At 40.0% G+C, this 144,179-nt stretch overlaps 6 protein-coding genes across 9 annotated transcripts in view; 3 read left to right on the top strand and 3 right to left on the bottom strand.

Annotated features, from left to right (window-relative positions):
* crebbpa (CREB binding protein a) overlaps positions 1–45,911 on the bottom strand; it is a 47,123-nt gene extending 1,212 nt beyond the window's left edge. The window contains exons 1-31 of one of the 3 annotated variants that reach the window (XM_056269763.1): positions 45,079–45,911; positions 33,462–34,099; positions 20,431–20,595; positions 20,105–20,348; positions 17,501–17,614; positions 15,771–16,025; positions 15,009–15,102; positions 14,762–14,899; positions 13,584–13,701; positions 13,309–13,468; positions 13,008–13,070; positions 12,811–12,923; positions 12,252–12,431; positions 11,905–12,144; positions 10,409–10,555; positions 9,937–10,117; positions 9,159–9,277; positions 8,789–9,028; positions 7,424–7,512; positions 5,874–5,954; positions 5,669–5,725; positions 5,135–5,212; positions 4,970–5,037; positions 4,329–4,479; positions 3,879–4,025; positions 3,659–3,772; positions 3,409–3,574; positions 3,131–3,298; positions 2,828–2,989; positions 2,380–2,661; positions 1–2,088 (exon numbers count right to left, since the gene is read on the bottom strand). The exon at positions 1–2,088 is cut by the window's left edge and continues 1,212 nt beyond it. In XM_056269763.1, the coding sequence (XP_056125738.1) occupies positions 1–2,088; positions 2,380–2,661; positions 2,828–2,989; positions 3,131–3,298; positions 3,409–3,574; positions 3,659–3,772; positions 3,879–4,025; positions 4,329–4,479; positions 4,970–5,037; positions 5,135–5,212; positions 5,669–5,725; positions 5,874–5,954; positions 7,424–7,512; positions 8,789–9,028; positions 9,159–9,277; positions 9,937–10,117; positions 10,409–10,555; positions 11,905–12,144; positions 12,252–12,431; positions 12,811–12,923; positions 13,008–13,070; positions 13,309–13,468; positions 13,584–13,701; positions 14,762–14,899; positions 15,009–15,102; positions 15,771–16,025; positions 17,501–17,614; positions 20,105–20,348; positions 20,431–20,595; positions 33,462–34,099; positions 45,079–45,157 (6,939 nt within the window). In that variant the 5' untranslated portion in view covers positions 45,158–45,911. The remainder of the gene's footprint in view (positions 2,089–2,379; positions 2,662–2,827; positions 2,990–3,130; positions 3,299–3,408; positions 3,575–3,658; positions 3,773–3,878; positions 4,026–4,328; positions 4,480–4,969; positions 5,038–5,134; positions 5,213–5,668; positions 5,726–5,873; positions 5,955–7,423; positions 7,513–8,788; positions 9,029–9,158; positions 9,278–9,936; positions 10,118–10,408; positions 10,556–11,904; positions 12,145–12,251; positions 12,432–12,810; positions 12,924–13,007; positions 13,071–13,308; positions 13,469–13,583; positions 13,702–14,761; positions 14,900–15,008; positions 15,103–15,770; positions 16,026–17,500; positions 17,615–20,104; positions 20,349–20,430; positions 20,596–33,461; positions 34,100–45,078) is intronic. The other 2 variants (XM_056269764.1, XM_056269765.1) reach the window with 2 other exon arrangements.
* A 2,898-nt stretch (positions 45,912–48,809) lies between these two features.
* On the bottom strand, positions 48,810–86,469 carry adcy9 (adenylate cyclase 9). The gene is made up of 10 exons (XM_056269769.1): positions 84,172–86,469; positions 61,463–61,626; positions 61,232–61,330; positions 59,886–60,127; positions 59,690–59,792; positions 57,589–57,797; positions 55,795–55,960; positions 52,947–53,095; positions 52,452–52,478; positions 48,810–50,998 (listed from the first exon to the last, which is right to left on the bottom strand). The coding sequence occupies exons 1-10, from the start codon at positions 85,931–85,933 to the stop codon at positions 49,714–49,716; spliced, it is 4,206 nt and encodes a 1,401-aa protein (XP_056125744.1). The 5' UTR covers positions 85,934–86,469; the 3' UTR covers positions 48,810–49,713.
* Positions 86,470–89,857: 3,388 nt separating this feature from the next.
* On the bottom strand, positions 89,858–103,919 carry LOC130103526 (sarcalumenin-like). Of its 2 annotated transcripts, none has more exons than XM_056269772.1 (7): positions 103,815–103,919; positions 95,251–96,597; positions 93,785–93,883; positions 93,043–93,138; positions 92,820–92,936; positions 92,462–92,695; positions 89,858–90,870 (listed from the first exon to the last, which is right to left on the bottom strand). In XM_056269772.1, the coding sequence occupies exons 1-7, from the start codon at positions 103,870–103,872 to the stop codon at positions 90,065–90,067; spliced, it is 2,757 nt and encodes a 918-aa protein (XP_056125747.1). In that variant the 5' UTR covers positions 103,873–103,919; the 3' UTR covers positions 89,858–90,064. The 2 variants fall into 2 exon arrangements, with proteins under 2 accessions (XP_056125747.1, XP_056125746.1); XM_056269771.1 differs by lacking the exon at positions 103,815–103,919 and having other exon boundaries at positions 95,251–95,635; positions 95,711–96,199.
* A 1,439-nt stretch (positions 103,920–105,358) lies between these two features.
* glis2a (GLIS family zinc finger 2a) lies at positions 105,359–118,042 on the top strand. The gene is made up of 7 exons (XM_056269778.1): positions 105,359–105,749; positions 110,782–110,927; positions 112,887–113,026; positions 114,614–114,784; positions 115,400–115,533; positions 115,884–116,002; positions 117,097–118,042. The coding sequence occupies exons 2-7, from the start codon at positions 110,792–110,794 to the stop codon at positions 117,726–117,728; spliced, it is 1,332 nt and encodes a 443-aa protein (XP_056125753.1). The 5' UTR covers positions 105,359–105,749; positions 110,782–110,791; the 3' UTR covers positions 117,729–118,042.
* A 2,064-nt stretch (positions 118,043–120,106) lies between these two features.
* b3galt10.1 (beta-1,3-galactosyltransferase 10, tandem duplicate 1) lies at positions 120,107–123,342 on the top strand. The gene is made up of 2 exons (XM_056269779.1): positions 120,107–120,200; positions 122,044–123,342. The coding sequence occupies exons 1-2, from the start codon at positions 120,145–120,147 to the stop codon at positions 123,179–123,181; spliced, it is 1,194 nt and encodes a 397-aa protein (XP_056125754.1). The 5' UTR covers positions 120,107–120,144; the 3' UTR covers positions 123,182–123,342.
* A 14,898-nt stretch (positions 123,343–138,240) lies between these two features.
* LOC130103535 (beta-1,3-galactosyltransferase 2-like) lies at positions 138,241–139,338 on the top strand. The gene has a single exon (XM_056269782.1). The coding sequence runs from the start codon at positions 138,267–138,269 to the stop codon at positions 139,212–139,214; it is 948 nt and encodes a 315-aa protein (XP_056125757.1). The 5' UTR covers positions 138,241–138,266; the 3' UTR covers positions 139,215–139,338.
* The last annotated feature ends 4,841 nt before the right edge of the window (positions 139,339–144,179 follow it).

Below are 144,179 nucleotides of genomic sequence, written 5' to 3'. Positions count from 1 at the left end.
TGCACTCTGCTCAGGAGTGCCCAGGTGTCCCTGCTCCATGGAGCCAGACATGGGTGTCGTCAGACCAGGGTGTGGTGACCCTGTGTGAGACGGCACGTGCTGCGGTGACGGCTGTGGCTGAACATGTGGGGAAGGACTGGAATGTGGAGGAAGTTGACGCGACGGAGGTCTGGGCGACTGTACGGGAGCCGGTGAACACACCTGGTTACTGAGTGCATTAGCCATGGGCTGGCCAGGTAGGTGCGCACCTTGCGGCTGACCGGAAAGCAGGTGAGCTTGTGGGCTCATGGGACTTGGTTGCGCCGGTGAGCCCATTGGAGGCTTGAGGACGACCTGCTGTTGCGAAAGCTGCTGCTGCTGCTGTTGGAGCATGCGTTGGTGCAGGAGGTTGGGTGTGCCGTCCATTCCCATCTGGGCCATAGGTCCACCTGCTCCCTGCATGGCCAACTGCTGCTGCTGCTGCTGCATTCGGAGTTGCGTGTAGTTGGTAGCAGTCCCCTGTGCCTGCGGGAACTGGCCATGTGCCTGCGGCATCACTCCCTGCTGTTGCTGCTGTTGTTGTTGTTGTTGTTGTTGTTGCTGCTGCTGCTGCTGGTGTCGCAAAAGCTGACGCCGGTACATCTCCTGCAGCTGCGGGTTGTTGTTTATGAGCTGACTCTGCGGTCCAAGAGCTGCCATGCCTTGTGGTGTGGGCTGTTGCTGCTGAGGTGCCATGCCAGGTCGAGGCACTCCCTGCATGGCAGCCATGTTGGGCATCGCTGGCTGTGCTGCATGCATGCCCTGTGGCGGTTGTTGCTGCTGCGGCTGGTTGGCGTGGTACTTCAAAGTCCTCTGTTTGATGAAGGCGGCCATGAGTTGCGGGTTGGATTTGAGGATGTTCAACACCTGCTGCTGTTGTTGGGGAGAGCTGGGTGACTTCAGGGTTGCTAGCAGCTCCTGCAAGGCATTGGAGGCGATGGCTCCGGGTCTCTGTGGTGCTTGCAGTCGCGGACCCTGTGTGGGCACCATCATGCGTGGCTGTTGCGTTTGCTGGGGCATCGTGGGTCTCTGCATAGGCATGGTCTGCTGAGGGCCCTGTGCAGTCTGTTGCGGAGCAACCTGCTGCTGAGCCGCTTGCATGCCTGGTTGAGGGCCTCCAGTCCACTGTCCTTGCGACATGGGCGGCATCACCTGCTGTCCACGTGGTCCGACAAGCTGCATGGGCTGCTGCATCAGGCCTGGCATGCGCGGCTGCTGGTGGTTTATGGGAAGGCCGTTCATGGTCATGCGATAGTTCTGGTTGTGTTGAGCCTGTGCGACCATCTCTATGTGCCGTGCCATTTTGACCGCCATAGGTGGAGGCTGCTGCTGAGGAGGCTGTTGGGGCGCCGGCTGCTGTTGGGGAGACTGCGGGAGCGGAGACGGCTGCTGGTGTAGCGGGGAGGCCTGTGGGCCAGGCTTGCCTTGTGAAGCTTGAGGAGGGGGATGTCCATTTCGGGGTGCACTGGGATAAGCCGGAGACATGACGCCTGCATTGGGCGTAGCTGGCTGGTTGGACAGCGGTTGTGGTGTTTGAGGGGTGTTGGGTTGCTGATGCGAGGTGGGTGTGCTGGGGGCTGTTGATGCAGGTGGTGACGGCAGGCTCTGAGGCATGGCTCGGCCCTGCATAGTGGCCATGCGTCTCCGCATCATCTGCGCCTGCTGCACCCTGTGTTGCAGCTGCTGCTGACGCAGTTTGTGCTTGATATTGAGGCAGAAGGGCACGGGGCACTTGTTCTCCTGGCAGTGCTTGGCATGATAGCAGCAGAGTGCAATGAGCTGCTTGCACACCGGACAGCCACCGTTTGTCTTGCGCTTGCAGCCCTTAGTGTGTTGCACCACACGCTTCATCTTCTGGCAAGATGGCAGGGAGCAGTTGGCATTGCGGCACTGGCAGGCATGCACCAGAGACTGGATGCAACGCTGGATGCTCAGACGCCGACTCTCCTGAGGACTCTTGGAGGCCTCGCCGCTTTGGCTGTTGCTGTCATCGTCCAGACCCAGACCCCACTTAACCATCTGGTGCTCATGGCCCTTAGTGTTGTAGCAACTAATGCACAGGTCAAAGTCCTGAGGAAAGATGAGGACACCGTGATCAAGCAAGGGACGACCGGAACATAAAAAGTAATCTCATTATAAGAAGTCAAGTAAAAGTTAAGATGCATTAACAACTGGACAAAACATAAGGATTTGTTTACACTACTAGTAGAATAGTAGCTATCCCCAAGTTTCCCTAAGTTTCACACTCCCAAGAGGTTTATTTATTTTGCACTCCAATCAAAATAAAACCGATAAACGCACCCATCCACTACTGATCATTAAGGACAGATGTAGCATGTTACAGGAGCCTATGGATCTTACCTCACAGAGAGTACAGTGCCAACGTGTCTCGACATGGTGTTTACATTCATTGCAGGTGTAGACAAAGCGGTCCTGGCCCTGGTTGTGCAATTCCACCAGCATGCACATGGTGCTCCACTTGCAGCGCCGCAAAGAGCTGAACTCCCAGTGCTTATCCCGTGCTAATGTCAAGAAGGCATCCCTTCCGTCCATCAGGTCGCAGGTCAGCGGGGGATCAGGGTCAATGATGGGTAGTAGTGAGTTGACTATGGGCCCAGAGTGCAGATGGATTACAAAAAACACCTGGGAGAACAAGTAGGAACAGGTAAGAGGTTTCTTCAAGTTATTCCCAAGAAAACCCCTAGCTTACATGCATATCAAAAGCTGACATTCAAAACAAACAATGCAAATGAATCATGCAATGCCTCAGAGAGCAGGTTAAAAGTCAGATGAAGAACATATAGTAGACCTCTTTGTGTTTCTCCAATGCGGCGTAGAGTTTCTGAGAAAGGTCATTGGCTACATTCGGCATCCCAGGTTTCTTTTTATTAGCTCGGCTCACGCTGCTTTTATTCTTATTTGTTTTCTTATTGTTCTTCTTCTTCGCATTCTTACTGTCCCCTGGCGTTCCCTGTTAGAAAGGAGGAAAATTTCAGGATGTCTAAATAGGACTTTTCAGGTTATAAAACAACAGGAATTACTTAAACATCACATAGGCCAGAGATGTACATTCAGTATCAACATATATATAAAAAAGGCTTCTCTCATTCACCTCTGGAGTTTCACAAGCAGCCGTGTTTTCTTCTTTTTTCCTCTCCTCTTCCTCTTGTTCCAACTCCTTGATGCTCTCCTCCAGTACATTGGGCCAAAAATCACCCTCAAAATATGGAAGTTCGTTTGCACTCGTCAAACGGTCCTCTGTGGCTTGCTTAAAGATATCCTATCAAATACAAACACCTTTCATTTATACCATATACTGAGGTACTCGTTGGCATATACACAATGAATTGGTTTCTATTTCACAAAAAGATCATATGGTCTCTGCTATACCTTGTAGTCGTGTAGTATTCGCTCAGCAAAGGCCTTGTCCAGCATTTTGCGGTACCAGTCTTGTAGGCGCTTGGGTTTGGGGATTTTCTGGTCGGCAGGGTGACAGTGGAAGATATAGTCATCACCTTCACTAGGCGGACATGCCCAGATGTGCGCCGTAACGTATCTACAGTGGAAATGTTCAAAGTTCAGGGCATGAATGGCAACTGTAATTGTTGGACTTGAGTAAAAAGTAAATGGTGAAACCTACCCAAGCTTCTTGACGTATTCCAAATAGCCAATGAGAATTTCGTGATAGACTGCTGTTCTCAGCAAGCGAGGTCTGAAGAAGTGAATACTATCGAGGTACGATACGTATACCCGTCTAGGTAGGTAAAAAAAGACAAAGAGAGATTTTTAACTTCACTGCATGCCAAGCTTCATTGCTTTAAGTATCTGTTTTTCGCTAAAGAACTTGGGTAAGAGTTTACCTGGTGTTAGGGAAAGGGCAATCAGAGCCGTACTCTTGAACGTGCATGCCGAAGAAACACACGTCCACTCCGTCAATCTCCTCAAAGGCGAAAAGTGCTTTGGTTCTGTAGGGGAAGGTCTCAGACATCTCTCCTGTGTCTACAAACCTGAAATGAAACAGGGGATTAAGCCACCTTTACCTTTTCAAAGAACAAATATTAACACGCCACTACAGCATCAACATTTTGATTAATGAACCAATATTGAAACGGGTGAAACTTTGATCAGGCAAATAAGTCAACCACAATATTTTTTTCTTTACACAACACAGCATATACAGAGCAACCAAACCAGTTAACTGATTGGGTTTGGCATCCATACTTTCCCTCTGAAGGACCATCTGAAGGTTAAAACACCATATTGTGAGATTGGCTTATAGGAAAATAAAAGGTAAGTAAGGTTAAATTTACCTGGCCTTCATGCCAGGTTTGATTTCTACCATCTTGTCTGAACTGGCTACAACTCGCACAAACACCTCTCCAGCTTCCGGATGGTTCTGTCGCTTCAAATACTTGTTCACCCGATCCTCTATGTACGTGCCTAACCGCGTTGTCTGCAACCCTGGATCGAAGACGACAACATTTAGCACAAAAACTATTTTAAAGGGATAGTTTATAATGAAACCTGAAAGATTTCACCACCATAGTAAATGGAAGCTTAAACATGCAAATTTGAGCTTCAAATTACTATATTTGATGTGCTTTGTGTGTGTGATGATCAATGTTTACGGCTAAATTAAATATGTCCATATTTTAAACCAATCAAATATCTTCAGAAGACTTGAGATTAAACCACTGAATTCATATGGATTACTTTTACGATGTCTTTAAGAACTTTTTCAATCATCCAATTTTGGTTGCATGGACTTTCAAAGAAGGGACAGAAATCTCAGGTTTCGTTAAAAATATCTTCATTTGTGCTTCAAAGATGAATGAAAGTCTTACTGGTTTGAAATGACATGATGGTGAGTAATGGATTACAGAATTTTCAGATTTCAGGGTGAACTATTTATTTAATATTAATGCATCACATGAACAGACCTATTACTTACTTTTTGCTGAAAACTTGTTCTCTTTTCTCGACTTTCCGCTCTTTTTCAAACAGTTAGCACAGATGAAACTGCAGAGAGAAACGCTCATTAGTACCGATTTCCCGCATCGTGTCCAGAATCGATATTAAAGCAACACTGTTCGCTCTGAGGTGCTTTCAAACTCACCCAGAAGACCAGATGACATCATAATGCAGGACACATATCTGATGCATCTTCCGCCCACAATCTTTACATTCAACAAACCTGAGAAGAGGAAAATTGATTAATGGGGGATATAAGCTCTGTGTTCTGACAGGTAACACTTTGGGAAGTGTCTGAATGTGTAATCACTAACTGCAAGTGCAGGTAGTTAAGATGAAACATCATTCGGATTTTTTTCCTCCAGTTCTTACGCATTTGCAAGCAGGCCAATGCAATTGCGCCTTTGTAGGAGGTGTGGATTTGGACAACTTTAGGATAATACTGATACTTGGAGACTGTTAGTGCTACGTTTGTGTGGTGGGAGTGTTTGTATGCCCTATGTTGGTTACAACAGGGGGCGCCACTGAGCAGAAATAATGTGGTGTAACGAGTCCAGAGCGGACAACTATATGAGGCAATACCGACCATACGGCCATTCTATTAGAGCATGTGCTATTTGATAGTGCGTTGATTGCTGCCTCATGGAATTCTGGGAAACAAAGTTTAGCATTTACTCACGGCTCAGGATCTAACGTGTCATTCTTCTTCCTTTCAAACTGGTGTTTCGAGATCATGCTGCATTCAAAGAAGATCAGATAGAGATTGAACATTTAAAACATTCAAAGGTTTCAACAAATATTTATTCTTAATGATTTTGATCCATAAAATCTCCTAAATCAAGCTTGAATATAACTATTAAAAGAGCAGGGGAACGATCGCTTACGTCTGTGGCTGAGCAGGATCATCTCCTAGCGTCACACTGTCACCCTGAATCTCATTGAAGCACTTTTCGCAGAAATGATACCTATAGTCACAATAAACACAAGTTGAGTCATGAAGCACTTCAGGAATTACATGGAGGTGCACAAACAATTCACACAAGAGTGATTTGTTTATTAACATTTGTATGATGATTATTCCCTGAATGTCATGATATGCCTGTCGAATATCACAGTGCAAATGTAATGTGAATGCTTCCAAGAGTTAACCGGGAAACATTAATGCCAGGATGTATATAACTAAGAATAAGGAGAAACTCTGCCAAATGCTGACATAAAAATACCAAATTCAGTAGATGTGAGTGTATAAGCGAGCGAGAGCGGCTGTGTCTGTTTGCCGTGACATGCTCTTTGCTACAGGGGGCGCAAGGGAGCCTGTTCTGAAGTAGCAGGCAATTTGCAGCAAAAAGAAAAACTCATAAATGTGCCAGTGCAAATATTACAACTGCCAATAAATTAAGACTGGCTGGAGACTTCAAACTGAGTAACCGTGAAGAGAGAGAAAAGGGGGAGGGGGTTGAGAGCGAGTATGCCGTCAAAAGCTTAGCAAATACATGTGAACAGGCCTGAGAGTAAACTATGCTAGCATACACATATCCACACAGGGAGGTTTAATGCCAGTGTCTGATCTGACGAATAAAAAAAAAAAGCTATCGCTCCGTGCCAAAACCGCACACACACACAAAACTAAAAACCACACCACATGACAGGGAGCACATCTGCTTGAATTGCAATTGTCCTCTTAAATGTCTCCTAACTGTGCGTTCACACCGCCGGCGGCGAGAGCGTCAAAGTGGCCGGAAGTCATTCATTTTCAATGAGAGCCGGCGGCGAGCTCCGGCGAGGGCGGCGCGGCGCGTCTTGGACGGTGAGAGCGGCGAGAAGAAGTTGAAATCAGCTCAACTTTAGGGAAATGAGCTATGACGCGGTTCGGCGGCAGCCGGCGGCAACCAATCGGAATGTAGATGTGCTCCGTTTGAGAGGATTCCAGAGAACGCAGTCAAGTAACAAAGGTTCCGACCACATTAGTTCCCAAGCAAAATAGAGAGGTTGATCATTTGAATTTCATAAGAAGGCGCGCAACACTATTTATAGGCAAGATATTCGTGCTAGAACGCTTGTTTTTCAGCGGGAATGCAAATTAGAATAGCATTTAACCATGAACACAAAAGCCACACCAAACAAATGGCTTTTAATTTGTTTATTTCGTTAGCAAACATGTCACTATAATTAAGTTCTTTCCATCGATACATTTTCTGCAAACATAACGATCGACATGCTTGTTTGCTTCGCGGCCCCTTTAAATAAAGTTTTAAAAAAGACCAAGCATTCGATCTACGTCAGAGCATCAGAGCGTCCACGAATCTTTCCACGGCGTCGCTGACAGGGCGGCGAGAGCGAATTTTGCCGCTTAAGCCGGCGGCGGTGTGAACGTACGGTAAGGCTGTTGACAACATGGATGTTACCTCAAGGAATGGCAAGTGTATCATCTCACCTGTTCTGATAACTGTAATAAGTGCCATCTCTGGGTATCGTACACAGTTGCTTCCCATAACAGCACAGTGTCTGAGGAGAAAACTCGTACTGTTGGAGGAAAGGAGAAAAGAGTTTAGAAACACGACTGGAAAATCCTGTTTATGTCAGTTTGTGTACAGATGACCAGTATGAGTCCGTTGACTAGCTAATACCAAAATACTGGAGGTTCTTCCAACAGTAGCACTGAAAATATGACAATAATGGAACTACCCGTTTTATTACTATTAGTTGTACCAAACTCAATGTATGTTGAGTTTGGTACAACTAAAGTATGTACCAAAAGTATGTTGGCAAAAATAACAATTTATAATTAATAGACAAAACTGCATAGTTTGTGATGTGGATAACTTCCTTAGAAAATTACGGCATGTCAAAAATGTATGTGTTAGATATTCACTTAATTTTTACGTTTCCATAAATCCAAATATTTTGCCTTTTGCAGTTATTGTTTAATAGTATATTTATTTCCCCATTATTACTGATTATCATTATTATTATAGTCTTTGTGGAGAGATTGTTGCACACTCATTTACTATATAATAATATATTTCATATAAATGTATTAATACTTTTGTGGAGAGATATTGTATAACCATTTACTATGCAATTTATACAATATTTAATACACATTTGCTTGCACATTTATTATCATCATTATTGTCATGCACAATTATTGTATAACCATTTATTATACAATTATATATTCAATATATATTTATTTGCACATTAGTATTGTTCTTATTGTGGAAAAATATTATTGGATAACAATTTATTAAACAATGATACATTTAATAAACATTTATTTGCGCATTCTTCTTATTACTACACATTGATATTTTATAATCATTATTTATTAATTATTTTTGTGAAGATATTATAAAGCAACCATTTATTAAACAATAATGTATATATAAAAAAAATCACACACTATTATTCCTTTTGTGGAGAGATATTATTGGATAACCATACAATATTAACACACACACACACACACACTACATATGTATTAGCACATTTATAATTATTATTAATAATAATAGCAGAGCAATATAACTGTCCCATTTATAAAAAAATCAAGTAAAGTCACCTTTATTTATATAGCATTTTATTCAATACAGATTGTTTCAAAGCAGCTTTACAGTGATAACAGGAAAAAACAGAATTAGATATGCAAACCTTCAATTCTGCTGTAAAGCAGCTCTCACAAGACAATAGTGTCATTGTTCAGTTCCGTATTCAATAATACACTTATTTGCACATTATTATTACTGTTGTTATTATCTGTGGAACTAATATGACAGCAGAATGGGTGTGATCATCTCACCTTCCTGCCGCAGCAGTAACCGAGGCCCTGCATGACCGGGTCGATCTCCAGCTCGAACACCTCAGCCAGTTTAGAGCAGTACTTGTACACGCGCGACGTCTTCCTGTTGTACAGCCACGCGTTGTTGAACATCAGCCACACGTCATCTACGTACTGCCAGGGCTCCTGATACTGACCCGTGTCTAGTTTGCGTTTGATAGTGGACAGGTCAATGGGATTCTTCACGATATCGAAGTAGTCCTTAAGACAGGAAAGGAAACACCTTCATAATTCAGTCAAATTCATACTCATAGAGTTTTCACACTTGGGTATTAGATATATTTTCCAGTCATTTCACAGAGATGTAAGCACGTATGTATTTAAGACTCACAGGGATGCCCAGAAGTGTCGGGTCCACAGGCTGTCGGAAGGGCAGAGACTCTGGATCCTGCCTGTACAGAGACTCCAGCGTCGGCATCAATGCCTGCCGCAATTCTTCTGGCTTAAAGACTGAGAAGAAAGAGAGAGCAGGAAACACAAAAGACAGGGACAGACAAAAGATTAATGAGGACCTATTATACTTTTTCACATTTTCAACTTTCTTTAGTGCATAATGTAGCACAAAGTCACTCCAGAGAGAGTTATTCCTTTATATCAGTGCTCACTGTTTCTGAACTCCCTGAAATGCCTCCATTGTAGTCTTGAGTTTTCTTCCGGGAACGAACATGTGAAAATATTCCTCATTTAAATAATTTCTGTCCAAGGCATATGCAAAATAAAGAGGCGAGGCCTGGTTGAGTTAGTTAGTAGTGTGTTGAAACTCATGGTTATGGTAAGGGGCGTGACATTTCCCAAACACGGCCAAAGTGGTCAACCGATTAGAGAACATTGTGCTTTTCAGGGCTTCATAGAGGCAGAAACTAAACAGAACGTTACTAACAGACTGGAAAGAGAGGAGCTGCAACAATTGAGAATATGTGAAAAAGAACGAACATTGTTGAACATTTAAGCGTGAAAACCTCTTCTTCTAGTGGACCCCAAGAACAAAATAAAGACTTTGAAAATGGGCATAATATGGTATGTTTAATGAAACTAACAACAAAAAAACTACAAGGACAGAGAATTGTAGAGCTCACAGAAGAGAAAAATAGAGAAATATAGGTTCATACTTTTCCTGCGAGACTGGGGCGGTGAAGAGGACGTTGTGCCGTTTGTCCTGCTTTCATCCTCCTCTTTGGTCTCGGTCTTCAAGTCCATCTTCTTGTCTTCCGCCTCCATTGGCTCCTGCTTGGCCTCGGACCCCTCTTGCTCCTCCTTTTTGACCAATAGGGAGCCTGTGTCGTTCTCCGTCTAACAGAGACCAGAACAATCATCAGAATCTGACACACTCATGCCAAGTTTGGGGTTGAAAAAGTCTCTTATGCTCATTAAGGCTGCATTTATTTGATCAGAAATACAGTCAAAACAGTAATATTGTGAAATATTACAATATTACGTTTTCTATTTGAATATATATTTTAAAATGTAACTTATTCCTGTGATTCAAAGCATCATTACTCCAGTCTTCAGGCTCACATGATTATTCAGAAATCTGAGTATAAAATACAATGCATATTTACAATATAAAAATATAATACACACCTCCATCTTGGGCTCTGTTTTGATGCTCATGTCATAGTCCTGCTCTTCTGTTTTAGTGTCACTGGGCGGTGCGTCAGGCACGGCATGCTGGGAGTGCAGCTCGGCGCTGGCTGCGGATGCTGGAGTGGGTACACGGTTTTCACCACTCTGAAAGAGAGAGAGTGTCTGATTTACTGCCTTTACATTTTTTTTATTTGAATTTTGTCGTAAAACTGAAAAATTACCGTCTCATTTTTGGCAGATGACAGTTTTGCTTGATAACAATAACATAACTTTGTTCCAAAACCTAGTGAGCAGCCTACTGAGGTCAAAGTTGAGCCTTTTTCCCTAAAGGTGGCAAAATTTCACGGGCAAAAAGGTCCATGTTCAATTTTGTAGTGATGTATGAAGCAGATTTCTGTTGGTCAACACAGGCGGATGTGTGAATGACTTGAACCCGTTGCGAAATTTGCATGGGGAAATCTTTTACCATGTTGATTCCATGCTATTAAAATGACTGGATTTCGGCCACAAAAATTTGCCGAATAACTGCAAAAGTTACCGAACATTAAAGGCCGTTACACACCAAGCCGTTGGCCAATGTCAGGCCGTCGTTGAGCGTCTGTCGGCATTGTTTTTTAAAATGTGTTCTGCATCGTCAGCACTAGTTAGAACACTGTCGGCAGCTTATTGGTCAACTGAGCATGTTGAATCGGTAGCGAAGGTTCCAAACCTGAGTTTTTTGTTTTGTTCTGCTGAACCCAAAAGAAGATATTTTGAAGAATGTGGGTAACCAAACAGTTGATAGACCCCATTGACTCCCATAGTAAAAAAAACAATTATACTATGGAAGTCAATGGCTACCTTAACCCTAAACCCTGGTGTAGTGTTATTATTTTAGAGTCATATTGATATATATATCACAAATATTTGCCTTAGCACCTCATTGCAGTACACGAGATCCAGGCACCATTGGATCCAGATCTAAGGGGTGAAGATGGGTAGGATAAGGGGTGGGGTTAGGGATCAGGGGGCGGAGATGGGTAGGATAAGGGGTGGGGTTAGGGATCAGGGGGCGGAGATGGGTAGGATTAGGGGTGGGGTTAGGGATCAGGGGGCGGAGATGGGTAGGATTAGGTATATGTAAGGTGGGAGGAGTTGGATCTGGATCCAACTCCTCCCCCTGGATTTCGTGTTCTGTAGTGAGGACGATCTCGGTATTTGGGCCAAATTGTGCCGCCCAACAAACAAGCATAGCTAACCTGGCCTCTTCAAAACAAAAACACATTTTAAATAGCAATTTAAACATAAAAAAAGAGAAAAATTCCAATTAAATCCCCCAAATCATGTAGCCCTAGTTTCATATGAAGTGCAATTTGTGTGGTGCCTAAAAAAAATTCTGTCCATGTCCTGAATGAGTTGGATATAAGGCTTCATTTGGGTCAGGATGCTGCCTATGTGGGGCAGCTCACTAGGTTTGGTAACGGTCATTTGAGGACGGCTCTGAGGGGTCTCACCGGTGTTCCAGGGAGGGGCAGCTCCGCCTGGGGCTGCATGTGGGGCGGGGTGCCCTGAGCAGGGGTGGGGTTGGGTGTGGAGGCCCGACTGGGCTGCAGTGCCGCTGGCAGGTTAGTGGTGCTGGCGGTGGCGTTGGGGGGTGGTGTGGAGCGGAGTGGAGCCTGAGGGGGCGCGGGACAGCCTAGTGAGGGGCCCAAGGGCCCAAGTGCATTCAGGGGGAGGTTAGCGTTCGGCTGCTGCTGGGGAAGGAGAGATTGCACGCACACAAGCAGGGACACAACTTGTTAAGAGGGGAAATCACCATGCGGAAAGAGATTACTTTAGGAACGTGAGTGCATGTGTGCACCTGTGAAACGGACGCCTGCGAGTTGGGCTGGCCCATGTTGACATTCATGGCATTGGTGTTGGCAGGGAACTGCGGTTGAGCCATGAACGGCGTCTGGTTGGCCGTCTGCGCCACCATGTTCCCAGCGTGAGCTCCCAGCATGCCTTGCGTTGGGGGCATTCGCGTGGGAGACATATTTACCTGAAAAAAGCAAAGAAAAGAAAAAGCCGAGAAATATACAATGAGATGCGCGTTCAGAAAATATAGAAAGTTTTAAACCTAAATGAAAAATTTTAGTGTGGCTTTCTTGTAATAGTGCATTAACTTTAGTACATGTTTAAATTAATCATCACTCATATCCTGTTTTTGTTTTTTTATCATTATTGATTTTCCATTTTATGCTTTTAACTTTTAATGTTATTGTTATAATCTATTATTGGGTCTTATTTTAATCCTAGTGTCAATTTATTGTTCTTGCCTCCTGTAAAACACTTTAAACTGCATTGATTTGTTTGGAAAAGTGATATATAAATAACATTTTATTGATTGATTGATTAAGGAACCAGAAATGAAGACTGACCGTAGGGACTTGGTTCATGTTGATCTGTTGATGGTTTATCGGAGAGGCAGCACGTGTTGCCATGGGAGCCTGAGACATCGACACATTGGGCATTGCACTGAATGGATTCATCCCTGTTGGAAAACACATCACACAAGATTGATAAAACAAATGTGTTTCCCAGACATGATTTGTGGCGAATGGGACTGGCGAAGTACCTTGAGACACCTGCATGCGATTGATGATCTGATTTGGCACATTAGGCATAGGCACGGGTCCATCTGAAGAGAGGGACGAGACAAAATGAGATCAGAAGACTGGCAAAGTTTGTGCGTTTGTGTGTTTTTAACCTCATGTTGTGTTCAGGTTATTTTTCTCCCTGCTAATTAATGTCTTCACATTGGACTAAAACTTACTCGCATATGGTATAACAACTTCTCCCCCAATTGACAAAACGATTGAATCCAATATTTGCTGATAATATAGCATAAATGAGAGATTTCGGGTTCTATGACTCACTCTGCCGAGGTCCCATGACATTAGGCTGGTTGGACTGTTGTCCCGCTGCAGTCAGAGGCGCCTGGTTAATAATCTGCTTCTGTAATCGAGACCTTCTCTTCTCCTCCAGTTCTTTCTGGATCTTATAGATCTTCTCCGCCAGAAAGTGATAGTACTCGTCCTGTACAACACACACAGACTACATTATTAAAATCAACAGTACTGAAGAATTTCACTTTACACACTTTAATCGCCTTTAGGATGAGGTGTAAGCTTGACTGTTGGTTTGCGCTCACCCTGCTGTTGGCAGACTCGTACATATCCCCTTCCACTTTTCGTGCGTACGCCACCAGGTTCTCCATACGGCGGTCCTTCAGGGCGGCGGGGTCTGGCGTAGGGAAGATGGCCTGCACACTAAAACACACAGAGCGCTATGTTTTTTCAAAGTTTAAGTTACTTATTACAAAGAACAATCCCCCTGGATCAACAGGACATTGATTACATTTAAAATATACATAAATTATATAGCTGAAGTCTTCATTTTATTTGAACTTTAAGAGGTCTTAAATTTGGTCACGGGATAATCGCAATATGGCTCAGTGTAAATATTAAACTTCAATAGGCAATAATTGCTACTTTGCAACACATTTCAAAGTGAAAACGTGGCGCTGTTGCACTGTTCTACAAGCTCCAGGTTTCAGAAAATACTGTGTATTAATGCCCAGTAAATGCTTATGATCTACTGTTGATGAATTATGACATTGTTTACTTTATGGTGTTTGTATTGTAATGCGATTTAGATGGTTGTAAGAGTGCTTACTGTAAAAAGTAATAATTTCAAAATAGTCCCACATTATGAAGAATCTATTTTTATTTGATTATTTTGGTTAATATAAACTGCATAGTGCATTTAATCCAATGGTAATATACATAATTCCCTAATTATCAAATAAACAGAAATATTTAAAAACCTAGCACACTTTTTGTATTAAAATAAATTAAATCATTCTGCTTGTACATGTCTCCTGTCCCATTTTTTTTAAAGGAAAATGTTAATGTGCAATACTGGAGTAATGATGCTGAAAATTCAGCTTTGATAACAGGAATAAATGACATCTTAAAATATATTAAAATAGAAAACTTATTTTAAATTGTAATAATATTTCACAATATTACTGTTTTTACTGCATTTTTGATTAAATAAATGCAGCCTTGGTAAGCAAAAATATTTAAAATATTTATAAAATATATGGTAACACTAGGTTTAGGGTCCAATTCTCACTATTCACAGTTGCTTATTAGCAGGCATATTACTAGGAGATTGGCTGTTTATTAGTACTTATTAAGCACGTATTAATGCCTTAGTCTATATATACCTTACTAACTATTAATAAGCAGTATTAATAGTGAGAATTGAACCCTAAACTAAAGTAAGGCTAAATCTATATATAGTGCAAGAGCAGCTTTTACTAACAGTTTGTGTACGAGGTGGTTACGGAGGTCCTGAGTGACATGCTCGTGCCAGGCTTTCCTCACACCGGTGGCTGACAGAGGGGCCGCCGTGGGCAGGTTACCCATGCTGCCTACCGTAGTGCCGTCCGGCATCAGCTGACTGCGCCAGGGGAATCAGGAGACTTAGTTAGCAAACAGATTTGAGGAAACAAATTTTTAGCAATTAAGAGCTGGGGGTGTGTTTTGGTTGGTGCGTGTCCGTGTCGTACTTGTTAGAGTTAAGTGTTGACGACATGGTGCCATCTGGGAGCAGCTTAGACTGTTCTGATGTCGGGACGCCGATTTGGTTCAACTGACCACCCCCTGGACAAACAATAAACAAATATAAATACTAATATACAATTATAACAATAAATAAATATACATAAATGAAATACTATTTATAGTTTATATATCATTTATATACAAATTTCATATATTTTAACAATATATATGTACTTGTTTTAATTTATTATATTTATTTATTTATGATTTAACGCCATATCAGCAGCAATGGCAAAATCAATATTTTGATTCCCCCCCCCCCCCCCCCCAAAAAAAGGTTACAATATCATTTAAATTGCAATAATTTAATTTAAAAAAGCATATATATATATATATATATATATATATATACACACACACATATAATATATATATATATATTTAAAATGTCTAATATATTTTATATATATATATATATATATATATATATATACACACAATATTTTTTTTTTATTATTAAATGAATATATGTTTATTTTTATTCTTTAACATATATAATAAAAATAACATTTAATAATATAAATATTAATTTCTTTACATTATATTTTTATATAACTATATATATTAATTTAATATATTTTTATATATACACAATATATATATATATACACACACACAAACACACTTCCATTTACTACTATTATTTCTACTACTATTTACTTTCTATTATTATTAATACATTTCTTTACAATAAAGTAAGTATTTACCGAGTGCATTGATGGGTCTCATTTGCTGCTGGTGTGGCGTCTGTGCAGTCGGCTGCCCGGGGCCCTGCGTCTGTGCAGGGGACTGGGTCTGTGTGGGGCTCTGGTTGCTGTAGGGGAGGCCGAGGGCAGCGTATGCTCGCTTCATGGAGCTGGGGTCGATGGGCGTGGAGCTGGGTAGAGAGGGCGCCGTCTGCTGCCCCGTGCCGACCGACCCGATGGGGGATTGCAGACCAGCGTTGGGGGGACTCAGCATTGCTATAATGCAGGAAAGAGATGTTAGAAGCCTTCTGGGAAGACGACATCTGCATATTTCAAACAAGATATGCGTGAGATTCTGTGTCTGATTCTGCTTAAACATTTGGCAAAATCAGTCCATCAAAACAAAAAGCTAAAAAAACAGCCTGCCAAACAGCCATCTGGAAGAAAACATTATTTGTGGGGGAAAAAACTGAGGAAGTAGAAAGGAAGGGGAGGGGGTCCGAGACGCCATTTGCATGAGGAAGAAATATCACAACGCAGACTCTCCAACATGTAAATCCCACAGCGCAAAAACAAACACTTTAGCTGCCTCGCACTCTCCGAGTCATGATGAGAGACGCTTGGAAGAGGGAGAGGCCGTTTGCAGGTTTGCTGGAGCTGTAACAGCGTGAGATTTTAATGAGTCACCGCTCAGCCAGCGGGGCGGCACGATTCTCCTCATCTTTCGAGCCCCTCCTCCTCAGCAAACATACACGGGCCGCGTAAAACATGCACGCACTAACTACAATGACGCCTTTCCTCACAGAATCCAACTGAATATCTACATATCCAGAAAACATCATGCAACCGAATTTGTTCTAATTCAGAATTTTGATCTAAATGTTTAAATGCTTGATAACAGCTCTGTGGACAAATATAAACAGTGATTACAACTATTTTAATGGACACTGTTTAAAGCATGACTTGGAAAAATGAGTGTTTTGGACACTGTTGGATACTGTTTAAAGCTTGTCAAAAAGTAGCGCACTTAATTGTAGAAGAACAGAGGTTGCGGTGCGCACACAGAAAAATTCAGGAGCACAGAATCTTGTTATCAACGCTGTCCCGCGACTTTTAGTAATAAAATAGCGGCTATTCTTAATTAATTAAACTCACAGCTTTGTTGTTAATAGAAAGAGAGAAACTCTGAACAGACGCAGGTAATTCACACACATCTCTCTCTCTCTCTCAAGAATTAATTCAAATAAATACTATAATTCATTAATTCAAATAAATGTAATCTCAAATCTCAACAGAAGTAATTATGAAATTAAATATAAAGATATCAAGTCCTACTTGAGTGGATAAAAAAAATTTGCATTTAATTTAAATTTAAACTATAAAACAATTCTCATTTGATGGCAATTTACATGTAATTAAGTGTCTGAAACATGCAATTAATTTTCCACTACTTAAGTGTATTCTTAAGTATACTGTGTCCAAGTACTATTTTAAAAGTATGCTAAAGTGTATTTTTCGTGCAAAGCTGGAATCTAGACAAATTTACTAAATAAACTCACATTTGTTCTTTCATAGACAATTTTTTTTTATAAATTAAATACAACTATAATAGTTAGTATTATCATTTCAGATGTTATATAAATATATAAATAATTATTAACATAAAAACACAGAATTATTAACTGTCCATAATTATTTTATATTGTAGTGAAGTAAAGAAGAGGCGGACGTTTGAAGCAGAAAAGACTCACGTTGCTGGTTGCGCTTGTCACTGGCGTTCTTCAGCGGGAGGCAGACAGGACAGTCGTGCCTCGTGCAGTTCTTCCAGTGCGAGATGATCTGCCTCGATGAAGCACAGTGAGCCACTGCAGAGACAGAGAGAGAAGAAAGCCTGAGCAAAAGTACAAATGCTGCAAAACTGGGAGCAAAAAAGGTCCTGTCTATATGGAACTGCACACAGCACACACACACAGACGTGACTTTAAAGCATTCAGTAGTATTCAACTGTACACACACGAAGCCGCCTCTCAAACAGCTCACGAGTACCAAACTGAGTGCTTTTTCGCGGATTATTGCACTTAAACGGGCATTTTGAAAATGGTGTGCATTTCTGACCGTCTTGGCAAGTACTCACATAAACACAGTCGGTGATGTCTTGACGTGAACGTAAACAATAATAAAAAAAAATGCATGTGTATCATTATATTGGATCCGTGCATTAGCTCTTAAAGTGACACCAGCCTAATAAACCTGCTGCTGTGTGTCATTAATGTTAATAAAACAACAAAAGAAAGCGAGAAAAATTAATCTGTATTTAATTTATACAATTTATTCAATTTCTGTAGTATTCCTGTACCTGAATGCTGTTGACCTAAATGAAACCCTTAAAGCACTCTGTATTTCCTGTGTACTTTAATTTAATTGTATTTATTTGTGCTTCTGATTTTTCATTTGTTCTTGTTTACTTGTCTTTTTTTTTGTAAATTCAATTCAATTGAGTTTCAAATCAAGCTTCCTTGTGCTGTGTGCAACAAAATTACCCCATTGTAAAAACACAAATACATAGAGTCACCTAAGGGGGGAATTCCCCCTGATTATCCAAAATGAAATCCAGGCCGTTATTCCTTGCGTATTTTTAAAGCAGTGGTGTAAACTATTTGAGTAAATATAATTAGTTACTGAACTCAAGTATCTTTTTTTATATCATACACAGCGATTAAGTTCCCAGTACAGAGACAATTATGATTTATTGCTGCTGTGATTTACTGGTGTGAATGAGGCGCGAGCGTAACAGTACTGATGGATCTAAAAGGAAGCGAGTTCTGCCAAGAGCCTTCAGGATGCTTTAAACACTGTCTGCAAGAACATGACGCTTTAAGAATGATCTCTATAGACGTTCATGCCTTTCCCCAGGAGTCCAAGAGAGAGAGATACGGGTGTCACCGCGGGCAGGGAACAACAGGAAATCAGCTGGCAGCGTGGAGGGTGCGTTTGGCACCACGCTTGCATTTGAGTTGAAATGAAGCTCTGTGCTCCGGGTCCAACAACAACTACAGCACTAAGAGCAAAGCAGCCGGGCAGCATCGGGCCGCCGCAAGCTCTCTCCTGCCGTTTGCCAACTCCTTAATACTGCATTATACCATACAGGCACGAGTTTCTCTCTAAATGGACTGTTATATTTGAGACGGAGCAAAGCATTTGCTCTGGAAACTCCCTGTGTTTGTGAATGAAACATTACTAGTTGTGAACCGAAAAGTGTTAGGCCAGAAATAAACTAGCGCACAAACGTGATATTTGACATCCTTTATTGTGGTGGTTACAAACCTCAACGGGGCTACTTTCGAATGTGCCATGAAATCGGATGTTATTCAAAAAGCTAGGTGTAGTGCTGCAGCTTTGTCTGACGCACACAATGCTCTAAACCCCACATCAGGACAAAAAACATCTCATTACCGCTCTCGCTGAGACTAAACAGAGCACAGACAGCAGATTAAAACCGGTCTGCTACTGCACACCTCAACCCGCGAAATACAGCAGACACACCTCAATGGATTCTCTCTTCTCACACACGCGCACACACACAAACTTTCTGCACGAAGATCATTCTTCACTCAATCCTTGTTCCAAAACCAACCCCAACTTTTTCCTTTTAAAGATTTGAACTTGTTATAATAAATATTTCATATTGTGTGAAAATAATATTGTATTACATACATGCATGAAAATAAGAAACTTATTTTAAAGTCATTTTTAAATAATGAATATTTTGTTTTCATGCATGCAATTCTTTACTTTATTAATTCTTCATTAATTTGTATAAAATACCACAGATAAAAAAATGTGCACTTTATTTGTTATTTATATATATATATAAATAAACACACAAGCATATTACATATACATTTAATAAATATTTATAGTTAACCTATCAATTCCTGTTAATGAATATATGTATTACTAAAATTGATATCAATTAGCAAAATATTAACAAAATTAATATAACATTAATTATATTAATTTAAAAAATAAATAAAAAGTAGTTAAAAGTTTGTGCACCTTTTAAATATCTCCATTTGGCAATGGAATTGCATTTTCTATAATTATAGTATTATGAGTTATAATTACTACAATAAATAAGTACTAAATATAAATCTTAATGGAATTATTAAGGAACCAGAAGTGTTAGGAATTAGAATCTGAAAGAAATAGATATCTTGTAATCGTTAGTAAACCTTTTCACTGTTAACTGTCTGCCGTCTATTCTTGCCAACTTCTGTTTAGCAACTTTATAATATCGCCCTTCTGCAACACCATCAGCACAAAAGCAGTGTGACACTCATTCAATGCGGACTCACCTTGGCAGGATTTGCCGGCCTGGCAGTGTGTCATGTGGTTGAGGACGTTCTTCATGGTCCTGCAGTGGGGCAGGGCGCAGGCTCGCACCTCTCCGTTGGCCTGCTCGCGGCGCTGGCACTTGTGGGCGTGCAGCAGCAGAACCAGCTGCTGCTGGATCAGCTTACGCTTCTCCGGGTCGGCCGTGGGGCCTGCGGACACGCTCTGACCTGCCACCATCCCCACCGACACCTGCTGCTGCTGAGGCTGCGGGCGAGAGAACCAGCATCACAGAATTAACTCTGGCCTGCAAGCTCCATCCAGTTTGCGTGTATGATGGGAAACTCACCATGTTTGGCACGCTGGTGACCGTCGCTCCTTTTAGGTCAGTTGGAAATGGGGGCAGGCTGTTGGGAAGGCCGCCTTTACTCTGAGCGTTCACGCCAGTCGTGCCCATTTGTTGCCCTCCACCCTGGTACTGACCAAACGGACTGTTGCCACCTGCCATGCCCATCTACAAACGAAAGAAAAATGGAAATATCATTCCAGATGAGTCGAAAAAATACACCAGGTAAACACAAAATTTGATTTCTCTAAGGAAGATCTTCCAATATTCCTTGAGCATTGTGAAGAGTTTTTCAGGATCTTCGTTATTGTAGTATAGGATGATTTAGAATTGTTCAGTGCATTTTCGCAGGTAAAATCCAGTCATTTCAACAGGAATCAATGCAAGCAAGAATTTTGCATTTGCAACTTCAATATGGTCATGCAAACATGCCGTGTTAACCAATAGAAACCTAGTTTGTTTGAAAGTGACTTCTGTGTGAGCTGTGCTTCATTCATCACCACACTATGGACAACAAAGGACCTTTTGGGTCCACAAAATTTTGCTGAAATGTCCCGCACCCTAACAGATAAATTAGATCTGACAGCAAAATAGGTTTCACTGTGATTTTAGAAAAGATTTTATCAGTCAGACGGTTTCAATATGAGCGTTCATTTCTCCTTTTTTACAGTTCAGATTTTCACCAAACGCTCACTTAAAATTCCTTAATTTAATAACGCTTAGATTTAATCTTTAGAATATCTCAATATGAATATCCTAATCGATAATGAAAGCAATCAATTCTGTTATTTTATTATCATTGCGGTTCTATTCTATTTTGGTGTATTTTTATATAGTCTATATAACTTTTTTTTTTTTTTTTCTCTGTTTTAGTTAATTTAGTATACCAGGTTAACTAAATGAAAATTAGTATTTTTTATTTCATGTCAGTTAGCATTTATTTTATTCCTATTAACTAAAATGTTAAATGTTTTAGTTTTAATTAACTATAATAATTAACCTTCAGTCAACACTTAATTTTATTCAGCAACACCACGAAAAATCCTCAATTTCTATGGGGGAAAAAAACATTTACTTAATTTTGCTATTATTCATCTAACATGAGCATTTGCATTATGCAAAACATCATGGCTCAACAGTAAATAGACAATTAAATGTTACAGTCGCACATGCATATCAATCATATCAACACACATTCATTTTGATCAAAGCGTTACTACATTTTCCGCAGCTCAATGTGGTCTCCAGCATGCAGGGCTTCCCCCGTCCTCCCTCTCCCTGTGCTGATCTCCGGCAGTGTGCCGGCCGTCCACTCTCCTCTGTTGACATCGCTCCAGCAAACCAGATAAAAGAGGCCAGCGGAGTGGCACACGCACCAACAGCCCCTCCTCCTCTCTGCTCACTCATTCATGCACACCAACACACTTCTCACACTACTCGCTCTGCTTAATCATCCACACACACATTCTCTCTCTCTCTCCCGGAGCAGCCAGGATTCCCTTTCCCAGCAGATCTAAAGGCCCATTCACACCAAGCCTAACTATATAAATAATAATATCTCTAAAGATTTAATAATCATTCTATTTCTATGGGAATAGTGGAGTCCACACGGCAACTATAAAGATAACAATGAATAATATTGGTGGAATCACTTTTAGAATTATTTTTCCAGCTGATAAATGATAAAAACATTAACAGCCAATCAGAATCCATCCCTCTTGAAAGAGCTTGAGCAGGTAAACTGGCAGAAAATATACGTTATCATGCATTGGTGTGGATGCTAATATAGTTACCGTTATATCATTATTGGTGTGACTGTGAACAGGACTTCAGGTTAATATGTGAAATACTTTATTGGAACTGGACACTTTCGTACACAAATGTTACATGTGCTCGAGATTCATATACTGGCACAGACTTCCTTAAAATGGCCCATCGTTTTAAAAATGACACTGATGTGGCCAATAGCAAAAGGTGAAGTATGTTTAACTTCTTTTAAAACCATGAAACACCAGGATGAAAAAAAAAAGTACAACAATGCAACTGCCCTAGCTGCACGGTACACATGACCTAACGGGAAGCACAGATGCTTCAGTAAGATGAGCAGATACGCTTGAGGTTGAGTTTGGCTTGAATCCTTATCGATCAACTGGAAACAACAACAGCACAGATAGAACGCAATGATACATGGTTTCACTTTCAAGCACTAACAGCAGAGCTCCGATACAAGTGGACGGATGTTGCTTCTCCATTTACATGAAATGAAATGTGGCTGAAAAGAGGGAGCTGCACAGCCCAAAGCCACTCCAGAGGAGCCTCTTGTGCGGCGAGAGCATTCGACCGCCTGTGTGACACCGAAAGGGTACAACAAGCTTCCTGATGGTACCCTGTTAAACCTCAGGCCAGAAAACAATCCCTCCCATCTGACACCACCAGCAATCAACTACGAGTTCGACTGCTTATTTTTAATTGGTCACACTGGTCATGTGAGAGATGGACGGTCCAATGGTCTTTATTTGAAGCTGAAAGTCATGCCGGAGAACATGATACTAGGACCAAACCAAAAACCGAGGTACACATATGTACATATATCTCATTTGTGGAAGGCGTAGGACCATAAAATGTTCGTCCAAATCATTGCATTCGGTCCTGTCAACATATGTATTTCTATACCTCCGCGCACCTGCTCGCGCAGACATCACTCGTCATCAGTGTGTTTCATGCTATGCAGAGTCAGACAGACGTCAGTCACCGAGACCCGCAACCAAAACAGCAGCCGCCTTTCACAGTTCCTCCTGAACCAAAACAACCAGCTTATGCTGCGTTCACGTCATACATGGAGTGGTTCGTGACTTAATGCGTTTCAATGGCAACACTAGGGCTGGGGCGGTATGGATTTTTTCTAACCGCGGTTGAAAAGCAAGATATTCCCGCGGTACAGCGGTAAACCCAGACATGGGGACTTGTGACTTGGTGACTTGGACTCGAGTCGACTCGAGTCGCTATTTTTATGACTTGTGACTTGACTTGACATAAAATGAAATACTTGAGACTTGACTGGGACTTGGAAGTTAAAGACTCGGGACTTGACTTGACTTGAGACACGATGACTTGAATGACTTGAGTGTTAATCACATCATGTTTTCAGTTTGAATATAAAATATATAAATTATTTAAAAAACAAACAAGTTGATCCAGCTGGAGCGCAGGCTGAGAATAGCGTTGTCATGACTGGATCACGACACTATCATCAGTCATGCCCTCTCGTACCTTACGCACACCACGCCCACTTAGATATTACATCAAAATGTCGGCCGGAGGGGTACCGAGGGTCATCGCTTTCGGCTTCAAGAATTATTCACAAGATGGCAAAAGACGAACAGCGCTTTGCAAGACATGCAACATTAACATTGCGGGCAGCCAGACGACAACCTCATATTTCGTCCGTCATTTGAAGAGCCATTCTGCCCAGTAAGTGCTTGTCAATTTGTTAATGTTATCTGGTTAGTTGGTAGTTAGCTAATGTAATAATAGCTAAAGTAGCCATAACCCTTTCACAAGTAAGTTTAAACTATTCTAACTGATCCCCCAGCGTGAGGTTTTCTAGGCGACCGTTATTTAGAACCTGTCACTCACTTTAATGTTTCCATGGTGACGCGTCATTGCTTGTCACGTGACACAGCGCAACCATAACACAGCGCTGAATGAATGATCATTGATGATCTGCTTTTATGTCATTTTTCCTGTTTTATTCAAAATGTTCACAAATGTATTAGCTATAACATGAAACACTGATATTCCGATTGTCAAATATGTGGAAGTGGATGTGTTTTGTTGTTTAAATGCCTGTATATCATCGCATAGTTGAGCTGTATGTGCGAATGGGTGGCGCCATGTTAGTTTACAACACGTCAATTTCTCAACTTCTCACAAAATACATGAAAGTAAGTGACCGGTGAACTGGGAGAAGAATAGTGTAAAATGTAAATCTATTTACACAATGTGTATCGGATATGAATAAAACGTGTCGTCTTATTATAATGGAAAGGATTATTACTGACGCTTCCATAGACATCAGTGTGTACATTTTTTTTGCTAGTAGGCCTACTTATGTGTATTTAAATGTCTGAAACCTAAAATAAAAATTATGTGGTTGAAAACACTGATTAGTTGTTATGTATGACAGCACAGAGCGTATGTCTCTGGCTCAGTGCCAGCCAACGCACGTTTGAATTCATTGATATATACACGAAGCAGAATAGTGGGTCATATGTCTAATGCTTTTTGAAAACTTAAGGCTTTCTTCTTCATAAAAGTAGTCGGACATCATCACATTTTTGTATACATTTTTATTTCTTTAAATTAGTAAGCTACAGGACACTGACTTTCAAAACATGACCTGCGCGAAAGAGAAAAGTGAATGAATGTGTCATTATACCTAAATGCACTTCCGAATGCGCCTCTGTTCATTTCAAACCAAACTGGTTTGAAAAGATCAAATTCTGCAGGTAAGATCAAAATTCTGCAGGTAAGATCAAAATTCTGCAGGTAAATTTACAATAATAAGGTGACTTGACTTGGACTTGACTTGACCTACTACAGGACTTGACTTGAATTGACTTGACTTGCCCAGGAAAAAAATACTTGGGACTTACTTGAGACTTGAAGGTTAAGACTTGAGACTTACTTGAGACTTGCACATGTGTGACTTGGTCCCATCTCTGGGTAAACCGCTTTAAACACCCAACGGTTTTGACGTCTCGGTTCGGTTCGATTCGGTTCGGTTTAGAAAGCTAAAATTGCTTTTTTTTTTCCTTTTCTTTTTTTTCTTTTTTTTTTTAAACAGTGGTTTAATGAAAAAATTGTCTTTGTCTTTAAATTAATTCAATTACAATTAAACGTTTCACAAGGATTAAAAAAAAATCTGCTAAATCTGTAAACTGTATAGGGAGCCGCACATTACTATAACATTAAAGGTTGTAGCCTAGACTTTTAACCTAAATTCAGATGCTATTTATTTTTTAGATATAATAATCAACACACAACACATTGTATGAAAACATGTAAACTGAACATAAGGCAGTTTTTGCATTAACTTGTGTTTTACTCTAATTTGTTATTGAAATATAATACTTTACACAGTTGTCATTTTCATGAAAGATATTTTAAACATACATTAAATAATCAAGATATCATTAACAGGTTAAGTAAAATATAATATATAGGCTAACATAGTGCATTTATTTAGTGCAAGAGTTCATTTATAGGAACCATTTATAGGAAGTTGTGGACACTGAATCACTTGCCTGTTGAGGTAAATATAATGCTAGTGACAAGCTATGCTGTTTTATTGACGTTTCCGCTGCTGAAACACTGATTGAGCGATTACACGAGTTATGATGCCTTTCAGTAAGTATACTGCATCTTTCAACATACCTTCAGGTGTCCATTCTGTAACTGAGGAAGAGATGATCGTGTTTACCCGCGCGCCGCGTTGCCGTTTGAAATGAGGAGCTTAGTAGGCCTAACGTTACCTACAGCGATCTGTCACGCCACATCAAAGAGCGCCAAAACGCCATTTATTGTTTGAATTTCGTGATCAAATAGACAGAATTTGAAAGATTACACCTTGCTTATTATCGAAAGTAACAAAACACGGAGCTTGTTATTTGGTGTTAATGGTGGTTAGCTACAAAACTGAATTTGTTGTGTACTGTACACAAGACATGAGGTCCATTGAGCCGGGCTGGGCGGGGCCGGGGTAGCAGGGGGCGCGGAGGGGCGTGTTCGGTACGCAATGAGAGTATCGCGATTCGAATCGTGTGTTCTGTATCGCGGTTTTTCGGTTCGGTTCGAATATCGTTACACCCCTAATGAAAAGTGAACACCATGAGTAACATAGGATCATAAGATGGGTCAGACATGATTTTGACCACTTTATTAAGTTTTGTTTTGTAGAAAGCCTTTCTTTAAATTAAATTTCGTTTTGTATAAATTGTATCTTAATTTTAATCACTGTTTCATTAACTAATTGCCTGGAATTATACAAATATAGCAGACATATAACCAGGACGATGTGGAAGCGACGGTGCGATCTCTTGCGCGTGAACTGGAGCTCGTCTCATAAATGAACCGAAACTCGTGTGCCCATCGGAGACGGAGTTCACTGCTGATATTCTGAGGATACAACATAGCCAATAGGCTATACTAGGGACTTTAGCCTTTAAATATCTTTGCTGCATGCGCAGTCTCCTTTCTAGAACAGCCAAGAGCTTTCTAGCCTCGCGGCAGCAGCGCCTTGCATCGGTCATAGTCATAGTCGGTTGGAGTCACGTGACCGCGGTATTGCGGTAATGCGGTAACCGTCCCAGCCCTAGGCAACACTATCAACGGTGAAATGAATCTGCAGCAGTCAGGTGGTACAGGTCAGAGCTCTTTAAGTTTTTATGTTCATTATTATTGTAATGTTACATATGTGCTTTGAGACATGAGGTATTTTAACACCGTCTCTCGTGGCGCTTTTGTTTGCTCCCTGCTGTACTCGCGTTCATGTGTTTTGAAGGAGGCGTGGCTTTGGAGACTCTCTGAAGGGAGGGGGGGGGGGGTGATCTTATGCTTTCAAAGCTAGCTCGCTATTGCTACCCACGCCAAAAATGACCTACCCGACCTTTAATATGATTGAGTTCATATTACCAGCGAACCGTACCCCAGACCATCCTTTTTACGCAGACTCGTGTTTGGTTCGCGGGTGCACATGCGAGTTTGGAAAACAGTGTTCATAATCCAAAATCCAAAGCGATAGCTGCTGATAATACTGAAGGAGCTTATATATGTATACAGTGATAGGCGTCATATTCCTATAGGTAGACGTGGATCAGCTGATGCGAGCTTGACACGAGCTGCCAGAACTCAAGACACACTCAAATTCATGATAATTTTTCAATTCAAAGTTTCACTCAAATTGTTTTACTTGTGATAATGAATAATAATATAAAAAAAAGCTAAATAAAAGCACTTTCCAGGTCTAACCCCAATAAATCACTAGCTATTTGCGCATTGGGATTTGAATTTGTAACCCAAATGCACACGCCTGTCAATTCTGACACAGGAGTGCTGCTTTCAGACCCCATCAGTCCAGAACCCATCTATCATGGAGAGACACGTTCTATTCATCAAATTAGCATAGAGCACGGCCGATATGTGTATGCATGTAACATGGCACTTTACGTGGAGAGCTTTTCATTTGCCTTCCCATCAAGCATAATTCTGCCGCTGCCTTTATCGAGTGTGGCGGATGTTGGTGAGTTGGTCCGTTTGTCTTTTTATTCAATGGAATTTGTTTACAGTACAAGAATGCACAACAATATTATTTTGGTTTAATAAACTTTATTTAAACTTTAGTTTGGAGTTAAGTGCACACACTCTTTAACGTTTAGTTTGCTGAGCTTAACGTTCTTTTTTGTTTGCTTGTTTGTTAAGTCTGAGTCCCGTGAGCTGGTGCACTGTCAAAAGGGGTTTGGGCGTAAACTTCGGACATATATATATACGGCTCCAGCCAATGATCGGGCCGCAACCATTCCGGTTTCTGCCCCGGGGGACTCCAAGGACTATTTCGCTTCCTTTTCTTTTATTTATGTAGCCTATAGGTGAAGTCATTTGACTATTATTTGAAGTGTTTGTTTGTGTATATTTGATGTTTCCATATTTGTTTATTTTGTGTAATGGCCATTATGTGTCTGCGTATCCCCCTTTTTGTGTTAATTGGTGCTGGCCACCAATGTATAAATTTGTTAACTGTTTCTGTATGAGTTAGTGGTGTCCTGTGAGAGAACAGGTCCTGTAGTCCCTAGACCTCTGCAATTGTTTGAGAGGCAAATGCAGTGACTCATGTTTATTGTAAGTTTTTTTTTTCTCTTTATAAATACTTTGGTTTACCTCAGTTGGGTTAACATTTGCTTTACTTTTGTAACCCCATTCTGTGGAAATAAACCCCTAAGCGTTTGCCTGCTGCCTCCGTGTTCTTTTTTCCTTTACTGGTCACATCTATCACACTGAGTTTAAGAGCGTTCTGGCACGTACGCTCTCGTAACACAAGCATTTAAGCCTAATAAAAAAAGCACAAGTGCAGGAATGAGTCATGCAATCAAACAATGAGGCAGCAAAGATCAGCTTCAGATAAAGAGTGATAAAGTGAACATGCTGCTACACTGGCAGATGAAACTGGACGCACAGCCTGATTTACACACTGATCAGATTCCACCAGCATACTAGAGCTCTAAAAAAAGACATGAAACACATTTCACCAAACATTACTGTCATAACTTATCGCACAGTGAAACAGGGACTTGATGGCACCCATGTGGATTTAAACTATTTCAATTTATATGCAGGACCCAACGTTCTACTGTCTTGCGAAAATAAATTAAAATACTAAAAATTAAAAATCAATCGTTGTAGATGCTACAAGTGAATATAGGCATCCTAACATGACAGGGATGGGACGATTACCGGTTTCACGATAAACCACGATAAAATGTCCTGGCGGTTAGTATTATCGTTTAAAATTTAATTATCATAAAAACCGTGTTTGATTATGAAAACTCGCGGTAAATCCTGTCCAGCCAGAATCAGTCTGACGCAGGCGCGAGCACTCAGCAGGCGCGCAGATGCAATGTTGTTTTTTTGCGCAAGAAGGCAGTGACAGCGCACGGGAGATTTTTCAGCCATCCAAGAGGACAAAATCGGAGGTATGGTCGTATTTTGGCTATTACAAGAGTCCCGAGGGCAATTTAATCGAGGATGGGCACCCTGTCTGCAAATCTTGCAAGAGGAAATTCGCTGCAAAAGGGGGAAACACGTCAAATCTGCTAAGTCATCTAACGTTACGTGACAACCTGCCACTGAGTTAATTTTTACCTTAATACCACAACTAACTTGGGCAAATAATTAGACAAAAAATTTATTGGAGATGAATTATTTCATTATCTCACTTGTAATTATTGCAAAGCTTCCGCGAAGAGAAAAGTTTTACAGCAAGTGGATTTGAGCCAAGACGAACGAACATATTCAAACTATTAAAGCTGCAGTAGGGAGTTTTGAGAAAACGTTGACTTAGCCTGAAAATTTGAACAAGCACAACTTACAGGTCCCACCCCCTTGCTCTCTGCTGCGCTACAGCCCTCCCTCCACAGCTCGTCCTCCACAACGGAGCCTGTCGTGAACGCGCAGGCTAGTAAACAGGGCCAACGATAACAGCGGATAAAAAGTTATATGCAGGGAACTACACTGCGACCAAAATGGTCGCATATGCGACCTTTTGAAATGCCATTGCGACCCTAATTTTTAATGGGTCGCAAATGTATCACCGTTTGATTATTTTTGTACCTACCTAATGTTTTAGGCAATATGCTATGATTTACTATGAGCATTTATTAAAACAGAAATGTGTATTTTAAGAATACGTTTTATAACGCGCTCTGAGCATTCAACACATCAAGTTGGCTTCGCGGATTCGCGCTTGTTTAACTGAGAGAACGAGCAGAGAGAGTGAAAGCCCCAGTCGCGCGCGCGCTCTCTCTCCCTCCCTCGCTCATAATAATGAATTGAGTTGACTGAATATCTTTGAGAATACACGATGGTAAAAGGTCGGAAGACCGAAGTTTTTTTTTTTCTGAACTACCACTGGTTGTGAATTGTGCTAAAATAACGTTGCCTCATCTTCTCTGAAAAGCTTTCCACACATTCAGATGGCATAAACCACTCTTTCAATAAACAAAACAAAAAATCTATCTGGTGATGAAATGTTTTCTGTGTTGAGACAAATCTTGTGCGATGTCCTAAACTGCCTGGATAATCACACAACGTGTGCCGTGGTCCGTTAATGACACGTCCGATTCGCGAACTGACTCCTTTGAACCGATTCACTTTAATGAATGGTTAAAATAACAACTGATCTGTCCAACACTGAACTCAAGAGTCATTCTAGAATGATTCATTCTTTCCAAGTAGAGCTATTCAAGTCATCTGGTGAAATTGTTTTTATATCGCAATATATATCGCAGAAAAATCAAATATCGCAATGTCATTTTTTTACCAATATCGTGCAGCCCTACTGTAAATTCTGTGGGCCTTCAATTGCAGGACTGTCCAAATTTGTAACTGCGTCAAAACAATTCAAACACGAATCATTGAAGCTTCACAATGACATATTATATTTATTTTACTTTTCCTTAAGAGTTCAGAAGTCTGCCCATCTGTGCCAACCATAGCATGGTGAAATCCAAAAGAAATTAATTTAGCACTTTATTGTGTAGGCTACTGTATTTTCTATTGCAGTAAATCTATCCCAACCATTTTTAAAGAAAACAAGAAGGCATGTGTTTTAAAAGATGGAGAGTAAAATAAAAAGCACATCTGTATGCAATACAGTTTCACTATTGGTCATTATTATCCAGAGCGGCTTACTATATAAATAATTTGTGCCACCAAATCATGTTTTGCGCTAGTAACTGAAAAAGTTAGTAGCGCAAGTGCCACCAGTGGAAAATGTTAGTGTAGTTCCCTGATATGGCACATTATGGATAATAGGGACTAAACGTCAATAATATGCTTTACATTGACTATGGCCGGCCCATACTTTGACTACAAACTTGGTCCTCAAATCATTATGTATTTTGCAATAGCCTACATGTAACTTTATAACGTTGCACTCTTTCTATAAGTTATAAATAGCTAGTAAGATAACGTTAATATAACGGTAACTAACTTTACAGTATGTAAGTAATTATTCTAGCGATATATAATGCTAGATAAGGTGTGCTAGTACATTATTTCAGTAACATGACAAGCCAGTGAATTAGCAGGTTTCAATTGTTGCTTAGCAGAGTGCGTGACATTTTATCTACATGTTATGCGGCTAGAGTTTTGACACCGAGTCAATGGGCTCTGTGTAATTCTTTCTTTTTCGCTTGTTTATCGTCATCAGTCTTTTTCCTTTTACCTCTTTGTTTTATGAGCAGGTGTCACTCGAGAATTGGCAGTTTAGGTTGTTTCTCCGTCATAAGCACAGCTGCAGCTCGCCGGCAATCTTGAGTTTGAACGACGGCTCGCGCTCCGGCGCTCGCGCTGTGAGATTGCGTCCGCGGTGATCCGAGACATGGATGTGCGCTGTGTAGTGCGTTGCTATTTACAATAGTCATTATAAGTATGCCAGTAGTTTAGTCACCCTGACCCAACCAACATATTTTGTTCATTTCACGAGTTTACACTTACAAATAAGTCAGATAGAATAAATGCGTATTTGGCGTGCTGTCCGAGGAGAGGGCTCCGAGTTAGGTATTCGGCCCGAACCCAGAGCACTCCCCCCGTATTCCTGGCTGTGAAATAAATAAATAAGATAAGCCAAGAGTGAGGAGTCGGGGTGGTGGAGGGATGCTGAAACTGTCAAGGAATGTTAGGTGAGTTGACAGAGTGAATATTTATATGCTCCTTCTCGTGCTGATAGGGTAGACATGGTAATTGTTTGATGACCAGTTGACTGGAATGATTATTTGAACGTGCTCCTCCCGAACTTTGTTTATAAAACATCATTTAAAGTGTGTGTGCGTGCGTGCGTGCGTGTGTGTGTGTGAGAGAGAGAGAAAGTGATTTATTATTTATTAATAATAATAATATTCAGTCACACACATCCATAAGTGTTATTATCATTATTAATGATAGGGTTTAATGACGGGTTCATTAAAACCTGCACTAGGAAAACTTATACCTCTCACTCTCAGGGCTCCATGTTAATGTTAATATAATGTTGATGCTTAAAAAAGTGCATATTACTGCTAATTGTATTTTTTGTTTGTTGATTTTCAAATGTTTTCAGGGTGAGCATCAGTTCTTTTTGAACATTTCCATCTCATTTTAACAAAACCGTGATAATATTGATAATCGTGATAACTTTGGTCACTATAATCGTGATATGAAATTTTCATACCGTCCCATCCCTATAACATGATAACGTACAGTATGAAAAATGCATATTGATTTTGAAATTGGCTAAAGATTATATTTAACGGTTTATGAAATTACTACTGATGTTACTGTTAATTTACATCGAGTGTTACATGATCTAAAAATAGGAAATGAGCTGGACAATTCAGTGTTATTATAGTAATTTTATAGTATTTATAAAAACAATTAGCTTTAATTTTCATATTTTCATTTGAATTTTAGTTTAAGCTTTAGCAATTTTATTGTTGTTATATTGTTCAAGTTTTTTAATGCTTCTATTTAGCTGTATTTTAGTTATAGTAATTTCCGTACTTAAAATTTATTTGAGCAAGTTGCAAAGACAACATTTCTGATTTTCAGTTTTTATATTTTATTTCAGCATTTTTAATTAACAATACCAATTTTAGTAGTTTTAGATTTAATCGAATAAAATAAATAAATAATTGTATCGGCAAATAACTTGAAATGGTAAAAAGCAGAATATCCATAAGAATATATAAAGCAGCATTTCCATCCCAAGGAGAACAAAATCATTAGTTATGGATAAATCAGAAAACAAAATAGAATAGAAATGGAAGTTGTAGCCACCGCTGGGCAAACCACCACAGCTATTTTATTAAATGTACCAAATTGTGTGTGGTTTATAGTGCGCAAAAACACACACACTTCATGTATTCTAGCGATTGGTAGCAGATGCTTATTTGTGTGTCAGAATGTCCTGGAATAAATTATTTAGAGACATAACCTGAGGTAAAGTTACATGATTTTTGTGGTGCACATCTAGGAAATTATATGACAACTGTGCATATCTTCATATCTAATAAAAATTTAACTACCTCATTTTTGTATGTGCACTTTTGAAATTGTATCACATTCTTGCCAATCAGCTTATTTCTCCCAAAATTTGCATAAAAATATCTGAATGGAAACCTGGCTAAGGAGATAAAAAAAGAAAAGTATGTGTCATCTTAACACGACTATGAACTCTAAATGAGTGAAAGTGAAACCACAGCAGAGGAAACCGGTCATCTCACCTTGTTGATGTTGCCAGCTTGCTGGGCGTTGATGCCCATCTGCTGTGCCCCTTGTGCGAGAGCCTCTGCCAGGACACTTGCCGCTCCTCCTGGTGCTGCCGCCCCCGCTGCTCCTCCCGCCCCTGCAGAAGTTGGCACCTGCATGGCGGCACCCTGGTACTGCATCCCCGGCCCGCCTCGACCGCGGCCTACAGACCCATTGATCACCTGACCCGGCTGAGCGCCCGCATTCTGTCCCATCATGCCGCTGTTCAGCATGGCCTGGTTAAATCCCGTGCCGAGTCCCATGCCAGCTGAGCCAGCATTATTGCCCTGCGTTCCTGGGGTACCACCTGGTTTCTGTGTTTGAGACGGGTGAGAAGGGGAGCCCTGGCCCAGGGGACTCTTTCCAAGCCCACCCAGCTGAGGTCCGATGCCCCCAGGCTGCGGACTGGCCGAGTTCCTCCCAGCGCTGCTTCCCGGCCGGAGGAGCTCGGAGAGCTGCTTGTGTTTGGCAGCAGCATCGGGGACCATGGGGCCGTGACCGCCTGTACCTGCACCACCGTTAGAGGGCATGGACATCAGCCCCAGGTCTCCGTTAGGAATCAGCTCATCTGGAAGATCGTTCTCCAGGTCGTCCCAGGAAAGTGAACCCAACTCTGAAGGAAGAAAGAGAGGGAGGATGGTTATTTATTCGCTTCTTGTATCTTAATATGAAATGAATCAAGATTACGCGGCACAAACAAATACGCCTCTGTCTACGTTCTGCTGTATTTTAAAGTCCTCCACGGATTCTTCCATCATGTTTTGCGTCCCATGTGTTGTTGATTGAAATGTAGAAATGAGTAATCAAATATTTAAATCCAAACTGAAATAATCTAATTAACAAAGTAAATAAATAAAAGATTGGCGATTTCTACAGCTTAACCTTAACAACAAATGTCGCCGAAAGATGAATCTGCATATTTCTGCCAAATAAATATCCTGTCTAAGGTCTATTAAATTTCATATTATTAAAGGGTCTAATCTAAGTTATGGTTCTGACGCCATGAAAATATCGTTTTAGCAGCTTCATGTTGTGAAGGAAAACAGCAGAGAGTATCAGCCTAAATCAATACGCCTGCATGAGGCCTGATCTGCTAATAGCCCTAATAAATCCACCTCATCTGTTAAAATCTGCTAATGAACGCCTGGCACCTTATACACACACGGGACGGGAGTGTGTGTGATATAGCAGAACAGCTGGGAGGAAGGAGACGTTCTCCATCACCTCCGTGACTGTGCGAGACTAACACCGGCTGTTAGCATGTTTAGCAGAGTAAATGCCACCAACACATCAGGAGGGACGCTATGCTAAGAGATGATGTCACCACTGACTCAGGTGCGAGGGCAATAAACTAATAGATTTGATAATGATTCACTATTTATCCCAATGAGAATAAGCCCACTTAAATAAAGTCAAATAAATGGGAGAAAATAAAATGTACATGTACTATTTGAATAACATTGCAGGTGGTAAGCTATATAGTACATACTATGCCGTACACTACTAGTGATGTCAAATAACAATGTGCTGACTAATGCATGTGACGTTTATTGTTGAAGGAATGTTTCATATACTATTTTTATAAAACCGTAGGCAATATGCAGTACATACTGCAGTGACCCAGACACAGGTGAGGACAAGCGACAGTGAAGTATACTACTGTTTGTTGTAACATTTACCGTTTTACATGGTAACTTTAAAAATCATTGGTAGTATACAGTACATAGGCCTACAGCGAAGTATGCTGTACACACTAGTAAGGACAAGCAACGACGTAGCAGAATACTGTTTGTAACATTCATATGATTTTTGTATTAAAATTACAGGCAGTCTGTAGTACATACTCACACTACATAGTGTGCCGTACACTAGTGTGGTCAAAAGAATATCCCACTGTAGACTGTTTCATATACTATTTGTGTTAAATCACTGGCAGTATTAAGTACATAAATACTACTAAAGTAGTAGTAGTACTAAATACTGCTATTTGTAACCTTTGCAATGGCGCACAGTAGTGTGGCTTAAGCGACATTGTAGCGTACTACTGTTTGTAATGTTTACCACTGAAGACTGTTTGGCATGCTATTTTTATTAAATCACTTTGCAGTATTTAGTACACACTGTATACGGTTGTAGAGAGTCTGTACAATACACTCTTCATAGTGTGCCAACAACACACAAATGTGGTTAAATGACTGTCACACGTTTCATATACTATTTTTATAAAATTGTATGCAGTATACAGTACATGCAGCATGGAGTGCTGCACGCTAGTGAGGTCAAATGACAATGTAGCGTACTACATTTATAACCTTCCCCGTGGCATATTGTTTCACTTGTCTGTTTATATAAAATAGTAGGCAGAACAAAGTAGATACTACACAATATGCCGTACACTTGTAACCCATTCAGACACTAGCCTATGTTTTGGCAGCCCTGAAAAAAACTTGGTCAACGTGCGAGCGGTATTTCCCAGAGCAACATTGTGCAGTCTATCCCCGGCTCTGATTGAGATGCAGCATGGGTAGCGCTGAGGTCGCACCGGTCCAGGAGTAAACACAGACACGCACGCTGCCAGACACAGCAGGTGCTAAACACGAGTAGGGATCATCCCTTTTCTTTTGCTCCCTGACGGGGCGGCTGGATGCTTAATGACCCACATCACAGAGCCAGACTCGCGCACGTGCTCACTTACACACGCAGCTGTGTAGTGCCAACGTCCCGCCCCCTACAACCTTGAAGCCGTGCCAAAATGCAAAGTAACGTGTGGGTTTGAAAGCACCTTGGAGTCTAGAGTCCCAACGGGGATCCAGATTCCTCCCTCCATCATCGTGCTGAAGCCCGTTATAGTGGCTCCGGCGGTGGGCTAATAATAGTCTCTCAGCGCGGCAGTAGACCACAGCTGTCGTTCACAGTCTAAAAGATAGCGGGCCGTCTGAGCTGGGACAGGTGCGCCTCGCCTGGGGAGGATGGCAACGGATCCACATGAACGGAGACTTTCAGCTTGGCTATCCATCTTTGTCAAACTAAATAGTCCTAATGTGAATGGTTGTGTTATGTGAAAAAAATGTGTCATGGTTCCACAAAAATATAAAGTAGCACGACTTTCAAAATTGTTAATACATTTTTTCTTTTTAATATTGATAATAATAATAAATGGGCAACAACTCAGGATATTAGAATTAAGGGTGCTCAGATCGATTGATCGTTTTTTGGACGATAATCATCTTATATAGTTTGATCCGTTGACTTCATAAAGGCTGATCAGAAGAGCAGATCAAATGATGCAAAACTCGCAAAACAATTTTTGTATGCGCAGCTAAAATTGCTTCACTTCATTCACCGCCGGTCTAGGTTTTTCAAAAAGTAGGGATGCGCGATATTTCGGCCACCATATCGATATACGTTCATTTTTAATGTTATTGTTTGTCATCAGCCTGATAAGAAAATTTGGCCAATATATTAAAGCCGATAAATAATGGATTGTTTCCTTCAGCCTGTCTGTCATACAAGCTACATAAAAATGAGAACATAATTGTGTGCTTGGGACATGGCTTTTAATGGTGAGAATTTAGTTTTTTTCCCCTTCATAGCGATGCGCTTTCTTTTCTCCCTAAAAGCCCAAACTTAACGACCAAATCAGCTAAATGAGTGATTGTTGTAAAATACAGTCTACTGTTGCTAAACTGCAGGTCGCGCTCGATAATGAAAAGTTATTAAAACAGCAGTAAGCCGCAAGAGCACACGACTTCTTTCAAAAACATAAAACATTTTACCGACCCAAAACTTTTGAACGACAGTGTACACATGAAGTAATTATCTCAAAGCTACATTTAGTAAAACATACAGGGAACCTTATAATGTGGTACATTAAAAAAAATATGACTTAAAAAAATTACAAAAGGCCCAAGGATGACAATCAATAACCAAAAGCTCTGTGGATACCAACTGAAGTAGGCCTAACCGTTGAATTATATTATAGCATTTAATAACCGTACTATTATAGAAATGTGTAAAATCATTATAAACTCATAACACTAAGGTTTTATATTCTACAGTGCTGTGGTGAAAGGTGGAGCAGGAAACACTGGCATAGAGTTAAAGATCTTAGAGTTTTAAGAATCGATATAAAGATGTTCAATCTTCAGATGTTTTTTTTAAATCAATATTTTTCCCCAGCCCTACTTTATGGCCTAAGAAGAGCAGAAGAACAAAGTGTGAATCAGGATTTGAAGATCTAAGGAATATATCCCTATAATTCCTTTTCAGGTTCAGGAGTGTTTGCACACAAGAGACTGCGAGCATGAGCCGGATCTGAGCCGCAGTCACGGGTTCAAGTTTCAGGAGGCTGTTAGGACCAGACCTGCTGCTGATAGACAGCAGTGGAGCTGAAGGAGATGCGAGGAGACGCTTGACTCTGTGGTGGAAGGTTAACACAGGGCTGGTTTGGTCACATGGCGTACCACTAAACGTTTTCATTGGGCTGAAACGCATCTTGTAAAAGTGTCATGTTTCCTCCTTTCATCCCAGTTCACAAACACTGCATTCGGTCTAAATCACTGCTTTGGTCTGAACCAATGCTTTTCACTAACAAAGTTCACTTCTAAATTTGAATGCTTATATCTTCTAAATGCGAATTTTGTCATTGTTTTGGATCACATAGCTTATAGATAACAGTTAGGCTAGCATATTCATACTAAAAGCCAAAAAACTTGATTTCATGGTGACTTTAAAAGTCGTGTAGTGTATCCAAGCCTTCAGGGCCATGCAGAAAATGTGAATGGAATTGAGGAACCCAGTTATAAAAATAGAATTTACTGATGTGAAATCAGATTTTATATAAATAAATCAAAAATAAGGCTGTACAGTTAAATTCAAACTGCGATATGGATTAGTGTCTGTGGCTGTTGTTTTAATATAGCCTAAAGTCTGCATGTTCTGGGAAAATGGGGGAAAAATAACAGAATTTAGGAAAGATTTCACAGGGCCCTTGGCTAAGTGCTAACCATCAGCACAATTAAACCATCTTTGAAAATGTATCCATCTAAATTCACCCTTTTCTAAGAACACTTATTATATTAAAAAATATGAAAAATTTTATAGCTAAAAAAAGGAAAGAAAAAAACACCCTGACATCCCTAATAATACAGCTAATAATTACCAAGTTGTGTACACTGAAGCGTACAGTAGAGAAACTGAATTACAGATCAGTTCTCTTGCTAAATTAAGCTCTGTAGCAGTTAAATGACCTGAACAAATAATATGATCAATTAACTAGTGCTGCACAACTAATCACTGAATAATCAGGATTATGATGAAGTAACGTATTCTGCTCCTTTAGGCCCCATTTACACTGCATGGTTCAAGTGACCCAAATCCGATTTTTTCCTCTCATGTGGCACAGATCGGATATGATCCATGAACGTGTAAGCAGAAAATAACGCATGGATTCCGATTTTCTCAGATCGGATTCAGGCCTCACTCATATGTGGTAATAAATCGGATATGAATCGGATACGTGCATTTGCGTGTGCCATGTAAGCAGACAAATCGGATATTCCCCAGTAAATGCGAGTCGTACGTCATTAAAAAAGTGACGTCAACTCAGGTGGACACCACCAACTGAGATCACATGACTTATTATAGGCGCGATGGAAGACGAAGGATACACGCAGTGGAGCAATGCGGAGGCTTCATGTCTTTTGAGTGTTTGGGGCGAAGAGACAGTGCAGGCAAAAATGCAGGGTTGTTACAGAAATAAATCTGTGTTTGAAGACATTTCACGAGACATGGGGAGGCACGGTTTTAAGCGCTCGACCGTAAGATAAAAAGCTGAATGACTTTTACGAATATTGTGGAAAGCAAAACACTGGATAATTTTATTCGCATCTGCATCCATTGTATTTCGTGGACTGTATTTTTACTTCCTTTTCCGGGTCAGAACGTCTACATTTGGTAGTTTCAGCAGTGTATAGACCTTATTCGCAAACACCGGAAGTAGCTAACCGCGGCCATATTGTTGACATGACATCTGTCCTGCTGCCCCTAACCGCGCACAGATTTGAGTTGAGGGGAGCAGTAGCCTGGCTTCATCTCGTCGGTATCAAGAGAAGATAATGCTATTATTTGATGTGGGTCCACACCAATCAAGCTTAAGTAAAGATCCGTCCTTATTGCCACTTTGCCAGCCGTAACTTATCCGGATATTTATAACGATCTCGTTCATACAGTATCCGTATACAAACTACAATGCACATCAACACAAGGCAACATAATGAATGACACTCGTCTCATTCGTGGAGGTGGAAAAACAAGTTCTTTGTGACATGCAAGATTCGTTGTATTAAAATGTAAATGCAAAAGAAAAGGTATGAGAGTCGGTTGTTTTTGTCAATTTTAAGTTTTCATTTAAAATGTTTGCGATTTTAATATAAGTACATGGTTACATATTTGACCAATTGCTTGAGCAACTTAATATATAGAAGTAATGCATGGAATAATTGGCTTACGTTGTTGAAATAGCGAGTATGTGTTAAAATAAAAATAGTGAGTACCGGGGTGTTTGTGGTAACGTTACAGCCGCGGATCAGTTAGCTACGCACTGCAAACGCAGCATATAGCACTAAAGCACTGTAGCGCGTCCTGCTTCTGTCCCGTATACGCACCGCACACGCATTCCACACAGATTATGTGTGAAACCTGTGGTAAAAGGATGGGAACAGACTTTTCTGTGGTGAGTTGGCTGAAAGTTTAGCCTATTTATCCTAGCTAGCCTCTCCTGCGCTGGCTCAACTCTGTCTCCTTCCCTTCACGCTTTCTGACAGTCGATAACTTATCGAAATCATAAAAACTAACCCCGGGGTTCTTATTGCTGTTGTTAGAACAGACGTGTATTACACAACACACCATCACGCTGTTTAAAAAAAAAATACAGTGATAATACCATGGATAATACCGACGCTGCCTCGTTTGTCAATTGACAGACTGACAGTTGCCGTGATTTCTATGTCAACAATATGGCCGCCGCAAACATTGATGACGCAGATCGAATAACATCTATAGTGTAAATGCAAAAATCGGATACGGGTCACTTTTAAAAGATGATGCAAGCGGGTCGTCAAAAAAATCGGATATAGTCAGAAAATCGCATTTGGGCATCAAGACCTCCAGTGTAAATGCAGCCTTGGGATCATTTGTCTTCTATTTACAAAGTATATTTTTCAGCTGTTGATCATACCCAAACACAGCCATCAAAACAACCATTAACCCAGGCATATCAAGAACTCTGGCCATATTCGTGGGCCTGCACAGTGTCTCAAAGCATGTTACGGCACTCATTGGACACCTCTGGTGTGCAGTACCCAAGCGCTCTAAGAGAAGGCATGTGTGCGAGGGAGTTGATAATCTGACGACTAACTAACGAACGAACGATGTGCAGAAGTCTAAGTCCAAGCTGACTGTTGCGTGGCCTGTTGGGAGTTGTTACGGATGTTGCTCTTTAAGCTTGATTTCTCTCTAGTCGACTAATCAAATCTTAAGGAAACCCTTTAGAATAAGGCTGGTGTCAGGTTCACCGTACCAAGATAGGTCATGTTTCTGAGGACATTTATATAAGACAAGCTTTTGCATTAAACAAAAAAGCTAGCTAGACAGAGTGCGACAAAATGCAGGGGGTTCGAGAAGAAACCTGCACAAGACATGACGCAATGGACAACGATGTCAATGACTGCATTAATGCTTTTAAAGTGCATTTTCCAACAGATTAATCCATGAACACACATATGGATGCTAGTTGATGTGCGGCCACTAGAAACACCAAAACAAAACTAAAAGAAATAGATTAACTAGGGAACCTCACACCAATTGACTACACTGGTGTTAGACTGCTAACTAACCACAATGCATCTGTAACTAGTCAAGACCCGTTTCATAGGTTGTACCCCTAACCCTAATATATTCACAGCTTAGTTGTCTGCATATTAAAATGGAATAAGAAATGTTCAGTCCCTCCATGATTTTGAATGACATTTGAGTTTTGCAGCCAAAAATTAATGAATTTACTGTGGCATTTCTAAAAAAAAAAACTAGAGTGATAATTGCAACATTTTGTGTGGTGATTTTAAGTAAAAATCCACCAAAAATTATTAGCCTATATTTATACAAGTTTAGCATGTGACAGTAAGAGTAGTAACCTAGAGTAATTACAAGTACCGACTTCGGTACCAAGTCAGAACTGAAATAAAAAATGTGACGCTTTGAGCGCAGTTGAGTGGAACCACCGCTGATTGGCCCCTGTGTTCATGCGCTCATCGGATATGTCTGTGATTGGCTACAATGATCAATGCACGGGAGCATTTGAGAGCACGCGGAAGTGTTTGAAAGTGTACACGCTCGTCATTGATGTAAATTTACAACATGTTTTGAAGCTCTGATCATTGTAGCCAATCACAGACAATCAGAGGTGTTTACGATTCCGCTCAAAGCGTCACGTTTTTTAAATTTCAGTACAGACTAGATACCGAAGTCAGTACTTTTTGACAACACTATAGTAACCTGTAAATCATTTTTGCAGAAACAAGAAAAATGTAAGATGCCGCAAACAATGTATGAATTGTTATTCATTCTTGCGATCACAAAATTGCTAAATCCTGGAGGCGCTGAATGTTTTTTAACATTAGAGCCATTCCACCTTTGGGCAAAAAAAAACGTTTGTTGCAAATCCGTGTGCCATTCTGGGCCAGTTGGATTAGAATACACATTACCTCTACATTTACATGCACTTAAATAATTAGTTGGTAATCAAATTGAAACGGCCACATGTAAACATCTCGTAAATCGATCCGACTGAGCTCAATCCAAATGAAACTTCGATTTGAGTGTGGTGGTGTAGACCTGACATAATCCGATCAATAAGAAGAAACTAAGTAGCATATATGCTTGAAAATGACTATCTTCTCAATCGAATTCAAAAATACCTCACGGAAATTACGCACATTACCAGAGCCCTTTTGGTTACACATCTCTGTTTACATACGTTTGACTTCTTACGAACATGTGTATGTTTATTTATGTCTGAAATTTAATAAAACATATTTGTCAGCTTTCCTTCTAGGTATGTCATCAAAGCAAACACAGCAATTATACTCTCAGTAGCTTCGATGACTTTCAGAATATGAAATCGGATTGGATTCATTCAGGCTAACGAAAATGAGTGCATGTAAACAGGAGTACCAGCACGGTTAGCACTGCTCAATTAGCAAATGCAACTCGGACTGATGGTGGAAAAACACTTATTGAAACAAATTGCACACTTCATCCGCCAAAATCATCCGCTCATTAAGTATAGTCTGAACGCAAGTAGGCAAAATGGATGCTGAAGCGTGTGATAGTCCAACAGAAGCCAGAGAAACAAGTCTCTACAGGTGGAACAAGACTCCTCGGCTATTAAACCGAGAGCTCAAGTTCACATACAAATACCCTAGCTCCCTGCAGACAGATGATCAGACACATTACATGCTGATTAGGATAAACCAGGGGATGTTGAACTTTATGCAACCTGTATGCGCCAACTGACAGAGCTTTTAACACGTTTGAGCGCTAGTCATTGCACGCATGATGCAAATCTATTGCATGCAGCCATTTATGTGGTTAATGACAGCTGAGGTAATGCGTCATAAGACACTTTCAATGGGTTTGTTCAAAGTAACGGAGAAACAGTTAGAACATGATGTTCTAACTGGGCAATAATACAAACCCCAAACAGGTTAATTAATCTATCAACATAAGTATCAACTATTATGGCTAACAAGATCAACAGTATGATCCCATGTGTCTGAACATGATAACTTGAGCATTAATCATCACATTCAACCAAGCAGCCGAACCTGCTGAACTTCAGACAATCTTAGAGAATTTTACTTTCTCACAAGAGCGCTAGTTTGGCTTTTCGCTAGTTTAGTTTTGCTTGGTCATGTGATCTCAACATAGCGGCGCCCATCATATACTGAACAAAAATTATTGTTGGATTAACTTTAAAAAAATAAGTTACCTGGTTGCCTTAAAATTGAGTTCTTTGAAATTAATTTTTTTAGTTAATACAATGAAAGAGATTGGTTTAATAAATAGAAACTCAAAATGTTTTATCTGAACCGCATTACTTGTCTAAATTGATTTGACAAAAGGAAAAAAAGTTGTGATAAATCATTTTTTACAGCGTAGTTTTGAAAACGTACTAATGTGTAAACTTTCTAATAAGCACAAATGTATAGGGTGCACCTTTATGACTGTATCATAGTGACCACATACTAAAACTTTCACTTTCAGAAACTGTCCCGGGACAGTCTCATGGAGTTATCCCCTTCCTTCTTCATTCACTATCAACTGGAACTCTGTCCATGTGCAGATCTGAAAGAAGACTGAAGAATGGATGTGATGATTTTCACAGCCAGACTGATGCAATACATAACAAAAGTGACAAGATGGGCAACTTGAGGATCAGTTGGACTTTCCTATATGCACACAAGTTTGATTGGAAACTACTTTAACCTCATGTCGACCAAGTTTAAACTTCAGTCCCTAAACATTATTGGCAAAGCAACTATATTCACGCTATGCTAGTTTTATTAGTAACTAGAATGCAAGCACTACATTGGTGAAAACGAAAATGGTCATCATTTATTCACCCTCCTGAATCTCAAAACTCTTAGGATTAACTTTCATTGTATGGAAAACGACGTTGTTTCTCCCTTAGTGTCATACGAGTTTTGAAGGGTTCCCAGCTAACATGAACATTTCTCAGAGATGTAGCAAACGGTCTGGCCATGTTCTCTCGAAGTTACGAGCAAACATTCTTCCAGTAACGCTAACGTTCAACGTTATCTGGTCTTTAATAACGTTTTCCTGAAATGTTTTAGTTGGACCTTACGTTACTACTTGCAACTGAATGTTCAGAAAACATTCAAAAGTAACATTCCCATGTTGGCAAAATTATCAAATGTAAAATTCCCGCAACGTTCGGATAACCAAGTAAAAACGCTCATAAAACGTTTAATAAACGCTTCCCAAAAGCAATCGTGAGCCTAAGTTTGTTTGTGGAGACCATTGCCACGAGTGTTCAATGTGCTTTTGGGAAACGTAAGTTAGGCCTGGATGTTTTGAACTTTCAGAGAACATTCACAAATAACGTTTTTAAAGCGTAACGAGAACTTTACAAAAACGTTCTTTTTGGTTACACTTTCTTTTAAGGTGTCATTGTTACAGTGTAATTATATATTTAAGTAACGTTACCGAGTACAACATGCACTGATTGTTAGTTGCGTGTAATTATGCATAATTTACTGTTAGCACTATGGTAACATGTGTAACGAGGACACTGTAAAATAAAGTGTTGGCCGTATTTTTGTTAGCTGAGTGAGTAACGTTAACGCTATACGATGATGATAATGATGACAGAAACTTCATTTTAAAGTGCCTGGTTCAGTGAAGTGTTGACAGCTGCGTTACACACATGGCGCATGAATAGGTCTATGGTAGTGCTTCATAAGAGTGTGTGAGAAGAGTTTGGGATCAGGCCTGCTGCTGCTGGACTTTTACCTGGTGCGTCTGGAGCAGGTGCTGTCAGCTTCGCTCGCTTTGCGCTTGAAGGACCAACATCGAGCACATTTTCAGCCATTGCGATTAAGAATTGCTTCTGGCCGAATGTTGTGGGGGGGGAAATGCAAAGTGAAGGATCCTTTCGTCAGAAGAACAGATGTTACCTTACTTTTGCAAGACGTGGGGAGTGTGGAGCGGCTCGGCGGAGGATTTTCTCAAAAAAGCAGCAACAGCGCCCCGCGTCGCCACCACCATTCACCCCATGATAATCCAACACCCAACACCCACATTATCATCGTTATATTGCCGAGAGAAAACGCCTCCTTTCCGCCAATTCAACGTAAAATCCCAAATAAAATATCCACAGGAATCCTCGCGCACGAGCGTCGTTAGTTTTGCAACGGAATGCGATCCATTTTCTGACATTAATTTTTTTCGTGCAAAAACATTCTGGCTCCGTGTAATAATGCACGGTTGCATGAAAATGAGATATTTGTGCAAAATAGTCCCCTCGGCGCTGTCTGTCCTCCAAAAGCGTCCGGTAAACAATCCCCGCTCCGAGCGAAATACAGACGCAAGCGTCGCTCTGAAGGGGAAATCAGATATGCGAGGGTTTCGTGGCCGACGAACGCCGATTAAATCCAGGATTTTTCGCCAAAAATTCCTTCGCGGCGATATAAAGGTGTCATTTTCCACTGAACGGTGTCGTCAAACCTCGGTTTGGATACTCCGTGTTCAAAAATAAAAATTAGTGCTCTATCGAAATCCTGATTCCGAGCCGCGACAAGATGGCGGCTGTTGATTCCTTCGATACAAAAAGTTTTTTTTTCTTTTTCCAGATAGACGGAGCCGAGGGGGAGGGGGAGCGCGAGCGCAATCACGCCCTACGTCAAACCTGCCGTGTGCGCGCAAAGCGGCCGCTGGAGGCAGCAGACGACCACAAATGAGTATCTGCGGCTCAAAAACTGTTAATTGCGTCAATAATCTTGTAGACAAAGTCATATTTGGGATAAGAAATTTAAGATAAATTAATAGTTTTAAATGCAGCCGATATTAGGTATCTAGTAGTTTGCAGTAAAACAACTCAAATTGCACTTGTACTAAAATCCAAATATATAAAATATGTTGAACAAGAATAAACAATGATATTGTGTCTGTCTTGTACTTATATATTTTTTGTTTTATATCTTCTGACCCACATAAATAGTACACGTGACACTTCTGATACTGAAGGGCCAATTTAAAAAATGTTCATAAGTAATAGTTAATAATAATAGTGAAGTGAATTTAAAGATATAAGAAATAGATATAGACCACCATATTTAATTTTTGACATGAATGAAAGTGAGGCTGTGAGTGATAGAAATAGGCCTTCAGTGCGTTCAATGGATTTGTAATGTAGTTTAACATGTCAACTGTTCAGCTGACAAAACTTTCCAAAGAAACTTTCAGTAGATTTACTTTCAGTAAAGCAGTTTTGAAAAATACATGATCTAGCACCTTTATACAGTACATATCATTATCATTTTTAACAATGCCTCATTTTCATCAATGTAAAACTCAATATAGTGTCACTGGTGAATAAATTTAAGTTTTACAGATATTCAACATGCGTATTAACTTTTTTTTCCCCAGCTGGCCCACACATAAAACAGACACACGCCATTTCTGATATCTTTTCATTGTTTCTCTACTCTCGAAATCTGGCACATGCACATGTAGCATCAATTTTGAAAAATAAAAATCAAATAAAACAATACATGATATGTACATACAAAGTGAGTGCACTGTGCAAATGTATACAGATTATGCTTTTTGCCTGAATATAATGGCTAATAAATCAATACCTGCTGTGTCTCATGTGCATAAAAAACAAATGATTGAAGAACATGTGCTGCTTGGAAAAAAAAAAAAATCTTGCCCACAATGCACAGATCTGTCTTGCAGCGTCTGCCCACACTATTACAATTCTTTGGTATACACATATTCCCACAAAAAAGCCACAAATAATTATTACACAGTTAATAAAAGCCAGTGAAATCATATTTAAGGGCACTTTTTTTTAACACTCTTGAGCACCAATACTTTAGATTAGATTTGCACTCTGTCTCTTAACCAATTAACATTTGTTACATTTCCATAAAAAATAAAAAAAATAAAAAAATGAAGCCGTGAATGCCATGTGACGATGTTAATTGGCAAAATAATAAAACCTACTAGGATGCAGGCAGTGGTGAGAAAGTGGAAACAATCACACATAAAACAAATTTAACATCACACTTTTCCATTTTAGCTCATTCAAAATATCCTAAAACTTTAGTAGAATTAAATCTGAGGCACTTTTTCGAGTTCAGGCCTTGAGGACTGAAATAGGTGCTTGTTACGTTAGGTGGGACTGGTCATAAAGACCCGTCCCCTCCCTGCTTTAAGTGGCTCCCTTTCATAAATATGCCCTTTTGATATTAGGCTCTGTGGCTGCACACCGATTCATGCACATCCCCAATAAATATGAATGCATTTAATACAAAACCACATACATTATGCACAAGTAATTATAATTCAATACTGTCAGCACTGGGGCTTCTTTAGCCAATGGAGTGATACAATAACTCAAAGGTGAATGTGTTGGCTGGAAAGCAGTGCACCATAAAACAATTAACAGCAAAAACAAATCCCTTTTCCATCCCGAAAAGTTCCATTTAAAGATACACAGTGTACATTGAAAAAAAAAGAAACAAAGACTGGAATTATAATTCACATCAAAGAGGAAATAATAATATGATACAATAACAATATTGCAGGTGTTCTGAAAGCTGATGCAACCTGGTATTAGAATTTAGGTGGGGGTAGTCAACAAAAAGGCACTGGATTTTATTCATATTTTGAGAACAAATTAGTGATTTCTCTGTAAACAAAACAAAGAACAAATTCTTTCCTCAACCTCAGAGCCCAGCTTATTCATTATACATGATGGCAGAAGATACCGATCCAACAGGACTTGCTGCTTATCTTGCTTTGCTCCATTGACTAATGTAAGACACATTGCAAGACATACTGCAGATTATTCTCTAGTGTTCTGAATGCATCGGAGACGAAAATCAGGTAAAGAAAAGCAAAGAAAATACCATTTTCTCTGCACAGTTGTGTTTGAAAAAAAAAAAAAAAACGCTCTAAACTGCTGTCTAATCCCAAAAGAATCGACACCAACAAATTAAATAAAAAAAATCTGGCTATAACATACATTTACTTCTACTTTCTTAGTAGATTTGATTTATACCAAAACTGCAACTCAAGCTGCTCGCCGACTATGGCAACACAAGAATCATTTTCCTCAAGGCCATGGAGTGAACAGGTATCATAAGTGCACGGTAATCAATAAGAACGATACCAACTCAGGCTCTGATATGAAAAAGTTTGAGGCACTGAATGAAATGATTTACAATGCACTGATTGGTAATTCAGCTACAAAACCTGTTCAACTGAATACTTCATTGAAGGCCTCATTGGCAGGAGTTCACTGGAAATATTTAGGGGAAAACAGTGCCACTCGTTCTGCTGTATATTGTAAGTGCCATGCTTGAAAGTTTATTAATTTAGCTTTGAATCCTGTAGTAGGACATTCCCTTACATGCCACAATTGTGCTAAGAAATGAGGGATAAGGACCTGTCAGGCAATGAGAAACAAATTATAAGGCCAACATTTTTGTATGCAAAAAAATGCATTGAACACAACATGTTTACAACGAACATTACACTCTGAATTTCTGAATGCATTACAAATCACCAGCCCTTGTGTCCTCTAATGAAGTGGAGAGATCGCACAGCATGGTTTCTGCCATCTTTCTTGATTGCGTTTCAAACAAATAAGGCTGATTGTGCCGTTTTTCTCATTTCATGAGTTTAGGGTGCTATTGTGCGTGAGACACTTTTACCTTCTATTGATAAAAGCTACATTATTTGCTGCCAGATATATTAGATATTAATATGGGCATTGTGGACAGAAGTGCCGGAAGCCCATCTCGATCTATCCACCCTTGTCTTCCTTGGTTTTCTTTTAATGTGATGTGGGTGACTGCCCAATGAGTAGTGAAACTAATACGCTGTATATTCATTATAATAACCATAATGTATTCGCCTGTAATCCTGTCCTAATTAGCTACCGGCACTTTGATTATTTTGAGAGAGAAAAAAACACTGAAATTAAGGGAAATAATGAATATGGCATAAGAGGTGTAGTAATATATTAAATTTTTACGTTACGAAAAACAGCATTTTTCCACTGTCCAGATCTTTTCGAAAAGCCATGCTGATATATTTGTTCAAATATCTCCGAGTTGTTCATTTGACTGATCTTAATCGTTTTACATATTGTGAAGGCACTTTATAAACAAAAAATAATCATTTGAGACCATCAGAAATATTAAATCCATTTTCCCCTCTGTGCTACACTGTGATCCACACAGCAGATGCTTAGCGCACCCATTTTTCTATTTAGGTCATATCATCGACACATATGCCCTATACAGGCTGCTAACTCCAACAGTTGTGGTCGGAAAAGCCCCTTCAAGGAAGCAGAGCCTCGATATTAACAGCTGATTGGCTCTTAAGGAAGGACCGCTGCTCAGGAAATCTGAATCACTCCACTGCCCTGAGCTTTGTATGCTCATCTACTTCATCATCCTCTCCTTGTAAAGGTGTTTCTGGTCTGGCCAATGGTGCGTACAGTTGTGCTATTGATGGAGGTTGTGTACCACTTAGCGATGGTGGTTGATAAGGACTCTCGTAATCCTTTTCTTTGAGCTCAGGGACAGGAAAAGTGTCCTTAGTGTCTTGGTGCAACTCCTCTGTAATCTGAGACGGGCCTAATACACGGCCCTGAGGCACACCGTGGCCACTGATAGAGGCAACATCAGGAGAAGTGGATACAGGGTTTAGTGGTGCGGCAGATGTTTTATTGGAAAGTATGTTGGGCTCTAAATGCCCAATGGCACTGTCCATCTGGCATTGTTCCAGGCTTTGTGTGGACCCCGATCTGCCCTCGTTCATTTGGGGATACAGGTAAGTCCTCATCTGCCCTTTCCCTTTTACGTTTACAGTGCCACGATAGTCAAAGGTATAGTTCATTCTGCTGAGCACACAGTGGCTCTCTTCGCTAACCTGTATGCGGCACTCCACTCCTGTGCTGTCCATGCGGCTAGCGATGTTGACCGTGTCGCCCCATATGTCGTAAAGCAGCTTGGTAGTGCCAATGACGCCGGCAGTCAGGGGCCCGTGGTTGAAGCCAATTCGCAGCTTGAACTTGAAACCCAACATGTTCTTGTTAAAATCGTCCACCACACGCATCATTTCAAGAGCGAAGTCAAAGAGGGCACGCAGGTGAGCGTGCGGGTGCACCTGCTCCTGGCACTGCTGCGCATTTAATCCAGATGCTGCCATGTAGGTCGCACCAATGGTTTTAATCTTCTCTACATTGGAGAAAGCAGGCTTGCGCAAGAGTTCGTCAAAGTCCCCGATGAGTTCGTTAAGTACTCGGTAGCACTCTTTCCCTCCCTCGTAGCTCTCTTCGTAGAACTCGCTAAAGTTGACAATACTTGCGAAGATGACCCCGACAATGTCGTGATTTTTAGAGTAACTCTGGTTCACCTTCAGCTGCTCGGAAACATGCATGGGGATGATGTTACGCAGCAGCCAGTCCGCTTGATCTCGCATGGTCTGAATCTTGATGCGATGCTTGTCGGCTTCCACATTACCATGGTAATGTAGGCGGTAGCTGACCTCGAATTCCCGGTTGAGGAACCAAACCAGCAGCAGCAGAAGGAAGAAGGAGAGCACGGTCTCGAGGACGAGCAGGTCGAGAGCTGTGGGCGCAGAGTCCAACTCACCTGTGTGATCTACTTCGACACTCTGGTTACTCGTGTTCCTGGAGCCAAGGGAAAGAGATTTTAGGTTTGATTAAGTGGTGTATCGAGTTCTACAGAATAACAACACAAACAATAAACAGATGCTCAAAAAAGCCCTTTCATTTGTAAGATGTTTTAAATCTACTTTCAGGCATTGGCTGCTAGAGATTTTTAGTTTTTGTAGCCATGTCTTTATCATATGGCATTTTAAATGTTAACCTTTGGGAATGCATGTTGCTGAGATTAAAGGCTGGAATACATTACACAACCTTTTGCCCCAATTTGCAGTCTTGGGGTGAGTCAACGCTTGCCAAAAGTCAGAGCAAGTCTGCAGATTTTTAGCAGTCAAAGCTGAAAGATTCGACAGAAAACCATGTAGTGTATGATGGGCACAGACTCAATTTTCTTTTAGCTTCAGACTATTATGTGATTTCATGTAGTTGGAGGATATCAAACAGGTTTGATGTTTTGAGCCGATTTTAGAACGCATATCGTTTTCACTTGTCACGTCTTCTAGCAATGAGACATGTTTCGGAGTGAGTTTTTTTTGCATTTAGAATGACTTGATAGTCAAGTGTGTGATCCTCAGTCGTTAAGTGTATTATAGACCTTATTCAGAGCAGCACCATGACAGGTATGAAAGCAAGGCTGTGAGGGATAGATTTACTGTGTTTTAAGTGTAAAAAGCTGTATAAAGCTCCTATAACTAATAATTTTCCACATCTCATATTTTCTGGAGTTTTTGGTCTACTGAAATTTCTTGGAAAAATATTTTTGCAGGGTTTGTCACCAGAACAATCCAAAAACACATGAAATAACAGTACAACCCACTGAAGAGATGCATGTCTATCCCTCAAAGCCTCGCTTTCATTCCTGTTAAAAATGGACAAAGATGGCTCTACTGTGAATAAGGTCTATGATGCCCAGCTTTTCCTCTTCAACCATTCATAGAGTTGACAAGTGTATGATGCCTAATGTTTTAAAAACCTTTTTAAGATTTTAAAAAGTCGTGTGTAGTATATTTCAGCCTTGAGGCAAGTTCACACCAAGAACGATAACAATAAAGATGATTGTAACGATAACTATATTAGCACCCATGCATGATAACATTCTGTTTAATACAAGCCTTTTTCACAGGAAGATCCAGTTGTGACACTGATAAAAAAAATCAAAACATTTTCTTTTCAGAAAAAGATCAAAAACAAGAATTTAGAAAACTGGATGAATTTCCATTTCATGTCAACTTTAAGGTTAATGGGGCCTTTTTAGTTTGAGTTATATTAATAGATTCATGTGATTAAAATTACTTCCTGCAGATGTAGCGTTTCAGTATTTATTTTTGTACAGGTAAGTGCATCATATTTGAGTATTATATCAACACACATTCATAAAAAAAAAAAAAAAATCATGATCTTCCACAAATGTCAGCTCAAATCAGAGTCAGCACAAGGAAGCAGTTACAGAAACACTCACCAAAACGCTGGAACAGTGTCAGTGGCCCTGCAAAAAAGAAAACCGTTATCATAAATCAGATTTCTCTACAGCAACTGTACAATCTGACAGTCACCGTACATGTCCACCGGAGTTAAGCAGGCGTTTTCAATACACTCTCTATGGAAGCTGAATGGCAGAAGTGTGTGAAGAATTGAGGGATTGACTGCAGAGAATTGAGACCATCAAAAAGTTGAAAAAGGACTTATTCACTATGTATTGAAAGCAATCATAGACCATAGGGAAAACACCCATACCGTTGAACATTTTACAGACATACCCATGTTGTTTTGGGTGGTATTGGGAATATTTCTTCAGCATCAGTGGACATGTACTATCATGAACGGTATATGTTTGTGTTTTGTTGACTCTCATGACTATGTTCTAAACCTATAATAGTTTTTATGTACTTAATTCAAATACTAAGTTGATATTGGTAAAAAGTTGAAGTGGTAACAAAAGCGGAGGATGTCTGACCTGGGGCTGGTGGTGGCGCTGTAGAGCAGGATAAGTAAAGACAAACCAGCAACAGTGGCCAAAACAGAGCGCATCCAGAAACTGAGCTGGCAGAAGTTACAGTACTGGATAATAGCAATAATGAGAGCACAGCACAGGAACATGGTCACCTACACAACCAGAAAAGGAAAGAGCGCAAGTTTAAACAGTGAACCAATCACATACACACATATTTACAAACCAGGGCTGTGGGATCGTCTGTGTACTTGGACCTGTTATGAACTTGTCAGCATACAGTATGTTCCATTATAAAAGCCTCAATGCATTGCATACTAATACGGTCACGTTAAAGCTTGATCCTGTAGTAGAGTAACAGCGTTCTCAACATCCTCAAAGCTTCAAAACTCTTCCTCTAATTACCCAAGGGATACACTTTGATCAAACAGGCTTCAAGAAACTGGGGAAAACTAATGGTAATGTTTACTTTGATTTGCATACAGCTTTTTGAAGAATAAAACTCTGCAAGGGATCTAGGGATGTCAGAACTACCAATTAGATACTAAAATAATAAAAAAACAAAGTTTTCATGTAATCGCTAAGAAGCCCCTTATTTAATTCCAATGTTTGTTTTAATGTTAACACTTTACAATAAGGTCTCATTTGTTAATATTAGTTAAAATATTAAATAACATGAACTAACCATGAGCAATATATTTGTTACAGTATTTATTAATCTTTGTTAATGTTAGTTAATAAAAATACAGATGTTCATTGTTTGTTCATGGGACTTCACAGTGCATTAACTCATTTTAACAAACTAATTTACATTTTAATAGTGTATTAGTAAATGATGAAATTAACATAACTAAGATTAATACATTCTGTAGAAGTATTGTTTATTGTTAGTTTACTATAGTTAACTAATGAAACCTTATTGTAAAGTGTTACCGTTTAATGTTATTTAACATTTAATACATTTAATAATATTCTAAATCTATTAAGTTATGAGTTTGATAAAAAAAGGCGATTTACATTTACATTAATTGCATTATGCTAGAGAACTTTAACTTCAAGTTGAGATTTGAGAAAGCAGTTTATATTCCATTGTTTTAATTTGTTAACCCTTTAAGACCGCCGGCGCTCCCGTTTGCGTGTGTCTGTTTAAAAGCCTATAGAAACTGAAACCAAATTGCTAGCTCAATCATTCTTTTTGCATACAAAACCAGAGATGTAACATGTTCAGATCAAGCCTCCAACATGCCCATGTTGCGTTGTTTTCACCCTCTAATCAGTCTGTACAAACTGCGTAATATGCGTTTACAAAAAAACAACACAAAAATGCATTGCACGTCTTTGCACACATGTTCTGTAGATCTGCGATTGATAGTTACGTCTTCCGATGGCTCATTGACGTATCACGTTCTGTGCACTATGACCCCCCCCGGGTGTGTCGCATATTGTGACGTCACAAGCTGCGTCATTTGACCATGCGTTTGACTCGCGTGATTTTTTTTCCCCAAACCACTTCAGCGGAAATCCCGCCCTGCAGCCGATTCTAAAGTTTTCATTGCTCATGTCAATCACTGTACAGATTGCCTACACCAAACACTGATCCCTAAACCTACCCGTCACTGTAACCTAAACCAATGAAATCGGCTGCAGGGCGGGATTTCCGCTAAAGTGGTTTGGGGGGGGGGGGAAATCACACGTTTGACTCCCATTTGCTATATGTTCCTTCTTATCGTTATTGTCTTTTTACCATTGCTTTATTTAATCATTTCTTTCTCCTTTAGACACTCACAAATACAAGCACATTCACACACACACACACACACACACACACACACACACACACACACACACACACACACACGCAACGTTATGTCTAAACGAAAGTACACGGACGCGGAGGTGTTGGAAATACATATTGCGTCCGATGACGATGAACTATACGTCTGCTCATCTATTTATTTTATATTTTAACCAATTCAATGTTCAATCAATATTCAAAAGCAAAATGTTATCTGTTTGACCACAAATGTAATTGAATATTTTACATGGCATTTCCCCTCCCTTTTTTTGAATGAGTGTAAAAATGAGTATCTTCAAAACTAATTTATGTAAACAGTTCAAATCAATTCTGTGTAGTTTTAAATTGTTTTATGCACGTTTTTCACATTGACAAGTTTGAGGTTGACATTTATCCATTTTTTGTATTGAATAAAATATGTAAAAAATAAATAATTAAAATTGTTTTTCTTTTTGTTTATTGCACTTTTGAGATATTTATCTAGTTACTATTGATTTTTTTACAAACATAGCCTTCAAATTGGGAGAGTAAGGATTATTTTGATGTATGGCATATGAAAATGCTCAAAAGAATGACAGCACAGCATGTAAAAATACAAAGATATACTCTGGTGGAATTGTTCTATGGCAGGTCATAAAGGGTTAAATGATTTCATTCACTTCTGATGTTTTGTGACTTCTGAGTCTGTAAGATTTTTAATATTTTTGAAAGAAGTCTCTTATGCTCTGCATTTATATGATCAAAAATACAGTGAAAATGATGAAATATTATTACTATTTAAAACAACTGTTTTCTATGTGAATATATTTTAAAATGTAATTTATTCCTGTGATGCAAAGCTGAATTTTCAGCATCATTACTCCAGTCTTCAGTGTCACATGATCCTTCAGAAATCATTCTAATATGATGATTTGCTGCTCAAGAAACATTTCTGATTATTATCAATGTTGAAATGTAATAAAAAATGTGATAGTTTTTTTCCAGGATAAATAGAAAGTTGAAAAGAACAGCATTTATTACAAATATAAAACGGATTAGGAGGGATGTTGAGGACGTCACCTGGATGGGCAGCTCCAGACTGCAAGCCCAAGTCAGGTGGGAGAAGACAGACACGGCAGGAAGTGAAACGAGCACAGCCCCGATCACATGACGTGGGATCCAGCCAGAGACCAGCTTCAACAGAGACCGGGTACAGTTCTGCACATCATCCAGGCAAAAGATCATACTGCCAGACAGGGTTAGAAAAGTTACACTGATATTAAAATTATGACCGATAAAGTGTGCATTGTTTTCAATTTATGTTTGATAACCGAAAAAAAAGACCAATATTGCAGTTCCACATCATTTTGTCTAAATAAATTCAAAATGATACACTAAAAACTAAAACCGTTTCAAATGCTTCAAATGAATTTAGGCATCACAACATTATAATGTCCAGTATGAAAAATGGATACTGATTTTGAGATTCGCTGAAGATTACATTTCACTTAAATTATTTTACACATGATGGAGCAACACATATGACATGTGGACAAAATATTTCTATATATTTAGGCCACGAATAAGCATTTGTTCCCCTTTTAAAAAAAAAAAATCATGGCCACATTGTAATAATTCATTCCCTTGTTTTGATTAAATCATAACTAGGGAAAGAGTTAGTACAAAGTGGCCCCAATTTAGTCAAACGAGGGAATGAGTTCTTAATTCGTGGCTACAATATATATTTTTCCTGCAAATAATAAACACTAATGATGTATTTATAAATTATTTAAATGATCAGTTTAATTATAATAAATTATAACTTAAAGTTGAAGTTAATTTTTAAAAACAAATAATTTAAGTGAGCGTGAAATGACAGTAAAGGAAATTTAATTGTAAAAACAAGGGAAATTAGCATTAATTAAAATCAACCAATAACCATTTGTATGATGAGTAAACAAACATACAGGTCCTTCTAAAAAAATTAGCATATTGTGATAAAGTTCATTATTTTCCATAATGTAATGATAAAAATGAAACTTTCATATATTTTAGATTCATTGCACACCAACTGAAATATTTCAGGTCTTTTATTGTTTTAATACTGATGATTTTGGCATACAGCTCATGAAAACCCAAAATTCCTATCTCAAAAAATTAGCATATCATGAAAAGGGTCTCTAAACGAGCTATTAACCTAATCATCTGAATCAACTTATTAACTCTAAACACCTGCAAAAGATTCCTGAGGCTATTATAACACCCAGCCTGTTTCATTACTCAAAACCGCAATCATGGGTAAGACTGCCGACCTGACTGCTGTCCAGAAGGCCATCATTGACACCCTCAAGCAAGAGGGTAAGACAGAAAGAAATTTCTGAACAAATAGGCCGTTCCCAGAGTGCTGTTTCAAGGCACCTCAGTGGGAAGTCTGTGGGAAGGAAAAAGTGTGGCAAAAAACGCTGCACAACGAGAAGAGGTGACCGGACCCTGAGGAAGATTGTGGAGAAGGACCGATTAATAGCTTGTTTAGAGAACCTTTTCATGATATGCTAATTTTTTGAGATAGGAATTTTGGGTTTTCATGAGCTGCATGCCAAAATCATCAGTATTAAAACAATAAAACACCTGAAATATTTCAGTTGGTGTGCAATAAATCTAAAATATATAAAAGTTTAATTTTTATCATTACATTATGGAAAATAATGAACTTTATCACAATATGCTAATTTTTTGAGAAGGACCTGTATGTGTTGTCATATGATTTCTGTATGATTGTTTTCATAATCTGTATGGGCTGTACATCAAACTCTCCATAATTTGACCCCTTTAAAATGTTTTCTATGTGTTGTTTTACAATTCAGTCCAACTTACCGAACGGACAAAATGAGAGAAACCAGTTCCAACAGAGCGGCAGTGATTGCCAGTCCGAGCGTGGTTGCCAGGGGTGTCTTCATGAAAACAAGGGGATACAGGAAGCAGGCGATGGTGAGGGCGAGAAAAACGGCACAAGACAGCAAAACATCAAGCAGAGAGCTGAAGACTGGACTCGCAAACGTCTGCACCGGCACGTGATTCACCACCTGGTGGAAACGCAGAGCAGAAGACATTCATATTTGGACACTGATTTGATGAGATTGCAGTACTCTGTATAACCAGAAGAGGTCTATGCATGACTGTTTTAAGATCTACATGTTTCTTTGGGTAGGAGAGTGTGTACCACTGTTTTATTATACCATCATTGAGATACTATTATAACTTTTATTAATATTTGAACAGACCCCTGGTTGAGGTAGTTAGTTAGTAGTGCGTTTAAACTCACGGTTATGGTAAGGGGCGTGACATTTCTCAAACGCGCCTGAACCGGTCAACCAATCCCAACACACGGTGCATCTGACCAATCAGGACACATTGTGCTTTTCGGAAGGAGGGGCGGAACTAAACTGAGGTGTGTTGCCAGGACAACAATGGAACTCGCTGGACCATATTATGAATGCATTGTTGGAGAAACTAACCAACTAGTCACGACGGTTTCCTAAAACTGTAGTAACATGGTCGCACCTGTCATTTGAACCACAAATCACACGCAGGTCGAGGAGCAATAACTTCAATAACTCTCTGCCTGTCAACATATGTATTTCTATACCTCCGCGCACCTGCTCGCGCAGACATCACTCGTCATCAGTGTGTTTCATGCTATGCAGAGTAAGACAGACGTCAGTCACCGAGACCCGCAACCAAAACAGCAGCCGCCTTTCACAGTTCCTCCTGAACCAAAACAACCAGCTTATGCTGCGTTCACAACATAACTACCGTAATTTGAAGGAGATGGAAACCCGTGACGTTATATTCGGAGCAGTTTGTGACAAGAATTTATGCGTTTCAATGGCAACACTATCAACGGTGAAATGAAACTGCAGCAGTCAGGTGGTACAGGTCAGAGCTCTTCAAGTTGTTTATGTTCATTATTATTGTAATGTAGTGATGTAGTACTCGAGTCCGGTCTCGAGACCGATTTCTGCTTTCTCGGACTCGTCTCGGACTTGTTCCTTCAAAGACTCGGTCTTGACTCGGACTCGGCATAGGCGGTCTCGTCCCCATCACTAGTTAAGACTGCTCCTCTAAACAATTCCCAATCTAGCTTAGTCTGTAGGCCTAACTGTTAAATAACTGGGGTGATATTAAATCATGAATATCAAAACTGACGTCGAGACAAAATCTCGACTCGGACTTGCTTCCTCAAAGACTCGGTCTTGACTCGGACTCGACTGTATTTGAAAAACAACGGACTCGTTCTCGACTCAGACTCGACCCTTCAAAGACTCGGTCTTGACTCGGACTCGACTGTATTTGAAAACCAATGGACTCGGTCTCGACTCGGACTCGACCCTTCAAAGACTCGGTCTTGACTCGGACTCGGCATAGGCGGTCTCGTCCCCATCACTATTGTAATGTTATGTGCTTTGAGACATTAGGTATTTTAAGAAGGCTTGTCTTTGGAGACGCTCTGAAGGGAGGGGGGCATTTTAATGCTTTCAAAGCTAACTTGCTATTGCTAGCTGCTCTGAAAATTGCCTTTAAGTCCACATGTCATTTTAACAAGAAGCTTCTAATCACAGCTTGACGACGCAAGTTTGCGATGCTGTTTGAGAATGTTCGTTGGAACAATGGTTTCAGGAAAGGCCTATGTTGGTAACAACGGAACTTGTGACCATAGTTGGCTAACGATGCTTTTGGGAAACACAGCCCGGAGCGTTACTGACAGACTGGGAAGAGAGGTGCTGCAACAATGCAAAATATGTGAAAATAATGTTTTGTGTGTATAATGTTATTATGTTAATAATGTTAACGTGAAAACCTATACTAGCAGACCCCAAAAACAAGACTTTGTAAAAGGGCATAATAGGTTCTCTTCAATCTATTTTATTTGAGGTTTTTTATGGTTTTAGTTAACTATAATAACCCTGGCGCGTACCTCCTCATGGTAGCTGGTGCGGTACGCTGACTCCAGGGGTTTTTCCAAGAAGTTCAAACTCAGCTTGTTGATGGGTGGCTTGAAGAAGTAATCCTTCATCAGACTAACACAAACATAATATGGAGAGAACAAGAACGAACGGAAATTAAACACTGAATTACAAAGGTACGATTCAAACAAATCTTCTCTCGCTCACCTGTCTTCCTTTATCACTTCCACAAACTGTGCGTCACTTTTCTCCCGAAAGTTTTTGGAGCGCAGCGGGAGGATCGCTGAGTGGTCCTTGCTGCCGCCTCCTTCTGCGGTCAGACTTCCAGCCCAGCTCCTGTCCTTCTCCTGCAGTTTGTCACACAGAGACGACTGGCTGACTCCCACACGCTCCTCGCACAGAGGACTCAACAGCCCGTTCAGGGTTTTAGGGCTACGGCCTGCAGGAAACTGTGCCAAAGAAACAGAACTTAAGAGTCGTTCTTTGGGAATCAGACTACAGTGGACCGGTTCTAAAAGATTCATTCGTTCAGGAATTTGACTACACTGGTCATAAGGTAGGTTCATCAAAATGAACCAGTTCAAAAGAGCCATTCATCGGGAATCAGTTCTACAGCAGATCACTAAAAAGAATCGGTTCAAAAGTGCCATTCATCCAAGAATTTGGACTGGATTGATGTTCAGAAATCAGTCCTAGTGCAGATCAATAAAAAGAACTTGCTCAAATGAGACATACGACCACTGATTCATTAAGAACCAGTTTGAAAGATTCATTTGTTCAGCAGTTGGACTGCACTGGCCATGCTGTAAGTTTAAGGTTGATTCCTCAAAAAAAAAAAAAAAATTTTTTTTTTAAAAGAGCCATTTGTCCAGGAATTGGTTCTAATACAGATCCCTAAAAAGAAGCAGCTCAAAATATTAACTAAAAGGAACCAGTTCGAAAGATTAATTTGTTAGGGTATTGGGCGGCAATGGTCGGGCTTCAAAAAAGCCAGTCATCAAGGAATTGGTTCTAATGCAGGTCAATAAAAAGAACCAGTTCAAAAGAGTCATACATTTGGGAAACGGACTACATTGGCCACATTTGTATGTTTTTGATTCACTAAAAAGTACCAGTCTGAAAGATTAATTTGTTCAGGAATCAGACTGCACTAGTCGAGCTGTAGATTTTTGACTGATCAAAAAGAAGAACCATTTGTCCAGGAATCAATTCTAATGTTGACTAAATGATTGAACTTTAGTAGTGTGTATGGAAAAGAGCAGCGCTTTTGCCACGTCATGTAAAAATGACGCCTTAAGACTCCTTAAGTTTATTTGGGACTAAAAGGTACATAAAACCTCTCAGCTTAGGTGTTATACTCCTAATTATATCAACTAAGATTGCACATTATATTGATTTACTCCGAACCAGCGAAGACTGGCATTTCTGCTTATGAACACCTGCTGAAATTGAGTACATTGGGTTCTTGCAACAAGGTGTGTTCTTCCATTGTGCAATTTACTGAGGTTTTGTTTATTGGTGTACCTACCTGTTAGTTTAGTTTCGTTACATACCTTGCTGCTGTTGGCTCTATGTTCATCCTGGCAGCCATTTCGAGTTGCCTCATCTGCTAGCGGATTGTCAACAGCATCTACAGAGATGCTACACACAGGCTGTGGAGGGTAAGAGACAAACAACAAAAAGAAAAACGAGGGTGAGTAAATAATGACAGATTTATTAGAACTATTCATTTAATATCATTTGTGTAATTAAAACAGCATTTCTGTGCGTGTTGAGGGACGTACCTTGCCCTGTGAGAGAGGTTCTGTGAGGGCGCTGTGTGAGAGATCTGGAGTGTGCGTGTTTGAGGATGGACTTAACATTTCGCCATAGTCCCGGCCCAAACTGAGCTGGAAACAGGCACACTGAGAGCCCATCTTCCGGCCCGAGATCAAATACGTCTTTAAACCTACAAACAAAAGAAAAATGCATTGAAATCCCTCATGTCAATTTCCTTTACATATTTCCCAGCAGTCCTTAGAAAGTTTTTCACAAATCTAGAAGCAGATTTGTTATTCCTTACAATCTCACATGATGTCATTACGATATTTAACTAACTACTGAATTGGTTCATGTAAAGCATCTAGCTTTAGGCTACACGACGAGTAATGATTTATTACTGTAAAATGAACTGTAATTAGATCATATTTCAGCAAATCTACTTTTCCTATGAGGGCAAACAAGGTCTGATCCCCAGCGGCTGATACTACGCAGACACACATCAAGAGCTTGAAAGCACCTGAGCACGTTTGTTTCAGCACTGGTGTTTACATTAAACACCACTAAGCACGAGGATGAGCGCTTCTGTTGTACCAACACTCACACACACTTCAGTGTCCGGAGGAGAAGCTCTGTTGCACCAATACAGGCAAAAGCAAACAGAACGAGATTACAGCAGGGCAGTATCAGCCTGTTCAAACAGAAGGCTTACAAGCTAACCGTGTTACACTCATGTATAATCTCCTAAAACACACACAGGCTAAGTGTCAGCGCTAACACTGCTGCAGGGAAATGTCTGTGCATATTTGTACGTAAACTACATTGTATAGCCACCAGGGACATTTTCTCAAAACGTCAGCCGAGCACCTCGAGCAGATTCTGTGAGACATGAAAGACACGTCTGAGAATAAACAGGTCTGTACTCTCTAACATAACTTACCCGAGCGTCCAGACTAACAACCCATCATAAAGATCAGCTCTTCTGTTTCTCATACACATCAACACAGTAGCATGCAATACTCTACAGGATTATGTGATAGGTCTAATTTTCTATTTTATTTCAATGTTGGCTTGGTTTCATAAAAAACTATATTAAAGGGGTGGTTCAGGATTTTGGACATCGGGCCTCATTTCCAAGTTAGCCTTAGTGTTATTTATCAGTGGAGACAGTTTACAAAAATTTTCATCCAGTCTTTCCAGTTGCATAGTTCGCCGGTGCTGGGCTAGCGCGAGTCAACGGTAACTGCTAGCCTGCCATTAAAAACAGTTTTACCCACTCCACAGTACACCAAAAGCAAATAAATTATAACGCCAGACTATCGATGTAAATGTCTGTTGAGAGAATAATGTTAAAAATCCAACTACTCTTGTATCTCAATGATCGCAATACATTTACAGGAACTAGTTTCTCAGCAGCGGCGGAATTTTACTTTGCTCCGGTTAGTAGTACTGCGCCGAAAAGTAAACACAGAACCGAAGTGCACTACAGTCGGGACTACCTGCACTACCTCTCTCTACCTCTCTCTCTCACTACCTCTCTCGGTTGCCTAGGTAACTACATATCACTCCGCCGCTGCTGTAGACTGTGCTAATAAATACAGGGAACGAAGTATAACTATTGCAATGCAATGAACGGGTAGTTTGATTTCTAACATTATTCTCTCAACAGACATGTACATCGATAGCCTGGTGTTATAATTTATTTGCTGTTGGTGTACTGTGGAGTGGGTAAAACTGTTTTTAATGGCAGGCTAGCAGTTACCGTTGACTCGCGCTAGCCTAGCACCGGCGAACTATGGAACTGGAAAGACTGGATGAAAATTTTTGTAAACTGTCTCCACTGATAAATAACACTAAGGCTAACTTGGAAATGAGGCCCAATGTCCAAAATCCTGAACCACCCCTTTAATGCTGACAGTTCATGACAAAGGAGTTAGTGGTATAAAAATCAGGGTTTTGATACTGTATTGAAAATATTTTGGAAGCTACTAGGGGTGTAACGACACCCTCATGTCACGATTCGATATCACGATACTGAACTCAGCATACAATATTATTGCGATACTCCAAGACATAGCCTATTGTAAAAGGTTAGCAAAAAAAATTTACTGTTGATTAAAATGTTGAATATGGTATTACATCGGGGGTGTAAATGAATGAATTCGGACCTGGTGCTGTTAGCCCAATGCACAGGACAATGGTGACATCAGAATAAGAATATTAATGATTCTGAAGCTGAAAATACAGAATTAATTTAGCCGAATATGCTTGCACTGTCACGGACTAGATATATTTAAAATAATTTAGGCCACCTTTTACAGGTAACAAAAGACATTTGGCATTATCAGGACCCACAAATATTCCCCCAATACATTATTATACATTATATTCAACATTATATATAGCAGTTTAATGTAGTGCTCACACTTAAACTCTGTAAACTAGGGGTTTTTTTCCCTCACACAGTAATTTTTATTTTAGGTGAACTACACACGATATTGTTGCAGTTTTGTATTACGATATATTGTTACAGCCCTATCAGCCCCCAACATGAATCTGTTCCGCTAAAGATTTATTTGATCATTTAATGCAGCGACACCTGCTATTCTGCAATACCCAGATTACCCACTGATAGCTGGCTGCTTTAAAACACTCCTGAGAGAGTGTTTGTGTAAGTGCAAAGATTTATTTTTACAACGCGTTTTTTGCAGCGTTGAGCTTTGTAGCCAATCACAGACTTATCTGTTGAGCACGTGAACGCAATGGCCAATCAGATGTGTTTAAGTTAGTCAGAATCCGCTCAAAACGGCAGTGTTTGTTCAGTGCAGGTTCTGCACGCTTGCGATTCCTTTCATTAGAACTAACAAATATAAACACGGTCAATAAGAGATTCATTGCACAGTGTACACAGCTTCATTGATCACAACGGGAGTTTTCGCAAGAGTGCAGCTGTGTACCTCGTGTTGAACTGAAGTAATTGATAGGCAGCTTTAGTGATTATAATGCTCGCTTACTTTATATAATATATATATTCATGCTGAATGAACACCTGATGATTGCAGATTGAATCTGTTGAAAATTAAAACATTTTCTACATAATGTGTTACTTCGTTGTTTATTTTATTACCAACTTTTTTTTTAAAATCAGGTCACTTGACTTTTTACATATAGTTCTAAGCACCTTGTTCTATGATCCTGCAGTGATTATTTTTTATTTAAAGAATAAATAGGATAAGTTAATATTACAAACAGTTTCTTTGCATTTATTTAGGATTTATTGTCAGTACAGGGCTCGCAGTTCTCATGGGTAGGGTACTTTGTACTGTGGATGACACTGTTCGTCTGCCACCACTGAAGACCATTTTTGACCCAGGAAAAACCCTGTAAGATGCAACTTTAGGATGTAGCAACTTGTCCTTCTCAAAAGTATGTACTTTCCCATCACGAGCACATAGCAAAAGTATGCAAACTGATATACAGCCAGACTGTTTCATGCTCAGCCACAACGAGCCACAAACACAGGCCCACTTCCAAACAAGCTTGGTGCCAAAGTACATACAGATCTGTACACATAAAATTGACAGTTGTTCAAACACAATGGGGCCGCAGAGGCCACATCAATGAGCCATTCACGAACATCAAGCCCCTTTTAGCCTCTTTGTGCCCAGAGACACAGATTAATGCAGACCTGAGCCACGATTCAGAACCGAGCTAATGAGCTTCTGGGTCAGAACCTGTCTGAGCTGGATGGCCATATGGGCCAAGAGATCCCAAGAGATCTGGACTCAAGGAAGTCATAAATAGTCCTTTAACCTCTCAAACATGGGAACTGAAAGCAGGCTGGGATCAGGGGATATTCGTGCAGTACACACAACCCCGGAGGCACTGCCTTCTTCCAGGGAACTGCCATAAAATAATTCAACATGGCTGGGAATCCCAGCCTGGGATTAAACCACAAGGTTCCCCCGGACTAGAATTTCCACTGATTTACATTAGCATATGCAGCCACAGATATACCGACACATGCGAACATTCATCTATAGTTCATTAGTAACAGTGCAGGAACAAAGTGGCACCTTCCAGTCATTGCTGCCCCTTGATGATAGTAGTATCCCCATTATATTTTGCCAAAAGTGCTTGTTGCTTTATTTACAGTATGCCTGGTTAGGACACACTGAGCTTTTATTTTTGTAGAAGTCATTTACAGATAGAGATCAGAAATATACAGTAGCACAAACAGCATTTTAGTCAGTAAGACGGTGACTGGCTTACTGACAAACATTAGTGGAATTCAGTGGGGGGAAAAAGCAAGCAGAACTAAAAGCAGGTGCTTTGCCTCAGAGTTGCAATATGCCATTTCCTCTCCAGCAGTATCTAATGCTTCAGGCATTTACAAGAGAAACTGTTTATTATAGGTGCAGTTGGGAACCTTATAAAGTAGCATCACAACTGACATCAATATCATAAGAAAACACAAGAAAATGCACGTTATACCAAGCAGAACTGACACATTGATTACTCACATGACTCAAAAGGATAAATGAAAGCATTTTTTCATTAGTAGTTGTGCACTGCAGCAAACGATGAACAACAACAGGGGAAGAAAAAAGATAAAATAAGATTTTAAATATTAATATAAAAGATCTGATAAAAAGCAGGTCATTGCACATCTACAGCTCATTTATCTGTTGGTGGTCATTGATCGTCGGAGGATGGACCATCTGCATGTAAGAGAGATGGAGAGAGCGAATTATCTCCTGATGGACTTTATTGATTGCCATTAACAGAGTGAAGAATCCACCCAGCATGCCTCAGCAAAGTTCTGCTTGGGATTTTGTATCTAAAACAAAAAGATGTAAAAGGGATTCACAGCCTTTTACTTTGTTCAATTGTAAATGGTAATATTGTTTATGTTGTGTGTGTGTATATATATACAGTATATATACACTCACCTAAAGGATTATTAGGAACACCTGTTCAATTTCTCATTAATGCAATTATCTAATCAACCAATCACATGGCAGTTGCTTCAATGCATTTAGGGGTGTGGTCCTGGTCAAGACAATCTCCTGAACTCCAAACTGAATGTCAGAATGGGAAAGAAAGGGGATTTAAGCAATTTTGAGCGTGGCATGGTTGTTGGTGCCAGACGGGCCGGTCTGAGTATTTCACAATCTGCTCAGTTACTGGGATTTTCACGCACAACCATTTCTAGGGTTTACAAAGAATGGTGTGAAAAGGGAAAAACATCCAGTATGCGGCAGTCCTGCGGGCGAAAATGCCTTGTTGATGCTAGAGGTCAGAGGAGAATGGGCCGACTGATTCAAGCTGATAGAAGAGCAACTTTGACTGAAATAACCACTCGTTACAACCGAGGTATGCAGCAAAGCATTTGTGAAGCCACAACACGCACAACCTTGAGGCGGATGGGCTATAACAGCAGAAGACCCCACCGGGTACCACTCATCTCCACTACAAATAGGAAAAAGAGGCTACAATTTGCAAGAGCTCACCAAAATTGGACAGTTGAAGACTGGAAAAATGTTGCCTGGTCTGATGAGTCTCGATTTCTGTTGAGACATTCAGAAGGTAGAGTCAGAATTTGGCGTAAACAGAATGAGAACATGGATCCATCATGCCTTGTTACCACTGTGCAGGCTGGTGGTGGTGGTGTAATGGTGTAGGGGATGTTTTCTTGGCACACTTTAGGCCCCTTAGTGCCAATTGGGCATCGTTGAAATACCACGGCCTACCTGAGCATTGTTTCTGACCATGTCCATCCTTTTATGGCCACCATGTACCCATCCTCTGATGGCTACTTCCAGCAGGATAATGCACCATGTCACAAAGCTCGAATCATTTCAAATTGGTTTCTTGAACATGACAATGAGTTCACTGTACTAAAATGGCCCCCACAGTCACCAGATCTCAACCCAATAGAGCATCTTTGGGATGTGGTGGAACGGGAGCTTCGTGCCCTGGATGCGCATCCCACAAATCTCCATCAACTGCAAGATGCTATCCTATCAATATGGGCCAACATTTCTAAAGAATGCTTTCAGCACCTTGTTGAATTAATGCCACGTAGAATTAAGGCAGTTCTGAAGGCGAAAGGGGGTCAAACACAGTATTAGTACGGTGTTCCTAATAATCCTTTAGGTGAGTGTATATATAGATATATATATACGATTTATCTCATATAGGATGTGACTGTCTAAGATAATTAACTTGGCAGTAAAGCACTTCAGTTTACTGGTGATCATCTTAGCTTCAGCGCATGCATCAACGCACGACATTAATAACTATGATTGGGACTGAAGCACAAACTGAAGCAGCAGTGAGAAGGCATAGATGTTGTCTTTGTAAAAATAGAGTTGATGACAATAGTTGCAACTCGGCTACAATCTCTAAAAATCACATGGCTAGAGGCTGAGTAGTCAAGGACTTGTTGACGAGGCAAAGTCTTGACCCTACTGGAAGGCACAGGTGGGTATTCTTAAAACTAATATAGAGGGGAAATCAAAAAGCAAAGACCTAGACAACAGGGGTCTCATTTATAAAACTGTGCGTAGGATCCTTACTAAAAGTGTACGTGCGCCCGAAAGCCAAAAATGGCATACACAAAAAAAAATTCAGACTTAGAAAACTGTGCGTACGCCAGAACCTGCGCAGAATTCACTTTATAAATCCCAGTCAGCGGAAGATTGTGCGCACATGCGTCTCCACCCCGAAATAACCATATATGGAGCTTCAACGCCTAGTTTTACTATGCATATCCTCATCTGCATATCATTTGCAAATAATTATTCATCTACGTGATAACATGTTTAACGGTACAAGACATTAGGAAAATATGAAATACGGATGTGCCGTCACATTACATTAATAAAAATCATTTAGTAGCCAATCCTTGTCTTTGAATAAATAAATCAAATAGTGTAAAATACATTTCAGAGAAAGTTTTTCTCAATCTTTTCCTCTGGCCAAATAGTATTTTTAATTTATTTATATTTGTAATGGAAACAGATAGACCTTGTTGTGCATTATTTGCACTAAACTATTTTCTCAGACAATCTGCTATTATCATGAGAAGCAATTAGCCTATCTCTGTAGTTAAAACAAAAAGTTCGTACGCATGGGTCAGAGTTTGTGTGCAGGTGCGCAAATTTTCCCGTCAAGTTTGTTTTTATAAATCACAACTTATGCGTCGGAAGTGGCGTCGACCTCTTTCAGGGCCTGTTTTGTGCGTACGCAACGGTTATAAATGAGGCCCCAGGTCAAGGAGGAACCATCTGAGACCTGGGGGAATAAATGAGAGTTCATCATCTCATCTGTTCTAGCTAGGCTAGGCCTACACGAGGTGCCTCTTCTGGATCAAACTTATTGGATATCGCAACCCAAACCTGGTCACCCCCTGGAGCATGGGTTTCAAACTCTGCTCCTGCAAGCCCACTGTGCTGCAGAGTTTAGCTTGAACCTCAATTAAACACAGCCAGATGGTCAAAGTATTTAGGATTACAGGCAGGTGTGTTGGCACAGGGTGGAACTAAAATCTGTAGGACGTAACCCTTCAAGAACCGGGTTTACCACAGGGGTAGAAGGCCCTGCTTCCGTAGGGCTGCCATACTGCAGAGTTGAGCACCAATATATATCAAGCAAAGCTGAACCAGCTAATAAAGATGTTCAGGGATTACTTAAATAAAAGGCAGGTGTGTTGGAGTACAGCTGTAACTCTCCAAAAGCAGGGTTGGCTTCCCTTGGTTTACCATAAAAAAGGGAAGTACTTACCTCAGTGGCCCCAACTTCCTGTTCCTAAAGACTTCCCAACATTACGCATTTTGGATGTCGGCTAGGGTTGGGTACCGAACTCTGTACTTTCATGGCACCGACAGAATTACGTCGGTACAACAGAGTACCGATTTACATTAAATCAATCGGTGGCAAATTTCGGTACCTGAGAAGACACATCTGGGCGCGAGAGTAACACTATTTAAATACGAATCCTGCATGTTCTGTGGGTCTGTGTGAATAAGTGGCACATACGTTCTGAGAGTCACTGAAGTTCAGCAGCATTTTACAGTTTCATTTAAGAAAAACTATCGTTATATCATTAACACACGGAAACTCAAAGGTCTTCACCACAACCTGTCAAAATAAAAGTTTGGTTTAACTTGATAATATATTCCTGTTGTACAGTAGAATTTAGATATCTCAATTTAATAATAATAATACTAACACTAATAATAATAAAGTATAAAACATTTATTTTTAAGGAAAAATCACACTTTTTCCTCTATGTTGTCATTTCTAACAGTATAAAGGCCTGTACACACCGGGACGAATATCGGCTCGCGTTATTCGTCAGCGTTTTTCAACGCGTTTTTTGTGTTCACACCCAAGCGATTTTCGCTGACGATGAGCCGAGTGAACACGCAAATTCATTCCCTGACATTAGATGGCGCTTAATGTAAAACAGAAATACCCCGGTCCACAAAGTGGCGCTGCGCAACTACGCTTCTGACACTCGCTTGTCACTCAGAAGAAGAGAGCAAGTTTGTCGCGTTTGTCATATAGTTCTTTATTGTCGTTGGTGTCTCTTTATAAAGACACCAACAAGACCAGCAGCTCTACATTCATCTAGCCTTGCATCTTCCTCGTCTTATTTCTTCCCGGCAGAGTATAGACGCTGTATATCTTCTTCGCCATTACGTATGTGTGCTCAGCAAGACCGTTTTGTGTTTGAGCGCCCCCAAGTTGTGTTTTACTGTAACTTCAGAAGCTCCAGACACGTGAGCAAAAGCGCCAATCTCATTGGTCGGATAGTTTTTGACGTGGCGCGTCAAACCAAAAAAACGAACCCGAGGCGTTTTTTAAAAAATGACGCTTTTACGCGTGGCGTTTTACGCGTCGGTGTGCACACTCGCATAGGCGCCCTTTGTTTAGTCACGAGGCGTTAAACGTCGGCGAATAACGCGCGCGAAATTCGTCCCGGTGTGAACAGGCCTTAAAGCTCAAATGTGGCGCATGTTTGACAAAAAAGTTTAGCCTCTACTAATGAACTAATGGTTGAGTCAGCTGTATTTGATTATGGAGGCATCCAAAGCAAAGCTGTTAGGACTGATTTAATAACTGTTAAAAGGATCAAAAACATGGACATGTAAATATAAATTATGATGTTTTAACCATCTAAGTGGACTTCAGGGGAAGATGCTACAAAAAGAAGTAGAATATAACACCTTTTAACTCTGAAAAAGTATTACTACATCAGTTTCATGTTTCACTGCAAGTGCACTTTTCTGACTTCTAAACTAATTCAATCACTGTTTCACCATCACACTCTCTTTATATTTGGCGTGTTTTTCTGTGTAAAGAAAACCAAAGATACCAAAGATAGTCTTGTCAGGGCAGGATGCCCACGGTAGGTCAGGTGAAAGAGAGATTGAGAGACTGCCTCTTCACATGGACTGACTGTGACATTCCTCATGAGCATCCAAAGTCTCCAGAGTCAGTCCCTTCATATTACTCCATTCATTGCAGAAGTGAAGGAATGAAGGAAGAACAGGAACCCTCCAGAAAATTAAACTTAGCAGGTCAAAGTAATACAATTGCCCAATCAGTTCAGTCTCTAGGATATTTTGGTACCTAATTATGACTGAGGATCCTCCTCCATGCAAGTGTACGGGATTTCCTGGCAAGTCAGATTGCCCAAAAATACGTTAGGTATGTTAGGTTAGGTACGCTTTAAGTAGAAGCAATAGTTTGCCCATGGAAGCACCCTTTGAAATGTCACAGATTATTGTGCGGCTTTCCTACAATACTTCAGAGCATCTTAGTAGTGAGATCTGCACTGTTAACAGATCGCAGCAAGCTTGCCCTGCATTCACTTCCTGTCACATGACCTTTGACCCAAGCAACTGTGGTCTTTGCCCTGCTGGGTCACGTGCCCTGCAACTCCAGAGACGACAACTTTGTGCATCTAGTCCCTTGGTTTATCCCAACACACATCTTTTGGCTGACAAGAGGATCCAGTGGAAATTTAACAAGGTAATTAGCGTGATGCAAGGACGACCTGTCCCCAAGTCTCAAAGTGTCTCTTCCTCTGAAAGATGGCAGTAACTTACTCCCACTCTCTCTCTCTCTTCATCTCCTGGCTAACCACAACTTTCCACTTGCTCTGGAAACCTTTGTAGTGCAGACAAAAACAGAGGGAAGGGTAGCAAAGATGAAAAAAACAATGCATGAGGTGATAAAGAGCTCAAATTGAACAGACTAGGTCAGTGTGAATGAATGAAATGAATTTTAAGGTTTTTTGGGGGGTGCAATCAGTTGTGGTTCATCTTGCAAGATCTGGTCACGTCACATTTTAAGCTGAATGGAAAGATGTTTGTCGGCTCTAGGCCAGATGTTTTCATGCCGCTTCCTGTTTTCTCATCTTTGGTTTTCTCTTTATGAATGTGTCTCAGTCTTTTCCACTCGTCCAATAGCCTCGTTCGTTCTTCTTTCTGACTTCCTGTCTCCAGCTCTCTTTTCACATGTGTGTCTGCCGTGAACTGTGTCCTTGCTGTTCTGCTGATAATTTTGTTTCCATTTCTCTTGCTTTCTCAGAGAATGAAGAGATGAGCAGATGAGAGAAAGACAGAGAGAAAAAGAGTGTGTCCTGTGTGGTTTCTGACGACACCATATTAGGATACAGTGATGAGCCCATGGATATGCACAACTCTCACCCCTCGACTTGCTCTCTCTCAATTCAATTTAAAGCTTTATGTGAACGAGAAAAATTGTTTTGTATTACCAAAGAAATGACAAAAGACAAACCTGAACAAGTACAGAAAACAGTAATAAACAGGCAAAAAAAAAAGTATAATTTAAACTAAATCTAGGACGGTGAATTTAAAGCATTAATTTAGTGTGATTACAAATAAAACGGGTATGTAAATTCTGTGATAAAGAAATTTAGGGAAAATTATTATTATTATTAAAGCGGTGGAATACTTATCGTTTTTACTTGCATCGTGATGCTGAGGTGAACGTTTCTGGACCGATGCCTATCACATAGGGCTGCTTGATTATGGCAAAAATCATAAACATGATTATTTCAGTAAAACATTGAAATCATGATTATTTAACACGATTATTGGTGGGCGATATAATAAAAGTCTTAATTCATGATATGAGGAATTTTAGATAGTGAAATTTCACAATTACCAGTACTTTATCAAAAAACTAATCGTAGGTTAACTAATGTAGCCAAGTAAACGGTCCTCAAGTTACAGTTACAGAATACAAGCAAGCAATCAGCAATACAATAAGAAAAAGGAAACCATTTACAACCAAAACCGACAAATAAATACAACAGAACAAAAATACAAATTAAATGAGTGCATTCAGTTTTTCAGAAAGATGTACTAACAGTGGTATTCAGATAAGTACAACAGAAATTGAATAAACCACGTAAAATAACACAGCATAGTCTTCACTGTATACATTAAATATAGACTAATCTACGGAGCCATGGTGAAGAAAAAATATGAGATGGGAGGAAAGGCATTGACATATATTTCCTCCCATCTCATATGTTTTTCCATCCCCATGTCCGGCTCCGTACTAATCCTTATTAAAGCCACAAAAGTTATTCACTCAAGAGCAGCGAGTAATTTTATCTTTGTCTTTTGTTGATTAACATTAATGACACGGTCACTTCAAGAGCCGCACAGATCCGATAAACTGTTACACACATTTTCTCTCACCTGTTTACATTCAGACTGTTTACGGCGATACTTTCCAAAATGGCAATTTTATATTTTTGTGTGTAGGCTATTTGACCGTTTAGGCACGTAAAAAAGCCTGCAATATACTTTGCTTACCAGCGTATGTGCGTTCCGCTCCGTCTCAGAGTTTAAAGTTTGTTTAAGGTTACACTTTATTTTAAGGTGATGTAGTAGTACTGAGTAATATTAATCAACTAAATATACTTGGTTACGGTGTGACACTCCGGTCAGACCGCACAGAAAATTAGCTATATAGAAATATCGGTCTTACACATTATATATATATAATAATCATATAATCTATGAACTAATAAAATATTTTTTTCTTAGGTATACATTTTTATGGGGTCAAATATTTGTAGGCATCTCCTACTCTCTCCCTCCATTCCAAACTCTGTTGTTGCTTACAACACTTAAATGAGGCCAGGGAATGCAAAGGGAGTCTCTCTCTCTCTTCTCCATCACCCTCTCTATTCCTCTCTGGTCTTGAGCACACAGGATGACGCACAGGGTGAGTGAGCTGCGTCATACTGACACACATGAACCTACAGCAATGTCCCTCAGTCGAACAGTGACCAAGATGGATGAGATGCATACTTTTCTCTTAGTGCACGACAAGCACACAATGGTATAAAGGATTGCTGAATACATTAAACCATATCCTGTCCCAAGAGCACATTATAATCTGATGGCATGATTGAGCATTCTGCCTGTGTCTCACTTTCACTCTCACGCTGATAAATACCCCAAGACGACACTCTGAAGACTACACCTATGATTCACATCATCTCTCACCCCTTGTATGTTCGCTGATTAAATATTTAGGCAAATTTGAATAGGCTTCGAGGTGCCAATAAGAGTTCAGTACTCTCCGCTCCGCTTAACACGTTTTATTTACATGTGTAGATCCTAGGACTGGGTTGGACATATTGATTCCCTGGTTTTAATTTGAATTAACCGATATAGATTCGAAATTGCAAGCAAGACCAATCTATTAAGGTAAGTTTACTCAACGAGGTACTAAAAATGGAACGAGGAACGAGGTTTTGCATACAGACAACGTTGTCAGATTTACAAAAGCGACAAAAAAAGCTGTATTATTCATGTCAGGCCAGTAGATGGCGATGGTATTTTCAAAAACATGCACTTTAAAATCTGTTTTCAATAGTTTGCCTTTTTTAGGCCCCCAAAACGCTGTTGTCGTGTAAATCAATGGCCAAAACACACAAAAAGTTCAGTTACAGTGTCGTGTAAACGGCCACTTAGTCTACGCTGTTTTCAGTTGATGCGTGAATAAAACTCAACAGCATAATATTAGCATTAGTTGAGACTTTTTAGACCTTGACAAACATGTAGGCTACATGTACCTATAATAATACTTCCAAATAATTTAATATCAAATAGAGATCCGAATCAAAACGAATGGAGAGCAAAATCATGAAATACCAATATCTAGACCTTTAGCAGAATCCCAAAAATTCACACAAAATCTGGACTACATGCAAATAAAAACTTTATTTAATTTGATAGCATCATAAAAAGCATTATTACTTCACCTAAAAAAGTAACAATCAACTAAATTTAATAAAAGAATATAAAAGAGGCAAGAACATAAATTTAAATAAGGCCCCATCATGAAATCAGTTTTAATTTTTCTGGATTCAGTTTTTTTTTTTTTTTTGGACCCACATTTTAAATGGTTAAATTATATTTTAGTAATCAAAAAGCAATTTAACAATAATTTATGTAAAGTTTTTTTGTTTGTTTTAAATGCATGTTTTGGGCCCTATAAAATACTCTCTTTTTTTCCAAAATTTTATTTTTTTAGAGAATTCATATTGTTTGTACGCTCTGAGACTTGCAGCTTTCTGTGTGTGCTTCGATGCGTGCAGAGTCACACACAAAACTTCTCTTTTGAGTCTTCGTGCGCTTGAATGCTTAAAGTGGCAAGTCTTGAAAACGTAAAAATGTTTCATGAAAAAACTTTCATGAACATACAGCACTGGCCCGATCGGGACAGTGACAGTCCCTTAAACTGTCTGGAACGTCTTTCACGCTGAAAGGCGCACCTGTATCCGTCATGTTAAGCACTGAATGAATAAAAGGGTCCCCGAAGTAACATCGCACCAGGTTAATAAGAGGATAACATCTAGTGGAGAAGACAGGTAATAAGATTAACATCTATTGGATATGTCCAATGCTTGCAGAAATAAATAAGGAAAAAACATATATATATTGATTGTGTCTTTTGAGAGTCGATTTCGAATCGTACACATTTTAAAGTCCCCCATAGTCAATAATTGTTGACTTAAACTCATCTTTGATACCCAAAATTTCCTTGAAAAAAAATTCTTCATGCCTTAAAGGGATACTCCACTTTTTTTGGAAATAGGCTCATTTTACAACTCCCCCAGAGTTAAACTGTTGCGTTTTACCGTTTTTGAATCCATTCAGCCGATCTCCGGTTCTGGCGGTACCACTTTTAGCATAGCTTAGCATACATCATTGAAGTGGACAAGACCATTAGCATTTCTCATGAAAAAATGACCAAAGTATTTCGATATTTTTCCTATTTAAAACTTGACTCTTCTGTAGTTACATCGTGCACTAAGACCGACGTAAAATGTAAAGTTGCGATTTTCTAGGCTGATATGGCTAGGAACTATACTCTCATTCCTGCGTAATAATCAAGAAACTTTACTGCCGTACCATGAGTGCAGCAGGCGCAATGATATGACGCAGCTGGGGACTATTTTCAGGCGCTGCGTCATATCATTACGCCTGCTGCACTCATGGTACGGCAGTAAAGTTTCTTGATGTTTCTTTCAACAGTTTAACTCTGGGGGAGTTGTAAAATGAGCCAAAAAAAGTGGAGTATCCCTTTAAAATAGCTTGAATGTAACTCTACACCCTTGCCTCATTTAGTATACTCGGTTCTATGAATATGCAAAATAGCCCCGCCTCCACTCACTCACGCCAGCTCAGAGATCCACTCGTCGATGATCACAAGTTGTTGATATGATTGGTTACAAGATGGTTCATGACGTCAGAAACACCAGCGATTTCAAACCGCACTTTTGAGACCGTCTTTGGTTCACTGCAGTTTTAAGGAGAAAATACTCAGCAATGGTTTTTGACTTATGAATTTGCACAAGGTTTGTCTTCAAGCATATTAAAAACACCACATAGACATATAAACAACATTAAAAACTTGATTTTCACCAGACATCAAAAAAAAAAAAAATTTAAATGAAAGAAGAAAAAAAATTGCCCAGCAACATCAACTGCATCATTGCTTTTAAAAAATCTACACACACACCGCTTCATATGTCACCACTGGGAATCTGACATACCAGATCTGAAGCGACAGTCCTGTCTATGTGGGCAGGTGTGTTGACGTGCGAACATGCAATGCATGTCATGCAACTTGAAGGTCACAGTGCATGTGTGTGGATTGAGCTCTGAGTCAACCTTTTGAAGAAGAAAATGTGTAGCCTAATGCACACATTACAAAAATAACACGCACGTAGGCATTTATTTTTATCCATTAAAAAAACATACCTCTAACATAGGCATAAAAAAACTCACAGCGCATGCTCTGTAATGCACACTTTCACACGCACACACACAACATGACTGACCTCTGGCTACAGGAAGGTGTCTTATCAAAGTAATTCCCTGACCTGTTCACAAGCAACGCCAAGGCCGAAGCCTGGCAAACACACAAAACCAACCAGCTGTGTCAACACACACGCACAGTGGTGTGGTGATGTAAAAGCTGAGTGTTAAGGGAAAGAGAAAAGGAAAGGAAAAAGCTAAAACCTCTGGAGCTTAAACATGCCAACAGTTTCAGAGCATGAGTTAGGGAACATGCCGCGGCACGTTTCTCCAGAAAAAGAGGACGATGTTTTAGATTAGTCAAGAACAGGTCATGACATCACCTGGCAAGATTGTTACTCCGAATCGTAGTCAAGAGCGTGCAGCTCAAGGCAGAGAGGAATCTGAAAACATGGTCAAAAATATTTACGCCGCCCCATATTAGATTAACCGTGTTTTAGGTGAATACTCTCCAAGTGTATACTTCTCCAATACTCTCATTTTGACATGATCGTTTAGACGTGCACACGAAGCCTAAAGCATAATTTGCTTGTCAAGTTGCAGTCTGTTTTGGACTAGTTTAAACCTGATGAATCAGCGTCGACAAACAGGAGAAACACTGTGCGCAACAATATCAGAAGGCTGGTTTTACCGTAGTAACTAACTGCACCATGGTATTGGGCAGTAATGAGGGAACTGTATTATAGTATTAAAGATGTAATATAACAATTACAATATGTTTTATTAAGCTGCCGCATTTGTATTTAATACTAAATGTATTTAGGCTACTGTTTTTCATACAAATACCGTAGAAACGATATAGTTACATTTTACCATGGTAGTGAGTTGCTTTATGCACGGTTTGACATATGGTTATCATGATCTGCATGTATGATGCTACAGATGACCAATGGTTAATTTGATTAAAAGTAGAGTCAGAATATGTACATTTGACCCTATTTTTAGGTTGTTACAATTTTTGTATACGTTTCTGTTTTTGTTAATGGACATAAATCATTCCAACTCAAGCTACTGCTATACTGTCAAATCAAGTTATTGTATTGTCAAATGTGCATTTCTAAGAGACAAAACATGTTATATTAATTTTGCAGCCTGCACTGCGAACTATGCTGAAGATGCACATCAAAGTCAGGCAACATGATTTGAAACAATGTCACACCCGTTAGAACATGCTGAAAGTCAGAAATTAATTTTTCTATTAAGATATTTAAGGAAAAAAGACGTGTAAAGAACTATATTTCAAATGTTCTACCTCAGATTTGTGAGTTGCTCACCTGTTTGGCAAGTGTGTGTCATGTTCTGATAATAAGAGAGTAGTTTAAAACCACAATTAAAGATCTGGTTTCTACAACTTTCACTCAGGAGCAAAAATCTGCCTTTAAACTTGAATGAAATAAAGACTTGACATTTATCGTAATAATTATCGATATCGAATGATATTAAAATTTTTATTGAGATCATTTTTTGGGGCCAAAACGCCAAGCTCTAATACATAATTCAGTGTGAAGTGCAAAAAAAAGGTTTACAGACATCACATTGGGAATCAATTCGCCGAATTAAACATGCAATGTAATGAGGTCATGAATTTCGAGTTGGAGCCATAACTGTGTGGGCTGGGCAGTGCATAAATGGTGTGATTGCACTTTAGTCACGGCTCAAGGTCCTTTCACGGTCCGATTGCCTTTTCTCTTCTCCCACGGTTCCCAGCCTGTCCAATTAGGCGAAAAAGCCCCAAAACAAGCTTTAAAAATTATATAGCAAGCTAGTTTTCCCTTCCAAACATTTCCTATATATAGAACAAACTCATTTTGGGATACATGAACCCGCAGTTAACTTCCTCGCTTCTTCAGTGACTTGCAATTCACGTCAAAAATGTCTTTTACATCACACAAATCAAAGCCTCACAGCTGTGTGTGTTTGTACCCGCATTGCATACACTCGTCTTGTGGCTGAAGTTCCTCGACAGACTGGACAAACCTGTCCAGCTTTACCAGACTCATGACCTTGAGAAAGAGAGGAATGAGGATAGACCACATAGACTCTCTCCATGCGTGTTCAATGGACAGACTCCTGCTCAAGCTTGTGCCCTTCATGTATATACTGAGAGTATATGTATATGACACAAAAATATGACTGTTTACGCATGTCTATACGACATACGGAGGAAGGGAATTTCTTTCCCAAATAAAGAGCTCGTCTATATCTCCTGGCACGAGTGTGTCCATGTGTGTGAACAGGGTTGGGCTCCTTATCTGCAAGAACACACTCCGATCTGCTCCAACTAAACAACTTGCTTTGGGTGAATGGCTGGCTCACATAGCTTTACAAAAATATACACAAAATGCAATATTGGCATTTCAAGATATGTGTCTATTTTAATATTTAAAATGGTAATTTAATGTGTTTATTTAGATCCTTTTTTAATCAGAGGAACCAAGTAAAATGCTGCAAATGATCTAGACATACTAAAGGAACACTAAATGCACCAAAATAAACAGCAACATTTAGTTACATAAATATGACTAAATCAGATTTTTAAATAGAGTTGTTGCAATGGAAACTGACTCACATAAATTAATTAATCTTACAGAGTCTGAGACCAGTTTCACTACAAAGTTTAATATATAAACCCTATAAAGCCAACTATCATATTTGATCATATGCAAATTTCTATGGCCTCTAAATTAATAAAAACCTGTTGTACATAACCTATACTACGTGCCTTCTGTCATCCGTTTGATAGTTTATACTTTTTAGTAATTAAAAGGCATTATTTTAGTATAATTGTAAAAAACGTCCCCCTTCAGGCCGTGGTACCAGTGTCTTTTTGCTGTGAAATTAGTAAATTAAATAGTAAATAACAAAAAAAAGTAAACGCAAGAATAACTTGTATTGTTATTAATATTTCAAGAGGAAAACTTACTGGACTGAAGCAATTTCACCCAAAATCATGTTAAAATGTATCAAATATGACACATCAGGTTTTTGAGAAATGTTTATTTGTTGATCTCTCAATCATCATTGTATTGCACTGCATTATGTTTTGCCCCCACAATAAAAACTACGGAGCTTTAAAAGCATTTAAATATAATCTTACTAATAATATTATTGGGAGATATAGAGAGTGACAACTGATATTTAAATGCATTTAAGGTAAGTCGTCTGCTATTCTGTTAAAGATCTCATGATTTATTACAAGCTATCAGAATTTCATCTTACTTTTTGGCGCATAAATATCAACAACTGCCTCAAATCGCATGTGTTTGCTCAGTTTGAGCTTCTAAATAAATCAAGGTATTTTTTTCCTCCTTGATTATGAGCTCCATTTTCTCACTATAGGAGCCATAAAAGACTGACAAAAAAAAACATACAAACTTTTTAGATTGTGTTCAATAAAAAAAAAAAAAACTCTTAGACTATTCTTTTATATGACAGGCTTTACCAGGGTTAATATCTTAAAACTAAAATTAATATCTGTCCAATTTTTTCAGACTTGCAAGACAACAAAGTAATAAAATTTATTAAGTTAATAGTATTTAAATGAATGACCAAATGAAAATCACTGTGATATTCACAAGGTTTAATTTAATATAAGCGCCAAAAATTGTCATTGGATCAGCATCCTCAAAATGTATTTTACACTTACTACGGATCTGGTGACCAGGGCTGGATCACGGCCCCGCAAGGCCCCTGGAGCCATTTTTGGAGTCGTCCTCTGGCCACCGCCACGGGACAATTTGGTAGGCTAACAATAGACATTAAAAATTTTTTAAATAAATAAATAACATAGTAGTCTAGGCCTGGGTCCCAGTGGTCAGTGTGTGATCAGGGGCCAGAGGACTGCAAAAGTGAAACAGGCAGGAGGAAATAAACACATATAATTGGTTTCTAATTAGACTCCATGTGCTGCAGTGATAATTCACAGGTCTGGTCGTTTCACAGTGTGGGAGCACAGAGGTGGAACGGATTATAGCCAAATCGAGCACATGCAAATATGAAAGTACACCTGCACACAAACCTGTCAAACATGAACACAAATCCAAACATACACTACAGTTCAAAAGTTTATAATAATAATAGCGTTTTGCAGCAACAAAACGACAGAGTTATTCATTTGCGATGTCATTTGACAAGCATGAAAGTACAATGGTAGGGCTGGGCGGTATGACGGTATATATCGTTACCGCGGTAGAAAATGTCAACCGTAACAGATTTTTTTATTCCGTGTATACCGCGAAATGCAAATAAGTGGGCGTGGTTAACTCGCGTGCAACGTGCGTGAGACTGAAACACTGAGAATTGTAAAAAGAAACACGGAGAAAGCAGATCAAGAGGATCCACAAAGGAATTACATTTTCTAAAGGGTTGTTGTTGTTGTTAACGTGATATTTTCGGGGGGAAAGGCGCAGCAGTCACTAGAGCAGTGCAGCACCCAGGCGACAGATTAGTGCACGCTCGCAAAGGGGAAAGCTGGACAACAACAGTTATCAATATCGTAACGAATAGAAATAACCTTAAATAATGTATAGTTATCTGCATCTTTCCGTCTCTTATGTATAGTTTTTAAACACGCAAACAGCTTGCCGCCCGTGGTAATGATCCTGCTTGTTAAAGTGAATGTATAGCTAATCCTGTAGCCTATCTGAGGCAAAATTACTAAATATGCATCGCGAGTTATATAATTCTAACTCCGATCGCATTTACTGATGCAGAAGACGCGCGCGTGCACACGCACTGAGGGAGCGCGGTGTGTCAGTGTTCACCAGGCTATGGTCAAATAATGACGCAGTTACAAGGTGTGTATAATTTAAACTAGGCTACTTTGTCAACACTAACAGTAGCTGCTGTTCGGTTTTCAAACTGCTGCTCTCTTTCTAGTCACTTCTGAACTTATATTGATTAAAGCGCAGGGTGACGGGTTGCCAGATATCACAAAAAGAGCAAAACAAGCCCCTTAAAAACGCAGTGTAGCCTAAGCAGACATGGCAAAAATGTACCGGGGAACACATTTAAACAACTAGTATTACTATCCTACAAAATTAAAAGGAAGTAACTAATTTATCATGAATAGAATAGTTCAATATAAAATATTCAGATATTATAAACTGATTGATGAAGTAAAGCATAACATGAGATTGAAAAATGATTCAGAAACACTTTATTTAAAGTTTAATTGCACCTATGAGTTGTATTTAATATCAATCAGTTGGGGGAAGTTTATCTAAAAGTTGATGAGTGTGTTTTGTTTATATTTAGCTATCTAAATAGTTTACCAAATAAATCATTTACCAAATAAGAGAAAAAGAAAACAATGTGAAGTACTTTTCATTTCTAAAGTATTTGGGTTTATTTATTATACAAAGCCCTTTTTGTTGATTTTTCGAGAATAACTACATATATAAATATCTATATCGTGAAATATATCGATACCGTGAAATAGAATTTTGGTCATACCGCCCACCCCTATACAATGGTAATAATAATATTGGTAATTATTCATTTAATTGTAACTATTATCGGTATAATGGCCATCTTAACCCCAGAATGAACCATTATAAATATAGTTCAGCTTGTGTCCAGTCAGTCTGAAAGCAGAACACACAAGGTGTACAGCAGGGTCAGACCGCAGCCAGGTAATGTCCAGGGAAAACACTGCAAATAGAATCGCTCGCGGCGAGACAGACAGTGACGCATCCCTCACACAGCTGGGTTACTAGCGCGTGTCATTGTTCGCACCCACCCACCCACTGGAATCAGACGGTCACATGGGGTGACATGACTGGCACCAAGGCAGAGGGCCATTTGTGGACAACCCGGTCCACAAACGTCAGCTTCACTACTTTGAGCTTGAGATGAGTTCAACAAGTGTGCTAATTGTTCAATGACTTTTAGGAACCCGGACCCCCAATTACCAATGCGCAACGGACCTCGTCATCAACAAGGAGCGAATCTAAAAATGCTGGTGAAATACAGGAGCGGTTTTCTAAACCATAAAGATTGGGTTTACAGAGTTGGTATACTGTCATGATTCAGAGGATGTCTGAAGGGGTGTAGCTGATCAAGGAGGAGGAGATCCCGAAAGGTTCAGTTAGGAAACAAAATCAGGGTTCAGATTAAGGACACGGGTAGGGAGAGAGGCCGGACCAGGACCAGGGTAAAAAAAAAAAATAGAGACCTCTGCTTGTATCTGTCACTACGACTTTAAATCAACAGCTCTGCTGGATGCAGGCATTCATACAGACATTGATGTTATTGAGAAAGCAGAACCGTGAATGCAACCGTGACTGTTACAAAGGGAGGCCACAATGAAAAGAGCTACAACAGGGATACAATAGAGCTACAGATGAACAATGAGCCTTGACAGCGAGTCTGCAATTAAGATACAAAAGAGATTATGAGGGCGCAATAAAAGTGAAAAATATCTGCAGCCAAGATTAGCTTTTTGTCACACCTGGCTGTGACCAGTTAATGAAAAACAAAAGGAGGAATATTACCAACTGTAATTTTAATTATTTTTACATTTAATTTGAATAAAAAGTACTGTATTATAATTAACAATATATATTTCCTTCTTACAATTAAATATTATACTAATTTTTACCAACCAACTGGTTTTAATTATGCTCCAAATGCTGATTTTCTTAAGCATCTGGCACTAGGCGAGTTAATTTTGGACTGTGATTGGAGCCCTTTATACAGGGTCCTGAGAGGAAACAGCTACAGACTGCAGAAAAAGTCTAAAACAATAATCGTTTTCCACAGTTTCACTTCAGTTAAGTAATAAAGAGATTAAACGAGGGTGCAATAAAACTAGAGAAGAGTTGCAGCCCTTTGTACAGAGTCCTGAGAGGACATGACTACAAGGTGCACAATAAAAGATGATCAGCTTTATCTTCATCATCAAAGCAAAGCTGGGAAACAGCAGTCAATAAAAAAGTAGGGAACGACACAAACATAAAACAGCTTAACAACATACAATGAGTGGTTAATTGGAGTGCAAAAGTCTGACATTGCAAATCTGTGTTTCAAAATTAAATTTAAACCTGAAAAAATAAATAGATTTAGAAATAATGCAAGAAATATTTGGGATATTTAAGTAAATGTGGATATGTTTTTGTTTTGAACTGAAGCACAAGATGTTCACAGGATCATTCTCAAATCACACTGGATAACACGACCATCGGGTTTTGTGCGATCTCGTGGAGCTCATGAAGCTGTAGTTCTGAAATTCATGTTCATTCTCAATTAAATTTCACACTCGCAAATCAGAAGCCTTTTCACTAGACTTTTGCACCCCAGTGTATGCATTAAAAAAAAAACTTCTTGATAAAATTACTCTTGAGTTTTACCTTTCAGCTGATCAGCGACACTGTGCCCGGCACGCTCCATCACTCGTCCATCCTCCCTCTCATAACAGTCATGCAGAAAACTTGCTGTGACCTCCGACAAGTGCACCTTTCCCGCCACGCCCAGCTGTTCCATAAGATTGGCCAGGTTGACGTCGTTGGACCAGACGTCAAACTTAAAGCGCTTTATTCCCAGAATGCCACAGAGCACGGTGCCAGTGTGAACGCCAACACGCATGTCCACGGTCTCTGACGTCTCCTGGCAGAACTGCTCGATGGCCTGGATCATCCCAAGCCCCATTTCCACACAGCAGCATGCGTGTTCGAGGACAGGCTCAGGGCAGCCCGCCACACAATAGTAGCAATCTCCTAGAGTGCTGATCTTCTCGCAGCGGGTCAACTCACAAAGACGGTCGAAGCGGCCGAAGAGGTCGTTCAGCAGTCCTACCAGTGCATGGGCGGACTTGTTGGCACTCATTTTGGTGAATCCCACAATGTCAGCGAAGAGGATGCTGACTGGCTCCATGCGCTTCATGTTGAAGGGCCTGAAAATGATTTGTCCACGAGGAATAGAATTCTTCTTACGCTTGTTGTTTTTGGGGCTGGACGAGGTCGCGGCGGCGGCAGTGCCGACGGAGCACGTACCTGCGCTGTATCGCTTCCCTGAGCTCTCGCTCTCCTCGTCTCCCTGTTTCATCAGCTCGTCCGCCACCAGCCGAGGCATCACAGAATGGATCATGCGCTCCTTCAGCGCCTTCTCAACCTCCAGATCCTTCCCGTGCATGATCGCCTGACCCACCTTGAGAAAGGTACTCCGAGAGCGCACTTCGGACATGATGAATATGTGGATGCCAATGACGTGTGCGCACAGGTGCAGCAGGACTTTACCTGGGCCGAGCCAGCTTAGATTATGCCAGTCTGAGCTTTCCACCCCTGACCCTACATAACCACCATCCAACTGAGCAAGGTGCAGCCAACCTAAAGCCTCATAGAGGACAGAATACAGCAGGCCTAGAAGCACCGACGCATACAGGGGCAAATGCAACACACTGTACAGCAAAAGCAGCACCTCCATACAGAGTGAAAATGTCCCAACTGGTGATATACAAGGAGCATTTTGAAAAGCAGGTAGTAGTGAATGATTGCCTGCTTTCTGGCCATCAAAAAGAGCAAAGAGAGCGGTTTGCGTCTGGGGCGCCAGAGTGATGCCAAACATGATCACTGTAAGGAGGAAGGAGGCATGGTTGTAGAATCGCGCATATGGCCTTGAGAACGTAAACAAGAGGAGGAGAAGGCAAAGCACAAGAAACCCTGCCGTGGGTACCAGGAAGGTTGTAGGGTCACACCTGGTGCTATTGATCCCGAAGTAAATCCCCCACAGCAGCGCAGCCGTGGCCAGGTAAAACAGGATGTAGCGGAATCTTCTCTGCATCTGCGGGAAGCAACGTTCCCTGCATGCCTCCTCTAGAATGGAGGAGTCAAACTTGGGGTCCCAGCACTGCGCGGCGGACCTCTCGAACAGCTGCGGGACTCTCCTCGGCCTGCTCAGATGAGTCCTCATAGCCCTGGGAACAACTGAGCTGCAGCTTGACGAGATGCTGTATTTGCAGGGTTTGGAGGAGCCCATGTCGACAGGGTCAACCTCTTGGTCTGGACCCACCTGTTGATCCCGGCTGTCGGTTATCTGCACAGTAACAGCTCCCCCTTCACGATCACACCTAACTTCGGTCTCGTGTAGCGGCTGGTGCTGCTCTGGCAATGCCATGGCAATGAGACAACAATTGACTTTTAATTATCACATATCACCTACTGCTGACAGTACAGAGGAAGTGGCATTTGATACGAAAAACACTTTTGTTTTTGAAAAGAGTCCAGCCAGAACGAAATTCCAAGAGCATTCACTATGAAGATGGACCGTCTTGGACTCTTGAGCAGTTCCTTATCCGATTACGTCAGCACTCGAATTCCATTATATTCTATGGCTCAGGGCACGTGAACGCGCATGTGTGCACTTTTGCTCCGAGAGACTGACGCACTGTCATCCGCTCAGCCTCCTTTTTTGAGCACATCGTTTTAAATTTGCATTCAATCCAAGAGCAAGTAAGTATGGCTAAAAATATAGGAGGTTGGTTCACATAGGGTGTCCTGAAACGGTTTTTAAATTAGTTTTTTAATCCAGTTAACACTGTCCCTCAAACACCCTCGCCAATGCTCGACAATGTTTGAATTTACTTTCCATTTCCAAATGACATGCAAATGTAATGCAAGTTTGTATTTCATATTTCCAAATTTCACACATTTCTTGTAGCTGCTAACGTTACTCAGTTTCGGTCAAATGCCAGATAACTTTACAAGTCGGCAAATTCAAAACTTAACGTTGCTATTTGTCGAAAGAGTATTACCTATCTGTTAAAAGGCGCCAATTTCTCTGAGAAAACTTTTTTAAATGCACTGCTTTTACCTTTTTAGTGTCAAAAATCACATAAAAATTATTCAAAAATATCTAACAACGTACTCCCTTATGTTCTGACATCACGAAGAAGCAAGAATCGTCCAATATATCCCGTAAACGGAGGGAGGGAACACGCCTGATAAGACATTAAAGCTGCCCGTCTTTTCCCGTCAAAACTCGGTGCATATCCCGTTACTGCCCCACTTCTGCCCCTGTCGAGGGTCAGAAGACGGCCTATCCCCATGGAGGAGCCCCGTCCTTTCCTGAACACACACTCCGGATGTCAACCGTTATTCCAGCTTTTCAAAGCGCATTAAAACGCTTCCAAGCTCAAACTGACGTCGTGACAATTCCAAATGACATCAGCCGTTCGCGCTAGGGTGCAACGCGGCTGTGCATATCTGCCAACTCCAGAAGACGAATAACACTTATGATTTCAACTTCCAAGAGGAAGAAAATACTGATGACATCGAGGCACTCTGACAAGTCAAAGTGGGCTGAAGTTAAATTTGTCCTCGTTTGTGTGTAATCCCTTTTAACCAGTTTACTTGGAGGTAATCTCAAATAGTTTCAATGCAAAGTGTTCAAAATGAAGACGAAAGTTTTTTTTTTGTCTCCCCCAGGCCTCAAGTCGTTTGATCGGGCTGGCAGTTCAACACTCGTGGAGTTCAGAAGAAGAATGAGATATCACACTCCATTGCTTAAAATCCCACGCCAATGCTCCAACATTATCCGCCTCTTTAATCCCCACTTTGTCTGTTTAACATTCCTCCAAAACTCAGTTCAAGTCCGCTTTTTTCGTAGAAAAGCTCATGCCAGGCGAGCGCACCGCAGCTGTGTCGCGTTGCGTCCTCTTCCGTTCGCTCTCGGTTCTCCTCCCTGTCTGTCTGACTGTACGAGCCTGTTGAAGGGCCGGCTGGTGTCGTGAGAGCCGAACGGCTTCAGGTAGGAGTTGAACACCGCTGGTTGGCGCTTACCCGGGCGCTGCGTTCACCAGCTACACCACCATGTTCTGAACACACTCGGAAAAGATGGTTGTGGGCGTGCGGCGGGGTGGACAACTTAACTACAGTGTTGAAATGTTGCAATACAGGGGAGGGGGCAAGTTACAGGGGAGCGCGCACGCTGGGCTCTTTAACGGCGGCGCGCACGCACGAGAACTCTTCATACTCAAATTCTGAAGTTCTCTGGGCAGGGGGCCCATATGATGTCATAAAAAGAACAGATACGTTGAGTATAATCACGACACTATCTATTGAACCTGAATTGACCTGATCCTTGATCATTGTCGCTGTGGTAAATAAGTTAGTATGAGTAAAGTATGGAGTCAAAACCATGACACAGATTTGCAAAAGAATAAAGTATTGTAAAAGAAAAAAAAGTTTTGCAAAACAAAAATAAAGTATTAAGCAAAAAAAAAAGTATTTATAAAGTATTTATATACTTTATTTTTCCTTTGCAATTCTTTATTTTTGTTTGCAAAAATAAATCAATAACTATGATCATTTATTTAACTGTATTTTCCCCCCTCGAAAAAGCTTTCATCAGTTTTGACGCCACATTCTGATAAATAATAAAATTAATTAATAATAATCCTGCAAAAAGTGATCAGTTGACTTAACTTAAATAAAGTGAACCCGTTGCCTTAAAATTACTAAGTAACATAATTGAAAAAATTAAGTTATGTGGAATTGTCAAATTAACATAACTTAATGTTTTCAATTACGCATAAAGTTTATTACCTAATTTTAAGGCAACGGCTTTCCTCACTTTTTTAAAGTTAAGTCAACTTATCACTTTTTACAGTGATGATGCTGGAACATACAGACACACACTCAATGGGAAAAACGACATGAGGGTGAGTCATTAATGACATAATTTTCATTTTTGGGTGAACTAACCCTTTAAAAATAGCTCTGAAGAAAACTCTTTTTTTTGGACAGACAACTTTTTCATGACTTCACCGGTGTTTTGTAATTACTGGATAATGATTTTTTAAATATAATTTGACAATTTACACTTACAAAAAGTGAAATATTTCAGAGTTTGGTTTGGAACATTAAAAACAATATACATTAATTACAATCTTTTTCATTACTTTTTAAGATTTGGGTTACTTTTCCAGGCCTGTAAATCACTCTTTTATTTTTTAAATGTCCACATATTTCCAGGTTTTATAACTGTGTAGGAACATACCTGAGATTTAGGTGTGTTTTGACCTATCAGATAAGTAACATGCGAGTGAGAATCGTCCCGCACTTCCTGTGTCAGACATTCATCACGTCCGGTTTCTGAGACATGCTGTGTCGTGTCAGATGGGAAAGTTTATGACACAAGAGTGTGTTCAGGAATTTGACCAACACAAGGCTGTGGACTCGCCATTTATGTCCAGCTTTTATTTCTTGGTGGCCACTTCTGGTCTCTTTAATACTCACTGCTGCAGATTGTTAAACAAATAAGAGAATAACTAGCAACACAGTATTTAGTGCAAATCTCAATTAAAAACTCTTATCAATTGTATACTTACAATTCTAACCCTAGGAGTCATAAATACTTGCTTTCATGTCTAAATGTTTTACACAAATTACCTTCTTGAAATTTTATTTTTCTATATAGATAAATGCATAGATTGCCGCTATCAAAACAGATAAGACTGATCATTTACATAAACAGTACCAAAGGTTATTGCACTGAACTGTGATCGGTATTTTTATTGCAGTCAGTTTTATGATGTGCTACGCCATCTAGTGGACATTTTGGGTTCTCGTATGTTCTACATGTTAAAGTGAAAAATCATTATCATTTGTCTCACAATTCGTCCATTTATTTAGGTATTTTATTGACTTAAATATCCAGTTTATTTTCCATATTGTGTAAATCAATAGCCACAAAAAAATGTTAATGTCACCACAGTATTAACATGCAGTAATATGAGCGAACTCAACGTGAAATTCTCATCTCATTTACCAACAACTCGTAAACCACTAAATTGCACAAAGGAAAATGATCAGTATGTACAAGTGGAACTGAAGTACTAATGAAGTCAAGATAAACTTTCTACCACATATAGCATATTCACATGACATTCAAACAAGAAATAAATAATATTATGACATGTTATATTTATTCTGAACATAGTATAAATAAGTAATGTTTTGCAAACCGATTGAAATTAGAACAAGGAAGAAAAAGAATAACCGAGAGAAGACACTGATTCCCTTCCTTCAGATCTGACTGGTAAAAGTATCTGTGTTTAACTTGGCTTCCCGTTGATGTGAATCTCACAAATGTTATGTCACTTTTACTCTCTCCCTTCCTTGCTTTATTTATAACCATTTATTCATAACTGTAATTCTCATCCATCCATTCATTCAACGCTTTGGTGCCCTCAGACTTGACTGATTGTGCCTCAGGTAGAAAATAAACCCTCACTCCGTTCTTCTTTTACTGTCTTCGCCAACGGTTTTGGGGTTTCTCCTTGGCTTCTGCAGCTGCCTCTTCCTTGGCTTCCCTTTTCTCTGCCAAACTGCTGAGCAAAGCCGGCAGGTCATCTGTGATGGCCTTATCAATCTTCTCCAGCAGGCATCCTCCAGTCCAGCCACAGTATGAGGAGAGGACCTTAAAGCCGCCGGGAGGATTCACTCCAAAGAAGTCCCGGTACGCCTCCGGTTCTGGCAAGTCGAACTTGCTCACATTGGTCTTGGCCAGAATGGACTTGAAGATGTAGAATTTGTCAGGGTCACTGACGATATCGTGGAAAACCTCCTGTGGGTCACTAAACCAGCCCAACTTCTCGTGATACGTCTGCAAGTAGCGGTCGACTAGGAGGGCGTGGATGCGCACGCGGATGCCGTGCTGGCGGATGAAGGCGATTTTGTTTTCCAGGCGGTTCTCAATGACCTGATTTAGGTCATCCAGCAAGGAGATCTCCTCACGTTTAAAAAGGTCTCTGTTGGTGTCAGGATTGTAGTCCTGCGGCCAGAAGGAGCTCACGTAGACGCGCGGGGGTTCAGTCACATTAATCAGGGGGGCCATGCTCCAGAAGAGGGCGCCGTATACACGCATCAAGTCCTGGGTTGTCAGACTGTCGGCCTTGTTGAGGATGATGCGGATCTGCGACTCGCGTCCCTTCATCTGTCTGAACAGCATTTCGAGTTCTAACCCGACGTCCAGTTTGGTTGGGTCAAACACCAGGAAGATGAGGTCAGCGCGGTCGATAAACCACTGGCACACTTCGCTATAGGGGTACCCTAAAGGACAACAACACAAGTTGTAAACGTGTTCAAAGGCAGAATGTTATACTTTTATCTTAGAATCTGATTCTTATTCAGAAATGGTTCTTTTGAGAGAAAAAACGCACTCAGATGCCGAGGGGATTACCGTACTAAAATACGGTACAAAGTGAAACAATGCATTTTGTGGCGCCGAAACACCACTAGTGAATCTGTGGCGCGAAAACTAAAAAACTAGGGCTTGGTTTCACAGACAGGGCTTAGATAAAGCCATTATGCCTTAGTTAAATTAAGACATTTAAATAGCTTTTATAAACATGCCTTAGAAAAAAATATTACTGGTGTGCATCAAAACAATGGCACTGATATGTCAGTGCAAGTTGCTTTCAGTTAAACCAGCTCACACATGCATTTAAGTCTAGGACTAGGCTCAAGCCTCGTCTGTGAAACCGGGGGTAAATGTGCAACCAGTAAAGCATTGTCAGGGTTGCCAGGTTTGCGTAACAAAACCAGCCCAATTGCTAATCACGGCCAAAACTAGCAACATCCTCGTGCGAATGATTCATACGAACTGGTTCTTTTAGTGAATCAAATGCATTCAGCGCAAGAAGTGTAGTCCAATTCCCAAAATAATTACTTTAATGAGTCAATTCTTTTTAGTGAGTCAAATATGCACAACTAACTAGTTACTGACTGGTTGTTCATATAATGTGTAGTTAAAGATATACACTACCATTCAAGTTTAGGGTCTGTAAAGATGTTTTTGATTTTTAAAGTCTCTTCACCAAGGCTGAACAAAAATACAGTATAAACAGTAATTGTGAAATATTATTGCAGTTTAAATAGCTGTTTTCTATTTTAATATATTATAAAGTGTAATTTATTCCTGTGGTCATAGCTTAATTTTTAGCATCATTACTCCAGTCTTCATTACTTCAAGTCACATGATCCTTCAGAAATCATTCTAATGCAGATTTGCTGCTCGAGAAACAGCTCTGATTATTATTAATGTTGAAAACAGTTGTGCTGCTTATATTTTTGTGGAAACCGTATAATTTTTTTTTTTACAGGATTCTTTGATGAATAGAAAATTCAAAAGAACATGATTTATTTTAAAATATTTTATAACATTATAAATGTCTATACTATCAATCTGATGCATCATTGCTGAATACAAATATTATTAAAAAATCATACTGACCTTAAACTTTTAATTTTGTTTAATTTTTAGTATTGTTGTTTAATAGTTAAGCCCAATAACTTTATTGCATTTATGCTACCTCTAAAAAACTGTGAAAAGTCATCAAAAAAAATCTTTTTGCAAGCATTGTTTTAAATTCATTCAAATTTAAATGATCTCATAATTCATAAATTGAACTTCATCTCTTTTTCCAAGCATGTTTTCCTTACAAGTACTAAAATAATCATTAATGAAACCATTAAGGAACAGAAATGGTTAAAATCTTAACGATTACCATCCCTGCTTCAAATAAGCCACAACGTTTAACAATATTCAATTCGGATTGAGAGGTGCGTTTTGGCTGAAAATCCTCTTTCAAATATTAGACTCTTTATATTTGTTGTGTCTTTGTCAATGCAGTCTTCTCACCTCTCTCTTGTTGTTTGCGGTTCTCAATGATTCCAGGTGTGTCCACAAATGTGACGCGCTCCAGGAGTTTGTGCGGCATCTCGATTCCCACCAGCTTTTCCAGGAACCCCTGACCAAACTTCTCCAGTGGCGAGAAAGAGCGGGAACTGTCCGCAGCCATAACAATGCCCTCGATGTTGCGGACCTTCTCCCCGTGCATTAGGACAGTGTATTCTGAGGTTGTGGGCTCAGCCCCTGAGAAAGCAAAAGAGCGAGATGAAGGAGATGTTGTATGTTGAACTAGTATTCTCTTATGTAATAGCTCATTTAATGAGGTTCTTTCGTTGTACATTCATCCATTTAATGACTGATGTGTTACCAGTGTAAAGCTGTTGTGAAGTGTCATGGAGACCCAGAAGATAATTGATCATGGAAGACTTGCCAACGCTCCAGGGACCGAGGAACAGGACCATGGGCTTAGAGGTGATCTCTGCATCTGATCAGTGTGAAGAAAACAGAGCGTTTAACTGAGGCGAGGGCTTCATTTTGACACTTTTTGTGGTAGTAAAGCAGTCATCTGATGTGGTAAAACATCCGTTCACCTGATACTTCATGCTGCCTGAGCTCATTGTATTTGTAGGCATTCTCCAAGGGTTTAATGGCAGTGTGGTAGACATGCTGCAGCTTCTTCAGAGCGTCTATGAGAGGTAGAGTTGATGAAATGATTACAAAACAAATAATAATAGCAGAGTGAACTTGTTTATAATTTGATCATTTTCTGGGGACTGATTTTGCTTTGCATTATAGACATTGCTACATAGATTATATAAACATTGCAATGAAGATGCAAGATATTGAATAAGTAAAATAGATAAATAAGATATTCAATTAATTATGGGTTTCACTGTAAAACAAATATTGTTGGCTTAGTAACCTTGTTGCCTTAAGATTTTAAGTTCATTGAAATTAAAAAAATTAGTTAATACAATGAAAGAGATTGGTTTAATCAACAGAAACTCAAAATGTTATGTTATTTGAACCACATAAATGATCTAAGTTGATCTGACAAAAGAAAAATCACATTTACAGTGCACATTGTGGGAAGTTCAATAAATTCTTGAAGCGCTAATAAGCAAGATATTTCTGAGCAAACAATTAATTGTTTATGATTTTGCACACTATAGGTGACGTGTGACCAAACAAATGAGCTCACACAAAACTGTTTTAGTCAAGGTAAAATGTCATTAGTTAATGTAGACATAACTGGCCTGATATGGTAAATACTGAACAGCCCAGGATGTAATACTTTATTTTATAATTTTTTATTTTCATTATATGACTCACCAACAAATTCCCGTGAAGGTTCAGCTGTTGCCAGACGCAGCGTCTCTTCAATGTGAGATCGATCTCTTGAGGCAGAACCTGAGGGGGTTGTTTCCTCCACTGCCAGAGGACAAATAGCCAGCATAAAACCTGAATCTCATGTCATCAACATTTTTTTTATGTGGCTTTTGAAAAAAAAAAAAAACTTTACGTTTTAATTCTTTTGTTAAATAGTTACCATTTGGTTTTTATTTTATGGACATATTTCTATTTTGTGTTTATGTATTTTGTATCAGTGGCATTCTAGTTAAAGGGATAGTTCACCCCAAAAATAAAAATGTTGTCATCATTTACTCACCCTCAAGTTGTTCTAAACACACACAAAAAAAGAAATTTTAAAGAATATGGGTAGCCAAACTGTTGATGGCCATTGACTTCTATAGTATGGGGAAAAAAACTATGGGGCCCATCAACTGTTTGGTTACAGACATTCTTCAAAATATCTTCAAAAGAAAATAAATTCTTACAGGTTTGGAACAACAAAGTACTACTGACCTATAAAGCCCTAAATGGTCTAGCTCCTGTGTATTTAATGGATCTTCTATCGCCCTACAATCCATCGCGATCACTGAATTCGAGGCTTCTGGTCATTCCTAGGATATCTAAGTCCACTAAAGGAGGGAGGGCGTTCTCACATTTAGCTCCTAAACTCTGGAATAGCCTTCCTGATACTGTTCGTTGCTCAGACTCGCTGTCCCAGTTCAAAACTAGATTAAAGACGCATCTCTTCAGCCAAGCATTCACATAATGCTTACCTTTTATACCACTTTTGAATCAGATCGAATGCATTAATATTATGAACAGCAGCTACGCTAATTATTTCCCATCTGCTTTTCTGCTGTTATCTCGGGACGCTAGTCCCGAGGTAAATAGCGTTCGTCAGCTCCAGTTTGTATCCAGCCTCTCACGGAGACTTCAGAGTCCCCAACGCCTGCGATGAGACGACTCGACGCCTGTGAAGAGACGACTCAACGCCGGCGATATGTTATGCCCTAAATTAATACATGATTAACTAACTGTATTTTTCTATGTACATTTCTGAAATGCACTTTCTGTAAAGCTGCTTTGAAACAATATGTATTGTGAAAAGCGCTATACAAATAAATTTGAATTGAATTGAATTGAACATGAGGGTGAGTAAATGATAACAGAATTTTCATTTTTGAGTGAACTATCCCTTTAAGGAATCAGTTGTGGCATCAACAGAACATTGCCACAGTTTCAATTTACACCTGAAGTAAACAAGATCTCTGAGGAAGAAGCTGCGTCTGTATTTACACTAGAATCACAATCACAGGAAACAATGTATTGACTATTATTCATCTTAGTTGACAATAATAACCTGGCTCCAAAACAGAATACAACTGTTATTTTCATATTAACATTAAATGTTCAATATTATTAATGCTGACTGAACTATACTGTACCTTCGGCAGACGCTTTAGATGCTGGTATATCATCTGACACTTCTTCCACCGTTACTTCTTCAGCCGGTGCAGGAACTTCTTCTTGGACCATGATTTGCTCTGAAGTTGGTTCTACAAGCTTCTCAGTCGCCTCTTTGGCCAATTCAACAACCTCTTCAACAACATCTGCTGCAAGGTCCTCAATCTCTTCTGTTTCCACCATTTCTAAGGCTTCTGGTTCTTCTGGTTCAACCTCAGGAACTTCTTCTTCCTCTGTTACAGCTTCCTCTTCTATGTCCTCTTCCTCTGCTACCTCTTCTGATCTTTTTTCCACCTGCTCCAATAGCTCTTCAGTCTGAGAAAGTTCCTCTTCGTCTCTTGCCTCCTCTTCAATCTGAAGACCCTCCTCTACCTCAACTACCTCTTCTTCAGTCTGTTCCTCTTCCTCACTTGCCTCCTCTTCGGTCTGAAGACCCTCCTCTACCTCAACTATCTCTTCTTCAGTCTGTTCCTCTTCCTCACTTGCCTCCTCTTCAATCTGAAGACCCTCCTCTACCTCAACTATCTCTTCTTCAGTCTGTTCCTCTTCCTCACTTGCCTCCTCTTCAGTCTGAAGACCCTCCTCTACCTCAACTATCTCTTCTTCAGTCTGTTCCTCTTCCTCACTTGCCTCCTCTTCAGTCTGAAGACCCTCCTCTACCTCAACTATCTCTTCTTCAGTCTGTTCCTCTTCCTCACTTGCCTCCTCTTCAGTCTGAAGACCCTCCTCTACCTCAACTACCTCTTCGTCAGTCTGAGAAAGTTCCTCTTCCTCACCTGCCTCCTCTTCAATCTGAAGACCCTCCTCTACCTCAACTACCTCTTCTTCAGTCTGAGAAAGTTCCTCTTCCTCACCTGCCTCTTCCTCTTCAACAGATTCCTCAACAACCATTTGTGCCCCTAAATCACTGTCTACCTCTGAATTCTCCTCCTCCTCCTCCTCCTCCTCCTCCCTCACATCATGTGCCTCCTCAAGAACGTCCTCCTCCACCACTTCATTGGATGCCTCTAACTCAACTTCTGCCTCCTCTTCATGTGCTTCCTCCTCAGATATCTCTTCAGAAGAGGCCTCATCTTGACTCAACTCATCAGATTTCTCTTCTGAAACAGCCTCATCCTCTTCGTCCTCGTTAGAGCTGACATCTTCTGCCTCGGTGTCAATATGAGCACCGGTGCCACAGGGTTGGCAGACAGGTCTGTTTGGTGCAGGAGTGTCATTGGAGGAGCTTGGACTGATATCCTCTGTGCCATCACAGCAGTTGAACAGCTGTCCTTCAGACTTCAGCTGGAGCGGCAATAGCGGCTCAGTCTCAGACCCCACTGCATCTGCTAAGGAAAACAATCAAATTAACCAATATATAACTCAGCACATTCCCACATTATGAAGTATAAATCATATTTGGATACATGGCTTCCTGTTGCTCAAACAAGGTCATGAGTTCGATTCAGGGAAAGCAAGAAATGTGTACCTTAAATACAATGTCGCTTAGGATAAAAGCATCTGTCAAATAAATAAATCTAAATTATTACAACACAATGGCAACAAAAATGACTATCTACAAGTTAGTGATGCACCAAAATTTTTTTTTTTACTGAAATCAGAATTAAAATTTTGTAATTTAGTTGAAAACCAAATATCAGGTTTCACTAATAAAAATTGGGTAATTGATTTCGTATTCTGTTCAAGGTGTTGTTTACAGGTCATAAAACAGTCATAATAATTTGTTACATTTATATTTTAAGCATTTATTGGCATTAAAAGTGCTTGGAAGGGGGAATCTCCCCAACCACCACAAATGTGCAGCATCCACCTGGATGATGCGACGGCAGCCATTTTGTGCCAGAACGCCCACCACACACCAGCTTATTGGTGGAGAGGAGACAGAGTGATGAAGCCAATCAGTATATGGGGATGATTTGGACAGACGCCAATGGGCAAATTTGGCAAGGATGCCGGGGTTACACCCCTACTCTTTTTTTCAAGGAAATCCTGGGATTTTTAATGACAGAGAGGCAGGACTTCGGTTTAACGTCTCATCCGAAGGACGGTGCTCTTTGACAGTATAGTGTCCCCATCACTATACTGGGGCGTTAGGGCCCACACAGACCACTGGGTGAGCGCCTCCTACTGGCCTCACTAACACCGCTTCCAGCAACAGCCTGTTTTCCCAGGAAGTCTCCCGGTACTAACCAGGCTCAACCCTGTTTAGCTTCAGTGGGCAACCATAATTGAGCTACAGGGTGATCTGGCTGCTGGCATAGTAAAGTTCTTCAGCAACAAGTCGCTCACGATATTTCAGACTAACTGCTTTAGCATAATTTCTGGTCACAGGGAAGTGCAAACTGATTTTTTGTTTTCGGCAGAATATTATTGGTTGCCGAAATATTGGTGCATCACCAGTTCAAGTCGCATCTCTGCCCTCCTCATAACATCACTTCTCCTGAAGAGAAGTATCTGACATACAGTATAACATTAGCATTTAGCATTCTGTGTTTGAGACCACACTATCTACAACGTCAAACAAAACACCCGTGGTTACTGTCCTAAACCATGTAAACTATATCTGAAAATGTTATAGCTGTAATACCATGGTTTATGAACAACATGACTTGGCTGCTTTGGTGCAAATATGTGAGTCTGTGGTGATGACCCATGTCTGTGATTCATGCAGCGATGAATGTGCTCGATGAGAGCTAAATGCTTTTCATGTGAATCACATCCTGAAATAGGAAGCAGAGCTGGCAGGAGAAGAGAACGCCAAGTCTTTTCTGTTCATGTGGCTCATTAGAGCAAGGTTTGTTTTTCATACTGTCCTCCGGATCTGATAAGGGTGTTAGCATGACGACTTTGTACCAAGATTTCCACCTCTAGGTTTAATGTCAAATGCTTCCACTGAAGCGTACAGCTCTGCTTTCATGCAAACAATCATCGAATTGTAAATACCGGTGCATTAATTTGTGGATTAATATTGTTTTCTGGTATAATTTGTTGCAGACTGAAGTTTTTCGGTTCATAGCCATTTCAGTGGCCTTCAATGCAATTCATGGAGATTTGTTATGTACTATATTATATGCCTACTTTAGGACTGCATTAGAGTATTAAAGTGTAAAAAATGCATATTCAAAGGACTTGTCAAATTAGACTCATAGAAGAAAATGTTCTATAGAACCTTAAAGTGTTCCGTCAGGCGTTTCATAGAACCTTTTAGGGGTAAAGAGTTCTTTAAAACTGAGTCAAGAACCATAGGTGTCTCTATAGGAGTATATATATATATATAAAAGACAAACCCCAAATTCATCTGTAGGCCCGGTTTCACAGACAGGATTTAGATAAAGCCAGGACTAGGCCTTACTTCAATTAGGACATTAAATGGGCCCTAAAACATTATTGACGTGCATCTTGAGACAACACTGGCTCTGGCTTATGATATATTTTAAGATACTAGTATGTCAGTGCAAGTTGCTTTTTGTTAAAACAGCTCAAAAATGCATTTTAATCTGAGACTATAGGCTTAATTCTTGTCAGTGAAACTGGAGGAAAGTGTCTTCGATACACTTAAGCAAAATTTCAAAATCGTGCTGACAGCAGAGGGCACCAGATTGGCTATAGTTAGTTCAGATAAACATGTTCCACCTTTGGCATTTGACCACTTGCTTGTAAAAATTATCTCTTGACAGGCTTGTGTGTTCCTTAGAAGTCTCTAATTGATTGAATTGGCTCTGGTCAGTGTAAGTGTGATATGTTTTGCACACTTAACACACTCACAGACCCAGGAGAGCTGTATTTAGGCCATATAGACAAAGTGTACAGTAAGTGTCATCAATGCAACCATGAGTGTGCTAATACTTTTGAAGGCCTAAGGCCATGTTATAGGAGTTACTCTTTACTGCTATCTTTACCAGTCCAAGATTACGGTTACATCATCGCAACAACGCTATAATGTGAAATAGTACTTATAAGAAAATAGATGAGGGAATGATAACTATTTCTCTGACCTCATAATGAGGTCTTCATTTAAATGTCACTGAAATTGACAGAAAGGCTAGTTGTCATGTGCTACAGAATAGTGTGTATAGCTCAGTATCATATTCTGCCATTTTGATTTACTTAAATCCACACAGGTATTGTTTTTTAGACAATGGCTGGGGAGCAAAAATAAGAGCAGCTCTATCATGAATTACCCCAGTATGAAACCAACTAAGTCATATATATACAAGATCTTCTGCATTTTTCAAGTTGTAAGGGACGGAGAGTAGCCCATCCCCCTTTGACAGTATGTTCTGAGGTGAGGACAGGAATGGACAGGTGCTCGATCCCAAGTCCCTGGTTTTCACCATGACACAAATAGCCTGCCCGCTGAGAAAGAGTTTCTCGGTTATTCTCTCCTAAAATGACATTGAGGTTCAGCTTGTATATGTATACTCCTTTTTTGATACCATTGACTTCCTTCTGCCAAGCTACTCTATTCTACTCTACAAGCACACAGTGACGGTCGTGTCTACAGGAGTGATTTTTCAAAGATAGCTGTGGTCACCAGGCAAAATCCAATGCAATCATGTGAGACACTTCTGGAAGGTCATTATACCAATTCATTTTGATGACAGACTTTGGCTCAGGCATTTCAGAATGATCAAACCAACATTTGAGATGCTGTGCAATGAAATTGGTCCAGTTATCCAATCACATCCACTGTTTTGGTTTGTGTTGCGCATCAAGGGATTTTCTTGGTAAATTTGTTTCCATCGGAAAATTTGTTTCCATTCCCAATTTTTTTATGCATTTTTAGAATTTATGTGCATTTTGATCAAAAGTTTCACAATGAAAATGAAAAATGTGATAACTCTAGTAATGACTGAAGTCATTGTAGTCTTTTGAGGTTTTTTTAAGGTTTTGGATAGTGATGACTCATGTGTTACTACATCCTTCTAAAGGAATTACTGGTCATTTGGATCAGTTTTCTAAAGTGAAGATCATGGAAACCCACTAGTAATGACTCAAGTGTTACCAAATCCATCTGAAGCAATGACTATCTGAAACCTTACAAAAAACCTCAAAAGTTTACAATGACTTCGGTCACAGAGAATTATCATGTTTTTCACTTTGAATACTGATCCAAATAATTAGCCGTTCCTTCTAAAGGATTTGGAAATACTTGAGTCGTTACCACTGATCTTTACTTTAGAATCAGTTATACAATGTGCATTACTCTTCTTAGGGGGGTATTTAAAAACAATAATATTGATAGCTAATATGTAGAATAGCTAACTGCCACATTCAACTGAGCACTATTACTCACTATTTCGTTAATCAAAGTTTCTTGTTAGTTTATAGTAGTTACTAGCGTGTTAAAGGTACAATATGTAAGATTTTTGTAATAATATATTTAAAAAGTGCACTTACACATTGTGATTGATATAGGCTATTTCATGCAGTTGTGTACTTACATTATCCCAAAAGATCCCAAGGATTTTTAAATTCAGAGAAATTCCAATTTAAACAATGTTAAAATAAATAAAGTTTTAAATAATGGCTCGTCCCTTGTCATTGTCACGTATCAATGACGTAATATCCGCTCTATCCTCGGTTTCCGCTTGTAGAAACCATAGACGCCTCATTAGCGGCCGTTTCAATTGGCCACTTTACGTAAGCCACTATTGAGGCATCTATGTCTATATATACCTATGATACAGTATCTCGCACGCCACTGTTGTGTCGTTCAGTCAAAAACCGTAAACCGTTTTTGGGGAAAACAGAGAAATAAAACAAGGATCAATATCGACGTGGCGTTTTTGAGATGGAGAGTTTCGCGACAAACTTGGACTTGACAGAGACACCGTTCTCGCATGTGTTTTAATAGACAGCTAAGCACATATATATTATTTATTGTTTGCATACAGTTATATTGCATTTTGTTTTTACTTCAGTGACTCTTTTTAACAGGAGACCAAGTCTATGGCAGTGAAATTAAATACAGTATGTGCTGCTTAAAAATATTTAGCCATTACTTGCAAATACTGTGGGTTCATTCAAATTGACTTTTAGTAGGATTGTTTTAAACGTGTAAACCCATGAAATCATTTGACAAATAGTCATATATCAGTAACAGGCTAATATAGCATTGCATTTCACGTTCCTTTCAGCTAATTCATCATGATGACATAAAATAATGTGATCAAACGTACAGGTAATACAAAATCTAATTAATTACCTCATCCGTGAACATGATTAGAGAAATGGTGAAAACGACATTTCCCATCGTTCCACTCTCCTTCATAGCGCCACCAAGCTTCGCCTTTGTTATTGTTTTGAAAATGCGATCTCTGGCGGCGAAAACCTACATATTGCACCTTTAATGATGGAACAGTATTCTAAAGTGTTACCGATAATTCACATGGCATTTTGTCTGTTTGGTTCAATCTCAATCTCACGAGGAATCTTTTGTATGAGGTGACAATTTTATATAAACTCACATGATGTGATTTGTATGTAAATATATGATTTTTGGGAAAAAAATATGATTAAAGGTCCACACCTAACGAGTTTAGCCATCCGTTCGCCAAAACGTAAAATATTTACAACTTGCCTTAAGAGTGTATAGATTTGGTTTCAATTTGCATTGATTTGGTTTAGTTTTATTTGTATACTGCATGTGTGGCTGTGTTTTCAAATACCTTAAGTGTGTACGGCTTGCTGATTGTATGCGTTTGTGTAGCAACATTGTTTACTCTGGTTTGCGAGTAATGTCTGCGTATGCTTGGCTGCCGTGAGTGGACTGTACAGGGAAAACCCCAGGTGCTAAAACAGGCCGCATACAGTAGGCAGGACAGAGGCTTTAAGTCCTGTTAACATAATGGTTGCCCCTACAAGGCCTGCAAGACAGAAATAAAGTCTGATTGAGACAGTACCGTTGTGACCGCAGCTGTGGACTGGAAGTGTAAATGCGGGTAGAAAGTACAAGGGGGCGTGTAAGTGGAGCTGTGAAGCATGACCACGCAAACGCCCGAGGAAGAGTGTCTGATTTCATAGTGCACTAGGCCTTTCCACCTGACCGTACAGACACAGAAAGAGAACAAGAACAATGCAAGGACAGACAAGGATAATACTTAAAAGCAAGCCAGAGGAAGCTACAGCCTCAAATTATTTGACCAACAGTAATGGCTTTCTTGCACTACTTAGAAACTAGAAAGCCGCAAACTGTTTCTCTTACAGTTGATTGCAATTTGAATAGAATCATGAATTCTATAGGAGTTTTAGAGAACAAGACATGAGAATTTATATTTAGGGATGCACGATATATCGGCCAGTGGCCACCATATCGGTATCGGCTGATATATGCTCATTTTTAATGTTATTGTTATCGGCCCGATATGAAAATTTGGCCGAAATTAAAGCGATAAATAATGTATGATTTCCTTCAGCTGAGACACTTCAGATGCGCACTGTTTGCCATGATGGTTTTGAATTGCTTGAAATATGATTGGAATCACTTCAAAAAAAGAAAATACAGTTAAGAGCATCATTATAATTGTGTGCTTGGGACATGGATTTTAATGGTGATACTTTTGTTTTTGTAATCAGGCTCTCAAAAATTATATAAAATTTTGGATTTAGATATATCGGCCAATATATCAGTTATCGGTTTTTAAATATAAATAATTATCTGATATCTGTATAGCAAAATGATTATATCGTTCTATCCCTATAATATTTACATCTGTAAGAATAAGAAATAAGAATAAGTTTTGTTACTGCAGACTACCTTTGTGCCAATAGCTTCTCTGATGCATCCGAGATGACAATGGCCCCGTTTACACCTGGTATTAAGATGCGTTTTGGTCGATCGGATAGTCGACTATTCTTCCAGAGGTAGTCGAAAATGCATCCGACCGGATTGCTTTCGTAGTGTAAACGCTCATGTGGTTCAATACTTTTGAACAGTCACAAAAACTTTACTGGCTGAAAACCTAAGTTTGGTTTGAAGACGAAACAAGCACTAAGCACAATGTTCTCTCACCATTCCTGATATTTATGGATAGTATAGTACAGTTTTTATGGATATTATGATATTTATGGATATTTGTGAATAAATAGTATTTCTTATTTTTAAAGGCATACTTAAAAACTTAAATACTTAAAAGTATATGTAACCAAAATGAAAAAGAGGAGTATATTTCAGAATATAATGAATAATTCACACTTGAGATCAAGGAACAATTGATTTGCATTAACTTACTTTAACCACATATTCAAGTTCATAAAGACAAAAATGAGAGGAAATTCTGCTACCAAGAAACTCCACATTTCCATTCCGTAAAACACTTCACCATATACATTAGCTATATGAATATGCAACCGATGCAGCTCTCATCTTCACCAAGGACAAGCAATCCGATCTAGGATTTCAGATTATAGTCTGTATCTTATGCTAAACCTGAGGCCAGTTTGTCCTAGACAAAAAGCCAGTCACTCTTAACATAGAAGTCAACTGCAGCTCTTAGTTCAGCAGCCGGCCTGTGTTCAAATTTCATTTTTTTAAGCTTCTTACCTGCAGTGGTGAGGGCCAGTAGAGACAGCAGGCAGCAGAAGGGGAGGAAAAGCCTCATTTTGACTGCCAGGACTGTCCAGTTCCCTTCTCAGTCTATATATACCCCTGGAGAGACGCAAGCGGGCCTGCGGAGGGCCTGGGGGTGGGGCGGCGCTCATGGACATTGAAGCATTTGCACAAGCGTCAGCATGGGAGCAGCTGCCTTCTCCAGTCAGATGGCCTTTAACCTTTGCCTACTTTTTGGGTAACCGGACTAATGTGGAGTTGTAAGGGAAGATTCAGTTATTCGCTCAGAGGGACCGAATCCAGTGACTGGTCACTTAAACATAAACAAGAACATAGTTGTGGTCACCACTTTGGTGCACTTATATTGACTACATTTACACTAAACAAAAAAATGAGGAAAAAAAAATCATAGTAAAACAATGTAAGGCATGAAACGGAAGTTGCGATATTTTGACATATGTCCGAGTGAAACGGCAAAAAAGACTTGATTTTGTTAATGGGGAATTGATTGGATTGCTGTGATATCATGCGTGCAAAAAGTGACATGCATTGCCCAGCCCTTGCGCCAATAAACACATTATCAGAGAAGTCACTGCAAGAGATCAAGGGCACATGAATTTAAAATAAATAACAGATTAATCATTTATAGTAAATACTTTGGTATTCCACAAAAAAAAAAAAAAAAAAAAAACGAATAGTCCATTTTGAAATCATGGGGACTTTAATTCTAGACAGTATCTCAAGTGACCACCAGATGGCGCTTCTATTGACTCATGGGTCCTGGTCCTGGAGGGCCACTGTCCTGCAGAGTTTCACCAACCCCTAATCGAACACACCTCAACCAGCTAATCAATATCTTTAGGATTACTAGAAGGCTAAAGCAGGTGAGTTTTATGGGGGTTGGAGCTAACAGGACAATGGCCCTTCAGGACCGAGTTAGCCCATCCCTGGTCTTGACTGGACACTTAGGCTACACTAAGGTCTTGACTGGACACTTAGGCTACACTAACAAAAGAGTGCTAAGTGCCAGTATTACCATAATACATAGCTACAACATGGTATTATTGTACTTTATAGCATTCAAATACAATATATTGTATATGAATGTAGTAAAATACTTTTTGTTATGATCATTTTTTTCACAGAAACAAAATGATTAAAGCACAAATCCAACGAGACCTATTGCAAAAATGAATGGCTTTAAAGTAGGCTAATCAACCTGGAAACCTTTTTTGTTTTTTGTTTTTTTACACAAGCAAACTGAGAGTTGAGTTGAGTTGAGGATAAGGGAGGCTACGACAAGACACTTCGACCAAAGTCGAGAGTTTTCAGACGCGAGACAGACGTCTTCACGCTACGTCTCCATGCGGGGGCGGAGTCACACAGCAGGGCAGGATGGAGGGAGAATAATACAGTAGCCTAGCCTAATCTACGAGAGAGAGAGAGAGAGAGAGAGAGAGAGAGAGAGAGAGAGAGAGAGAGAGAGAGAGAGAGAGAGAGAGAGAGAGACCACATCTGGAGGAAAAAATAAAGAATCATCATTTCATGTCCTCCACCCTCTGTCTTATTCTCCTCCCTCTCCCTCCGTCTCTTTTTCAGATTGAGGAAGAAGCCGGGAGACAGTAGAGACAGGCGTCGTAAGCAAGCGATGCTCCTTTGAAATGTATTTATTTAGGAACGATTTATCGTAACTTGACATAATATTTCCCGACAATTGTATATGCTCTTACCTTAAACGAACAGTTAACGTTTTTTTAGCCTAAACAATTTCGCATTGTGCGTGAGTTAGAAATGGTCAACTGGATCCAAGAGTGTTTTTGATGAAGACATCTGGCGTTTTAATCTTAAGCGTTAAACGGACCGCGCGCGCTCTTCAAGTCGTCTCAGCGGGTCACGTATTTCGGAATCCGACGGAACGTCATTATTGAGGTAAAACCGCCGGGCATGTCGCGTGCATCTGGACAGACACAAAATGTATCGGCACACCTCTAGAAAAACATTAGGGTTTTGTGTGTGTGTGTGTGTGTGTGTGTGTGTGTGTGTTGTTTTGCTCAAGTTTTACCCAGACAGTCTGACCCACATTTCTTAATAGATATTGAAGCCCAAATGGGTTTGAAAAACAGACTCCGTCATAAACAGAGACCACCTGGTGTTACATAACTTATGAAAATGATCATGTCAGGGCAGCTACAGGTGTGAATGGAGGACACCTGAGGTGGGTGGGTGTCTATTTGTGTGCCAGATGCTGTAATATCATGTTACTTTGTACAGCTTTCTAGAATACTTGATTCTGACTGATCAGTCGGTAGTCAGTATATTGCATTTTCCCCACTCACATTAGTAATCATCATAAATAAAAAAACAAAATTCATCCTGTGAAACCCTTTTTGAAATTGAAAGTTGCGTTACCATGAAACGGTATATAAAACCTTTTAGCGGGGTCAATTTTTGTGATATCAGCTTCAAATTTGGAACACAACTTGGTTAGACATGGCTTTGAGTGCATTTTAGATTCCAAATTATTTAGTAAAAAATATATTTTATAAAATAAATATGGTTTAGTTAAGTGCATCTACATTTGCTTTACAGCAAACTTAATCTTCTATAAATAATAACACTTACTTTTTGAAGTGCTTTCACTTTATTCATGAACTACAACAATTTAAGTGAAAGATTTACACTGTAAGTTGATGAGTTGATTTATCCGCATTTTAATAAGCATCTGGGGCCTCATTTATAAAACTTTGCGTAGGATTTGCGTCAGAAGTGGCGTACGGATGAAACATAGGACGTGCGTACGCACAGAAATATTCGGATTTATAAAACCGTGCGCACGCACATCCTACGCATTTTTCCTTTAATAAATCACAATCAATTCTAAATGTAGCGCAGCTTTTGCGGCTTCATGTCACGCCCATAGTTGCCCATAAATAGTCCGTGAAACGCCCACAAGTTAATATTCATCGATTGCGAAATCATGGCAAACATATGATAGAGGAAATCAAAAAAACGTAACTTCACTCAATGTGAAGTAGAAGTTATCGTTGGCGAGGTGGAAAAGAGGAGAAAAAATGTTGTTTGGAGGGCAGAGTGTGGGCATTACTAATGGCAAAAAGGCATCTGAATATCTGAATATGTGGGTGTTTGCTGAGTCTAGCTCAGTGTCTATGGTGGTTATGGCAGTACTTTGGGAGGTTCTCGGTTCAACGCCAAGCCCAGTCCTGATGCAACAAAATGCAACATTAACAGAGAGTCTGAGGAATGGAATGAGAGACAGATTGTGGCTGAATGTGTGTGGCTGGGGAGTATGTGCATGAATGTTTCAGTGGTGTCGTGAGACATTGTTCACTGTGATTTTTTCCACGGATGTGTTCGTAATACTTCTGTTTTGACTTATAATGTGGTTTTTTCACTTGCATTGAGGTTCATTGGGTTCAGCGGAGAGAATGGGTGAGGAAAGCAGAAAGGAGAGATGAAACCGCACATTCTTGTCTTGTGAAACGCCAACCACCAATGGCTGCTTCTGAAATTCTTTGTCTCCAGTAGTTCCTCATGACATTGTCCTAAACTTTACCTATACAAGAACGCTTTGTACACTCACGGTATTGAGCAAAATATGTTAATTTCCAAAAGAAACACAGAGAATTCATTCCTGAGCTCCCTCCCTCCCTTTTCTCTTCATCAACCCTTATGTCTCATTCTATTTTATCAATCTCTCTCCCCCCTTTGGCTTGAGTTTGAGGTTGGACAGAGTTCCTGGAGGCCTCTACGAATCATGAGCAATCCAAGGGGAGGAGGAAAGGCATGGAAAATCAGAGCGAGCAAGAGAAAGAGAGAAATATGAGAGCGCGAGAGGAGAGAAAATTAAGTCTGAAGAATTTCGAATTGCACTTAATCCACACCGTCCATCTGATTCTCTGCCGCGTCGTTCTCCCAGATTTCTCTCTGCTCCGCGTCGCTGGAGAAACTGCGCACGATCGCCACGCTCGGCCCGCAGCTGCTTCTTGTTATTGTTTATGAGCTTGGCTCTCTCTTTGCATTTCTAATGTACACTTAAAAGCGCAGTGGAAACAAATTGAGTGAATCTGCTGTGGCCAGAGGAATGTGTGTGTTTGTGTGTGTGTCTGGATGACAGACTATACGGAGAGAGAGAGAAGGAGGAATGGGGATTTTAGAGGAGGGGAGGCTATGTTGACCTTGTCCTGTTGCCAGACGCAGGGGGTGGAGAGTGAAGAAGGAGTGATGAAGAAAAAGAGAGAGAGAGGGAGCGATGTGGTGCTCATTGCCTTCTGTAGGATGTTGTTGTTTCTTCCTCATCAGTGATTCATTATTTAGCAGTGTTTTGCTCTCCACCCTCATCCTGTTATGGATGAATGGCAGAGAGTGTTTTTTTAATCACGGGTCTTCAGCATAATCGCCTCAATCTGTGTCTTCCGCTATACACTGTAAACTATTATATGATCCATGAGTTATGACAACATATGTTTTTACATTGCTTTAACTCATTAAAATAAGTTAAGCAATTTTCAACTTTTTTTTATAAGTTATACAAGATTCAACACATTTTTAAAGTCAGTTTAATGTAATTTAAGTTGAAATGACTTAAACCTCCAAGTTGATTGAACTTAAAAATTTAAAGCAGCAACTTTTTTTTTTACAGTGTATTTTTCAGGTGCGCTCATAAAATCAAGCTACTGTATATCAACATAAACAGTATTGTCGGGTCATTATATGTCGTTTATAAAAATACGTCGATATATCGCACAAACTTGAGCCTATATACATCGTATTTGGGGCACTAGCACTCAATTTTCATGCTTTCTTTTTTCTGTCTCTCTTCCTCATGCCAGACTCTGAGATTGCAAGCTAAATAATGGGATTGCATCACTGAGATTTGGAAGGAGGGAGTGAAAAAGAGAAGTAGGAAAGGATTGATCACCCACTGCTTTTCGGTGTAAGTCAACCAAAGAAGTGAAAGGGCCAGAATTGCAGACACTTGCAAATGTGGAGGATTGAGAAACAGAGAACAAGAAAGAGAGATTACAATCACAAACGTAGAACGCTAGAAACGCAATACATTTCTGGGTGGTATTTCACGCCAAAATAAAAAGAATAAATAACAATATAAATAAATCTTTAGAATTTATGCGCATCTTTGCGTTTCCATCAAGTGTTTTTTAATGCGATATCCCAAAATGTGCATAAAAATAGGTGTTGAATGTCACCAGCAGGTCGGCGTTCAGAAATGCATGCAGTGTTTGTGTGGTGTATATACTGTATGTCTCAATGTTAGAGTGTAAAGCTCAGAAAGTAAGGGTGGAGCTCGAGGAAGAAGTTGAAAACAAACCCCCATGCCAGCGAGGGAGGAGCCTAGGGGAAGTGTTCAGCACTCAAAGCTTTTGCAATACTGTGTAATATCACAGTGAGAGAGCAAATCAGAAGAATGAGGAAAAGAAAGCATGCAGAAGTACATGAAAACCAGAAGTGTTTGCAGGAAGATGGACATTTCAACAGTTAAGGCAATGCTCTCTGCAAGAAAAAGGCAGCTTTGGGCAATGATGAATGTGGGGGTGTTTGAAAGGTGCTGTATTTCCTCATTCCTGTGCAAGTGAAGAAAGTAATTATATGGTTAGATGAATATTTATGTAACGCACATCAAGGCAGGAGAGAAGTCATTCAGCGGGTCCAGCGGGAGATATTTTATTTACACATGGATATAAACAATAGAAAGTCCCACATAAATTGTTAATATATTTTATAATTTAAAAAAATACCTAGATGCACAATGAATTTATATTTATATATATATTTTTTTTCGTATTGGCCAGTATTGGATATTTTTGCTTTTTTTTCCCCCTTGTGATGTCAAAATTAATATATATTGATTTTAAATCAGCATTTAAAAAGATTGATTTAAGTTTTATTTATTTATTTTTAATTTTATTTACACAAAATAATACAGAATTTTAATATCGACCATAACATGAAAATCATTATCGAGCAGAATTTTTATATCGGCACATTCCTAATTTTAACAAGTGGTCTTAGACTATGATTGATTTAAATTGTATTTATTTTATTTTATTTAAACAAAATAATACAGAATTTTAATATCGACCATAACATGAAAATAATTATCAGCCAGCATTTTAATATCGGCACATTCCTAATTTGACTAGTGGTCTTAGACTATGATTGATTTAAGTTTTATTTATTTTATTGTATTTAATTTGCACAAAATAGTACAGAATTTTAATATCAACCATAACATGAAAATGATTATCGACCACAATTTTAATATCGGCACATTGCTAATTTTAACAAGTGGTCTTAGACTATGATTGATTTAAATTGTATTTATTTTATTTTATTTAAACAAAATAATACAGAATTTTAATATCGACCATAACATGAAAATAATTATCAGCCAGAATTTTAATATCGGCACATTCCTAATTTAACTACTGCTCTAAGACTATTGATTTAAGATTTATTTTTATTTTATTTTATTTTTTAACTAGTGGTCTCCGACTTTTGGACCCCCTTGTACAAACACACACATAATCCATGGATGTGGAGCCAGAGGCCCACTCTTCATCAACTTTTCCTCTGCATCACAGAAAGAGACCGAGACGGGGGGAAAAGAATGAAGGAAAGCGAAGAACTCAGATCTATATATCTCTGTAATGCGTTCTGCATGTTTTGACTGCAGTGTGGCTGCTGGTGTGATGAACTGCTTGTGTGTGTGCGTGTGTGTGTGTGTGACCTGTCTGGCAGAAAGAAATGTAAATGACTTACAGTTGCTGAAGTGGAGCTGCACGTGTGTGGGAGTGTGTCTGCGTGTGTGTGAGAGAGAGGGTATTTCCTTCTAAAAAACAAACTGCGAAATCACTGCTGTCTCACAGTGTTGGTGCCACTGTGAAGTCGGTAACATTATAATAATATGGTTTGATTTTCTCAGGATCGAAGCCATGCTGTCGCTGGACGAGCCCCTGGACTTGAAGATTCTCTCTGGCCCTGACAGGACGCTCAGGACGTCCATCTGTGCCCCGCTGCACTTTGCTCGTGCCCGAATATCCCGGCCACTGCACAAGTCCACAAGCCCTGGTTAGTCAACCACACAAACCACTACATAACAAGACTATATAGATGAAGCTTCAAGCTGGGGGTGTGAATCTTTGTGTAGAGTAGACATAGAATCGATTTGGTTCACAATTCACAGGTTTTCAATTCCACTCAAGAACTATTTTTGCTAATTCAAAACTACTCGATTCTAGACGATTCAGGGGTCAGAGAGTGGGGACAAAGATCTACATTGTTAGATCATGTTAGTTCTTAATGATGCTAAATCTCTTTATTTTAATAGCCTAATAAACATTGGCATACTGTATGTAGAAATTCACATAAGCCAAGATTTAAAAAGGCTTTATAAGTATTGTTAGTTCATGTTAAAGGGACAGTTCACCCTAAAATGAAAATCCTGTCATTGATTACTCAGCCTGTTGTTCCAAACCCTTAAGACTTTCGTTCATCTTCGAAACACAAATGAAGATATTTGAATGGAATCTGAGAGATTTCGGTCCCTCCATTGACAGTCCATGCAACTACCATTTTGAAAAGTTAAAGTGAAAGAGATTTTAAAACTGATCCATGTGAATTGAGCGTATGAATTTTCTGAAGAGACTCGATTGCTTTATTCGATAAACGGATTGAATTTAGACTTTTATCCACAAAAAAGCCCTGTTGGTGGATCTGGCTCGAGACTCGGCAGCGCGACTGTTTGAGCTTATTAATAAAGCATTGTTGATTTGAATTTTGCTTCTAGGTCCTCTGTTGCAGAACCTGACAGGTCTAAAATCATGGGAGTTTATTAGGGGTGTAATGGTTCTAATTACTCACGGTTCGGTTTTTATCACTGTTTTAGGGTCACGGTTTCGGTACGGTTCGTGTGTGCTATGTTCAGGGGTAAAAAAGGACTACCGGTACTGTCAAATAAAGACAATAAGAACAAATAATCTAACTACAATCAACAGCACAAATAAATACAATAGAGCAACGATACAAATAAATTAAACAGTGCTTCTGAGTCTAATAATAGTTTTCAATACAGAAATTGAATAAAGTAATCAAATGTAAAACAACATGACTGCATATAATCTTCACTGTATCAATTAAAGAAAGATTAATCATTATTAAAGGATTAGTTCACCTCAAAATGAAAATTTCCTGATAATTTACTCACCCCAATGCCATTCAAAATGCTCATGTCTTTCTTTCTTCAGTGGAAAAGAAATTACGTTTTTTGAGGAAAACATTTCAGGATTTTTCTCCACACAATGGACTTCAACGGTATCCAAATTGTTGAAGTCCAAATCAATGCAGTTTCAAAGGGCTTTGGAGAGCTTCAAACGGCTCTGCACGATCCCAGCTGAGGAATAAGGTCTTATCTAGCGAAACGTTTGGTCATTTAAAAAAAAAAAAAAAGTATATACTTTTTAACCACAATTGGAAAGGTCACGCTGGACGTAGGCGGAAGTACCGCCCCATGGAGAAGCGTGGAGAAGGAAATTTAAATAAGAATTTTTAGAATAAAACTTTTAATATTGTGTGATGAATGACATATTTATGTCTTTGTGTCATTTTATTGTTTAAAATGGTCCTTTCGTGTGCGAAACTTAAAACAATGGGGCGGTACTTACGCCTACGTCCAGCGTGACCTTTCCAACATGATGACGTAATGCCTGGCGCGTCGCAGACCAGCACAAGACGAACAATTGTGGTTAAAAAGTATATACTTTTTTTTTTGTTGAAATGACCGATTGTTTCACTTTATTTTTCTGTAGATCATTAAACTGCTACGCTGGCTCAGAAGTCAGTTTCGTGAGGAACCTTCGTTCACAAACGCTGCCGGCAAAGTCATTGCCTGATAGGCCAGCGAGGCAACAAGTCACATGACTACGTTTTCGGACGCAGCCGATTAGATAGTCTCTTGACCACCAACTGGGTTAAAAATGTAACTGCAGAAAGAGCCTGTAACAAACTAACCTCCTCTCTTCTTCTCTCCAGATGCAGCTGATAAAGACATGTCAGACTCTTCATCATGCACAGCTGTGGATCTGAGTCTGTCTCCATCCTCCTCTCCCTCACCACCCTCTCCCATAGACAGCGGCGCCAGCTGGAGCCCCACAGCGCCTCTGCTGGCCTCAGTGAGTAACTCTCCCACAGCTTTTTTTTGTTTTGGAACAAAATTGCTAGGTGTACAATACATGACTCTAAAGCCTATTTGCATGTTACTGGTGTTACCAGGGTCCAAAATGAACTCTTTTATTTAGCCTCAAATCAGTATTATGAGTAAAACAAATTTTTGTGCTTATTTCCGCCAGATATAAACTCACAATTGTGAGAAATAAACTTGCAATTCTGACTTTATAACACTGCGATTGGTAGCTATAAAGTCAGAATTGCAGCACTTTTGTTTTTGCCCCCATTTTTCATGAGCTGGACTCAAAGATCTAAGACTTTTTCTATGTACACAAAAGGCCTATTTCTCTCAAATATTGTTCACAAATCTGTCTAAATCTGTCTCCTTTGGCGAGATAATCCATCCATATCAAGATGCTGTTTAGACAGTATGATTATTGCACAGGTGTGCCTTAGGCTGGCCACAATAAAAGGCCACTCTAAAATGTGCAGTTTTACTGTATTGGGGGGTCCCAATACCTTGGCCATGCAAGAACTGGGATGTTTTCAGCTTCCAGGAATTGTGTACAGGTCCTTGCAACATGGGGCTGGGCATTATCATTATGGGGCAGGTGATGGTCGTGGTTGAATGGCACAACAACCTCAGGATCCTCAGGATGGATCTCAGGATGGGCCTCAGGATCTCGTCACGGTATATCTGTGCATTCAAAATGCCATTAATAAAATGCACCTGTGTTCGCTGCCCAACATACGCCTGCCCATACCATAATCCCCCCCCCCCCCCCCCTTTTTAGAGTAGCCTTTTATTGTGGCCAGCCTAAGGCACACCTGTGCATTAATCATGCTGTATAATCAGCATCTTGATATGCCACACCTGTGAGGTGGATGGATTACCTCGGCAAAGGAGAAGTGCTCACTAACACAGATTTAGACAGATTTGTGAACAATATTTGAGAAAAATATGCCTTTTGTGTACATAGAAAAAGTCTTAGATCTTTGAGTTCAGCTCATGAAAAATGGGGGCAAAAACAAAAGAGTTGCGTTTATAATTTTGTTCAGTGTATAAAGAGATGCATGATATAAACTCGCAATTGCGAGAAAAAAAGTCAGAATTGTGAGTTTATTTCATGCAATTCTGACTTTATATCACGCAATTGTGACTTTATATCATGCAATTGTGACTTTATTTCTCCTAATTGTTGTGTTATAAAGTCAGAATTGGGAATTGGGAAACGTAAACTCGCAAATGTGAGATAAAAAGTCGCAATTATATTTTAAAATGTTTTATTCTGTGGCGGAAACAAGCTTCCATAATCCTAATGATTAAAATCACTAGGATGAAGTCTGTGGTGTAGACAACGTTTCTTCTACGTTCTGCTGGAAGAATGACTGCCTTATGCACAGTCCCATAATTCAATTCACCTACACACTAATTCATTTTAGTCCAGTCTCACACAGTGTCCTGATCTGAACCCCTGATCGGAACATGTTCGGACTTGTTCGAGCATGAGGTGGTCTCCTACTTCTGAACCATGATGAGTCGGGCATGATTCATAAATGAATTACTGACACATACGCTCTTCTACTCACAGGAATCCGAAAGTACCACGTATCACGAGGACAGCGCCTCTCCTCCTCCAGGTTTCCAGTTCTTTCTCCCCATTGGTGCAGAGAGTGCCCTGCGCCTGCCCTCCTCGATGCTGATTGGTCGGCACTCCCCTGAGCCCTCTAGTGACGAGCAGCTGGCCTGCCGCTGGCTGAAGGTGAGTGACAGAGAGCCTGTTTTACTGTTTTGATACATGATCATGAGGTTGATGACTAAATGAATGCCATAATCGGTTTCCAAGAGAAACACATTAACAAGGACAGTGCAAACATATTATAAAACAGGAAATAATGGACATGAGTGACTTGAGTGAATGGACGTGGGTGATAAAAAACAAAAAAATCCAATAGACTTAAGGGCCATTCACATTAAGAACGATAACTATAATAACTATAAAGTTTTAAGCTGTACTTGCATGATTGAAATAGTTTCCCGAGAGCTGTTTCAAAGATGGCCGCCGAATGAAATGACTTTGGCAACCACCCACAACATACTAGCATTGTTGATGCTAATTTTGTATTGTACCTACATTTCAAAGTAGAATAACTGGCTGTAGCATTGTTTTTCTGAGTAACATAGCCTATGTGAACTTAGCATGTTTCCTAATTCTCTGCAAACATATTATGGTGTTTTTGTGCTTTAGTACAGTAAAAAAAAAAAAAAAGACATACAGCACCTTTAAATATTAAAAGCGCTATTCACACAATATGTTCATTCTGTGCTCCTCATCTTCCTCTCTGCTCCTCCTGCGCTCTCTGACTTTACTCTGTAGTGCCATCTGCTGTTCGAGAGCCTGCAGGATCTGGTGGACCATGTGAATGACTCGCATGTGAAACCGGAGAAGAATTCAGGATACTGCTGCCACTGGGAGGGCTGCGCGCGCAAGGGAAGAGGCTTTAATGCCAGGTCAGACAACATACGCGCATTCATGGGATTTAAGCATTATTTCTAAGCTAAATTTGGTGAGGTTTATGCTTAAAAGAAGAAAAATAAAGTAGGTAAGAAAAAAAGAACTCAAGATATATTTGCATTTATGTATTAGTTTTTCATAATCATAATTTTTTTTAAGAATATGTATCTATATACACATACATACACACACATACATATATATATATATATATATTTTCATTCTTTAAAAAAATAATTCATGATTATGAAATTAATTCTAAAACCATCACTCCGAGATATGTTTGCTCTTGGACAGTGTGTGTGTACAGTACAGCACTAATCCAGTATCCATTTGTTTAACGCAGGTACAAGATGCTGATTCATATCCGGACTCATACCAATGAGAAACCTCATCACTGTCCTACCTGCCACAAGAGCTTTTCCCGCCTGGAAAACCTGAAAATACACACACGCTCACACACAGGTGAGATCCACGCATTTGCAGTAAGAACCAGTTTCTGTGTGTGAAACATCAAATATGCACACACAGATAATATGGTACACATCAGATATGTATATATATATAAAACCATTAGCTCACATTTAAATAAGGGTTTCTACAATACTGAAATTTCAGTAATATTTAAAAATGTACATATTATTATATTAAACAAATAAAGCAATGGCATGTACATATTAACTTGTACAAAAATGGCATTATATGACCCCCTTAATACATTTAGTCATATACACTTACACTTAGGATGGCTTCACCCAAAAATTAAGATTAGCCCATGATTTACTCACCCTGAAGCCATCCTAGGTGTATATGACATTCTTCTTTCAGAATAAAGTAAATGGTGACTGATGTTTTTTAGGTATCTAACAGCAGCATCAAGTATTCAAGAAACCATTCAGATATTGAAATTATAATACAAAAGCAATCAATGTTAAATAAAAGTACTTAAATGATTTGATTTAATAATTTTTCTTATTAATAATAATATTAGTAATTCAAAATTATTTAATAATTAATTACAATTAAATCAATAATTATTGTATAAATATAGTGCTTTTTTAATGTATTTTTATATTTATAAATCTAAATGATTTTATTTTACAAAAAAAAAAAAAAATGTTATGTTTTTAATATATTTATAAATCTATATTATTTTATTTGATAAAAAAGTTTTTTTTTAATCTTTTTAATATATTTTTATATTTGTAAATCTATATGTTTATAATTATGTTTAATATTTTTAATATTTATATTGATTATGCTATCAGACAATATTTTTAATAGTTGCACCAATATTTTAATCAGCGCTCTGAGTACCAATTTGAGTCTGTAGAATTAATTGTAGAATTTGATTTGTATTGTTTACGTTTTTAATACCATTAGTTTTGACACTCCCAAAAAAACTCTAACATTCAGACACATCACCATTTCCCCACACAAAATGACAGGTCTCTACAGGCCTGTGCCGTCTGGTTGTCCCTGACAGACCTCAGCTGTTTCGAACCCTGCATTCCTCCAGTACAAGCCATTGATTATCTCTTGCTCTTCTGCCCTCTCAGGAGAGAAGCCGTACATCTGTCCGTATGAAGGCTGCAACAAGCGCTACTCGAACTCCAGCGACCGCTTCAAACACACGCGCACGCACTACGTGGACAAGCCCTACTGCTGTAAAATGGTGGGGTGTCTGAAGCGCTACACCGACCCCAGTTCCCTCCGCAAACACATCAAGGCACACGGCCACGCTGTAGTGCAGGAACGCGCCACCTCTCCCAGAATCAACAGGCTGGAATCGGATGGCGCATCATCGGTTGACGGCCGACGTATGGATCGATCTTACCCAGGGGCGGCTCATTTCATCTTGCCAGGTGCTGCGACAACCTTATTTGGGGCTCACACCTTTACCGGGCCCCTTGGCGGTCACCCCCTGGATCTGTCCAGGCTCGGCCCGCTTTTAGGAGCAGGGCCGGTGCTGTACCCGAGCTCCGGTGCTCTTGGGCTTGGGAAGGTGCCTATCTTACACCCCTTGTTGTTGCCGCCATTTGGACTCAGTGGAGGTCAGTTTGAAAGAGGGGTTGAGGAAGAGGAGGATGCTGATGATGATGAAGATAGGATGGGAGCAGGACTGGGCCCTCACTCATGGGTCGTGATCCCTCCGGGAATGCTGTTCTTGAAACAGGTGGCGACCACGTAAAGAGAGTCATATCGCCTTGTTCACACTGCACACAAATCTGATTTGGATTTCACACCTGATCAAACTGAATGAAAGCAGATCCGTTACATCTCGTCCCGAATGAGGCTTAAAAAAACGACTTGGAAATATAATCTAACCGTTGGGAGTTCAGATTTTGAATTGTTCACGAATGTGATGTGAATCCGGTTTGTTTGTTTTCTGTTCACACTACAAAAACAAAACTGGTTTGTGTATGATACGCCAAAAATGCTTATTTTGCTTCTGAACAAGGCCTTACGGGCTGTTTACACCAAGGACAATAACGATAACTATTGTTCTAACTCTGTGAAAATTGCAGTCCACACCACAATTTTAACGATAACGACACAGAGGAACGATGTCATTGAAATCACTTTCAGAACGATTTTTTCCAGGTGATAAATGATCAAAACATTGACAGCCAATCAGTATCCATCCTGCTTTAACGAGCTGGAGCATTTAAAGCTACAGACGACAAAACACTTAGAATAAACAATGTTATCTATTGTTGGTGTGGACTCGTTAAAATGATCTTCACAGTACACGGAAGTTAGACAATTCAGTCAATCGCACACACACTATTTGGATTAGTCATTAAGGTGCTGCCTTTCAGGAGAATCATGTTGGAAAGTTTACATATGGAGTGCTTAAATACACATTATTATGTGTCAACATTCAAATATTGATTTTTCAGTACTTCCCGACAGTAATATTCATGCAGCAAATGTGCATATTATAAATCATTGTCATCAAAGACGTCAGAATGTACTTAATGTGATGTCTGACGAGAAACGCCTTGTGGGCGGAGCTTCCTAATTCATAATTATGCTGCTTTGACTCCAAACAAAGTGAACAGGATGTGAACATGAAAAGCATACGATACGACGCACATCTTTAGAACTATGCTGAACACCTGCTGTGAGCTAACAAAGCTGTTTGTACTAAACCATTCGCTTTTTTTCCACAACTAGGACAACGAGTAGGCCGGATATGTTCCATTAAGAATAGACATTACATGAAAAATAAAACCCTAAAATCAGTCAAGTGAATTTAGGCATCACAGCATTACAATGTACAGCATGAAAAATAAACATTCCTCACTCATTCTTACTTTTAAAAGTGTTATTAAATTATTCGTGTTGTTAACGTTAAATGAGTGCAAGAAGGCAGCAGAGATAATCTCAACTGAAAAATTAGGTTGAAATGTGATACTTTTTAAAAAAAATCATTTTATTAATTCCAATAAAATAAAAATCTCGTATAACCAACATGCTCCCTATTGTAGTGTGTCTCAAACCAACTAGTTAAAAGAGATCAGATGTGCGTCTTATTCGCAAATTTTTGATACCAGTACGTCGCTCTCTTCCAAAAATTAATTCGGGACATATAGGAAAAGTTACTTTTGAATCATTTTGTCAAGCAAAATTTGCGATTGCTATAAGTAATCATCAGCTTGTATTTTTCATTATTAGCCATTTAATGGTGCAACTGTGTTTACGTTTTGTACATTTTCGAAGACGAGACATTGACTGTGTCAAAACTGTGTCATATGATGACATGAGTCCACTTGGACTCCACTATTTTTTATCCATTATTAAGTTCTGTGGCTAGCGGATTGCTAAACCTTTATGCATGGCTGACCTTTCTCACTTTAACGGCACCAGGAATCCCATATGTAATGACGATGTATCGCTCTGATTTGATATCTGCCATGCACAATGGATAAATGCTAAGACTATGGCCTGTCACGGCCAGCGCGAGTATTTTAATGAAATGTATTTGCACAGGATATTTTATTGAACATATTTTTACCAGTACCAAGTGCCTTCTATTGTAAGGTCGTTATTGACAAAATACAATGTATTAAATACATTTGGATGTATATTGTGAGTGTATTTGACCAGATTTAGTTCAATAGTCTTCTATCGTAAATGTTTTCTTGACGTTGAGGCTAATGTCTCATGAAGTCTTACCATACAACAGGACGTCTGTCAATGTGACTGGAATGAGATTTTGAAATCGAGCACTATGACGCATAAGTCTAATAAAGAGTGCAATGACCAAAATGTGTACAGTGTTGTTTTATCTATAGGGGATTAAAGGCTCATTTGTCACAAGGGTAAATGTTTGGTTAGTTTAATGTGAGGTTTATACATATAATCAGCGGAAGCATATTTTGCTTTAATTGTATTACACCTGAAGAGGAAGTGCTTTACATTAACTACGTATGGAAAATGTGTGGTCTATTTGATAATAACCACTGGCCCACTAGCCCAACCCCCTTCCTCAGTGAACACCTGTATAAGGTGGGAGGGGGGTAGGGCCACCTGTAATTCTAAGGCAGCTTTAACTCTCAGGTTTTCAGCTAAATGGGCCATTGACTTCCTTGAATCCAGATATGCACACACACCAAGACATGGAGGTGAAACTCTTCAAAGGATATGGCTGGAAGAGGTGAGCTCTTTCATTTGTCTTTCGTTTAAAGCATGAACTTGTGTCTATTAAATTAATATTGTGGGCAGTTTGTGGTCATCTAGTATTTTAATAATGCACTGGTTTGGTAATTTTGTGAACATGGATGGATATGACAAATAGAATTTTTTTATTTTTTTTTTAGAAAATTAATTTGGAAATTTAGAAACATTTGAATCTTAAAAGCAAGTCACGTTGACAAAATGGTGTAAACTTCTAAAATGTAATTTCGCTAAATCATACAGCCTAAACCTCAAAAAGAATGGGCTATGGTAACAGTGTTGGAAAGTGACTGACTAAACATTGAAAATAAAGGTTCCATAGATTGTTTGTTCCCCAAAGAACATTTCAATGACGTTCTTAAGCATTTTATCCCCTTTAGTGTGAAGAACATAATTATGTACAGAACCAATTTCCACTCTAAATAACCATTTGTGCAATGGAACGGGTCCATAAATGTTAAAGGTTCTTCATGAAACCATTTATACCAATAAAAACCTTCATAGTGTAGCGACGCTACATGACAGAGATCACATTACCGAAATTTCGAGGCAAAAAGGTCCGTTGTTTATTGTCAATATCGTGATGTAAGAAGAACAGCTGACACAGAACCCAGCAAACATGTTGGCACAATCCAACCTTCTAACATCGTTTTAACAACATGGCCAAAAGGTTGCTGTAACTACGTTGTGTGGTGAAAGTTGTTACAGCGTTGTTACAAGGTTGACATTGAACACTGTTCAGGGCCATTGCTTGGTTGTGCCTGGGGTGTCTGGATACATGAGAATTGAGTTTAGTTTACCTCAGATAAATAAGAAATGTAATTATTCAAACACAACTTCCTTGTCTAATGTGACATTTGTCTGTTCTGTCTAACTGAAGGGATATACCCTTAGCTGATAATTCATGGAGTTTGCAAATCTTGTGTAAATTACAGTAGGCCTATAGTGTAGGCTACGTTAGCTATATTTCTTTTAGTATTCATCCTTTAATTCTTACCTTTAGGAAAAATGTTGAACATCTTCTGGTCGGGTATAACAAATATTTTAACCTTATGACAAAAGTTATAAGCCATAATGAAGGCAAAATGACTTTAATGATGAGTAGGCCTAATTGACCTTTCAGCACTTTAACATTAATTTTAATGTTGTCTTTTACTTCCCACCCAGATTCAAACGTTTCTAAATTTCTAAATTAATGTTCTAACATGTTTTTTTAAAGATGTCTCTAATGCTCACCAAGTTTGCATTTATTTAATCAAAAATACAGCAAAACAGTAATATTGTAAAATATTATTGCAATTTAAAAAAATTATTTTCTATTCTATTTAAAAGTGTAATTTATTCCAGTGAGAATTTTCAGCATCATCTTCATGTTTCATAATTTTTCATTATGTACAGTCTTCAGAAATGTTTTTCGAGCAGCAAATCAGCATATTAGAATGATTTCTGAAGGATGTGACACTAAAGACTGGAGTAATGATGCTGATAATTCAGCTTTGCAAGTTCTTTAAATAGTTCTTTAAATTTTCTAATTATATTTTGCTATATTACTGTTTTTACTGTATTTTTATGAAATAAATAAAGTCTCTGTGAGCATAAGAGATTTCGTTCAAAAGCATAAAAAAAATGTTTCCAAAAGTTTGACAGGTACTGAATGTTGAAGTTTGATACTGACTCTTTAATTGTCTGTTCATTCATTCATTCATTCATTCAAATCTCCTCACTCTTGTTGTGCCAATATATTTCTGATAAAATTATAAGCCTAAATGATATCAATGGAATGTACTTCATTTAATACCTTTACTGTTTTTTGTCTCTCTTAGATGCAGTTTGGCTCAGGATAGAGGTCCACGCAGTTGCCTCATTAAAAAAGGATTCATTCTGCTGCTCACATTGACATTCTTATTGCCTGCCATTATTTACTTCTCTGATTTCTCTCTCAAGACCACTGCACCTCCTGGCACCTTGTATAAAAATGTGGTAAATCAGATACGCTCCTTTTACGTGGCTATTGAGTTCCCTTCTGGCCGTGATAATCAAACCATATTTTTAGCACCGGCGCCCGCACCCAAAACTCATCAACAAGTCCAACAAAGAGCTACACAAATTTCTACACAAACCACAGACATTTCAGTGCATTATCACATAGCTCATCCAAGCAACTATCATTACATTCTGGATGAACCTGATAAATGTCAGCAGAATCCGTTCCTGGTCTTGATGGTCCCTGTGGCGCCCCATCAGGTAGAAGCTCGAAACGCCATCCGGAGCACGTGGGGGAATGAGAGCACAGTCCAGGGAAAAGCAGTGATGACTCTGTTCTTGGTGGGTTTGACTGGAGGATCCGACTCTGAAAAAGCTCAACAGCAGCTGGAGGAAGAGAGCCGACAACACGGAGACTTACTGCAGAGCAACTTTGTGGACTCGTACTTCAACCTGACCATAAAGACGATGGTGATCATGGACTGGTTGGCCACTCGTTGTCCTCAAGCCAATTTCAGTATGAAGGTCGATTCTGACATGTACTTAAACATGGAAAACTTGATGACTCTTCTATTGGCACCCAACACACCCAGACAGAACTACATCACTGGAATGGTGATGTGGGACCGGCCTGTCGTCAGAAACAAAAACTCAAAATGGTACGTGTCGGAGGAGTTGTACCCCGAACCGAAATACCCCACTTACCTGCTGGGAATGGGATATGTTTTCTCCAATGACCTGCCAGAAAAAATAGTTGAGGCTTCCAAGGAAATAAAGCCCTTCAACATAGAAGACGCATATGTGGGCGCTTGTGTGAAACATGTGGGTATTACACCCTCATCCCCCCCAGACCCTTCACAGTTTAGAGCCTATCTGGGACAATATAAACGAGAAGATTTTCTCAGGGTCATTACAACAATCCTGGGATCCCCACAGCAGCTAATAGACATCTGGAAGGACGTAAAGAGGCCCACATAAAAGGACCAAAGTTTGAGTGTTTAGCTGTTGCCTGAATTTGATTTACATAAGACGCGAGACTGTGATGATGATGCACAAATGTTTGGGAAAAAAATGCATTTTTTTTTCAGGATATTTTTTGTAACATTTGTTTTTATGGCAGACAATCAGTGAACTCAAAACATTTTTTTTAAAAGACTAGTATGTAAAGGTCATTAAGTAAAGTTATTTATAAATGTATATTTTAACTTATTTTGTCTTTTAGATTATTTCTTTTTAAATTGTCTAATATGTATAATAAATATTATATATAATATTTATAAAGTGTATGTATATGTCTGTGTGTGTGTGTGTGTGTGTGTGTGCATGTGCATTTCTTGAAAGAGTAGTAATTGAAAATAAGTTAAATTCGAGAATCTTTTATGTTGCATATAAAATAATACTAAACTTTGTCATGGCATTAAAGGTGCAATGTGTTAAAATTTTGAGTATCTATTAACAGAAATGCAATATGACATCCATAACTATGTTTTCAGTGGTGTATAAAGAGCTTACTTAATAAACCGTAATGTTTTTATTACCTTAGAATGAGACATTTATATCTACATAACCGCGGGCACCCCCTTCTATAAAGGTCGACATATTGTGACGTCATGTTTCTACAGTAGCCGAACGCGAACACACAGCGCTACAGAGCGCGTTTAATCACTACCTTGAAAGAGAAGCCGCAGAAACCTAGAAGCTAGCCATAAACACCGTGAGTAGTGACTTTTCCCTTGTCAGTGGTGTAAAATATGTAGTTGGATTGTTTCATATAACTTAGTTCTTCTCCCTCGCTGTGTTATGGCTTTGCTATGTGCGGATAAATGTGCTGGTTACCTTCGTGAGACAGCTGATTAGTACTCTTTTTCATTGACCGTAAAACAGTATGTTACAGGAATCACCAACCCGTCGATCTTGGAAGCATTTTAAGTCGATCGCGAAGAGTTTTCAAAATCAGAGAAAAAAAGCCTATTGTGTGTAGTAAATGGTGTCTAGGGGATAAGGAGGCGCGCGCTGTTACAATCATGTCATTTTTGCCTTTGGACTCATGCGGACGCGTCGAGTTTAAACAAGGCTTTACGCTTTAACCAGCTCAGCCACAGTAACAGCTCATATTTAGCCAGCTAAACTTTTACTACCCTGTTAGAAAAAATATATAGTTGCATAGTTTCATGTGGTTCTTCTCCCTCGCTGTATTATGGGTTTGCTATGTGGGGAGAAATGTGCTGGTTACGTTTGTGAGACAATCAGCTGATTACTATTATTATATTATATATTAAGACCCTTGATCCTCACCTGACTATGGCTTTGTAAACTTTATCCATGATGTGGTTTATAATGGACTATGGTACAGAAACAGTGACAATGTTACACACTCTTGGCTTACTCTATTCTCTGCTGTCTCAGACGACGATATGTTTGTCCCATTTTAGCCACCGTAGCTTCGAAAGGGAGGGGTGAGCAGTGGGCTGAGCCCTTAGTGCAACTCGCAACCGAACCGCTAGATGTCGCTAAAAAATACACACTGCACCTTTAAGGTACAAAATTGTGTTTAATGTTCATACTTGTAACAGAGGATGTCATTCCTATTTTAAATTTAGATTTATTAAAGTAAATAAAATACTTTTTGTAAAAATGTTGTAAAATGTTTGGGGTATCTGAATGTCTCCACTAAAATTTTAAAGATTGACAACCAGTGTTAAGGCGAGCGTACAATGTGCGATTTCAGCAAGGTTACCAACTCACACTGTACGAGTAGATCGCATGCAATGTAAAGCCAAAGCTCACGTTTTATGTGCTCACACTATATGGTCTGAATGTCGAGCTGCGACTTCCGCTCACACTATACGTATGAAACACGCGCGATAAACCCCCGTGACGGGTTGCGCTGACAGACCATGATACTGTGTATCCAGAGATATTGTCAAAAGCATCAGCTAATGATATCAAGAGGGTTTAGCATTTCCAATTTATGTATTCAATTATTATTATTATTATTATTAGGGCAGGCCTACTTTTATTATTAAATTGATATTACAAAATTTTGCACTGCAATAATTTCATAGCGGATAATAAAAAATTAGATAGATTAGCTTGCCCCTTATTGAAAATGATTTAAAAACATCTAGGTCTATTATACAATGAATTATAGGTCAATAATAAAAATTATTAACAGTCTATAATAGGCTATGTCCGAACACTGCAATAATCAGTCATCAATGAAAACTATGTTTTCACTTACTTTCACTACGTTTATTGGACGGAAGAGAAGGTTAAGAAAGAAATTAAGAATTAAGAAAGTTATATCCCGTCATCAGCATTTGTTGAAGTAGGATCTACACTCACCGGCCACTTTATTAGGTACACCTGTCCAACTGCTCGTTAACACTTAATTTCTAAGCAGCCAATCACATGGCGGCAACTCAGTGCATTTAGGCATGTAGACATGGTCAAGACAATCTCCTGCAGTTCAAACCGAGCATCAGTATGGGGAAGAAAGTTGATTTGAGTGACTTTGAACGTGGCATGATTGTTGGTGCCAGAAGGGCTGGTCTGAGTATTTCAGAAACTGCTAATCTACTGGGATTTTCACGCACAACCATCTCTAGGGTTTACAGAGAATGGTCCGAAAAAGAAAAAACATCCAGTGAGCGGCAGTTCTGTGGGCGGAAATGCCTTGTTGATGCCAGAGGTCAGAGGAGAATGGCCAGACTGGTTCGAGCTGATAGAAGGGCAACAGTGACTTAAATAACCACTCGTTACAACCGAGGTATGCAGCAAAGCATTTGTGAAGCCACAACACGCACAACCTTGAGGCGGATGGGCTACAACAGCAGAAGACTCCACCGGGTACCACTCATCTCCACTACAAATAGGAAAAAGAGGCTACAATTTGCAAGAGCTCACCAAAATTGAACAGTTGAAGACTGGAAAAATGTTGCCTGGTCTGATGAGTCTCGATTTCTGTTGAGACATTCAGATGTTAGAGTCAGAATTTGGCGTAAACAGAATGAGAACATGGAACCATCATGCCTTGTTACCACTGTGCAGGCTGGTGGTGGTGGTGTAATGGTGTGGGGGATGTTTTCCTGGCACACTTTAGGCCCCTTAGTGCCAATTGGGCATCGTTTAAATGCCACGGCCTACCTGAGCATTGTTTCTGACCATGTCCATCCCTTTATGGCCACCATGTACCCATCCTCTGATGGCTACTTCCACCATGTCACAAAGCTCTAATCATTTCAAATTGGTTTCTTGAACATGACAATGAGTTCACTGTACTAAAATGGCCTCCACAGTCACCAGATCTCAACCCAATAGAGCATCTTTGGGATGTGGTGGAACGGGAGATTCGCATCATGGATGTGCAGCCGACAAATCTGCGGCAACTGTGTGATGCCATCATGTCAATATGGACCAAAGTCCCTGAGGAATGCTTCCAGCACCTTGTTGAATCTATGCCACGAAGAATTGAGGCAGTTCTGAAGGCAAAAGGGGGTCCAACCCGTTACTAGCATGGGGTACCTAATAAAGTGGCCGGTGAGTGTAGTATCTCTTGTTGTCTCTGAGAGAATCTGCCCCGAAAGCTCATCAGTTTTTACTTTCACTTTCTGTAGTGAATGATTTAATGGGGATTGAGACTTCTTCACCGGCATAACTCCCGCTCAAAGTTTGCACATTGCTTGTGTGATATCCACTCACTGGCCGGCATGGTTTAAAACGTCTGAGGCTACGCATGTAACCGTGGTTCCTTAAGAATAGGGAATGAGTCGCTGCATCCATTAGGGGTCGCTAAGGGGAATGCCTCCGGCATGACTGGTGTCTGAAGCATGAGTCTAAACACGACAATGAACTTGACATTGGCAGGTGGCAGCCTATGACTTCATCACCAGTGTGACCGTGAGTATAAAAGGGCACCTGTGAAATACGTCATCCACTTCTTGTCTGAAGGAGATGTGTGCAGGAATGCCAGAAGCATGTCAATGTGACGCAGCGTCTCGTTCCCTATTCTCAGGGAACAAAAGGGAACTTGCGCTGCGTCCCCTAGGGGTCGCTATGGGGAACGGAATACCCACGCTGCCACGCTGAAGGGATGAGATAAAACAGTGACCAAGTAGGCTCGCAGAGAGCCTAACAACTTAGACCCAGGCCGAGATTGCGGGACAGAGGCCTTAAGGAGGTCTAGCTACATCCAAAGCCTGTCAGGGAGGACCTAGCAACTTGACACTAAAATAAAACTGGGGCTCAGCCCAACCTAGATTCACCAGAGGAGGCTCAAAATGTAGAGCCTACAACTCAGAGCTACTGCCCAAATCTGGCTCAGAGAATGGACGCCTCAATAAGCTGACTCTCTAACTACGTTCTATACCCAAGGCAGCTCCAAGGAGGCTGAAAGGGAGCCTACAACTCAGAAATGTAAGGGGACGGAGCTCCAGAGGAGCAGAGGCCTAAATGAAGAGAGAAGGCCTAGCAACACTATATCAAAGAGCAGCAGAGGAGGTTCCAGTAGAGCCTAGTAACTCAGCTTGTAGCCCGTCAAGCTCCCGTTAAGGAGAAACACAGAGGGGGGCCTCAACATGACGACTCACCAAGCGAGAGGACACCTAACAATGTCCTATACAGAACAGCTACAATGTGGATGCCTCGCCTACTGCGAGATAGCTAGCTAGCGTCTCTTCGATCAGAGGCATTGACGCAAACCCATACTCCCGCATTCCCTTCACATCAGCATAATTCGCTTGAGTGTGATGGATGCGAGCTTAATATGGCTTTCCTCAAGATCCCCCCACCTCAGTGTGAAGATCTTGGAGAAAGGGAAGGCTCAAATGAGCTGGACAGTTATGTCCCGACACAAAACGCTCATCAAGGTGGCTACGAGGTACCTCACGCTTCTCGCGTTTCCATGGCAGACCTAATCTCGCCGCAAGGCATTACTTCCAGTAACTCGTCATATGCGGGCCAGGCAGGCTAAGAGCTGTTATGGATTTTCTATCCTCAAACCTAACTATTTTAGATGTGTCTCCCTAAGACTAACTATTCTAGTATAACTTATATGCTAGCGTGTCTAAATATAATTGACGTTAGCTACGTTCACACATCAGCGAGTCTCCAGTCGACTACAGCATCCGCTCCCTAACTATATATCAGCGAGTCTCCAGTCGACTACAGCATCCGCTCCCTAACTATACTTCAGCGAGTCTCCAGTCGACTACAGCATCCGCTCCCTAACTATACTTCAGCGAGTCTCCAGTCGACTACAGCATCCGCTCCCTAACTATACATCAGCGAGTCTCCAGTCGACTACTACAGCATCCGCTCCCTAACTATACATCAGCGAGTCTCCAGTCGACTACAGCATCCGCTCCCTAACTATACATCAGCGAGTCTCCAGTCGACTACAGCATCCGCTCCCTAACTATACTTCAGGGAGTCTCCAGTCGACTACAGCATCCGCTCCCTAACTATACATCAGCGAGTCTCCAGTCGACTACAGCATCCGCTCCCTAACTATACTTCAGCGAGTCTCCAGTCGACTACAGCATCCGCTCCCTAACTATACATCAGCGAGTCTCCAGTCGACTACAGCATCTGCTCCCTAACTATACTTCAGCGAGTCTCCAGTCGACTACAGCATCCGCTCCCTAACTATACTTCAGCGAGTCTCCAGTCGACTACTACAGCATCCGCTCCCTAGCTATACTTCAGCGAGTCTCCAGTCGACTACAGCATCCGTTCCCTAGCTATACTTCAGCGAGTCTCCAGTCGACTACAGCATCCGCTCCCTAACTATACATCAGCGAGTCTCCAGTCGACTACTACAGCATCCGCTCCCTAACTATACATCAGCGAGTCTCCAGTCGACTACAGCATCCGCTCCCTAACTATACATCAGCGAGTCTCCAGTCGACTACAGCATCCGCTCCCTAACTATACTTCAGCGAGTCTCCAGTCGACTACAGCATCCGCTCCCTAACTATACATCAGCGAGTCTCCAGTCGACTACAGCATCCGCTCCCTAACTATACTTCAGCGAGTCTCCAGTCGACTACAGCATCCGCTCCCTAACTATACATCAGCGAGTCTCCAGTCGACTACAGCATCTGCTCCCTAAGTATACTTCAGCGAGTCTCCAGTCGACTACAGCATCCGCTCCCTAACTATACTTCAGCGAGTCTCCAGTCGACTACTACAGCATCCGCTCCCTAGCTATACTTCAGCGAGTCTCCAGTCGACTACAGCATCCGTTCCCTAGCTATACTTCAGCGAGTCTCCAGTCGACTACAGCATCCGCTCCCTAACTATACTTTAGCGAGTCTCCAGTCGACTACAGCATCCGCTCCCTAACTATACTTCAGCGAGTCTCCAGTCGATTACAGCATCCGCTCCCTAACTATACTTCAGCGAGTCTCCAGTCGACTACAGCATCCGCTCCCTAACTATACTTCAGCGAGTCTCCAGTCGACTACAGCATCTGCTCCCTAACTATACTTCAGCGAGTCTCCAGTCGACTACAGCATCCGCTCCCTAACTATACTTCAGCGAGTCTCCAGTCGACTACAGCATCCGCTCCCTAACTATACTTCAGCGAGTCTCCAGTCGACTACAGCATCCGCTCCCTAACTATACTTCAGCGAGTCTCCAGTCGACTACAGCATCCGCTCCCTAACTATACATCAGTGAGTCTCCAGTCGACTACAGCATCCGCTCCCTAACTATACATCAGCGAGTCTCCAGTCGACTACAGTATCCGCTCCCTAACTATACATCAGCGAGTCTCCAGTCGACTACAGCATCCGCTCCCTAACTATACTTCAGCGAGGCTCCAGTCGACTACAGCATCCGCTCCCGAACTATACTTCAGCGAGTCTCCAGTCGACTACAGCATCGGCTCCCTAACTATACATCAGCGAGTCTCCAGTCGACTACAGTATCCGCTCCCTAGCTATACTTCAGCGAGTCTCCAGTCGACTACAGCATCCGCTCCCTAGCTATACTTCAGCGAGTCTCCAGTCGACTACAGCATCCGCTCCCTAACTATACTTCAGCGAGTCTCCAGTCGACTACAGCATCCGCTCCCTAACTATACTTCAGCGAGTCTCCAGTCGACTACAGCATCCGCTCCCTAACTATACTTCAGCGAGTCTCCAGTCGACTACAGCATCCGCTCCCTAACTATACTTCAGCGAGTCTCCAGTCGACTACAGCATCCGCTCCCTAACTATACATCAGCGAGTCTCCAGTCGACTACAGTATCCGCTCCCTAACTACACATCAGCGAGTCTCCAGTCGACTACACTGCCCTACAAAGGCAAAAGACCTTAACTCACCAGAGTGTGAAACTGAGAAAAATGACTTTAAAGTTTTTTTGTTGTCCAGCCAATTGTATGATAGGTAGGACAATGAAAATTTGCCAAGTAGTTGTCATAATGAATATATTTATCTACATTAAAAAATATTTAGCTCAAACTTGACCTTTGACCCCTATTCGGAAGTTACTGTATTCTGCCTTTGCATTATCTGCAAAACAATAATGGGTCATACAAAGGCAAAATACCTTAACTTCTAATTTATTGACCATTTTGCCTTTTATCACTCTATACAAACATTTCTATGATAACAACGATAGCCTTAAAATAACATTTAGTAAGTTCTATCTAGTAAGGGTTAATATTACATCAATAGTTACAAAATATTACAAAATAAAAAAATTATGAGAAAGACCTTAACTCGCTAGAGTTTGGAACTGAGAAAAATGACTTTAAAGATTTTCAGTTGTCCCTCCAAATTAATTATAGGTAGGACACTGTAAATCTGGCAATTAGATGTTTTAGTAATAAAAATTATCTACATAAAAAATCTTGAGCTCAAACTTGACTTTTGACCACTATTTTAAAGTTACTGTACACTCTGCCTTTGCATTGTCAGCAAAAAGTGAGAAGTTATGCCAAGGCAAAAGGCAGTAACTTCCACAATATCAATATTTGGTTGCTGATCACCATTAACAAAATCATTATAGTAACAACTGTATAAAATCTAGTGATCATGGCATTTATTTTGTATGATTTACACTTATAGACATCTACTTATTACTAGCCTGTGCTTTGGTTGCATTCTGGTGGCATTATTAATACATGAGACATGGCAAAATACCTCCATAGCGGTAAGATCTTCAATTGGTACCGAGTGGCATAAGACTTGATAAACGCGCGTTCAAAATGATCATCAAACAGGTCCTCGCGCACATTCGACCCGGGGACTCGTTTATAGTATATTCGTGTTCGAAGGTGTCATGCTCCTCGTACGTTCACGAAAAGTACGAAGTACGAACGCAGTGCTTTCCATCTTGAGACTCGGTGGGGAGCGCGCTCTGGACTACCTAGACGACTAATGCATTTATAGCACAACCTTCTGTGTTCTGCGTCTTTTCAGTAGCGGTGGTTTCAGCTGTCTGCCCTATTATTGTGCAGTGCACTTCGCTCGTCCCGCGGATTTATTCCGGACAGTGTGATTGTAGGTACAACCCGCTTGTAACAGCTTGTCTGATGTTGTATGCACCAACAATTCTTGCTGCATTATGTTGTATGCACCAATATACCGTTGTTGCTTCATTATTATCACTCTGTGATATATTAGTCGCGCGTCGGCTCGACTGTGTTCAGGGCGGAGCTGAAGGCGCCGGCGAAGTTTTGGCACTCTGCCAGCTAGATGCATGATTGTTTCAACCCGATCTGGGTGAGGCGGGGATTTAGTTCTTTGTTGTATTCACCTGCTACGGCGTGTGTAACATTTTTTTCTGTCAACTCTGCATATATCATTCGCGATGGATAGCCTATCGCACGTTTTTCATATGGAGCGGGTTCAGACCATACTAAATGTTCTGACCGCATTTGTGCTGGACAAAGCTCTGAGGACATCAGAAGTTACAGGGACTGATGGCAGCTGTACAAAGTACACAGGCTACATCGTAATTTCGGAGATTTTAATGGAGAGCAAAACAAAGGCAGAACACCGTACAATCTGAAAGGTAGCATATTTGATAGAACGCCAGCACCGTAACTTCATATTGACGCGCGGCTAAACAAAGGCAGAGTACCGTAACTCAAAATGAGCGTTCCAAAACAAAGCCAAAGAGCGGTAACTGGTGTTATGGTGTTCTGCCTTGGTTTCTCACGGGCTTTTGGAAGTTACTGTTAAGACAACCCATTATTTTCTCGAAAAAACGACGGAATTGACTCAAGATACTTATCCACATGATAAAGGGGGTCTTGAATGTGCCAAAAATATAAAAAACTAATTTTCGACCAAACACGAAGTTACGGTCTTTTGCCTTTGCACGGCAGTACAGCATCCGCTCCCTAACTATACTTCAGCGAGTCTCCAGTCGACTACAGCATCCGCTCCCTAACTATACTTCAGCGAGTCTCCAGTCGACTACAGCATCCGCTCCCTAACTATACATCAGCGAGTCTCCAGTCGACTACAGCATCCGCTTCCTAACTATACATCAGCGAGTCTCCAGTCGACTACAGCATCCGCTCCCTAGCTATACTTCAGCGAGTCTCCAGTCGACTACAGCATCCGCTCCCTAGCTATACTTCAGCGAGTCTCCAGTCGACTACAGCATCCGCTCCCTAACTATACTTTAGCAAGTCTCCAGTCGACTACAGCATCCGCTCCCTAACTATACTTCAGCGAGTCTCCAGTCGACTACAGCATCCGCTCCCTAACTATATATCAGCGAGTCTCCAGTCGACTACAGCATCCGCTCCCTAACTATACTTCAGCGAGTCTCCAGTCGACTACAGCATCCGCTCCCTGACTATACATCAGCGAGTCTCCAGTCGACTACAGCATCCGCTCCCTAACTATACATCAGCGAGTCTCCAGTCGACTACAGCATCCACTCCCTAACTATACTTCAACGAGTCTCCAGTCGACTACAGCATCCGCTCCCTAACTATACTTCAGCGAGTCTCCAGACGACTACAGCATCCGCTCCCTAACTATACTTCAGCGAGTCTCCAGTCGACTACAGCATCCGCTCCCTAGCTATACTTCAGCGAGTCTCCAGTCGACTACAGCATCCGCTCCCTGACTATACTTCAGCGAGTCTCCAGTCGACTACAGCATCCGCTCCCTGACTATACTTCAGCGAGTCTCCAGTGGACTACAGCATCCGCTCCCTAACTATACATCAGCGAGTCTCCAGTCGACTACAGCATCCGCTCCCTAACTATACATCAGCGAGTCTCCAGTCGACTACAGCATCCGCTCCCTAACTATACATCAGCGAGTCTCCAGTCGACTACAGCATCCGCTCCCTAACTATACTTCAGCGAGTCTCCAGTCGACTACAGCATCCGCTCCCTGACTATACTTCAGCGAGTCTCCAGTCGACTACAGCATCCGCTCCCTGACTATACTTCAGCGAGTCTCCAGTCGACTACAGCATCCGCTCCCTAACTATACTTCAGCGAGTCTCCAGTCGACTACAGCATCCGCTCCCTAGCTATACTTCAGCGAGTCTCCAGTCGACTACAGCATCCGCTCCCTGACTATACTTCAGCGAGTCTCCAGTCGACTACAGCATCCGCTCCCTGACTATACTTCAGCGAGTCTCCAGTCGACTACAGCATCCGCTCCCTGACTATACATCAGCGAGTCTCCAGTCGACTACAGCATCCGCTCCCTAACTATACATCAGCGAGTCTCCAGTCGACTACAGCATCCGCTCCCTAACTATACATCAGCGAGTCTCCAGTCGACTACAGCATCCGCTCCCTAACTATACTTCAGCGAGTCTCCAGTCGACTACAGCATCCGTCTAAATCTCCAGCGAGTCTCCAGTCGACTACAGCGTCCAGAGCCAATAATTCTAACTTGTTCTCTTGCTGCGCAGCTTTAATGACAGACAGACTTGAGTAATTGTCCTTTAAATGTTCTTTATTACGGCCGGGAGTCTCGAGCAGTTCTCAGAGAATTTCCCAAAAAGAAGCAATAAGCATGGCCGGTGGATCTCAGACAAATCCCATTGAGAATCCCCCGAGTAAACACAAATACAACAGTTTTATAGAATAAGGAGGTATGGCAAAAATGACATGAAACATTACTTAATTTGATTGGTTCTTCATTGACAAGCCCTTTGGTTACTAGGTAACCAAACTCTGTTTTTAGTTTCGAATTTAGACACCTGTCTAGTTTCATTTCCCAAATTAGGTTATTTATACACACACACGCACACACTCAAAGTCACACGTTTTCCATTGGTTTCGTACAGTACATTCTGTTCAAATGTTAGATGTTAAATTAGGTTAGATGTTAGTCTAACCTGGTTAGTTTAATATATATAGTTTAAATTTTCCAACACAGAGCGCTCGGAAGCATCATTGATCTCATCAGCCTCGTCCTGCTCGTCATGGCTCGAAGCCAGGAGCACGCTCGCTCTCGTCAGTCGCCGATGAATGAGAAATATTCATACCTTTCTCGAGTTTGTTTGGGAATTTACAGTTAAAGACCCAAGGACCAGATATGATTAATTCAGACCAGGAGTTAGATGTGCAGTCAATTGAAGACAAGAGTCAGAATTATAATAAATTGAAGAATTGTTTTACTGAAGATAGTTTGTAGTTTCATCAAGCAGGAGTCAGCTTTATGACTCACAAAGAGTTCGTAGGCTGCTCCTCTTACAGTTACAAAGATCACAGCAATTATACCCTTCACCAAGGTCTAAGCCACATCCTTACTTCAGGTTGAAAGATTCTGATTGGCTAAGAAATAGATAAACATAGTAAATTTCCACACATGGACTGATAGGCAGTAGCACATCTCCATAGTCTGTACGGCTGCCACCAGGACCCTAAGTTAGGCACGAGTGGCCCTCCGGGGTGTCTAGGCGCCAGCATGTCGAAAAAAACAAGTCAGTCAGTATCCAATAATGTCACTTGTTCCTTAACCTGTAACCAAGAATACTAACACACAGACACACACGCGCACACACACACACACACACACACACACACACACACACACAGCTTCTTCAAGGTTGGATTTGGTCGGCCTCTAAACAGGAGACTCTTCCCAAAACATCCAGATAACATGTTCTTTCTCTTAGTGAGGGGACAATGTAATATAGAACCGTAAAGTAAATGCTTTAACTAAGAAATGGTCACTTAAACTATTGGTTCCAATGACCCTTGTGACCTATAGCTGTCATAGTGAGCTAGAAGAACATATATAGGTTTTAACACTTGTTGAATACCTTTCTCAAACAAAAGGAGCACATATTTAATTACTGGAAGGCGGGCTAAATGAGCCAGCACTGTTACTGCCTTCCTGGCTTCGACCAGACCCTCAGTCACCTCTCAGATATTAAACAATACATGAAAAGAACATTTCAGGTAATTACACTGGTAACTTCTATAGCTAAGTAAAATCTCATAAGCCCAGAGAAGTCATTCAACTCATTTGATATTTGGAAGGAAAAATATTGCTTAATACCTTGATTATAATCACTCATTATCAATGAAGCAGCAGTGGATTCCAGAATCCACTCCCTTCAAGTTCATCCGCGAGCTCCATCTGCGAGCTCCACGACTTCAGTTTCCTACTCGCCTCAGCCGAAGCAGGTCCTGAACCGCGAGGCACAGATGGCTGTCCCGATTTAATAATAATAATAATAAGTTTAATTTATATAGCGCCTTTCCCAAGCTCAAGGACGCTTCACAATGACAGTAAATAACAAGCAGTTTACACATAAACGGACAATGGACATTTGTCCAGTCCAAGTAATGAGCGATTGCAGTTGCAAGTCGCATTACATTTGCAATACAAACATAAAAACAGAGACAACAAACATTAATTACAGACAGCCTAGTGGGCAGTTGGAGTAAAGATGCAAAATTATTGGAGCCCAAGTTAACATTGTGACTGTGTTATGTCAAATTAACATTTTCATGCCTGAAATACTGGTTAAACAAGTGTGTTTTGAGTTTATACTTAAATTCGTGCAACGTGGTTGTTGTCCTGAAAGCCAACGGAAGAGAGTTCCATAGCTTAGGGGCCATAACAGAGAAAGACCTGCCACCCATAGACGATAGACGAAATCTCCGCTCACATAGGAGATCACAGCCAGAAGATCAGAGAGTTCGAGGGGGAATATAAGGAGAAAGTAAGTCAGAGAGATAGGATTTCCTCGAGAAAAGATACAGACGTGAGGGTCGGGACGTATGAAGTCTGAAGTTTGACATTTCTACACAGAGAAGAAGCAATCACAGTGTACGCAAACAGCCCCCTCAAGCACTGAGAGTGCATGCTCCTCGCCCATGCAAATGACATACATATATTGTGTGTGTCATCGGGTGTCAGAAAACGCTGACTCGGATGCACACACTGCCTGAAAGACTTAGCGCCAGCCGCCAGTGCTAGCCTAGCCATAATCCCCTTTACTTGTTTAGACACACGTTCAAACAAACAGGTATCCTGAAGACAAGAAAGAGGATGACGTATTTCACAGGTGCCCTTTTATACTCACGGTCGCAGCGGTGATGATGTCATAGGCTGCAACCTGCCAATGTCAAGTTCATTGTCGATTTTAGACTCATGCTTCAGACACCAGTCATGCCAGAGGCATTCCCCTTAACGACCCCTAGGGGACGCAGCGCGAGTTCCCTTTTGGAAGGGAGCGGAAAAATTTCCAATATTCCAATATTGATCAAGTAAATTAATAATAATAAAAAAGGCACCAGTGTTTACACGCAGGTATACACAAAAGTGGGTGTTTTCTGAGTTTCCCCTGCCTGTTTCTGAGTGTTTGGATTAAAAAAACGATTTCCTGGATTTCTCTATTATCGGGCGCTTCTTTGATATAGCCACCTGTGACAACCAGCTTATGTTTCATATTCAGGACTTTGAATGTTGTTTCTTTCAATACTTTACAACTCAAATGTTGACACGGTCATGTTGGAACCTTCGTCTTGTGCTTTGCATGCCATGCAAATATATTGGTAAGGTGAGGCAGCAGCTTCCAGAGTAGCCTATCATAATGCCTTAGATCATCAAAACATTTAGACATTAAAAGACACTGTATTTAGAACCATCTCAAATATTAGGAGCTATTTTAAGTAACAGTTGGCATCAGAAACACAATGGAAAACACTTTTCGACAGAGGAGAATGACTGAGAGCCGGGTGGTAACATGATTCTTTTGAGTAGCAAAATGATTCTAGATCTTCGCAAGCTCACTGTTACACCTTGACAGCCTCACCAGGTGGTTTTTAAAGGATACAATAGGTCAGGAAAAAGAACAAGAGGAGGAGCAAACCGGATACAGCGACTCTGAGGACACATGTCCAGTATCGCTGTTACTCTCAAGACAAGATAAGGTATGTGCGAACACTTTACAGATTTGATTTTGGCTTTAAGCATCTTAGAGTTAATTGCATCTCAGGTTTTTAGAGAGGAGAAAGTACTGAATTTGCATCAGGGAAATTTAATATGATTTTGCTGAAGAGCCTTTGAGCATCTAAGCGCAAAAGAACCACAGTGTTTTTGCATTTTATCAACCGTGCAACAATGACCCACTTAATGAAATCTTTACATTTAAAGGGACAGTTCACCTAAAATAGGATGGATTCACCTAAAAACATTCTGTCGTCACATCCCCATCCTTTGTCTGAACTATTCCTTTAAAGATTAAATTCAAATTTATGGAGCTGCTAAAGGGACATGATGGAAAAATTATGAGATGGGAGGAAAAAATATATTTCTATGCTTTGGTGTTCGCTCACAAAACTTTTGCATTCCCCTGAGAAACTTTGCATTCACTCGCAAAACATTTATGTTCCCTTTCAAAACCTTTGTGTTTCTCTGAAAAACTTTACGTTTCCTCACAAAACTTTTGTATTCTGCTGAGAAACTTTGCGAAACATTTGCGAGAGAACGCAAAAGCATTGACAAATAATTTTTCCTCCAATTTTTTGGGACGAATTGAACAAATCAGAAATTCAGGCTAGAAATAAAACACATTTTTAAACAAAAACTTTATTTTATTTTCAGCCTCGTTCAGATGTTCTGTAAGAGTTGGCTACTGGTTGGTCTCCTCATCCTACTTAATGTTTTATTGCTGTATTTCACTGCTTCTACCCTCGAAAGAAGAAAGGGGGAGACGGTGGCGAAACACATAGGGAACTACCATGTTGCTCAAAATTACAGATTTATCCTCGACCAGCCAGAGAAGTGTGAGCAACAAAAGCCCTTTGTGGTGGTTATCATTCCTGTGGCTCCGGAGAACTTCGAGGCACGTAAAGCCATCAGGATAACGTGGGGCAGCGAGAAGCTCGTCCGGGACAGAGTGGTGCTGGTTCTGTTTCTTCTGGGCTCGCGAAGTGGTAACGAAACACTGCAGGAGCAACTCCAGAATGAGAGCCAGCAGTACCAAGACCTTCTGCAGAGCAACTTCCAGGATTCCTACAGGAATCTGACCATTAAAACCATGGTCATGATGGAATGGCTCAGCAAAAAGTGTCAACAGGCGTCCTACGCGGCGAAAGTGGACGCAGACGTGCTCCTCAACATGAACAACCTGATAAACATGCTTGTGAGTCTGAAAAAACTACAACATAACTACATTACCGGCCTAGTATTGTCTGGCAACAGTGTCTTGAGAGATCCATCCAACAAGTTTTATGTTCCTCACGATGTGTATCCTAAATCCAGATATCCTCCATATCCTCTGGGAATGTGTTATATCTTTTCTATGGACTTGCCGGAGAAGATCCTACAAGTCTCGAGGCATATTAGACCTATTTTTATTGAGGACGCATATCTGGGCATGTGCTTGAAGCATTTGGGAATTACTCCTAAGAAACCACCAAATATCAGGCAGTTTGTCGTCAAACCGCCGCCACAATTCAATCGCTGTTACTATTCTGGACTAATAGCAATACTTACAGACAGCCACACACAGCTGATTTCCTATTGGATGGATATCCACTCATCCAGCAAACCTTGCTGAGATGCAAAATTTCTGTAGCTAAAGGTTCAGTTTAATTCATTTTACAAAAGTAACCTGTTTGTTTTACCTGATAGCTGTGTATCTCTCTCTCTCTCTCTCTCTCTCTCTCTCTCTCTCTCTCTCTCTCTCTCTCTCTCTCTCTCTCTCTCTCTCTCTCTCTCTCTCTAATCGCTTTCACACCAAGAACAATAACCATAACATTACCAATAACCATCAGGTTTAAACATCATTTTAAGAGGTCAAAGTCCAAATTAATCTGCAGTGGTCAGGTGGTACAAGTCGGAGCTCTCCGAGAATTCAGAGTTTGCAAGTTGTAACTACACGTTATGACATGGTGTGAACGTACGTAGCAATCCTGAAGATTGATTATCTTGTTCAAGTGTGTTTGATAAGGGTTGAAGAGCTAAACTATGCAGGAAAGTGAACCCTGAGAACCCCTGCCAAAGGGTGTCATTTCTACTACCTCTTTCAAAGACATTTTGACACTGCTGATGTTATTTCCTTTCTCTTTTCTAAAATAATTTTTGATAAATGACAAGTCAGTTGTCATCTTTAGCCAAAATAAAGCAAAGAATGAACCAGGAAGGGTGTTTGGGTGTTCATTTGTCTCCCATGAACTGGAAACATGAAATCAAGTTAAGAGAAATGGAAGAAAGGTCCTTCAACTGCTCGAGGACACTTTACTGAAGTACTGAACTCTACTGAAGGCACAGGATTTTGGGAAGACAGCCTGTTAAATGATGCTAAAAATAGCTACATATTAGTGGCACAATGCAAAGACTCAGAAATCAACAGGCGTGCCATTTTAAGACAGAGTTCAGTAATGTTTCAACACAAAACCTTCAGAGTACGAGAGCTTTACACACTGTGCTCGACCAGCTGCCATGAGACAGACCAAGATGAGAAAGACAGACGAACTGAAGAACTTAAGCATTTTGAACTCTTAAACATTTCACAAGAACATTTAAATACTTCTGACCAGAAGGTGGCACTGTCTTCCCAGTTAAGCACAGATAATGGAAGCAATGAAGAAATTGTTTTCCACAATGACAGGCATAATTTCTGTGGTTACAGTTTTTCTATTGAAATATAAAACATAAAAGTACACAATAACACAAGAATAAAAGAATAAAACAACACGAAGGCTATGCCCCATATAGGACGGATCAATATACGATCAGTGTTAGGGGTAACGCATGCAAGTTTTGTAATCAGATTACTATAACCAAGTACCTAAAGAAACACATTACATTCAAATTTACAACAAATATCCAAGTTACTTTTTCAAATAAGTAAAGCAAGTTATTGACTGACTCCTTTCCTGTCCCCATGTTGAGAGAAAACAGGAGTAAGCGCAGAGGCGTTGTATGTGAACATGATGGTTAGTTCTAGACCATCTCACTTACACAAAACAGATTCGGAATTCCTCAAAATGAATCAAAACTGTGAAACGCAAACTCAGAATATTATGCAAAACTGAAATAATTAATTATGTTAAATTACACAAATATTCTTTGTGCATTTAATCTCAATTTATTAACCAATGTCTTTACTGCTGACCTTTGATGATCCAATTCACATATAGGCAAAAATGACTTTGATTAAACATCACATTTCTGTTTTCATTTATTTGTTTTTGTAATAAAAACAAACAAGCAAGTTCAGCCTACATGAGAAAAGTAAGTAATTGTCACGTTGTAGTGTTTATACGCCCGTATAAATATAACTAATTATTATTCATAACGGATTATGATCAATAATTAATAATTTAATTATTTTCAGAATTTACTGTAGCAGAATCAATAGTATGATCATTTTATCAGTTCATCCAATGAACGGAAAGCATAAACAATTATTAATACTAGGAAATATAATATCTTCCTGGCCAAGAAAGACTAATTCCCAGCTAACAGCTAAATTAATAAATAATTCAAGGGTAAAAGCATATGTAGCTTAGATCGCAGTTCAAGACAATAAATTCGAAAGCACATAACCAGAGGCGGACAGAGTACAGAGCTTTGTTACTTGAGTAAAAGTACAGATACCCCTTGCTAAATTTTACTCAAGTACAAGTAAAAGTACTACATTCAGATGTCTACTTAAGTAAAAGTACTAAAGTACTTGTTTTTAAAAGTACTTGAGTATCAAGAGTACAAGAGTAAATTTTCTAAATATTGCATTACTAATCTACTGCCACAGTGCTTACATTTATGCACAGAAACGTCCTACATGGAGTTATGAAAAATGTTAATGTTAATACCTTGGAGAATGTAAAAGGAATTGAAAGTAAAATCAAGTCATTTTCATCTTTTTACCATGTTGCTTTATTTAATTAAATTAAATTTATGGGGGGTCCCATCTTAAATGCGGGGACAACACACACACACACACACACACACCACATGTAAGGGTGGCGCTGCCAATAAAGCACCTAAAAGCTGTCACAAAGAACCGGCAAAAGGAATGATTATGAATATGTAAAATATAGCAAGGAGATATTTTAATTGTTTATTAATAAACACTTGTTAATAAACAAGTGTTTTCTTTGTCAGTGTCGGCTAAGATGAAGTTGACGATGCTGACTCGCGATCTTCAGTAGTGAACGCGCCAGAGAGAAATGCACATTTCATACGGATTACATAAGCAGAGAGCAGTCTGTAGTCTGTTTTCTTTCGTTTTGAATTTTTCTGTTTAAAAGTAGACATGTCTGTGAGAGGCAAGTAGGCTACCTTATACACTGAGTTTCGGTTCATTTATGAGACGAGATCCAGTTCACGTGCCGGCGCCTCCGTTTCTTATCTATCGTCTGCTATTTACTTCTTATTTATTAAACCCAGGCAATTGGTTGATGAAACATTGATTAAAATTAAGATACAATTAATGCAAAACGAAATTCAGGTTAAAGAAAGGTTTTGTGTTTTCTGTTTGATGTCTCTGTGAAAGTTTTAAAGCATTTTGTATGCCGCTTTCAGAGCGCTCACGTCCTTAACGGAGAACACGTCCATAACATTGTTTTTTCCTCATAAATGCAAACCCGAAAAATAAAATAAAACAAAATTAATATTTTATGTACTGTGGAGACTGAGCGCCAACCCTTCTTCATTCGCTGGGTAGTAGCCTACTTTGGTTTGCGCAGTGTAATTCACATAATCAGTAAAAATATATTTTGCCTCCTAAAGTTTTTTTTTTAAGAAATCAGAAATCCCTCGTGGCTACGCCACTGCCACATCTGTGTTAAACACACCACATACTCAAGAACATCAAACCAAATGCTTGGCTTACATTAATGTGTAATATAAAATCTGACCATGGAGTTGACTTTGGCGGAAAGCTGGAAGTGATTGCTGATAGGCTGTCCCAATCAGTGGCGCCTGCACAATCCAATCACGTTTGAGAGGGAAACAACAAATTGAGGGTTTCCGAGATTTTTCTTTTTCTTTTTACTTTTTTTTTTTTTTACTCGGGTACTCACGGTTATGGATAGAAATGTATTGGAGTAAAGAGTACAATATTTGCCTCTCAAATGTACTTGAGTAAAGTCATAAGTACTCCCCAAAAATGATACTCGAGTAAAGTACAGATCCCTCAAAATTGTACTTAAGTACTGTACTCAAGTAAATGTACTCCGTTACTGTCCGGCTCTGCACATAACACAACAAGTAATGCTTCTCTTTTCAAATACAAACAATACTTTGATTATAAGCCTATGACTAACACATAAAACTAATATCTAACACACACAAACAATACCTTATTGATTATAAGACTAACACATAAAACTAATACTGTATCTAACACACACACACACACATTCATACGAGTTGCAGAAAGACAGAGAGTGAGGAAGAATGAGTTTTAGGAGTCAGATAGTGAGATCCCAAGTTTCTAAATGCACTTAAAAGACATGACCTGAACGAACCATCAATCATCGATTTAACCCTTCTATCGTTTCTGAGGCAGGTTATTCAATTTTATATTAATGCACCAGTTCAGTTAAGAGTCTGAAGGCTACTTGCTTGTCTTCAGTTTGCTTTGGGGGTTCCCTTTTGTCGGTGTAAAGGGGTTTCCCGGGTCCGTTGCTTGGCTAGCGGTCTCCTCGTGCCTGCTAGATCTTGGGCAGCCAATCACGTGGTGTGTTGGCGGACGGATGTGTTACGTCCCGTATTATAAAGACGGTTGGACGTGGAGTTTATTGATGTTAAAAGGAAACCAGCCCCGGCCGACAGATCACCAAAGACACAAAACTAGGTTCCAATAAAAATATAATTTATTTTTATAATGGAAAGAAATGATTAAATTAAGGAGTAATGGCTTCAGGGTGCCCCAAGGCCAAAATAATAAACAAAATAAACTTATAAACAAACATACATAAATTACCTAATCAGGGAGTAAATCAAATTACAAAGTAACTTCCCTAACTCCCTATAAATAAACAAATCGCAAACGAAGTCAAATTAAATGGCAGGACGCTCCTAAATCATACAAACAAAGTCGAAGTAAATCATCAGTAACACATAATCATAAAGTCGAAGGGTTTGGGATCTGTTGACGGGAGGAGGAATCCGGAGCTCCTAACGCCACGAGGCCAACGCCCGAATGAGCTCCCCATCTTCAGTGAGCGCCGCCCTTTTAAATGCGGTGCATCAGTAGATCCACCAATCAGGGCACTCCAGCTGCAATCACTCCTGGACACATACACAGACAGAACACCAACAACCCACACAAAACAAATACCGAGGATCGTAACACCCCCACACACAAAAAAAAATTTAATAAATAATTTTTTTAAACACAACCAAAAGAACGAGATAAGGTATCTGCTAAAACATTGTCCTTGCCCTTTTTATAACGAATCTCAAGATTAAAATCTTGAATAAACAAGGACCAGCGCATAATCCGTTGATTTGCATTGCGCATTCGAGACAAAAATACGAGTGGATTATGATCAGTAAAGACGAGCACGGG

Source organism: Rhinichthys klamathensis, unplaced genomic scaffold (assembly GCF_029890125.1).
Source record: "Rhinichthys klamathensis goyatoka isolate OS25496 unplaced genomic scaffold, OSU_Roscu_1.1 h1tg000289l_1, whole genome shotgun sequence".
NCBI lineage: Eukaryota > Metazoa > Chordata > Actinopteri > Cypriniformes > Leuciscidae > Rhinichthys > Rhinichthys klamathensis.
This window is presented reverse-complemented; position numbering and strand designations above follow the sequence as displayed.

What these genes read in the sequence shown, in the direction of transcription:
- glis2a (XM_056269778.1), top strand. Translation starts at nt 110,792, where the DNA reads ATGCTGTCGCTGGACGAGCCCCTGGACTTGAAGATTCTCTCTGGCCCT. An exon ending in CAGCGCCTCTGCTGGCCTCA is followed by an intron (nt 113,027 to 114,613) that starts GTGAGTAACTCT and finishes TTCTACTCACAG; the next exon opens with GAATCCGAAAGTACCACGTA. An exon ending in ACACACACGCTCACACACAG is followed by an intron (nt 116,003 to 117,096) that starts GTGAGATCCACG and finishes CTGCCCTCTCAG; the next exon opens with GAGAGAAGCCGTACATCTGT.
- LOC130103526 (XM_056269772.1), bottom strand. Translation starts at nt 103,872, where the DNA reads ATGAGGCTTTTCCTCCCCTTCTGCTGCCTGCTGTCTCTACTGGCCCTC. An exon ending in TTCACAACAGCTTTACACTG is followed by an intron (nt 92,696 to 92,819) that starts GTAACACATCAG and finishes TTGCTTTCTCAG; the next exon opens with GGGCTGAGCCCACAACCTCA. An exon ending in CCGCAAACAACAAGAGAGAG is followed by an intron (nt 90,871 to 92,461) that starts GTGAGAAGACTG and finishes GTTGTCCTTTAG; the next exon opens with GGTACCCCTATAGCGAAGTG.
- LOC130103535 (XM_056269782.1), top strand. Translation starts at nt 138,267, where the DNA reads ATGTTCTGTAAGAGTTGGCTACTGGTTGGTCTCCTCATCCTACTTAAT.
- adcy9 (XM_056269769.1), bottom strand. Translation starts at nt 85,933, where the DNA reads ATGGCATTGCCAGAGCAGCACCAGCCGCTACACGAGACCGAAGTTAGG. An exon ending in ATAGAGCCAACAGCAGCAAG is followed by an intron (nt 60,128 to 61,231) that starts GTATGTAACGAA and finishes TCTTTGGCACAG; the next exon opens with TTTCCTGCAGGCCGTAGCCC. An exon ending in GCACCAGCTACCATGAGGAG is followed by an intron (nt 57,798 to 59,689) that starts GTACGCGCCAGG and finishes CGTTTCCACCAG; the next exon opens with GTGGTGAATCACGTGCCGGT.
- b3galt10.1 (XM_056269779.1), top strand. Translation starts at nt 120,145, where the DNA reads ATGCACACACACCAAGACATGGAGGTGAAACTCTTCAAAGGATATGGC. An exon ending in AAAGGATATGGCTGGAAGAG is followed by an intron (nt 120,201 to 122,043) that starts GTGAGCTCTTTC and finishes TGTCTCTCTTAG; the next exon opens with ATGCAGTTTGGCTCAGGATA.